General features: G+C 43.3%; 1 protein-coding gene and 1 pseudogene across 1 annotated transcript; both read right to left on the minus strand.

The window, feature by feature from the left end:
• Nucleotides 1-693: 693 nt before the first annotated feature.
• LOC139547010 (nck-associated protein 5-like) lies at nucleotides 694-89,650 on the minus strand. The gene is made up of 12 exons (XM_071356042.1): nucleotides 89,439-89,650; nucleotides 87,120-87,210; nucleotides 85,332-85,493; nucleotides 73,871-73,939; nucleotides 66,240-66,278; nucleotides 62,303-62,422; nucleotides 36,245-36,418; nucleotides 33,203-36,126; nucleotides 32,507-32,624; nucleotides 27,631-27,712; nucleotides 15,808-16,200; nucleotides 694-4,318 (listed from the first exon to the last, which is right to left on the minus strand). The coding sequence occupies exons 1-12, from the start codon at nucleotides 89,555-89,557 to the stop codon at nucleotides 4,314-4,316; spliced, it is 4,296 nt and encodes a 1,431-aa protein (XP_071212143.1). The 5' UTR covers nucleotides 89,558-89,650; the 3' UTR covers nucleotides 694-4,313.
• A 47,673-nt stretch (nucleotides 89,651-137,323) lies between these two features.
• On the minus strand, nucleotides 137,324-141,349 carry LOC139547128 (uncharacterized; annotated as a pseudogene).
• Nucleotides 141,350-143,176: the final 1,827 nt, after the last annotated feature.

Below are 143,176 nucleotides of genomic sequence, written 5' to 3' on the forward strand. Positions count from 1 at the left end.
CTAGACCAGGGTCGGGGGCGAGGGTCGCCACTCAAAGGACACTAAGGAGGGGGACAAAGACAATGGTGGAGTGGTGTCCTCGTCCTGCGCCGGAGCCGCCACCGCGGACAGATGCCCACCCAGACCCTACTCTTGAGTTTTAGGGGTGCGTTCGGAGTCCGCACCTCAGGAGGGGGGTACTGTAACGTCCTGACCAGAGTTCTTATGTGTTGTGCTTGTTTTAGTGTTGGTCAGGACGTGAGCTGGGTGGGCATTCTATGTTGTGTGTCTAGTTTGTCTGTTTCTGTGTTCAGCCTAATATGGTTCTCGATCAGAGGCAGCTGTCAATCGTTGTCCCTGATTGAGAATCATATATAGGTGGCTTGTTTTGTGTTGGGATTTTGTGGGTGGTTGTTTCCTGTGTCAGTGTTTGTGCCACACGGGACTGTGACGGTTAGTACGTTTGTTGTTTTGTATTTTGTCTAGTTTTCTTGTTATTAAATCATGGAAACTTACCACGCTGTACATTGGTCCTCCGATCCTTCTCGCCTCTCCTCGTCTGAGGAGGAGGACGACTTAGACTGCCGTTACAGTCGTCAATTAATGTTACACAATAGTTTATGTTTCATACATAAGGTTAAAAGTGCAATCTGTGATTGTATTGAGTATAACTTAGAAATTCCTAATTAGCTTAGTTCAACTGTCATACCAAAATATAAGCTTGTTTTACTCCATTGTTTAATTGTAAGCAAATACTGTACAGCCTCAAAACATGATTAACACAATAATTAGAATATCATGTATGCTCAGTCCTTGCACCCATATCTCTGTCTATGAATTTGAAAGTTGTTACATTTCTCCAGCCCCACACCTCAGATTTTTTACCAAAACAATAGCTCAGAAACTTAGTTTCTGTTGAAATGCAGATAGCCTCTTTAAATGTCTCTTTATAGGGAGTATCAATCGAGACTATCTCTGTAGTCATATAGAAAATTGACCTGATATGTATCCCAATAGTTTTAGGGAATGTTTGGCTTGCTTCTCAGAAAGCCCAACGTTGTTTTCTGTCATACTACATTTACACATTTTGTCATAAGTGGTGACGTAGGATGGACTATGGTTGGTTGGGAATATGGGGGCAATACAATAGGTCACAACAGTGCTAATATATTTTTGTTATGTCCTTATTCTGCCTCTGGTGTGGTGTCTAAAATACCCCAGGTTACCAGGACTGATTATGCACTACTGTATACCCAGGAGGAGAGAGACCACCCTGGGGTAAATGGTCGTCACAATGTATAAAAGTCAAGGTAGGGAAACAATTTTAAAAAAGGTTAGGGAAGCAAAACATTTCATATAGCAGCCAAACATGTCAGGATGCATTCATAACAATGAAAGATCAGTAGAGTACACAATATGCATTATATTTGGAGCTTAAAAGTGAGTTGCCTAAACGCAATACCTCACACAGTTATTTTATACATATAACGTTTATACAGAACATATTCATACCCTTTAAATTATTGCACATTTTGTTGTGTTACAGCCTGAATTCAAAATTGATTAAATTGTTTTTTTCTCTCACCTACACACACCACCATGCTTGAAAATGTGAAGAATGGTACTCAGTGATGATGTGTTGTATTGAAGACAAAAAGTTTTTTTTGCTATAATTTCTGTAGTTTTACTTTAGTGCCTTATTGCAAACAGGATGCATGTTTTGGAATATGTTTTATTCTGTACAGGCTTCTTTCTTTTCACTCTGTCATTTAGGTTAGTATTGTGGAGTAACTATAATGTTGTTGATCCATCCTCAGTTTTCTCCTATCACAGCCATTAAACTCTGTAACTGTTTGACTCTGTAACTGTTGGCCTCATGGTGAAATCCCTGTGTGGTTTCCTTCCTCTCCGGCAACTATGTTAAGAAGGATGCCTGTGTCTTTGTAGTGACTGTGTGTATTGATACACCATCCAATGAATAACTTCACCATGCTCAAAGGGATCTACAGTGTCTGCTTTTAAAATGTTTACCCAACTACCAATAGGTGCCCTTCTTTACAAGGCATTTGTGGTTGACACTGTGTTTGAAATATAATGCTCGACTCAGGGACCTTACCAATAACTGTATTTTTGGGGTACAAAGATGAGGCAGTCATTCACAGTCAGTCCATGCAACTTATTATGTGACATGTTGAGCAAATTTGTACTCCGGAACTTATTTAGGCTTGTCACAACAAAGGGGTTGAATACATTTCAGCTTTACATTTTTAAATCATTTGTAAAAAAAAAAAATATATATATATATATATTATCGAAAAACATAATTCTACTTTGAAATTATGGGTTATTGTGTGTAGGCAAGTGACAAAAAAATCTCGATTTAATCTATTTTAATCTCAGGCTGTAACACAGGGATCCTGAGTGGCGTAGGGTGCTAGAAGCGTCACTATAGACCCGGGTTTGATCCTGGTCTGTATCACAAACGTCCGTGATTGGGAGTCTCATAGGGCAGCGCACCATTGGCCCAGCATTGTCTGGGTTAGGGGAGGGTTTGGCCGTGGTAGGCTATCATTGTAAATAAGAATTTGTTCTAAACTGACTTGCCAGGTTAAATAAATACAAAAATAAACAACAAAATGTGGAAAAAGTTAAAGGGTGTGAATACTTTCTGAAGGCACTGTAAATATACATTACATTATACAAAAATCATGTGTTGGGGTTAAATTGAAAACCTGCTTATAACTTCCATATAGCCATCTATTAAGTGTTTCCTAAATGAGTAATGGCATTTCCCTGAGCTGATTGCATAGCAATATTCATGTTGCGCTTATGTATAACTGAGTTCATAGGTATAATGTACATACAAGAGTTCAGTAATGTGTAACACGTCATTAAAAGTGCTTGTTATATACAAAGCTAACGTGCTTTTTAATTTACTTGTTCATGCGGTTTTAGGGTGAATCTATTCAATGTAGTGACATACAGTTGAGTCATCCCATGTTTGGTCCATATCGGATGTTGGGTACTGTATTTATTGAATATTATCAGAATCCTGTCAATTAAAATGCCCAATTTGGGTGCAATCAATTATCTGAATTTCTCAGAGATCAAATTATATTTCAACAAAATTATGTTTCAGGAACGCTAATGGAATCTGTCACTAACTACAGAACCGATTTCAGAACAATCTGAGATGGTGGGTGTCAATCTTCTTTCTGGTGATTTTTGAGGTGGAACGACACAGTTATGAGTGGAGATCCTGCCTATACTGTGCTTCTGTGATTGATAGCTTATTAGCCAGTCAGACGTCCTGGAAGTTATGTTTGTTGCGCACTAATTTTGTGTGTCAGTTGACAGTACATATAGACGGGTTGCCCGACAACGTCAAGAAAATTATGCCTGCGCATTGATGGGGCAGAAGACCATGAGTTGCTATGATTCTGAATGGTCAGATAGCTAGCAACATTGACAAGAAGCTGCCATGTGGGGAATCGTAGGTGGCTTGTTTCAGCTAGTTGTATCTTGTTCTTGATACAAGGTCTTGTTTTGAGGTGCTTGACTTTCTGTATGTCTATGCTAATATGGCAAAAATTCGCTAGCTAGCTTCAATCGTAGGTGGCTCTTTTCAGCTAGTTGTATCTTGTTCTTGATACAAGGTCTTGTTTTGAGGTGCTTGACTTGCTGTATGTCTATGCTAATATGGCAAAAATTCGCTAGCTACCTACCCAATATCTTTAACTATCTATTTGAGAGAAAACAAGTGCTTATTGGGCAAAAGTATATTTTCAATAAACATGTCTTACCTTGTCCAAAGACTGCTTATACAGGGTAAGGAAATCAATATTTTGTAAATTGAGTGAACTATCCCTTTCATTAAACCCCCCCGAAAGAGAGAAGGTCATTGTGGCGTTCTTCCCACGCCATCCGTCTACAATTAAGTTGATAAGATAAGGAGCAATTAGAAATTACAGCACAGTACCTAAGTGTGAGTTAACTGGTAAAGCTACGGAAGAGGCTAATGTGTGTCAAGTACAGCAAACCAAGTCCAATGATGATTATAATTGCCTGTGACTGTAAATCAATAGTCGATTTTAACACGTCTGGTCCTGTGGACAGAAACTCATCAGAAGGAAATTGGCAACTTTCAGGCTTCTAGCCTTCATATGTTGACATGACATGTTTTCAAGGGCAGTTCTATTCCTAAAGGTAGGTATAGTGCTTTTGTTTGATCCATGAGCCATTGTAATCATGCATCTCCCTGTAGGTTACATGCTTGCTGATTGCCCTCTCTCACTGTCTCTCTCCCCTCGATGCTGCCCATTTTGTTCCATAATTCATTCTGAAATGGAAGAGGAAAACAGGATTAGATGATACATGTGGAAAAATCAACATCTGTGTCACACAAATGACACAACATCTGTGTCACACAAAAAAATGCAAATGCAATTGTTTCATTATGAAAAACAGCAAACTCTCCACCCACTGCTGTCGGGATGAAAGTTCAACTTCAACCTTCCTACTAATAATACACAAGTACCTCAAATCTTAGCGTTTCAGCCATATGGACAATCAAGGAGTTTCATTGCGATGGCATGAATCATTTGCAATTGGACGATTATGAGCTCAGCAAAATGTCCGAGACACCTGTCGCTCTGCAGCTGCCAAGGTGTTGGAATGCAACATAGGGTCAAAGTCATAAACTTCAATCATTCTTGCTCATAATGATGTTTCACTGAAGGCTGCATATTTGACGATGGAACCTAGCCCCAAGGTTGTTACTCAAATGACAAAGACTTTTAAACGTTAATTAAGTACATTACTGCATTAAACAAGAACAACTAGGGGGAGGTGAGAGATGCTAATGTATTCTAAATCACCCCTTTCTGAACTACCAATTACATTTGATGTCTCTTTGCATGGCTATTTAGTCGGTTTCAGGGGAGATTTTTTGTAGGAACACATATAGATCAGGTTTAACCTCTGGCTTTAAAGATATACCAATAATGTCATCATGTCAATCATTGGGTCAAAGTGGGGACCTAGAGGACTGAATTAAATAATTACAGCTGTGCATGGGGCACTTACCTGACCAGCAAAAACTCTGGTTCACCAATCATACATTATTATTAATACTGTGAATCGTTATGCTCTTAGCTAATACACACACCAAATACTAACCTTACTGTTAATATTATACTTTGACCTTGGGACCAGCACATTGCAAAGACATGTTTAAGGCTACTGTACCGGAACACATGCTTGAAAGAAATTTGCCAGGAGTGATTTAAAAACTCTGAAATACATGTCACATACTTCCTGTTTTCCTCTCAGGAAAAAGTAACCTATACAGAATTACGATGCAGAAGACAGAAGTCACACTTTTTCCAAATTGTCAAAGTGCTTTTACACGTAGAAAATTATCTGAATGGTAGTTCAATTAAGTTACCTAAAATACATAAAAGTACTGTCATCAATATATTTGTACTGTCATCAATATATGTGTTGATGTTCCAGTCAGTCTACATTACTTTTACAGTGACACACAGGAATACACTAGACTATATTTATGGTCATTCTGTCCTCCTGGGGACATCCAGTGAAGGTGGAGAGTTAGAGGCCGCGCTTGACAAATAGCGTAGACCTGTGGGCTTGTATAGTAATGGGTTTAATCAATACTCCCATGAACCTGACGGAGAAATCAGGGTGGCCCCAGTCTTTAACCGTAAGTGTGGCATCCACAGGACACTGTTAAATGACTCATCATACTCCAATTTGGCAATTGGAATTGAAGATAAATAATCAAGAGCTTTATGGTGGTCGAGTGCAACCAGGAAACAATATAATACTTTTGGAAGTGAATTGATAGTGACCCACTTGTTTTTATTATTTTTATAGTTGCTATTCTCAAAATTGACCTGAGGAAGAGTAGCTGCTGCTGCTTTAGAAACAGCTAACGGGGATCCTAATAAAATACTATACTAAACAATCGCACCTATTTCATGACAGATTTAATGCAGTGAGATATTTAATGCATCACTGTCAAACGCTCCCTAAAACACTTCAGGGAACAGGCCTTTCTAACCGACCTGGCCCTGGTATCCTGGAAGGATATTGACCTCATCCCGTCAGTAGAGGATGCCTGATTGCTCTTCAGAAGTGCTTTCCTCTCCATCTTAAATAAGCATGCCCAATTCAAAAAAATGTGGAACTAAGAACAGATATAGCCCTTGGTTCACCCCAGACTTGACTGCCCTTGACCAGCACAAACACATCCAGTGGCGTTCTGCATTAGCATCGATAGCCCCCGCGATATGCATCTCTTCAGGGAAGTCAGGAACCAATATACTCAGTCAGTTAGGAAAGCTAAGGCTAGCTTTTTCAAACAGAAATTTGCTTCCTGTAGCACTAATTCCCAAAAGTTTTGGGACATTGTAAAGTCCATGGAGAATAAGAGCACCTCCTCCCAGCTGTCCACTGCACTGAGGATAGGAAACACTGTCAACACCGATATATCTACGATAATTGATAATTTCAATAAGCATTTTCCACGACTGGCCATGCTTTCCACCTGGCTACCCCTACCCCGGCCAACACCTCAGCACCCCCTGCAGCAACAGCACCCCCCCCCCCCCCCCCCCCCACTTCTCCTTCACCCAAATCCAGACAGCTGATGTTCTGAAAGAGCTGCAAAATATAAAATATGGATCCCTACAAATCAGCTGGGCTAAACAATCTGGACCCTCTCTTTCTAAAATTGTTGCAACCCTTATTACTAACCTATTCAACCTTTGATTGGAACCCAAACCTTTGATTCAACCCAAAGATTGGAAAGTTGCCGCGGTCATCCCCCTCTTCAAAGGGTAGACACCTTAGACCCAATCTGTTATAGACCTATATCCATCCTGCCCTGCCTTTCTAAAATCTTCGAAAGTCAAGTTAATAAACAGATCACCGACCATTTCGAATTCCATCGTACTTTCTCCACTATGCAATCTGGTTTTCGAGCTGGTCATGGGTGCACCTCAGCCACCCTCAAGGTCCTAAACGATATCATAGCCACCATCGATAAAAGACAGTACTGTGCAGCCATCTTCATTGACCTGGCCAAGGCTTTCGACTCTGTCAATCACCGCATTTTTATCGACAGACTCAATCGCCTTGGCTTCTCAAATGACTGCCTCGCATGGTTTACCAACTACTTCTCAGATAGAGTTCAGTGTGTCAAATCGGAGGGCCTGTTGTCTGGACCTCTGGCAGTCTCTATGGGGGTGCCACAGGGCTCAATTCTCTGGCCAACTCTTTTCTCTGTATACATCAATGATGTCGCTCTTGCTGCTGGTGATTCTCTGATCCACCTCTACGCAGACGACACCATTCTGTATACATCTGGCCCTTCTTGGACACTGTGCTAACAAACCTCCAGACGAGCTTCAACGCCATACAACACTCCTTCCGTGGCCTCCAACTGCTTTTAAATGCTAGTAAAACTAAATGCATGCTCTACAATCGATTGCTGCCCGCACCCTCCCACCCGACTAGCATCACGACTCTTGATGGTTCTGACCTAGAATATGTGGACAACTACAAATACCTAGGTGTCTGGCTAGACTGTAAACTCTCCTTCCAGACTCACATTAAGTATCTCCAATCCAAAATTAAATCCAGAATCGGCTTCCTATTTCGCAACAAAGCCTCCTTCACTTTCACTTTGGCGATGTCATTTACAAAATAGCCCCCAACACTCTACTCAGCAAACTGGATGTAGTCTTTCACAGTGCCATCCGTTTTATCACCAAAGCCCCATATACTACCCACCACTGCGACCTCTATGCTCTCGTTGCTGCCAATGACTGGAACGAATTGCAAAAATCTCTGAAGCTGGAGTCTTATATCGCCCTCTCTAACTTTAAGCATCAGCTGTCAGAGCAGCTTACCGATCACTGTACCTGTACACAGCCAATCTGTAAATAGCACTCCCGACTACCTCATCCCCTTATTATTACTTACACTCTTGCTCTTTTGCACCCCAGTACCTCTACTTGCACATCATCATCTGCACATATATCCCTCCAGTATTAATGCTAAATTGTAATTATTTTCGCCTCTATGGACTATTTATTTCCTACCTCCCTACTCTTCTACATTGGCACACACTGTACATAGATCTTTCTATTTTTATTTTATTTTGTGTTATTGACTGTACGTTTGTTTATGTGTAACTGTGTTGTTGTTTTTGTTGCACTGCTATGCTTTATCTTGGCAAGGTCAAATCAAATCAAATTGTATTTGTCACATACACATGGTTAGCAGATGTTAATGCGAGTGCAGCGAAATGCTTGTGCTTCTAGTTCCGACAATGCAGTTGTAAATGAGAACTTGTTCTCAACTGGCCTACCTGGTTAAATAAAGGTGAAATAAATCAAATTAAAATCAAATAAATATTTGTACATTTGCTGTGTAATTGTATATTTTTACTAGCTCCACAGAACCAGTCTTCTTACATATTTACTCCTGTAAGTGCAGGCCTATGGTTGATCAACTACCGATGATTGTAGAACAGTTATTCTATTCTGAAAATGACTTGTGTGCATTCCTTGATTGCTATAATCAATTAATTGGATATAAAACGGCTAACGGTTCTAACAGTAAACTGGAGTCTTGTCTGCTCTCTATGTTGGCAGGGCTTGTCTTTGATTTGAAATGTCTCAATATCATTGGTTCCATTCCACCTACCAATAAAACATATAATAATGTTTTAAAAACAACTCACTGCTGATTGTTTCTTAGCAGTTGTCCTTGTCAGTCTTTCACGATCATGTCATTCTAACTGCTGAAAAAAGAAGAGAGAGAGAGCACGGTTTTGTTCAAGTTTTATGGTCATTACATTTATTTTTGAGTATTTTACCGCCTTTTTAAATCTTGTCTCATCGCAGCAACTCCACAACGGGCTCAGGAGAGGCAAAAGTCGAGTCATGCGTCCTCCGAAACATGACCCGCCAAACATAACACCCGCTCGCTTAACCTGGAAGCCAGCTGCACCAATGTGTTGGAGGAAACACCGTTCAACTGACAACCAGGATCAGCCTGCAGGCACCCGGCCCACCACAAGGGGTCGCTAGAGCACGATGAGCCAAGTAAAGCTCCCCCGGCCAAACCCTCCCCTAACCCAGACAAGGCTGGGCCAATTGTGCGCCGCTCTATGGGACTCACGGTCACAGCCGGTTGTGACACAGCCTGAGATCAAACCCAGGTCTGTGGTGCGATGCACTGCGATGCAGTGCTTTAGACCACTGCGCCACTAAGGAGGCCCTGGTCATTACATTCCTAACAGATTCTCAGTATTCTAAGACAGCAATATAACAGCAGTGTCAAGTTGATTTGCTCTTACACCCTCAGGGTAACAATATCTGCAATGCAGACGGGTGTAGGGTGCAACACTCTCTCCATGTGTAAAAAGTCATATTTTATTAAACATACAATAATATTACATCCATTCCCAGTAGTTACTCACTTTTCGGCAGCACCTCCTCTCTAGTTGTCAGAGCACAACATGTTTTTTTTCCCGTACATATTGCTTTCGAAAAGGAGGTTGTTTCCATGATACTGCTGAGTGTCATCCCATACAAAGTGAACCTCATCCATAAAATAAGTTATTAAGCGATTGTTCTATTGCTTTGCAAACAGTAACAGGAGAACATTACAGTTGTAATAGAAAACATCTAGAGCATAGAGCCTTTTTCACTGAATCTGGTGTTCGGTAATTAACAGAAGTTATTGTTATTGTCCCATCCTAAGGAATTATCTGGGCATCACTTAACATTGGCCATTTTTGTCTGTTTTTCTCTTGACACTACACCCCACCTCAGAAATTGTGCCAACCAAAAAATAAACTCTCTGTGCATCACTATAACCGGGTTTCCATCCAACCTTTTTATCAGAGTTAAGTACATATCAGATAAAAAAAAAAACAGGTCTAATAAGTTATGCGAGAAATGTTGGTGGAAACACTTTTATGCCCAAATATTATTATAATAACCATCATATCGAAGTAAACTTGGAGACTTGGGAAATCATGCAGTTTATTAGGCTACAGATTAAATTAATTTTTTCACATTGTGGTGAAATTGCACAGTGAACATAATGTAAATATTAATGTAAATATTGAGTGTCTGATTCTGGTGACAGGATCATCAATGTTTGGCTGCCGTTGGACAAATAAAAATAATCTCGCTCTTTTGTCCATAATAATCTCATAATAATCTCATAGTATTCTCATAATAATCTCATCATTTTGGGGCGCCAAGGTATCCTAGTGGTTAGAGCTGTCACGTTCTGACCTTAGTTCCTTTTTTAATTCTCTATTTTGGGTTGGTCAGGGCGTGAGTTGGGGTGGGCATTCTATGTTTTGTTCTATGTTTTGTATTTCTGTGTTTGGCCTGGTATGATTCCCAATCAGAGGCAGCCGTCAATCGTTGTCTCTGATTGAGAACCATACTTAGGTAGCCTGTTCCCACCTGTGTTTGTGGGTAGTTATTTTCTGTTTAGTGTATGTCACCTTACAGAACTGTTTCGTTGTTTCGTTCACTCTCTTTGTTGTTTTTTTGTATTTCAATGTTCAGTTTTTATTTAATAAATCATGAACACGTACCACGCTGCACTTTGGTCCGATCTTTCATATTCCTCGTCAAACGAGGATGAGATTCGTTACAAGAGCATTGGGTCAGTAACCGAAAGGATGCTAGATTGAATCCCGAGCTGACAAGGTAAAGTGTCAGTTCCGGAGTTCCAAATTAAGCAGCAGCAGCTGAAAAGATGAGCTCCTACAAATATTGAAATTTAAATGTTTTTTTAGAGTAAAGTACATCAAAAAAAATCAAAAGAAAACTGCAAACTGAATAGGAGACCAAACAAGCAGCAAACAAAGAAGAAAGGCTTTTGAAAAGTAACAATTTTTCATAAAATTATACCGTTTTCTTAGCTAGCTAAGTTGTTTACCTGTTGCTAGGCAGTTGCTAGGGACATTCCTGGAAGAAGCTAGCTAGCTAACAAGGAGTGTCTAGTTGGTAGAAGAGAAGAAGGGACAAAGAAGGGACAAAGTGGGACAAAATAAGGACAGAAGAAAAGAGAAAGGGGACATTAAGGTGAAGCAGTCCTCTAAAGACACAAAAGACAATAATACAAGAAACAACACTTCTATTGCCTCTCCCTCTACGATACGCACTTCCGGGTTGGAGCGAGTAGTTGCATTCCGCTTTGCTCCACAGGTAGTATTACATTTCATTTCATTACAGTACAACAGTTTGATTTGTTTGATCTTAGCTGGCTACATAGCCGTCTTTGTATCCAAGATAATTGTGTAGTCTAGAGTAATTGTCGAGGTTACCTAGCCAGTTAGAGGTTACCTAGCCAGCTACACTTTCAAACAAAGTCAACAACGCAGCCACTGCTAGCTAGCCTATTTCACCAGCCAGCAGTACTATATCATTTTAGTCAATAAGATTTTTTGCAACGTAAGCTTAACTTTCTGAACATTCGAGACGTGTAGTCCACTTGTCATTCCAATCTCCTTTGCATTAGCGTAGCCTCTTCTGTAGCCTGTCAACTATGTGTCTGTCTATCCCTGTTCTCTCCTCTCTGCACAGACCATACAAACGCTTCACACCGCGTGGCCGCTGCTACTCTAACCTGGTGGTCCCAGCGCGCACGACCCACGTGGAGTTCCAGGTCTCAGGCAGCCTCTGGAACTGCCGATCTGCGGCCAACAAGGCAGAGTTCATCTCAGCCTATGCTTCCCTCCAGTCCCTCGACTTCTTGGCACTGACGGAAACATGGATTACCACTGATAACACTGCTACTCCTACTGCTCTCTCCTCGTCTGCCCACGTGTTCTCGCACACCCCGAGAGCTTCTGGTCAGCGGGGTGGTGGCACTGGGATCCTCATCTCTCCCAAGTGGACATTCTCTCTTTCTCCCCTGACCCATCTGTCTATCGCCTCCTTTGAATTCCATGCTGTCACAGTTACCAGCCCTTTCAAGCTTAACATCCTTATCATTTATCGCCCTCCAGGTTCCCTTGGAGAGTTCATCAATGAGCTTGACGCCCTGATAAGTTCCTTTCCTGAGGATGGCTCACCTCTCACAGTTCTGGGTGACTTTAACCTCCCCACGTCTACCTTTGACTCATTCCTCTCTGCCTCCTTCTTTCCACTCCTCTCCTCTTTTGACCTCACCCTCTCACCTTCCCCCCCTACTCACAAGGCAGGCAATACGCTTGACCTCATCTTTACTAGATGCTGTTCTTCCACTAATCTCATTGCAACTCCCCTCCAAGTCTCCGACCACTACCTTGTATCCTTTTCCCTCTCGCTCTCATCCAACACTTCCCACACTGCCCCTACTCGGATGGTATCGCGCCGTCCCAACCTTCGCTCTCTCTCCCCCGCTACTCTCTCCTCTTCCATCCTATCATCTCTTCCCTCTGCTCAAACCTTCTCCAACCTATCTCCTGATTCTGCCTCCTCAACCCTCCTCTCCTCCCTTTCTGCATCCTTTGACTCTCTATGTCCCCTATCCTCCAGGCCGGCTCGGTCCTCCCCTCCTGCTACGTGGCTCGACGACTCATTGCGAGCTCACAGAACAGGGCTCCGGGCAGCCGAGCGGAAATGGAGGAAAACTCGCCTCCCTGCGGACCTGGCATCCTTTCACTCCCTCCTCTCTACATTCTCCTCTTCTGTCTCTGCTGCTAAAGCCAATTTCTACCACTCTAAATTCCAAGCATCTGCCTCTAACCCTAGGAAGCTCTTTGCCACCTTCTCCTCCCTCCTGAATCCTCCTCCCCCTCCTCCCCCCTCCTCCCTCTCTGCTGATGACTTCGTCAACCATTTTGAAAAGAAGGTCGACGACATCCGATCCTCGTTTGCTAAGTCAAACGACACCGCTGGTTCTGCTCACACTGCCCTACCCTGTGCTTTGACCTCTTTCTCCCCTCTCTCTCCAGATGAAATCTCGCGTCTTGTGACGGCCGGCCGCCCAACAACCTGCCCGCTTGACCCTATCCCCTCCTCTCTTCTCCAGACCATTTCCGGAGACCTTCTCCCTTACCTCACCTCGCTCATCAACTCATCCTTGACCGCTGGCTACGTCCCTTCCGTCTTCAAGAGAGCGAGAGTTGCACCCCTTCTGAAAAAACCTACACTCGATCCCTCCGATGTCAACAACTACAGACCAGTATCCCTTCTTTCTTTTCTCTCCAAAACTCTTGAACGTGCCGTCCTTGGCCAGCTCTCCTGCTATCTCTCTCAGAATGACCTTCTTGATCCAAATCAGTCAGGTTTCAAGACTAGTCATTCAACTGAGACTGCTCTTCTCTGTGTCACGGAGGCGCTCCGCACTGCTAAAGCTAACTCTCTCTCCTCTGCTCTCATCCTTCTAGACCTATCGGCTGCCTTTGATACTGTGAACCATCAGATCCTCCTCTCCACCCTCTCCGAGCTGGGCATCTCCGGCGCGGCCCACGCTTGGATTGCGTCCTACCTGACAGGTCGCTCCTACCAGGTGGCGTGGCGAGAATCTGTCTCCGCACCACGTGCTCTCACCACTGGTGTCCCCCAGGGCTCTGTTCTAGGCCCTCTCCTATTCTCGCTATACACCAAGTCACTTGGCTCTGTCATATCCTCACATGGTCTCTCCTATCATTGCTATGCAGACGACACACAATTAATCTTCTCCTTTCCCCCCTCTGATAACCAGGTGGTGAATCGCATCTCTGCATGTCTGGCAGACATATCAGTGTGGATGACGGATCACCACCTCAAGCTGAACCTCGGCAAGACGGAGCTGCTCTTCCTCCCGGGGAAGGACTGCCCGTTCCATGATCTCGCCATCACGGTTGACAACTCCATTGTGTCCTCCTCCCAGAGTGCTAAGAACCTTGGCGTGATCCTGGACAACACCCTGTCGTTCTCAACTAACATCAAGGCGGTGACCCGTTCCTGTAGGTTCATGCTCTACAACATTCGCAGAGTACGACCCTGCCTCACGCAGGAAGCGGCGCAGGTCCTAATCCAGGCACTTGTCATCTCCCGTCTGGATTACTGCAACTCGCTGTTGGCTGGGCTCCCTGCCTGTGCCATTAAACCCCTACAACTCATCCAGAACGCCGCAGCCCGTCTGGTGTTCAACTTTCCCAAGTTCTCTCACGTCACCCCGCTCCTCCGCTCTCTCCACTGGCTTCCAGTTGAAGCTCGCATCCGCTACAAGACCATGGTGCTTGCCTACGGAGCTGTGAGGGGAACGGCACCTCCGTACCTTCAGGCTCTGATCAGGCCCTACACCCAAACAAGGGCACTGCGTTCATCCACCTCTGGCCTGCTCGCCTCCCTACCTCTGAGGAAGTACAGTTCCCGCTCAGCCCAATCAAAACTGTTCGCTGCTCTGGCACCCCAATGGTGGAACAAACTCCCTCACGACGCCAGGTCAGCGGAGTCAATCACCACCTTCCGGAGACACCTGAAACCCCACCTCTTTAAGGAATACCTAGGATAGGATAAAGTAATCCTTCTAACCCCCCCCCCCTTAAAAGAGTTAGATGCACTATTGTAAAGTGGTTGTTCCACTGGATATCATAAGGTGAATGCACCAATTTGTAAGTCGCTCTGGATAAGAGCGTCTGCTAAATGACTTAAATGTAAATGTAAATGTAAATGTAAAAATCTACCATTCTGCCCCTGAACAAGGCAGTTAACCCACTGTTCCTAGGCTGTCATTGTAAATAAGAATTTGTTCTTAACTGATTTGCCTAGAAGAAGAAAAAACATGCAGGCTATAGGCCTAACCACACTGTATCTGAGCTGTTGGCTAGATTGCATGTGCCAATACCAGAGTGGGCACACTCGCAATATAAAGCAACATTTTTGAGTGAGAAAACCATCAGTAGAGTTGAAAATTCGATGGAAACCCATTTAACTTGGATTTTTTATTTGGTACATGGTAATTATACCACAAAAGGTATTTATATTTGCATTCCGTCATCACTCACAGCCTTTTATGAAAATCTGTCACCAATTGGATGGAACCTAGCAAGTGAGATATGAATTTGAATCACCACCAAATCTCCTCTCATGACAGGCTAATTGAGAGTGTCTCTTTAGCAGAGTCTAAACTGGGGCTATCATTCGCATACTAATATGGGCAAGCCTCTTCTCTCTGCTCACTTAAAATGTGATCCTCTGCCTTAATGCTGGCTTTAGTTGGAGTAATAACAAGGTCTGATCACTGTCCCCTCCGGGACTGTATTTACCTCACGGGCAAAATATTTTAGAGGCCCCCTTTTTGGCAGTGGAGAGAAAATGTTCCTGCAATTCCACCTATTTTGCCAAGGGTTGCAAAGAAAATGATGCAGTTTTAAAGCACATTTTCTGAAATTCTACACATTTTGCAATGGGGCTAATTGAGTGACTGTCAGTGACTGACGTAGGAAGAGGAAAACTGCTGATGCACTACCAAATTAAAAAATTGCCACCTTTGTATTCTACCATTCTAAAGACAAGGACACACCGATAGGATTGTCAAGCGTTTATACTTAGCACCTCTGAACAGAGTGCCGGTTGTAATTTGCAAACCGATTCTAAATGTAAAAAAACGGGGAGAAATTACAGCTGTCAGTTTCCCACCAGCGGGTCCAACATGCGAACGAACAGCGAACAAATTGGAGACCATCAATTGGTGCGATGTGTTTTCTCCTTAACTCTCAACGGTAAGTTGAGACCGCGACTGAGTTCCCGATGACCAGACAGATGTATCTCTGGACAAGTGGTCTATTGACTTTACCTGAGGCTAGTCTGGGCAGCTTGCTCTGGGTATCACACACACTGGCACAGGTCACAAGGGGCTCAGACAGGGATTGGACAGGCTGAAGGAAGGCCACAGTGGGATAAGGCACTGATTGGACAAGGGTCACAGTGGTGTTGGATAACGAGGAGCTGTCCAGGCCTGGTTGGCTGCAGGGAGGGTCTTTTGAGCCAGACGGTACTCTCCACCGGGGTAATGGGGAGGCTGACACCTCCTCACTAGAGGAACTGGGAGCACTGGGAGGGCTGAGGGAGTGTTGGGCCGATGTGGACTTGGGAAGGAGGTGGAGGATGGAGGAGTAGAAGGAGGAGGAATCGAGGAGGGGGAACGTTCCAATGCCGCTGTCCAACGTTCGCATCTTGCAGCCGGAGCCTGAGGCACAAGGAAAAAACATGATAGGGCTTGGAGATGCAGGAGTGACACACAACAAAAGGAAACATCTAAACAGAATGACATGTTTTCATATAATTGGTTAAGTAGGTATCATCAAGAGTCAAGCATAGGCCTGCTGTATTGCATCAAATAAAAACGAAATACAATCACACCGCAAAAATCTTGTGTTATTTATGCCCTCTGAATAATGAACTACCTCATGTTATGACTAGTATAACATCGAAAATCTATGAATTAATGGGTTTATAATAGCATTGGAAATATGTCTCCACAACATGAAATGCAACATTATCCTCAACATGATCAATTTTAATGAATTATTTTCTCTCCAGCCTGGTTTGATTGTCTGTTCTCTCCTTGCCCCCTGTCCTATCTCGACCACATTATGTTGTGCATGAGGGAGTCTTAACCAGCTGCGACTGGCTGTCACCCAGGCCGCCTTGTGGTAATTTCAGTGCATTAATGCAACAGATGGTCTGTTTTTTTCGTTCTACGCCACTCGGCAAAGGTCCTCTCTAAGAGCCAAGCCAGATGGATGGTAGTTACGTACAATCCAATTACATTTAACTGTGATGCTGGCTAATGATTCCTCGCTAATTAGCGCATGATACCACGGTTGCCACCAGAGAGAATGGGCTTCACCCAAACAGAGAGGAATCATGGTGGATAAAGCTTAGGGGAAATGTGGCACTTTTGAGACCAATTGAGATTGTGATTTAGTGGCAGTGTGTCAAATGAAGTGCATTTATGATATTGTACAGTTGGTGACAAAGCGATTGCTAATGAATTACTGTTCAAGCAATTTTGAATACGTATCTTTTTCAACTGTAATACAACTGTACACTTCATGTAGTATGCTGGGCAACACAATGTTTGAATATTTAATGTATAAAATAATTATAGTACAATAATGACAACTCTGTCATTTTGCATTCTCACACTGCATTCTTTCACATGCACCTCCTGGCACAGACAAACACAGCTCAGAACAAGATATATTGAAATCAAACCATCAAAGTCCCTGTCTCCTTGTCATGCTGGCATGATTTTCTACCTAATAGCCAGTAGACTTCTTTAGCAACAGAAAATAAAATACTGGCTCCTCTTCAGCAATCCAGAGAAACAGGTGGGCTGCTAACTGACAACTTCACTGATAATTGGGTGTCTTCATTCACTATGTGTTTTAATTATACATCAAGAATAAACTTAGACGATTCAGGGGGTCAGTTCCAAATTGTGACAAACCTGTGACAAACAGCTCTCGAAATAAATAACAACAACGATGGAAGTAGCTCTTGCTTTCCTGTCACACAAGCAGGAGTAACTAATAGGATGAACTAATAAGGGCAAGAGCACGATACAGATCGCAGACGTTATTGATTATTGTGTTTTTGAAGGAAAAACTTAACAAGGACCTCTGTGACACTTCCTTGCATGGGAAGGCAGCATCAGAGAGGTTGACCATTGATTGCCCTCAAAAAGGCCTTGGCACTAGCTAAGGATCCTGTCCTTGTCTGATCTCCTTTCAATTTGCCTGAAAGAATGAAAAGACACTGAATAACGACTAACAAGCTAACACCTACAAAGTTCAGTGGCTACAAACAACCGGAGATGCACAAATGGAACAGTATGAACATCTAAACTCTTTAAAGGTCAACTGTATATTCAATATCTTAAAGTCACACAGAAGTCCTTCGGGTGTCCTCGTGTGTAAATATTGATGAGAAGGAAGAAAGTAGTATTCATGGCAGGACGTTTACAGTTCATCCATATTCAAGCATTAAAAATAAGTTCAATGCACCGCAGCATAGTTCAAAGTGTTAGTCTAACACCTGCTAAACTGTGTACACGACCAATCAACTTTATTAGATTTATCAACTTTGCATCAATGTGGCTTGGTGGTTGAATACATTAAAAAAAATCATCAACATAATCAACAGAGTTTTTGTCAAATTTTAAAGCAGATTTTAACACACAGGTTTCAAGGTTTGCTAGGGGTTGATAGGGTGCGTGGCCAGAAAAGTTAGAAAATCACTTTGGTAAAGACCAAAGATCTTTATAGGACTATTTATTAATTCAGAGGAGACAAGATAAATGAGACACATTTGCTTCGTTGGCGGAGTATGGAAATGTCACTGGTGATTAAACCACATAGCGATATGAATTATATTTTTCACACTACAGGGTAAAGGACAGATCACACAATTTACTGGAGGAGGGGTGGTCCAATTTTTTTTTGCTTTTGGGAGGGTTGTGTGGGTTTTTGGGGGGCACAGGGGAGGATAGTGTGTTTTTTCCTTGGTTTACATTAGCTCTTCTGATCGTATTTTCCCTATAAACAATGGCTTGACTTACTTTTGATATCACCCTAACAAAGTTTAGAAACATTTGTGAAGGTTTGGCTATTATTAAGCTTTAGCTACTGCAGGCCTATGATATGAAGGCAGTGCGCCCCGGCACTCCAGCTGACTCTGACAGTTGAATTAAAGGTCAAGAAGACTGTTTAAGGTCCACCAGAGTTACCCTTATAATATAACAATATAATGCTTATCTTTATACAAAATATTCAGATCGGGAAAAAAAATGAATTACCCTCCTTCTGTACGTTTATATCTGTATAGCAGACGCAGTAGCCATCTGACATGAAGAAACGCATGCCGGTGTCGTAGCATGCCACCGGCATATCACTGCCTCTCTGCGGTTAGGCATAAGCATCACTTCCTTTTTATAAGCTATATACAAGTATTCAGACCCCTTGACTTTTCCCATATTTTGTTACTTTACAGCCTTATTCTAAAATGTATTAAATTGTTTTTTTCTCTCATCAATCTACACACAATACCCCATAATGACAAAGCAAAAACAGGTTTCTAGATGTTTTAGCAAATGTACAAAAAATGTAAAAATGAAATATCATATTTAGATAAGTATTCAGACCCTTTGCTCAGTACTTTGTTGAAGCACCTTTGGCAGTGATTACAGCCTCAAGTCTTCTTGGGTATGATGCTACAAGCTTGGCACACCTGTATTTGGGGAGTTTCTCCCATTCTTTTGTGCAGATCCTCTTATTCTCTGTCAGGTTGGATGGGGAGCGTCGTAGCACAGCTATTTTCAGGTCTCTCCAGAAATGTTCGATCCGGTTCAAGTCTGGGCTCTGGCTGGGCAACTTAAGGACATTCAGAGACTTGACACGAAGCCACTCCTGCGCTGTCTTGGCTGTGTGCTTAAGGTTGTTGTCCTGTTGGAACCTTCGCCCCAGTCTGTGGTCCTGATCGCTCTGGAGCAGGTTTTCATCAAGGATCTCTCTGTACTTTGCTCCGTTCATCTTTCCCTCGATCCTGACTAATCTCCCAGTCCCTGCTGCTGAAAAACATCCCCACAGCATGATGCTGCCACCATCATGCTTCACGGTAGGGATGGTGCCAGGTTTCCTCCAGACATGACGTTTGGCATTCAGGCCAAAGAGTTCAATCTTGGTTTCATCACACCAGAGAATCTTGTTCATCATGGTCTGAGAGTCCTTTAAGTGCCTTTTGGCAAACTCCAAGCGGGCTGTCATGTACCTATAACTGAGGAGTGGCTTCTGTCAGGCCACTCTACCATGATGGCCTGATTGGTATAGTGCTGCAGAGATGGTTGTCCTTCTGGAAGTTTCTCCCATCTCCATGGAGGAACTCTGGAGCTCTGTCAGTGGGACCATCAGGTTCTTGGTCACCTCCCTGACCAAGGCCCTTCTCCCCCGATTGCTCAGTTTGGCCGTCTGGCCAGCTCTAGGAAGAGTTTTAGTGGTTCCAAATGTCTTCCATTTAAGAATGATGGAGGCCACTGTGTTCTTGTGGACCTTCAATGCTGCATACATTTTTTGGTACCATTCCCCAAATCTGTGTCTCGACACAATCCTGTCTCAGAGCTCTACGGAAAATTCCTTCGACCTCATGGCTTGGTTCTTTCTCTGACATGCAGTGTCAAGTGTGGGACCTTTTATAGACAGGTGTGTGCCTTTCCAAATCATGTCCAGTCAATTGAATTTACCACAGTTGGACTCCAATAAAGTTGTAGAAACATCTCAAGGATGATCAATTGAAACGGGATGCACCTGAGCTCAATTTAGAGTAAAAAACAACAACTTGTTTTTGCTTTGTCATTATGGGTATTGTGTGTAGATTGACAAAATATGATTGTTTTTTTAAAACATTTTAGAATAAGGCCGTAACGTAACAAAATGTGGAAAAAATCAATGGGCCTGATTACTTTCTGAATGCACTGTATGTATGTGTATATATATATATATATATATACACTGCTCAAAAAAACTTCTGTGAAATCAAACTGTCCACTTAGGAAGCAACACTGATTGACAATAAATTTCACATGCTGTTGTGCAAATGGAATAGACAACAGGTGGAAATTATAGGCAATTACCAAGACAACCCCCAATAAAGGAGTGGTTCTGCAGGTGGTGACCACAGACCACTTCTCAGTTCCTATGCTTCCTGGATGATGTTTTGGTCACTTTTGAATGCTGGCGGTGCTTTCACTCTAGTGGTAGCATGAGACGGGGTCTACAACCCACACAAGTGGCTCAGGTAGTGCAGCTCATCCAGGATGGCACATCAATGCGAGCTGTGGCAAGAAGGTTTGCTGTGTCTGTCAGCGTAGTGTCCAGAGCATGGAGGCGCTACCAGGAGACAGGCCAGTACATCAGGAGACGTGGAGGAGGCCGTAGGAGGGCAACAACCCAGCAGCAGGACCGCTACCTCTGCCTTTGTGCAAGAAGGAGCAGGAGGAGCACTGCCAGAGCCCTGCAAAATGACCTCCAGCAGGCCACAAATGTGCATGTGTCTGCTCAAACGGTCAGAAACAGATTCCATGAGGGTGGTATGAGGGCCCGACGTCCACAGGTGGAGGTTGTGCTTACAGCCCAACACCGTGCAGGACGTTTGGCATTTGCCAGAGAACACCAAGATGGGCAAATTCGCCACTGGCGCCCTGTGCTCTTCACAGATGAAAGCAGGTTCACACTGAGCACATGTTACAGACGTGACAGTCTGGAGACGCCGTGGAGAACGTTCTGCTGCCTGCAACATCCTCCAGCATGACCGGTTTGGCGGTGGGTCAGTCATGGTGTGGGGTGGCATTTCTTTGGGGGGCCGCACAGCCCTCCATGGGCTCGCCAGAGGTAGCCTGACTGCCATTAGGTACCGAGATGAGATCCTCAGACCCCTCGTGAGACCATATGCTGGTGCGGTTGGCCCTGGGTTCCTCCTAATGCAAGACAATGCTAGACCTCATGTGGCTGGAGTGTGTCAGCAGTTCCTGCAAGAGGAAGGCATTGATGCTATGGACTGGCCCGCCCGTTCCCCAGACCTGAATCCAATTGAGCACATCTGGGACATCATGTCTCGCTCCATCCACCAACGCCACGTTGCACCACAGACTGTCCAGGAGTTGGCGGATGCTTTAGTCCAGGTCTGGGAGGAGATCCCTCAGGAGAACATCCGCCACCTCATCAGGAGCATGCCCAGGCGTTGTAGGGAGGTCATACAGGCACGTGGAGGCCACACACACTACTGAGCCTCATTTTGACTTGTTTTAAGGACATTACATCAAAGTTGGATCAGCCTGTAGTGTGGTTTTCCACTTTAATTTTAAGTGTGACTCCAAATCCAGACCTCCATGGGTTGATAAATTTGATTTCCATTGATCATTTTTGTGTGATTTTGTTGTCAGCACATTCAACTATGTAAAGAAAAAAGTATTTAATAAGAATAGTTCATTCATTCAGATCTAGGATGTGTTATTTTAGTGTTCCCTTTATTTTTTTGAGCAGTGTATATATAATATATATGTATATATACAGTTGAAGTCGGAAGTTTACATACACTTTGGTTGGAGTCATTAAAACTCGTTTTTCAACCACTCCACAAATTTCTTGTTAACAAACTATAGTTTTGGCAAGTCGGTTAGGACATCTACTTTGTGCATGACACAAGTAATTTTTCCAACAATTGTTTACAGACAGATTATTTCACTTATAATTCACTGTATCACAATTCCAGTGGGTCAGAAGTTTACAAACACTAAGTTGTCTGTGCCTTTAAACAGCTTGGAAAATGCCAGAAAATTATGTCATGGCTTTAGAAGCTTCTGATAGGCTAATTGACATAATTTGAGTCATTTGGAGGTGTACTTGTGGATGTATTTCAAGGCCTACCTTCAAACTCAGTGCCTCTTTGTTTTACATCATGGGAAAATCAAAAGAAATCAGCCAAGACCCCAGAAAAATAATTGTAGAACTCCACAAGTCTGGTTCATCGTTGGGAGCAATTTTCAAACGCCTGAAGGTACCACGTTCATCTGTACAAACAATAGTACGCAAGTATAAACACCATGGGAACACGCAGCCAACATAACGCTCAGGAATGAGACGCGTTCTGTCTCCTGCTACACATCGAAACACAGAGCTGTGTCAAGCAGAAGCAGTATTCTCCGTGGTGGGCCGGTGTAGGCGGTGTAGCCGGTGCAAATGGTCATCAGGTCTTCCTGTGGCACATGGAACCTATTAAAGTAGCGAAGGAGAAAAGGTTTACTGTTGCTCTTGGTTACCATAGTTGCAACCTGCTCACCCAATTGTAAGTCCTTCTGTACCATTACCACTAAAATCTTCATACTATCAAATACTTTGAGATGCTGGCCCTCGATCCGGAGAGAGCACGGGACAGGTGGATTTCTTGTGAAGGTCACTTTGCATTTGACAGTTGAAGTTGTTCAGGGCCTGCTATGGTGTGCTGATGTTTCCTGTTGTACACGTGTGGACCAGATTTAGATCGTAAACATATTTCCACCTATTGTCGAAATCCTGGGCTGCACTTTCTATGATCGCAAGGAAGATGAGAGGGCCAAGAAGAGTTCCTCGAGCCACGCCATCAGCTCCTGCCAGCCTGAGAGGCTGTCTTGGTAGCGTATCTGTTTTTTTGCGGACGGTCACAAAACTGCAGAGCTATGCTGTGAGGGCAGGTCTGACACCCAGTTAGATTAGGCGTTCAATGTTTATGGTGTAGTCAATTTTGTCAACGGTGATGAGGGTGGTTATGGTGGATGGGATGTCTGATCGCTTGTATAAACAGTCCAGGAGGCTAATAAGTGTGTGGGTTTTCTTTTTTAAGATGAGAAATCTGGTTTGACTAAAATGTCTGTTTTGCATGACAGATGGCTTCCTGAACTTTGTTCCTGTAGAATCTGGAAAGAGTTGAATTCTTTCCACGCCATATTCATTTTGACAAGGAGTCATCATGTTCCTGATATCAGCTGTCATCCAGTGTCAATATTATTATAATAATACACAAACCATAATGTAAAATATGCTTATTGTCACCAAAAACGGTATTAATTCACTTAATCGTCTCTCCCTCCCATCCAAAGATACTTTCCCCTTTTGTCTGTGTCACATCTTCTCCCCAGACCCTCACCGAACTCAACTCAACTGTGTGGGCATGTGCCTGGTCATGAATGACGTCATTACTGGGTTAAAGAGACGCACCCTTTTATAAAAGAAGAGATTGCTACTTCTATGCAAATGTTCTTGATCAGTAGAATAAAACAATTCCCAAATGGAAGGGAAACCGATTGTCATCTGTAGCCCCAGGAAAACAGCGAATGCATGCACAGATTCCTATCGAATATGCATTCACCTGTATTGTGAATAGGCTTAGGCTATATCTTGATTTACCCAGTTTATGAATAGAGATTTACCATTCAAATACATGATTACCATTATGTTGATATGTAGTTAGATTGGTAAAAACCAAGTCAAAGGAATCGCATAATTGTATAATTGATTCATTAATGCATACATGGCTGTCTCAGATTTTTTTTTTACATCAAATGTGAAATGTAATGTTTGATTAAAAAAAAACGCCCAACGATTGAGTTTATCTGTCTGGATCAACCCACTGGGGATAGACGTCAATTGGTTCAATGTAATTTCATTGAAATGATGTGGAAACGATGGTGATTCAACCAGTGTGTGTCCAGTGTGAAACGATGTTGATTCAACCAGTGTGTGTCCAGTGTGAAACGATGTTGATTCAACCAGTGTGTCCAGTGTGTCCAGTGTGTGTCCAGTGTGAAACGATGTTGATTCAACCAGTGTGTCCAGTGTGTCCAGTGTGTGTCCAGTGTGAAACGATGTTGATTCAACCAGTGTGTGCCACGCGGGAAGTGTCATTCTGTGACTTAGCTAATACGCCTTTTTTTGCCGTGGCATATATGGGATCATTTTGGTATAGAGTATCGTGAGTACTAAACGTTCGGTTATAGAAGTCAAAATTCCATGTGGTAAATTTGTTAATAGAAAAATAAGAGAGTTCCAAACCTCTCTGCCAATAACTGCACATGTTCAGTGTTTCCCTCCCCACCCAAACAACTCCCAGAAAATCATAGCAAAATTCTTGCTTGAGAAATTGCTCTTTGTTAAGAAGCTATTTTTGTTTCTTTTTGATCATTTTAATTTACAACAATCCCTGTAAGGTACTTAATTGTTACCCAGAAAGGATTTGATAATGAGATAAAAAATGGCTGCATTGGACCTTTCCTCTACGCCCCATGGCAAAATGTGTAGAATTACAGGAAATTCACTTTAATACTTACATTTTCTCTCCACCATCAAGAGGGAGCCACTGAAATGTTTTGCCTGCGAGGTCGGGGGACCTCCTAACCAAATCTTGATTAGGGCCCCCAAAAGGTGGCATGTTTTTATGAGCTTGGGTCCCAGGAAAACACTGAATTTCTCATTTGCATCCCAGGCTGAAAAGGTTTAAGGACCCCTGCCCTATGTGAAGGCTTCATTAGGGGTGAGACCAATGCTAGAAGGTTAACCATCTGCTCATTTTTTATTCACTGGAAATTGTGTTACTTATTCATGTCTATTGAACTTATTTCAAGGTTTTCAAATGGTTGAGGGAGGTCACTTGACAGCTGAATGTAACAGGGCTGCAGGATAGACAATCAAATTGTTCACACAGGCCCTTTAAAGAAGATTTTGAAAGGGAAAATCACCCAACCAATCCTTCACTCCAAACAATTGTTACTTTACACATGTTATTACACTGAACAAAAAACATAAACGCAAAAGGTCCCATGTTTCATGAGATGAAATAAAATATCCCCGAAATGTTCACATTTTCTCTCAAATTGTGGCCACAAATTTGCTTACATCCTGTTAGTGAGCATTTCTCCTTTGCCAAGATATTCCATCCACCTGACAGGTGTGGCATGTCAAGAAGCTGATTAAACAGCATGATCATTACACAGGTGCACCTTGTGATGGGGACAATCAAAAGCCACTTCAACATGTGCAGTTTTGTCACACGACACAATGTCACAGATGTCTCAAGTTTTGAGTGAGTGTGCAATTGGCATGCTGATTGCAGGAATGTCTACCAGAGAATTTAATGTAGAATTTCTCTAAAATAAACCTTGTTTTAGAGAATTTGGCAGTATGTCCAACTGGCCTCACAACTGCAGACCACGTGTAACAACGCAAGCCCAGGACCTCCACAGCCGGCTTCTTCACCTGTTGGATCACCTGAGACCAGCCACCCAGAAAGCTGATGAAACTGTGGGTTTGCACAACGGAATAATTTCTTCACAAACTGTCAGAAACTGTCTCAGGGAAGCTCACCTGCGTACTCATTGTCCTCACCAGGGTCTTGACCTGACTGCAGTTCGGTGTCGTAACCGACTTCAGTAGGCAAATGCTCACTTTCGATGGCCACTGGCACACTGGAGAAGTGTGCTCTTCATGGATGAATCCCGGTTTCAATTGCATAGGGCAGATGGCAGACCGCGTGTATGGCGTTGTGTGGGCGAGTGGTTTGCTGATGTCAACATTGTGAACAGAGGGCCCCATGGTGGCAGTGGTGTTATGGTATGGGCAGGCATAAGCTATGGACAACGAACACAATTGCATTCTATTTTAGTTTGAATGCACAGAGATACCGTGATGAGATCCTGAGGCCCATTGTCGTGCCATTCATCCGCAGCCATCACCTAATGTTTCAGCATGATAATGCACGACCCCATGTCGCAAGGATCTGTACACAATTCCTGGTAGGTGAAAATGTCCCCGTTCTTCCATGGCCTGCATACTCACCAGACATGTCACCCATTGAGCATGTTTGGGACATGGGGCTGTGCATTATCCAGCAACTTTGCACAGCCATTGAAGAGGAGTGGGACAACATTACACAGGCCACAATAAACAGCCTGAGCAACTCTATGCGAAGGAGATGTGTCGTGTTGCAAGAGGCAAATGGTGGTCACACTAGATACTGACTGGCTTTCTGATCCACATCCCTACCTTTTTTGTAAGATATCTGTGACCAACAGATGCATATCTGTATTCCCAGTCATGTGAAATCCATAGATTAGGGCCTAATGAATTGAATTCAATTGACGGATTTCCTTATGAACTGTAACTCAGTAGAATCTTTGAAATTGTTGCATGTTGCGTTTATTTTTTTGTTCAGTGTAGTTAAGGATGGTTATCCTTTGTTTGACTAAATGCGTTTTGACATGCTAATTTTACAGATGGCTTTGGCAGACCTATTTAACAAGTAAATGATTCAAATATCCAAAGGTTTTACCATAGGTCAGCATATTGTCCTTAAATGTTCAAATTGCTCAAATATACCGAGTGACATTTAGACCTCCACTCACTTGGAAGTTGCTTCTAGTTGCCATTAAATTCGACAAGTTGCATTATTGCTTCGACTCACGCAGAGTTGAAACACTTCATTTTAGCATGCTTGGCTGTCACTTTGATACTATCTAAATAATCCTTAATGAGAGAAAGACCGAACACACTGTGCTTCAGTATTTCTCTGTGAAGTCAAACGCATAAAAGGAAACGGTAACTCTGAGTGAGGGGTTGTCACGTACAGTGAAACAGTGTTTGCTCTCAACCTTGCTCTTTCAACTGCGATTCCATCCCTTTCACTTCGGGTCATAGGTTACAAAGACATGACAGAAAAGAGGTCAGGGGGCTAGGAAGGAAATCTGCTAGCATTACCAGTGCTTGAGCAATTCAAAGGTTGAACGATTTTAATGTATTCAGGACCAGGTTTGAAGCATAGAATTGAATTTGTAATTAGAATACTCATTTCATAGGATCTCTATGGTTTGAAGATCACTGCATTGGGGTTAAAGCAGAGGGTAAAATGGTCCTTGACTGATGGAGAGTGCACTTGTGTAGATCTGGATAGGATTTTAGAGTGGAGTTACTATCATAAAACACCTCCCCAATTCTTACAAATCTACATGAAGTTGCTATGGGTAGAAGCAAGGGGTTAATTTTCGATGTGACCCATCTATCAAGTACAACACAAATAGTTTTCTTAATTCCCTTACCGATAAAGTGATCTTCACTGGGGCTCTTCAAAGCAACTCTGTGGTCATTATCAGTCCTGAGGTTCATCCTCTGTGTCTTTGTCTGTTTGTGGAAGCAGGAAGAAAACATAATTATACATGTACAGAATAGGGGACTAAAAAGTGGATATGTGAATTGTAACGCAACAGATGAGTTGTCTGTACTTGTGATTACATGTTTTATATTTAATTTGTGGTGGCAATCTATCATCATGGTTTGACTCTATGATTATAAAGTGGTATGAATATATTCCTTAAAAGGCATAAAGAGTCCCCAGTCCTCTATGTTAAGACATGATTTCAGTTCTTTGTAAAGCACAATCTCACAAAAGTTTCTGAAACAGCAAGAAGACCATTTAGCCAGTTGACAACTTGCCAGATTTGACTTATTTTCACCCCTGGTAATGTAATTGAACAGAGTAGGTCTTAAGTTTGGTGGGAAAATCTCTGATAGGCCTATAACAAACTCTAATTAAATTGCCATTTTAGCTGTCAAGACTATCTGATAATTTATCCATGCAACAGGTAAATAATATGTATCTGAATCACATCAGGACAATGATGGACTTTCACTGAAAATACTTCAAACCAATGTTCATTCTAATGATCACTCTATTATCAAGACTGCTTGTGAATGTTTGTACAAATCGAAATGGTCCATAGATTTTCCTCAGTATCTACACTGAACAGAAATATAAACACAACATGCAACAATTTCAAAGATTTTACTGAGTTCCAATCAATTGAAATAAATTCATTAGGCCCCAATCTATTTTGCCTCATGCAGTGCGACATATCTCCTTCACATAGAGTTGATCAGGCTGTCGATTGTGGCCTATGGAATGTTGTTCCAGTGTTCTTCAATTGCTGTATATTGGCTGGAACACTCTTTCGTACACGTTGATCCAGAGCATCCCAAACATGCTTAATGGGTGACATGTCTGGTGAGTATGCAGGCCATGGAAGAACTGGGACATTTTCAGCTTGAGGAATTGTGTACAGATCCTTGCGACATGGGGCCGTGCATTATCATGCTGAAACATGATATGCCACACCTCTCAAGTGGATGGATTATCTTGGCAAAGGAGAAATACTCACTAATAGGGATGCAAACAAATTTGTTAACAAAAGGTGAGAGAAATTATATTTTTGTGGGTATGGAACATTTCAGGATTCTTTTATTTTTACATGAACAACACTTTACGTGTTTCTATTTCTTCTTAAGTGTATATTAAATATCTCCAGTATCTCATCCATGTTTGTGATCATGTGTGAATGTGTTGGAGTGATCCATACCACAGGAGTTCAAATCAAATCAAATGTTATTTGTCACATGCGCTGAATACAACAGGTATACATCCACCTTACCATGAAATGCTTACTTACAAGCCCTTAAAAATGTTATTTGTCACATGCGCTGAATACAACAGGTATACATACACCTTACCATGAAATGCTTACTTACAAGCCTTTAACCAACAGTGCAGTTTTAAGAAAAATAAGAGTTAAGAAAAATATTTACTAAATAATTAAATAAAAATAACGAGGCAATATACAGGGGGTACCGGTACCGAGTCAATGTGTGGGTGTACAGGTTAGTCGAGGTTATTGAGGTAATATGTACATGTAGGTAGGGGTAAAGTGACTATGCATATACATGTATAATAAACAGCGAGTAGCAGCAGTGTAAAAAAAGGGGGTGATGGGTCAATGCAAATAGTCAGGACAGCCATTTGATTAGCTAATCAGCAGTCTTATGGCGTGGGGGTAGAAGCTGTTAAGAAGACTTTTGGACCTAGACTTGGCACTCCGGTACTGTTTGCAGTGCGTTATCAGAGAGAACAGTGTATGACTAGGGTGGCTGGAGTCTTTGGCAATTTTTATGGCCTTCATCTGACAAAGCATGGTATATAGGTCTTGGATGGCAGGAAGCTTGGCCCCAGTGATGTACTGGGCAGTATGCATTACCCTCTGTAGTGTCTTAAGGTCAGAGGCTGAGCAGTTGCCATACCAGGCGGTGATGCAACCAGTCGGGATGCTCTCGATGGTGCAGCTGTAGAACCTTTTGAGGATCTGAGGACCCATGTCAAATCTTTTCAGTCTCCTGAGGGGGAATAGGTGTTTTCGTGCACTCTTCCTTACTGTCTTGGTGTGTTTGTTGGTGATGTGGACACCAAGGAACTTGAAGCTCTCAAACTGCTCCACTACAGCCCCGTCAATGAGAATGGGGGCGTGCTCGGCCCTCCTTTTCCTGTAGTCCACGATCATCTCCTTTGTCTTGATCACGTTGAGGGAGACGTTGTTGTCCTGGCACCACCCTGTCAGGTCTCTGACCTCCTCCCTATAGGCTGTCTCATCCTTGTCGGTGATCAAACCTACCACCATTGTGTTGTTGGCAAACTTAATGATGGTGTTGGAGTCATGCTTGGCCATGCAATCATGGGTGAACAGGGAGTAGAGGAGGGGACTAAGCACACACCCCTAAGGGACCCCCGTGTTGAGGATCAGCTTGTGTCAGTTGGCAGCTCGCGGCTGGGCTTCCCTTTGTAGTCCGTAACAGTTTGCAAGCCCTGCCACATCCGACGAGCGTCGTTTGATGGTTCATCTGAGGGCATAGCAGGATTTCTTATAAGCGTCCAGGTTAGAGTCCCGCTCCTTAAAAGCGGCAGCTCTACCCTTTAGCTCAGTGCGGATTTTGCCTGTAAACCATGGCTTCTGGTTGAGGTATGTACGTATGGTCACTGTGGGGACAATGTCATAGACTTATTGATGAAGCCGGTGACTGATGTGGTATACTCCTCAATGCCATCGGATGAGCCCCGGAACATATTCCAATCTGTTCCAGCAAATCAGTCCTGTAGCTTAGCATCTGTGTCATCTGACCACTTCCGTATTGAGCGAGTCACTGGTACTTCTTGCTTTAGTTTTTGCTTGTAAGCAGGAATCAGGAGGATATAATTATGGTCACATTTGCCAAATGGAGGGCGAGGGAGAGCTTTGTGTGTGGAGTAAAGGTGGTCTAGTTGCACATGTAACATCCTGGTAGAAATGAGGTAAAACAGATTTACATTTCCCTGCATTAAAGTCACCGGCCATTAGGAGCGTCGCCTTTGGATGAGCATTTTCTTGTTTACTTATGGCTTTACACAGCTCGTTGAGTGCGGTCTTAGTGCCAGCATCAGTTTGTGATGGTATATAAACAGCCACAAAAATTATAGGTGAAAACTCTCTTGGTAAATAGTGTGGTCTACACCTTATCATGAGATACTCTACCTCAGGCGAGCAAAACCTTGAGACTTCCTTAATATTTGATTTTGCGCACCAGCTGTTATTGACAAATAGACACAGACAGCCACCCCTTGTCTTACCGGAGGCAGCTGTTCTATCTTGCCGATGCGCGGAAAAACCAGCCAACTGTATATTATCCATGTTGTCGTTCAGCCACGACTCGGTGAAACATAAGATATTACAGTTTTTAATGTCCCGTTGGTAAGATAGTCTTGAACGGAGCTCATCCAGTTTATTCTCCAATGATTGCACGTTGGCCAATCGGACGGATGGTAGAGGCGGGTTACCCATTTGCCGACAAATTCTCACAAGGCACCTGGACCTGCGTCCCCTCTATCACCGTCTTTTCTTCAATGCGAATGACGGGATTTTGGCCTGGTCCAGTGTCTGGAGTAAATCCTTCGCGTCCGACTCATTAAAGAAAAATCTTCGTCCAGTTCGAGGTGAGCAATCGCTGTTCTGATATCCAGAAGCCCTTTTCAGTCATCAGAGACGGTGGCAGAAACATTATGTACCAAATAAGTTACAAACAATGCGAAAAAACACACAAAATAGCACGATTGGTTAGGAGCCCGTAAAACAGCAGCCATCTCCTCCGGCGCCATTCTTATTTAATTTGGTAGACAGCTGGCACCTTAATTTGGGAGGACGGGCTCCTGGTAATGGCTGGAGCAGAATAGGTGGAATGGTTTCAAAAACATCAAACACGTCATTCCAGCGATTATTATGAGCCGTCCTCCCCTCAGCGACCTACACTGATCCATACTAAACATATGAAGGGTTTGTTCCGGTTATCTATGTTTCTTTGGCGTTTATTTATTTGTAAGTCTTTGTTACAATTTTCTCTCTCTATTCACCTTCTCTCCATTCTTGTCTTTCTTGTCTCTCACCCTAACTCCATATCCATCTGATCTGCCACATGTATTCCTGGGTCCTTTATATTCTTCTCATATTTTCCTTTCTTTCTTTCTGTCACCCACCCCTTTTCCCTTTGTATTAATCTCACATCTCTGTTTTTCCAATAGATGGGACCTTGCGAGGTCAGTTTTGATCATACAGTATTTCTTTCTTAACTTCCTTCCTGTACAGATTATGCTATTATACAGAAATACTTCCTTTCGGAAAGTGTGTCTTCTAGTGCTAGGGAAGAGGTAGTAACACAAGTCTTCCAAAAAAACTGACAGGTTGAAATTAACTGGCACAGTTAAATGTATAATTCACTTATCGGACTTGAGGTCCATGCAAAGGGGTGTTGACACAAATTGTCATAAACAGAAATATTGTTTTCTATAATTGGCCTTTCAGAGACATTATGCATGCATACCCCATAATTTAATCATTAGACATGAAATGGACACATTGTAGAGTTATGGTCAATACATTTTCTAGTCAATTCAGGAATTGAATTGAACATAGAATTTGTATGGGAAAATGCCTATAAGGTTAATTCTAATTTCTCAATTCTAATTTCAAATTCAATTTAATCCCTGTGTTGACTGAAATCGACATAAAATGGAACCTAAACCGATAACACAGTCCTTCTCCTTATGTTGTGTATAATTGAATGTACCTTTGTGTCCCCACAGATGTCGGTTTGTCCTTGTATGTTGCTGTTACCTGGGGCTCCCAGGGAGGCCATCGAAAGGCAGACGAGCAATGTATCTTGGGAGTCTCTTTTCCCAACCGAGCTGAAAGAAAACAGGTTTTCACGCAACCACTATAATCTGCGAGTCTTTCATACTGACTCAACATGCCCAGGGGTGTTTCAGATAATAAATGATACTGTGAAGCCACTGCCTACCTTGCTGTGCTATATGGGTCTGAAAGATGTCTGAACTGGTCTCTGGACTTAGTGGAGTGATACATGTTTCTAACAGCTTAGGTTATCTGGGGCAGTAAATCACCTCATGGAAAGATATGAAGAGATCTGTTTGATGTTTCAGTCAAGTTGGGATTGTTCAGTGTACATGAGGTATGACTCAAAACTATAGAACTCAGTAGTTTTAAGCAGAGATACTGATGTTGGATTTAATTGATTTCAATCATTACTGAAGACAATATCAAACATCTCCTTTAAGTGAAAAGTAACAGTAGATTTCGGCCTTTATGGTAAAGATGACCAATGCATTACATTAAAGCAAGGTTATTTTTGTAATGAATAAGAAGTTACATTGTCTTGAAGCCTCTCATAAACATTATTTTCCCAGCAGTAAAACGGTGAACATGACTTCTCAGCTACCCCACCTAAACATTATAAAAGCCTTACCCATCCATTTGATGACCTTCACTTTTCCTCCCCTCCTTCTTTTTGTCGAACTTTGCCTGCTTCCCACCCAAGAGAGATCCAAGCTTAGGTTCCTTCTTCTCCTCCTTTCCCTTTGGAGAATCTCCTTTTTTACCAATCGGAGCAGGGAGCTTGCTCTTGCGGAATCCAAACCAGTTTGACAGTGAACCGGATTTCTGCTTAGTTTCAGTTGTCTTCTCCTTCTGCTGAGATTTCTGCAAATTCTCCTCGATTCCCATCATGACCTTCTCCTCAATGGTGGAGATGTTTGACTGTCTCTCTGGTTCCCCATGGATACGTTCATAGAAGGTGCTAGGGGACTGTTTCTCGGTCTGGAGATGTGAAAATGAGTTTACTCTCTGGTGTTTGAGACCAAATCGATCACTGGAGGCCTCCAGATGCAGAGGTATTGGCAAGCCTTCCTCAATCATGACATTGTTGATGTGGGATTTGTTCCTTGGACAATTGTAGCTATTGGAGCAACTCATACTACCCCGGAATACATCACCAAGAGAATTCAAAGAGCTTCCTGAGTTAGTTTTGATGTGACTACGGACATTTCCGGACCTGCTGATGTTCGGTCTGTCCATATAGCGTGCGCCGAAGCTTTGACTGCGAGCCTTCGCTCCATTCATGCCCATAACCGGGTGGAGAGGAGGTCGGGTCGAGACTGAAACCGAGCGCTTAAATAGCCAGCTCTCTTCATCAAATCTCCAGTCCAAAGTTACACCATTCTCTGCCACTGGAGGTGGGAGTGCAGCCTCCTCTAGTGAGCTACAGTGGGTCTCAAGCTTTCTCCTGGCTTTGGCCTTGGCTACAGCTGCATTGACACAGTGCATCATTGGACGTCTGTAGGTGTCCTGGTTGAAGGTGTCAAAAGTCTGCACACCCTTTGTAGCAGTGATAACTGCAAAGTTGTTGCCCAGGTTTGGGGTTGTCTCATTGGTTATGGAGCCAACAGGAAGGGATGCATTTACTGCCCTGGTCACAGAATGTTGAGAGATACTAACTATGTCATGGCAAAGTAGAGACGCTGAGGCCTGAGGTAAGGGCTCTGTACTTTGTGGCTCACCATTGCCTTGCTGGGACACAGGTAAGCTGTCCTGATTTGGCACCACAAAGGGAACACTATTTTCCTGATGGGAGGCTTGTGCCACAGTCCTGTTCATTGAGGATTGGGAAGAGTCTGTTTCCTTGGATTCTTGAAGAGTGGTCGAAGTTGGTAAAGGATGGTAGACTTTGGCAGGGACCCATTTTGGTGACTTTTTCACATCAACACCCATTTTGGGAGCCATATGACGAGTGTCTTGCATTTTGTTGGGGGCTAGAGGTTGCTTTTGTAAAACAGCTGAATGATGACTTGACGGAGGTTTGGTGCTACGGGCAGTTGCCTTCACGGTGCTAGAGGTTTGGAGCATAACCACAGGCTTATGCGCCTGAGGTAAGGAGCCATAACCAGGTCGAATCAGTAGGGAGGTGGTCCGACCTGGTGGGAGTGGAGGTGAAGGGGACCTGATATCATTCCGAGAGGAATCCGAGTGCTGGTCTTGCTGCCTCTGTTTAAGTGGAGAGCAAGCTGAATTGTTGGAGTTGGAGCCTTTTACCCCACAGTCGTTTCTTGATGGAAGTTTGGAGACTGGTTGGGATACTTTAGATGTGCTCTTGGGACAATCATTCAGCACAGGTGGCTCAAATACTTTGACCAGTTTCTGAGGGGAGTAAGAAGGGGAGCCATGTACTGTATTCTCAAGGGGCCCTGAAGTTCTTACCCCACTAGCAGTCTCACCTTTCTCAGCCATTTGTACTGATGCCTTAGCTGGACCTGGTGCCTTGCTGAGGTTAATCTTTGTGCGAGGGCCACTGGGCCCAGGAGGGTTCGAGCGGTTCTTGGCCCTTTGATTGACTTTGATAAGTTTCTGACGTAGGGGCTGGTGTAGCTTGGCCTGGTCTGGACCTCCATCCGCACTCTTGCTTCGGAGGATAAAGGCCTTCCTTGCTGAGTCGCAGGCCTTAGGCTTTGTTTTCCTCTGTCGGGACTCGGAAATGGTGTAGTCCTTGGTATCAACTCCACCCTGGCTGTTCAGCTCTCTGTACTGCTTCGTATCCATGGAAGCACTGCGTTGTCTGGCCTCACTAACCCAACTCAGAGCTCTGGCTGCTGCATACTGAATGGGTGGGCTCACTTCCCTAGCCCGTGCCTCTAGATGTTTGACCGTAACTTTGTTTTGTGGTTGTTTAACGCTCTCTGGCCTCAAATTGTAACTATGTCTTGTAACTAGCCTGTCTTTTTCTATCCAGTTTTTATTTTGAAGTCCACTCATAATGGTAGGGCTCTCCGTTGGGCTGAGTCCAGGCTTCAGTGTAGGACCCTCGAGCAAGAAGAGATCTCTGATAGGTGAGAAGGAGTTGCTGGGACTTACGAGTCTTACAGGCTCCTCTTGGGAGTTGTAGACCGTAGAGCTCTTTCCCCCTTGTGCCGTTCCCAATTCAGACGCAGGCTCTCCTTCCAGATGGAGAGTCTCTTTAATGGGTTGGACGCAGGACTCCCTGGCTGGTGATTGAGGCAATTCATCATCTGCATCGTCTGAGTCAGAGATTAAGGCTCTGACTCCTGCTCCTGGCTTAAAATAATGTCCCTTTGCCAATGGCAATTTAGGCACTACCCCCTGGGGCCCACCCTTAACCCCTAAAGAGTATATGCCCTCGTTGGAGGTAATGCAGTCCTTGAAATGTGACGTGGAGGCGAGTGAAGATGTCTCCTTGGGAGTTGGGCTGCGCATTTGGAGCCTCTTCAGGCCTTTCAGAATGTGTCCCTCCTTCCAATTTAGATCGGGCTGCTCCGCTGGGACAGACTGATTGCTGGACACTGACCCTGCGCTCATCCTCTTCTCCCGGCTTATCACAGACTGTGACAAAAGAGAAAGACATTTTAGTTTTCAACAACAACAAAAAATAAAGACATTGGAATGTCTTGATGAAGGTTGAGGATCCATCCTACATAGTAATTTATGAATGCAATCTGACCAGCTTGGAGGAGCGACGTCCTTCTGCCCAAGTATGTGAACCACTGGAGTACTCAGTAGAGGCGCTGGATAATGAGGCCTCGCTGCCACTGCAGCTACTGCGTGGACAGGTTAGACTAAGCAGGCTGGGCCACCTCCCTGCAGGAACACTTGCCTTCCCATTCTGCTGGACTTCCTGGAAAATAAGGAGTGTGTTCAGAAATTAAGTTCAAACTTTATTGTCCCCGCACGGAAATTCAAAAGACAGACACATGGAAGTGAAGTATCAGCAGAGAGAAGTGACTTGAATGAAAATAAAGGTTTATTTTGATACGATTTTGGTAGAAAGCCCATCTTCAGAGCAATTAAAAACATTTTCCAAATAGGTTAAGCAGTTCACGATTAACAAAAAAATTAACTACTGAATATATCACTGTCCCTTTCCATCCAACGGCTAATTAAGGAAAGGTATGCCATTCTCCACTCCACTTGTCACAGAAATCTCACTCTGCAATGCAGGCATTCACTCGTCTTCTCTGTGCATGCAGACAATCTTTGTTTTGTCTTGATTATGTATTGTTGATCAACAGTCAGAAACTAAGGCTGAGATTCAATCCAATGTGCATTACAGCACAGGGCACTATAAAATACTTTTAGAGCTAATTTCCCATTTAGCTGACATTTGCAGAGTTTTTGATGAATGTAATCTATGTGGACATCAGCGAAAATGCTGTTGAAAGACGCATTGACAACTCTATAGTGCCCTCTGCTATAACGCACATTGGATTGTATCCCAGTTACTGAACGCTTTACAATCTGTGGTCTCAGTGCCAAGACTTAGATGTACAATTCACTGAGCCTGTAGACCCTTGGGTTTTTGGAATTCTATCATATCTCAAAAGTTAATGCATAATAAATGACAAATGTCAGATGAGTAATACTGTTGTTTAGCGTGAGTCTACAGGATGGACAGTGATCGATAATCACACAGTGGTCTATGACTCAGCCTCACTCCTCCTCTCTTAACTTCTCTCTCTGGTTGGAACCATGGGACGTCGTTTCCCAAAGGGAAAATGCTTTATCTAACTTTCAATCACATAGCCTGTGAGCAAAGAGAATGTGTCTGTTCCCAGAATGGTAGGTCTACTTGGCCAACCCTCAGCCACACTTGATGGATGAGGCCAAGAAGATCACCAAGGACCTCAGACACCAGCAAAGCACCACCACACCATCACACCTCCTCCTCCATGCTTTACGGTGGCAAATACACATGCGGAGATCATCTGTTCACCCACACACCGCATCTCACAAAGACACGGCATTGGAACCAAAAGCCAATTTGGACTCCAGACCAAAGGACAAATTTCCACCGGTCTAATTTCCATTGCTCGTGTTTCTTGGCCCAAGCAAGTATCTTCTTCTTATTGGTGTACTTCAGTAGTGGTTTCTTTGCAGCAATTCGACCATGAATGCCTGATTGACACAGTTTCCTCTGAACAGTTGATGTTGAGATGTGTCTGTTACTTGAACTCTGTGAAGCATTTATTTGGGATGCAATTTCTGAGGCTGGTAAACTCTAATGAACTTATCCTCTGCAGCAGAGGTAACTCTGGGTCTTCCATTCCTGTAGCGGTCCTCATGAGAGCCAGTTTCATCATAGCGCTTGATGGTTTTTGCGACTGCAAAGTTCTTGAAATGTTCCGTATTGACTGACCTTCATGTCTTAAAGTAATGATGGACTGTTGTTTCTCTTTGCTTATTTGAGCTGTTCTTGCCGTAATATGGACTTGGTCTTTTACCTAATAGGGCTATCTTCTGTATACCCCCCTACCTTGTTACAACACAACTGATTGGCTCAAATGCATTAAGAAGGAAAGAAATTCCACAAATGATATTTTAACAAGGCACACCTGTAATTTAAATACATTCCAGGTGACTACCTCATGAAGCTGGTTGAGAGAATGCCAAGAGTGTGCAAAGCTGTCATCAAGGTCAAAAGGTGGCTTTTTTAAGATTTTTGATTTAACGCTTTTTTTGGTAACTACATGATTCCATATGTGTTATTTCATAGTTTTGATGTATTCACTATTATTCTACAATGTGGAAAATAGTAAAAAATAAAGAAAAACCCTTGAATGAGCTGGTGTTCTAAAACGTTTGACTGGTAGTGTACACACACACTCACACACAGCCAATGCTGCAGTCCCATGTATATAGAGACATTAAACACTGGACTATTTCTTTCATAATGTTTTTCACACTGTGTATTCATTTAGTGTATTCTTCACATAGCTCATTCTAATACTACTATCTACTACTGTACATCACATTTTGTTATACTGTTTATTGACACTGAATTCTCGACATAGCTCACTGGTGTACATATCATTCTTAATATATATTTTTGGTGTATATACGCATAGATTGCATTTGGATTACTGATAAAGTGTTAATTTGGTTGACTGTAAATAAGTCAGCATTTCACTGTAAGGTCTACTACACCTGTTGTATTCGGCGCATGTGACGCATAACATTTGATTTGATTTGAACTGGGTTAGTTCCTGATTTCTTGTTTCTATTTTTTGTTGTATTTGTTTGACATTTTTGCTGCACTGTTAGGAGCTAGTAACGCAAGAATTTCACTATGACATCTGCTAAACTGTGTAAGAGACCAATAAACGTTGATTTAAACTTGAAGGAAAATACCACTCAAGAACTATATTTTGGCATTTACTTCATTATTCCACTGTTGATACAGTCCCAAAATGTTTTGCATGTCAGCAAGCAAGTTTTCAAGATATAGAACTTTCAAATGCATCATACTGAGACACTTTCTGTATTTTGAAAGTTCTATATCTTGAAAACTTGATTGCTGACATGCAAAACATTTTGGGACTGTATCAACAGTGGAAGGTGTGCTGTGACCCCTTTTTAAATAGCATTGATCCCTAACAGGGCTGCCATTGCCAGCATTCGCTCAAAGTCATTAGTGTCATCTGTTAGCAATAATTAATGTGAATAGAAAATAATTGCATCAGGGAGCTGGGGACTGGGCCGATTTAGTCCATTCATTGATATTCACCTAGTATTTGGTGATCTGCTCTATACTTTATTTCACAAGCGCTGCGGGAGAATGCCAAACAAAAGCACGTTCAAGCGGATTAATCTGCAAGCTAATTACCGCTGGCAACTCCAAGAGTTTCTCATAGATTTGACATCACTGATACAGTAAAACAAAAACATTCCATGTACAGCAGCGATTACGGGTCAAGGGCGACTTCGGTTCCAGTGCTGGGAGAATTTTCCCTGCTTTCATATCTGAATGACTTTAAGAGAATTTGAAAGCTAGGGGATACTGTACAATAACTAAAATGTGCTTGTTTTCTGCTATTAAGATTAATTTTGAATGTGAAAATAAAAGCTGGGTATAACCAATGTCACCTTGATTGCATCAACACGCTTATATAATATTGACCTTTATCACAGAACAAAAATTCAGACAAAATTCAAAGAAAGGCCTTTGAATGTGCTGAGAACACAGATATGATATGTATACAGTCAGTACTTGTCAACATGAAGACAGAAAATAGGATGTCACATATCTCAGGATATAGAACGAGTCCACATCTGGCCGTAAGGAAATGTCCATATATGATATTCGAAAGTAATCAAATGAAATCAAATCAAATGTTATTAGTCACATGCGCCGAATACAACAGGCGTAGTAGACCTTACAGTGAAATGCTTACTTACGAGCCCCTAACCAACAATGCAGTTCAAAAAAATAAATACGAATAAGAATAAGAAATAAAAGTAACAAGTAATTAAAGAGCAGTAGTGAAATAACAATAGCGAGACTATGTACAGGGGGGTACCGGTACAGAGACAATGTGCGGGTGCACCGGTTAAACGATGTAATTGAGGTAATATGTACATGTAGGTAGACTTATTAAAGTGACTATGCATAGCTGATAACAACAGAGAGTAACTGTGGTGTAAAAGACGGGGGGTGGGGGGTTAATGCAAATAGTCTGCCGTAGCCATTTGATTAGATGTTCAGGAGTCTTATGGCTTGGGGGGTAGAAGCTGTTCAGAAGCCTCTTGGATCTAGACTTGGCGCTACGGGAACCGCTTGACGTAAGGTAGCAGAGAGAACAATCCCAATATCACATATGTCTAAAAGACACACACAGATTCAGAATTTGTTGGGATGAGATGCATCTCCACAAATCTCCAAATATGCATTAGAAATTGAATGAAAAGGTCATGTAAAGATAAAGCCTTTTCACCCCCCCCCCCCTCTTTTCTTCCTCATCTCTCCTCTCCCCTCTCGGGTTGCTGAGCACCATGGCTTGCAGTCCATCCAGCAATTAGTCTGTACTGCTGTTCACTTTCATTTTCACACTAGACAGAGACATGGGGAAAGCAGCGCAACAGACCAAGCTTGGCCTGGGCCCATGGAGCGTTACGTAACCCTGAGGGAAAGAATCTCCTGTGTGCCTCTATGTGACTACCGCTCTACAGTTACTACTACGTGTGGCGTACACCTGGTTCATTGATAGAAATAAAGTACCACTAGCTAAGACGGTTTTCGGAAACTCACCCCAGGTCAGTGTGAGGACGTGGTATTCATTTCAAAGACTTTCACTTTCCTTTGTGTTGTTAATATCGAATGTTTCTGGGCCTTATTACTTGGTTAGTAACATTGCCATGATGGAACTATTCATGTTTGTGTGGCTGTCCGGGCATTGGTTAAATCTATAATATGTGCATGTCTGCTTTGGCTATTTGGGGAATTTCCAGTTATGGTGATACCCCCAACACATCAAACTGCTAAACAATACCACAATACCACAAATGTCTATTATCTATCCTGTTGCCTCGTCACTTTAACCCTACCTATATGTACATACTGTAGCTACCTCAATTACATCGTACCGCTGCACATCGGCTCGGTACTGGTACTCCCTGTATATAGCCATGTCATTTGTACTCGTCATTTTACTCGTCATTTACTGTGTATTTATTCATTGTGTCACTATTTACATATTGTCAAACCCTGGCCTTTGTTTTCTGTAATAGTTTGGTTAGGTCAGGGTGTGACAGGGGGGATGTTTGTGTGTTTTTGTCTCGTCTTGGGTGGTTGTATGGTATAGGGGGTTTAGGTAGAGTAGATGGGTTTGTGTTTGAGTGTAGGTGTCTAGGTATGTCTATGGTTGCCTGAATGGTTCTCAATCAGAGACAGCTGTCATTCATTGTCTCTGATTGGGAGCCATATTTAAGGCAGCCATAGGCAGTAGGCTTTTGTGGGTAGTTGTCTATGTCTATGTTGCATGTTAGCACTTAGTCTTTTATAGCTTCACGTTCGTCTGTTTGTTGTTTTCGTTCGTTTTCGTCTTCCAATAAAAGAAGATGTATTTTTCACACGCTGCGCCTTGGTCCACTCATTGTCTTCAAGACGATCGTGACACATATATATACAGTACCAGTCAAAAGTTTGGTTTCACCTACTCATTCCAGGGTTTTTTCTTTATTTGTATTATTTTCTACATTGTAGAATAATAGTGAATACATTAAAACTATGAAATAACACATGTGGAATCATGTAGTAACTAAAAAAGGATTAAACAAATCAAAATATATTTGAGATTCTTCAAAGTAGCCATCCTTTGCCTTGATGTCAGCTTTGCACACTCTTGGCATTCTCTCAACCAGGTTCACCTGGAATGCAGTCTTGAAGGAGTTCCCACATATGCTGAGCACTTCTTGGCTCCTTTTCCTTCACTCTGCAGTCCAACTCATCCAAAACCATCGGGTGATTGTGAAGGCCAGGTCATCTGAGTCAGCACTCAATCACTCTCCTTAAATATCCCTGGAGCTGTGTTGGGTCATAGTCCTGTTGAAAAACAAATGATAGTCCCACTAAACGCAAACCAGATGGCGTATCACTGCAGTATGCTGTGGTAGCCATGCTGGTTAAGTGTGCCTTGAATTCGAAATAAATCACAGACAATGTCACCAGCAAAGCACCCCCACACCATCACACCTCTTCCTCCTTGCTTCACGGTGGGAACCACACTTGCCGAGATCATCCGTTCACCTACTCCGCGTCTCACAAAGACACGTCGGTTGGAACCAAAATCTCAAATTTGGACTCATCAGACCAAAGGACAGATTTCCACCAATCTAATGTCCATTGCTCGTGTTTCTTGGCCCAAGCAAGTATCTTCTTCTTATTGGTGTCCTTCAGTAGTGGTTTCTTTGCCGCATTTCGACCATGAAGGCCTGATTCATGCAGTCTCCTCTGAACAGTTGATGTTGAGATGTGAAGCCTTTATTTGGGATGCAATTTCTGAGGCTGGTAACTCTAAACTTATCCTCTGCACAGAGGTAACTCTGCGTCTTCCTTTCCTGTGGCATTTCTCATGAGAGCCAGTTTCATCATAGCGCTTGATGGTTTTTGCAACTGCACTTGAAGAAACTTTCAAAGTTCTTGAAATGTTCCGTATTGACTGACCTTCATATCTTAAAGAAATGATAGACTGTCGTTTCTCTTTGCTTATTTGAGCTGTTTTTACTATAATATGGACTTGGTCTTTTACCAAATAGGGCTATCTTCTTTATAACACCCCTATCTTGTCACAACACAACTGATTGGCTCAAACGCATTAAGAAGGAAAGAAATTCCACAAATTATCTTTAAACAAGGCACACCTGTAATTTAAATGCATTCCAGGTGTCTACCTCATGAAGCTGGTTGAGAGAATGCCAAGATTGTGCAAAGCTGTCATCAAAGCAAAGAGTGGCTACTTTGAAGAATCTCAAATATAAAATATATTTTGATTTGTTTAACACTTTTTTTGTTACTACATGATTCTGTATGTGTTATTTCACAGTTTTGATGTCTTCACTATTATTCTACAATGTATAAAATAGTAAAAATAAAGAAAGTAGGTGTGTCCATACTTTTGACTGGTACTCTATACATAAACATCCTCTCACTGTCAACTGCGTATATTTTCAGCAAACATAACACAACATAACAAGATTCAAGATTCCACAACTGAGACATACACTGAACAAGTTCCACAGACATGTGACTTACAGAAATGGAATAATGTGTCCCTGAACAAAGGGGGGGAGGGGGTCAATATCAAAAGTAACAGTCAGTATCTGGTATGGCTACCAGCTGCATTAAGTACTGCAGTGAATTTCCTCCTCATGGACTGCACCAGATTTGCCAGTTCTTGCTGTGAGATGTTACCCCACTCTTCCACCAAGGTACCTGCAAGTTCTCTGACATTTCTGGGGGGAATGGCCCTAGCCCTCACCCTCCGATCCTACTCAATGGCATTGAGATCCGGGCTCTTCACTGGCCATGGCAGAACACTGATATTCCTGTCTTGCAGGAAATCATGCACAGAATGAGCAGTATGGCTGGTGGCAATGTCATGCTGGAGGGTCATGTCAGGATGAGCCTGCAGGAAGGGTACCACATGAGGGAGGAGGATGTCTTCCCTGTAACGCACAGCGTTGAGATTGCCTCCAATGACAACAAGCTCAGTCCGATGATGCTGTGACACACCGCCCCAGACCATGATGGACCCTCCACCTCCAAATCGATCCCTCTCCAGAATACAGGCCTCAGTGTAACGCTCATTCCTTCGACGATAAACGCGAATCCGACCATCACCCCTGCTGAGACAAAACCGCGACTCATCAGTGAAGAGCACTTCTTGCGAGTCCTGTCTGGTCCAGCGACGGTGGGTTTGTGCCCATAGGCAACATTGTTGCCGGTGATGTCTGGTGAGGACCTGCCTTACAACAAGCCTACAAGCCCTCAGTCCAGCACCTCTCAGCCTATTGCGGATAGTTTGAGAACTGATGGCGAGATTGTGCATTCCTGGTGTAACTCGGGCAGTTGTTGTAGCCATCCTGTACCTGTCCCGCATGTGTCATGTTTGGATGTACCGATCCTGTGCAGGTGATGTTACACATGGTCTGCAACTGCGAGGACGATCAGCTGTCCGTCCTGTCTCCCTGTAGCTCTGTCTTAGGCGTCTCACAGTACGGACATTGCAATTTACCGCCCTGGCCACACCTGCAGTCCTCATGATTCTTTGCAGCATGCCTAAGGCACGTTCACGCAGATGAGCAGGGACCCTGGGCATCTTTCTTTTTGTGTTTTTCAGAGTCAGTAGAAAGGCCTCTTTTGTGTCCTAAGTTTTCATAACTGTGACCCTAATTGTCTACCGTCTGTAAGCTGTTAGTGTCTTAACGACCGTACCACAGGTGCATGTTCATGAATTATTTATGGTTCATTGAACAAGCATGGGAAACAGTGTTTAAACCCTTTACAATGAAGATCTGTGAAGATCTCTCTATATATATATATATATTATCTTTAACTCTGCATTGTTGAAAAATCTGTTATTTACGAAGCATGAGACAATTGATTTGATTTAATTGACTAAAGCCATGGATCTTTGTCTTGGTAATCACAAGATGAATTGTTTTTCTAAGAGCATATACCGATGGCATTAGAAAGACATGACCCATGGCCTTAGAACTGTTTCTGCATGAGCAAAAGCACAAGCATGAGCCTCTGCATGAGCAAAAACTTCTACAGGAGCAACCATTACCATCTTACATGCTACATCTAATATGTCTCGGATATAGAGCACGCTTGATGTCTTATATTGAACTGAAAACAGCTCATACTTTGACAATTATTTTCTCTTCTAAATCACAAGGTACCGAATTTGAACCTATTTCATTCACAGTTGCTACCTCTTTCCTTTCTTTGTTTATCTGCTTTCTTCATCTACCTCTTTTGCTCACTCTTGTTCTATCTCTGGATCTCTGTCTGTTTCTATATGTACGTACGGAATCAGCTTGAGGCTCGAGCTAAGCCAATGTCACCAATGGGTAGAGTGACTCACTCAACACTGTCGGCCAACGTTTGGAAGGGACAGGTGACACACCGAGCTCTCCCAGTGAAAGTCCTTTCAGAACACATCAAACTGACCCTGAAGCTCTGAACGGGAAAAAACGTGTACACACATCACATATCACACGATTCAGGAATCATGATCAAATAAACAGGAAATTGTTTATTCGGTCGGGAACTGTCCAATGTCATGTGGACAGAGTAAATGTGATATTGTTATTGGAATCTAAATTGAACATGATCAAAAATGTACTGGAATCCATACTGAAATCCAATGGCAGATGAACACATGTGATCCACAATTTACATCATCACATCAGAAACAATGCAAATTCCCTCAATGAATAATCCTTATTTACAAAGTGCCCAGATCACAAGTTAGAATTCTGCCTAAAAGCATGAAGTCATTGCCTAAATCATTTCTATATTGTAAGGTGGTCTAGTACACCCACAGCATACTGGATAACGGTGTGTGCTGAACCAATAAATCAAGTGAGAGCATTCTCCACATTACATGCTCCTGTGAGCCATTACTAATTCATTCCAATGCTAGGGGCATCATAATGTCTTATCACAGAAACTCAAGATGCCCAGGAGGCCAGCAGTAGATTGAACTGCTTGGGAGCCTGAAATCTCGCTGCAGGTCACACTCTCTTCTTTTCATTTGACAGACAAATGTTATACGCAAATGTTATCTGCATAACTATGAGTTTGTATGTAGTACGGTCCGTTGATCTGGGCTCTCTTTTTGTATTGCATTTCTATATTTTGAGTAAAGTACGTTTATTTACTCATATCTGCTGTCCTGTGCCTGACTCCTCTACACCAGCTACACACAGACCACATTAGATTAGCAACAACAACGAGACAGCCTACAGGGAGGAGATAGGCACTCTGACGGCGTGGTGCCAGGTAAAAAAAACTTTTCCTCAACGTTAGCAAAACAAAGGAGCTGATTGTGGAGTTCAGGAGGTACCAGGCTGGACATGCCCCCATCCCCTTCCCCATCCCTGGTCAATAACTTCACATTCCTTGGCGTACACATCTCAAAGAAGCTGAAATGGTCTAACCACACTGACACAGTGGTGAAGAATGCACGACAGCGACTCTTCAACCTCAGGATGCTGAAGAAATTTGCCCTGTCTCCGTGGGCCTTCACTGTGTTCTACAGGAGCACCATCGAGAGCATACTGTCGGGCTGAATCACAGCCTGGTACGGCAACTCCACTGCCGCAGACCGCAAGGCGCTTCAGAGGGTTCTACGTGCTGCCAAATGCACCATTGGGTGCACGCTGCCTGCTCTACAGGACACCTACAACACCAGGTGTCGCAGGAAGGCCAAGAGCATCATCTGGGACTCGTAGCCATGCCCTGTTGTCCCCGCTTCAATCACTCAGACGTGGGCAGTACAGGAGCATCATGGCAAAAACTGGAAGACCGACCAATAGTTTCTACCCTTAGACCAACAGGCTGCTAAATAGCTACATGCTCCCCCCCTCCCCTCTGCTACTCCCCCTATGGACATTTTCATGATTTTATTTCACTTAGTCCTGCATGTTGGAGCTTGGCGCCTAAGATTTTCACTGTACCCTGCAATCACACCTGCAACCCTGTACATGTGACTACTAAACACTCCAAATCTGAATCTGAATCAGGACTACCATCTGTCCCAACCTCCTAAAAAAAATTTTTTTAGGGTTTCATCAGAAACTGAAAAAAGTAAAACCAAGGGTTCCTTGGGAAATTATCGAACACCTGGCAGCCGGTTTTGATTCAGTTGGAACTCCAGGAGTCTTTTTCTTCTGAAAACACAAACTCTAACACAAAAGGGCACTGATATCCTAACAATCCTAACTATAACACACGCCACATGATACATAGCCGTGGGAAGTAGGGGTGCTGGGGGTGCGGCATATGGCAGCACCCCCTGCTGTTTTTCCATTGCATTATTGATTTAATTTATAATGGGATTGGGAGATTAAATAAAAAAAATAAAAAAAATATTATTCAAATTGTAGACTACAACCAATAATTGACAATGCATTACCGCAAGGTTGAAAGTTTCCTGTTCATTCTTTCCTGTAGGCTAGCAGTTAGCATTTACAAGATCAAAATCAAGATGTCTCAGAAAATGATTTCGGATTTCTTCAATCGTGGTACTAGCCAACCAAAAAAAACTGCCATCATAGCAGCTCCAACTGATGAACACCACGGGCCTGCTGCATCTAGCACCTGCAGCAGTCCACCAGTTACTCTGTGCCCAGTCCCTACTGATGTGACTGGCACCGAAACCCTATCCTCCAAGGAGCAAGATGCTGACTCCACTGGCTGCAACAGCTCCACGTTAGCCCAGCCCCAGGCGGAGGAGCATTCTAGGCCTACTGCACCCACAGATAGCATTCTTTCAAACTGGCGCAAAGCAGCCGAGAAGTTTAGGGAACATGAAAAGTCACCTCTACACACAAAGTCCCTTAAAAAATTTGCTGTTCTAGGTACCACCCCAATCAGTGCCTTGTTTTCAGATTTGGCTAATTTAGATCGATTTGATTTCTCGTCCGCTAGGGAGTGCATTTTAGAGGCGACACAACTCGTTGATAATAAAATGCACTTACAGTCTACCAAAGGAATGGGTTCTCAGGAGAGACAACTGGATGTCGGACACAATACAGAATGAGCTCATTCAACAACTGGCTCGCCCAGTACAGAGGGAGATTGTGTTGCACATATTAGTGTCTGCTGATGGCGCAACTGACATGAGCACCATGGAACAACTCAATTCAAATTGTATTTCATTCTCAGCAGTCTCCAGTATGTCGGCCCGAACCTGGAGTCACACTGAGTTTTGGGGGGTTTTCATCTCGCCTGTTTGCACCGCGGGAAGTAATCTCCACTTCACACACGACATGCTGAAGGATGACAAGAGTGTCAAGGGGGAAACAAGAAACAACTTCAGCATATTGTGTTGTGAAGCACTGTTCGGTCCATGTGAGACAGTGGCCAGGACCCTACAGAGCACCAAGGTGAGTGCACTTGGCGCCCTCAAATGTGCCAATGTGCTGAGGGAACGGGTCAGGGCACTGAGAGATGACCGTGTCGTGGAAGAGATGAAAGCAAAGGTTTGCATTCAAAAACAGCGTAATTAAATGAATGACACACATAGACCACACAAGGTTAAAACACATGCAAGACATACATAATAAAGTACTAATATGACATGGAACATCGATAAAACAAAGCCAATAAAATAAGTACTTCAGCGAGCAGGCCTTTCTAATCGACCTGGCCCGGGTATCCTGGAAGGATATTGACCTCATCCCGTCAGTAGAGGATGCCTGGTTGCTCTTTAAAAGTGCTTTCCTCAACATCTTAAATAAGCATGCCCCATTCAAAAATAAATGTAGAACCAGGAACAGATATAGCCCTTGGTTCACCCCAGACTTGACTGCCCTTGACCAGCACAAAAACATCCTGTGGCGTTCTGCATTAGCATCGAATAGCCACCGCGATATGCAACTTTTCAGGGAATTCAGGAACAAATAAACTCAGTCAGTTAGGAAAGCTAAGGCTAGCTTTTTCAAACAAAAATTTGCATCCTGTAGCACTAATTCCAAAATGTTTTGGGACACTGTAAAGTCCATGGAGAATAAGAGCACCTCCTCCCAGCTGCCCACTGCACTGAGGAAAGGAAACACTGTCACCACTGATAAATCTACGATAATCGATCATCTCAACAAGCATTTTTCTACGGCTGGCCATGCTTTCCACCTGGCTAACCCTACCCTGGCCAACATCTCAGATCCCCCTGCAGCAACTTGCCCCCCCCCCAACCCCACCCCCGTTTCTCCTTCACCCAAATCCAGACAGCTGATGTTCTGAAAGAGCTGCAAAATCTGTATCCCTACATATCAGCAGGGCTAGACAATCTAGACCCTCTCTTTCTAAATTGTTGCAACCCCTATTACCAGCCCATTCAACCTCTCTTTTGTATCGTCTGAGATCCCCAAAGATTGGAAAGCTGCCGGGGTCATCCCACTCTTCAAAGGGGGAGACACTAAACCCAAACTGTTATAGACCCATATCTATCCTGCCCTGCTTTTCTAAAATCTTCGAAAGCCAAGATAACTAACAGATCATGTACCATTTCGAACAGATCATGTACCTTCTCCTCTATGCAATCTGGTTTCCGAGCTGGTCATGGGTGCACTTCAGCCACGCTCAAGGCCCTAAACGATATCAAAACTGCCATCGATAAAAGACAGTACTGTGCAGCCGTCTTCAACGACCTGGCCAAGGCTTGACTCTGTCAATCACCGCATTCTTATCGGCAGACTCAATAGCCTTGGTTCCTCAAATGACTGCCTCGTCTGGTTCACCAACTACTTCTCAGATAGAGTTCAGTGTGTCGAATCGGAGGGCCTGTTGTCCGGACCTCTGGCAGTCTCTATGGGGGTGCCACAGGGTTCAATTCTCGGGCCGACTCTTTTCTCTGTATATGTCAATGATGTCGCTCTTGCTGCTTGTGATTCTCTGATCCACCTCTACGCAGACGACACCATTCTGCATACATCGGGCCGTTCTTTGGACACTGTGCTAAAAAACCTCCAAATGAGCTTCAATGCCGTACAACACTCCTTCCGTGGCCTCCAACTACTTTTAAATGCTAGTAAAACTAAGTGCATGCTTTTCAACCGATCGCTGCCTGCACCTGCCCGCCCGTCCAGCATCACAACTCTTGACGGCTCTGACTTGGAATATGTGGACAACTACAAATACCTAGGTGTCTGGTTAGACTGTAAACTCTCCTTCCAGACTCACATTAAGCATCTCCAATCCAAATTTAAATCCAGAATCGTCTTCCTATTTCACAACAAAGCCTCCTTCACTCATGCTGCCAAACATACCCTCGTAAAACTGACTATCCAACCGATCCTTGACTTCGGCGATGTCATTTACAAAATAGCCTCCAACACCCTAATCAGCAAACTGTTTTGTCACCAAAGCCCCATATACTATCCACCACTGCGACCTGTATTGTCTCGTTGGCTGGCCCTCACTACATATTCGTCGCCAAACCCCCAAAAGTCTTTGCTAGGTAAAGCCCCGCATTATCTCAGCTCACTGGTCACCATAGCAACACCCACCTGTAGCACGCGCTCCAGCAGGTATATTTCACTGGTCATTCCCAAAGCCAACACTCCCTTTGGCCGCCTTTCCTTCCAGTTCTCTGCTGCCAATGACTGGAACAAATTGCAAAAATCACTGAAGCTGGAGTCTTATATATCCCTCTCTAACTTTAAGCATCAGCTGTCAGAGCAGCTTACCGATCCCTGTACCTGTACACAGCCAATCTGTAAATAGCACACCCAACTACCTCATCCCCATATTGTTACTTATCCTCTTGCTCTTTTGCACCCCAGTATCTCAACTTGCTCTGCAAATTCTCTGCAAATCTATCACTCCAGTGTTAATGCTAATGTCACGATCGTCGTAACTTTGAAGAGAGGACCAAGGCGCAGCGTGATATGAATACATCTTCTTTAATGAAGACAAACACTTACAAACGAACAAAAACAACAAACGATCGTGAAGCTAATCAAACTACGTGCACACATGCAACATAGACATAGACAATTACCCACAAAATCCTACTGCCTATGGCTGCCTTAAATATGGCTCCCAATCAGAGACAATGAATGACAGCTGTCTCTGATTGAGAACCATTCAGGCAACCATAGACTTACCTAGACACCTACACTCAACACAAACCCATACACTCTACCAAAACCCCCTATACCATACAACCACCCCAGACGAGACAACTATACACAAACTGTCACACCCTGACCGAACCAAAATATTACAGAAAACAAAGATAACTAAGGCCAGGGCGTGACAGCTAAATTGTAATTATTTCGCCTCTATGGCCTATTTATTGCCTTACCTCTCTACTCTTCTACATTTGCACACACTGTATATAGATCTTTCTATTTTTCTTTTATTTTGTGTTATTGACTGTACGTTTGTTTATGTGTAACTCTGTGTTGTTGTTTATGTCGCACTGCTTTGCTTTATCTTGGCATGGTCGCATTTGTAAATCAGAACTTGTTCTCAACTGGCCTACCTGGTTAAATAAATGTGAAATAAAATTAAAATTAAAAAAAGTAACAATGACAGCCTAATATTAATTAAGACTGATTCCATTTATGACCAAGGTGCCGGCATGAGCTACCCAAATCGGCCTCAAGATGCTGAAGTGCTGGAGTATGAGAACTCAGGTGGGGACACAAGTTATTTGAAGCAGTGGATCTGGTGCAATCAGAAGAGGAAAGATGATTCGACTAGAAAGGGGTGGGGATATCAGAAAGTAAAAAGAAAACCACAATTGACGCAGAAAAAGAAACTCAACTAGAGAGCAAGGTCACTTTTTGTGTTTTTATGACTGCTGGCACACCTGGCCCTGCAGCACGAGGTAAGACCAAACTAGTCGATGTCTGTGCCACCGTGGAAATCTGATTGGCATATTACAAAAATGTCCATCAAAATCTGTCTGTTTAAGCTAGAGATATCAGTTTTTTTTTTGCATGGGCTGCGTCTCAATCCACAGCATCCGCCGATGTCGGCCTCTGCACATCTGGAAGGTGGCAGAGCTTCAGCGATGTTTGTCAGACCAGGAGACATCCCAAAAATCGGTCTTCTCATGAACACGACTGTAGCGTCCGAACAGTTTCGGCTGCAGACTAATAATTACCCCACCATCGAAAGGTGAGACTCTCACGAGCACGCACATGTCAATTGTTTTGATCTAGGATGCCCAGAAGACTAGTCTGAAGGTAGTGTAGGGCGGCCCAGCCTCCGAAGTGAATCATATCAACACCATGCAAAGGGATTTATCGTCTTCTCAGGAATTCAGCCTTCTTTGCATTATCTCACCAACCCCTCTTGCCACACGTCGAAGAAGCAGAGGTTCTGTTGTCTTTACATCCTGTAGGTCAGCTGTCTGACTGGAAGTTCAAATCACATCAAATTGTTTTGGTCACATACAAGTGTTTAGCAGATGTTATTGTGGGTGTTGCGAAATGCTTGTGTTTTTAGCTCCAACAGTGCAGTAATATCTAACAATTTTACAACATAAACCCAGTACACACAAATCCAAGTAAAGCAATGGAATTAACAATATGTAAATATAAACTAACTCAACATTAATGTTATTGGTCAACAACTCAGATTTTGAATCTAAACATGGTAACATGGTTATAAAAGGGTCTTAGCTTCATTGTTTCTCCCTCTTTCTTTGTTACTGACCTGCTGTGGTGAGATATACTCTCTCTTTCTATCGATCCCCCAAGAGCTATGGGCCATCGCACAAGCCATGGATTATTTGTCTCTCTCTCTGTCTGATCATGCCTAGAAAAAGCCTTTTAATGCGTGTTAATGCTTTGTAACGTAAGCGGTATGCCTTGTATGTGAATCCATACATTTTACAATTATATTAAATCTATTTGTATTTAGAATTCCATTGTCGGACCTTTCTTGATTTCCTATTACTGTAACTCAACTATATTCTCTTGCATATTGCTAAATAATCTTAATGGAGTCAGGTAAACATTTGAATAGGCTAATTCCATAGTCTTATTACGAGTTGCATGTGAGGTATATATAACATGCATATGTATCAAATATTACACTACTACAGTAGCCCAGTACCAGTTTTTTTTAAATTATGGAAGTATACACTGAATATACAAAACATTAAGAACATCTACTCTTTCCATGACATAGACTGACCAGGTACATCCAGGTGAAAGCTATGATACCTTATTGATGTCACTTGTTAAATCCAATTCAAACAGTGTAGATGAAGGGGAGGAGACTGGTTAAAGAAGGATTTTTAAGCCTTGAGATAATTGAGACAAGGACTGTGTCAAGAACAAAAAGCTGCTGGTTATTTCACGCTCAACAGTTTCCCGTGTGTATCAAGAATGGTCCACCACCCAAAGGACATCCAGCCAACTTGACACAACTGTGGGAGGCATTGGAGTCAACATGGACCAGCATCCCTTTAGAATCCTTAGACATCTTCTATAGTCCATGCCCCGACGAATTGACTGAACTGACCACATAGTTTTTTGGGAGAAACATTTTCAACAAACACAGTCTTTACAATGTTATGTCCTCAATGTGAACAGTTTATTTTGGATGCAATGTTCAGACACAGACATTCACAGAAGTAGCAACAGCACGACAAAATTCTCAAATTGTAAAATGTAGGTGACAATTGTCCTTGCACTAACTGACGCTAACTGAGAAAAGGGTGTGTTAACATGGTCATATTTAGCCAACTCTTGGCTGGTAGAAACCATAGTATGAATGAGTAACAATAGTAACAATTACTACTTACAATTCGTCACATCATGGGTTAGCTCACCAGTGATCAAAATAAGACACTTTCTAAAAGTCAAAAGTAATCTGAAGCTGTGTAGTTTGTGCATGCTGCCATGTTTGTTTTTCTTCGTCAACCAAGGAATGAATAAGAATATGTACATAAAAATATATGAATGAGCGATGGCCGAACGGCATAAGCAAGATTCAGTAGATGGTATAGAGTATAGTATATACATATGAGATGAGTAACGTAGGGTATGTAAACATTATATAAAGTGGCATTGTTTAAAGTGGCTAGTGATACATTTATTACATACATTTTTTTCATTATTAAAGAGGCTAGAGATGAGCCAGTATGTTGGCAGCAGCCACTCAATGTTAGTGATGGCTGTTTAACAGTCTGATGGCCTTGAGATTGAAAAACAGCTTCTGTCTCTTGGTCCCCGCTTTGATGCACCTGTACTGACCTCGCCTTCTGGATGATAGCGGGGTGAACAAGCAGTGGCTCGGGTGGTTGTTGTCCTTGATGATCTTTTTGGCCTTCCTGTGACATCGGGTAGTGTAGGTGTCCTGGAGGGCAGGTAGTTCGCCCCCGGTGATGCATTGTGCAGACCTCACTGCCCTCTGGAGAGCCTTCCGGTTGTGTGCGGAGCAGTTGCCTTACCAGGCGGTGATACAGCCTGACAGGATGCTCTCGATTGTGCATCTGTAAAAGTTTGTGAGTGTTTTTGGTGACAAGCCGAATTTCTTCAGCCTCCTGAGGTTGAAGAGGCACTGCTGCGCCTTCTTCACCACGCTGTCTGTGTGGGTGGACCATTTCAGTTTGTCCGTGATGTGTACACCGAGGAACTTAAAACTGTCCACTTTCTCCACTACTGTCCCGTCACCGTGGATAGGGGGCTGCTCCCTCTGCTGTTTCCTGAAGTCCACGATCATCTCCTTTGTTTTGTTGACATTGAGTGTGAGGTTATTTTCCTGACACCACACTCTGAGGGCCCTCACCTCCTCCCTGTAGGCCGTCTCGTCGTTGTTGGTAATCAAGCCTACCACGGTAGTGTTGTCTGCAAACTTGATGATTGAGTTGGAGGCCTGCATGGCCACGCAGTCATGGGTGAACAGGGAATACAGGAGAGGGCTGAGAACACACCCTGGTGGGGCCCCAGTGTTGAGAATCAGCGGGGTGACTACTGGCACGCTGGAGTTGATGGTGCCGACAGAGATGGTCGCCTCGCTTCGATTTCTTAGGAAACTATGAACTAGTATTTTGTTTTTTTCAGTACTTTGTTTTTTCTATGTATTATTTCTTACATTGTTACCCCAGGAAATCTTAAGTCTTATTACATACAGCCGGGAAGAACTATTGGATATAAGAGCAACGTCAACTTACCAACATTATGACCAGGAATACGACCTTCCTGAAGCGGATCCTCTGTTCGGACCACCACCCAGGACAGTAGATCTAATTACAGTAGTCGACCCAAAACAACAGCGCCGCAGAAGGGGCAGACGAAGCGGCCACCTGGTCAGGCTCCACTGCTGCTCTAACTTCCGCGATGCATACAAAGCCCTCCCCCACCCTCCCTTCGGCAAATCCGACCACGACATCATCTTGCTCTGACCGTCTTATAGGCAGAAATTCAAACAGGATGTACCATTGACGAGAACCATTCAACGCTGGTCCGACCAATCGGAAGACATGCTTCAGGATTGTTTTGATCACGCAGACTGGAATATGTTCCGGTCAGCCTCAGAGAAGAACATCGACCTATACGCTGACTCGGTGAGTGCGTTTATAAAGAAGTGCATTGGAGATGTTGTACCCACTGTGACTATTAAAACCTACCCTAACCAGAAACTGTGGATGGATGGCGGCATTGGCGCAAAACTGAGAGTGTGATCCACCACATTTAACCATGGAAAGAGGTCTTGGAATATGACTGAATATAAACAGTGTAGTTATTCCCTCCGCGAGGCAATCAACAAGCAAAATGCCAGTACAGGGACAAGGTGGAGTTGCAATTCAATGGCTCAGACACGAGACGTATGTGGCAGGGTCTACAGGTAATCACATGACTATAAAAAGTTAACCAGCTACGTCACGGACAACGACGTCATGCTTCCAGACAAACTAAACACCTTCTTTGCCCAATTTAAGGTAAATACAGTGCCACCATCGCAGCCCGCGAACAAGGACTGCGCCCCCCCCCCCCCTCCTTCTCCTTGACTGACATGAGTAAAACATTTAAACGTGTTAACCCTCTCAAGACTGCTGGCCCAAATGGCATCCCTAGCCGTGTCCTCAGAGCTTGCGCAGATCAGCTGGCTGGTGGGTTTACGGACATATTCAATCGCTCCCTATCCCAGTCTGTTGTCCCCACATGCTTCAAGATGGCTACCACTGTTCCTGTACCCAAGAAGGCAAAGATAACTGAACTAAATGACTACCGCCCCATAACACTAACTTCTGTCATCATGAAATGCTTTGAGAGACTAGTCAAGGATCATATCACCTCCACCTTACCAGCCAACCTAGACCAACTTCAGTTTGCATACCACCCCGAACAGGTCCACAGATGACGCAATCGCCATCACACTGCACACTTCCCTATCCCATCTGGACAAAAGGAATACCTATGTAAGAATGCTGTTCATTGACTACAGCTCAGCATTCAACACCATAGTACCCTCCAAGCTCATCATCAAGCTGGAAGCCCTGGGTCTCAACCCCGCGCTGTGCAATTGGGTCCTGGACATTCTGACATTCCCCCCAGGTGTTGAAGGTAGGAAATAACATCTCCACATTGCTGACCCTCAACACTGGGGCCCCACAAGGGTGCGTGCTCAGCCCCCTCCTGTACTCCCTGTTCATCCACGACTGCGTGGCCATGCATGCCTCCAACTCAGTCATCAAGTTTGCAGACCACGCAACAGTAGTGGGCTTGATTATCAACAATGACAAGACAGCCTACAGGGAGGAGATGAGGGCACTTGGAGTGTGGTGTCAGGAAAACAACCTCTCACTCACCGTCAACAAAACAAAGGAGATGATCGTGGACTTCAGGAAACAGCAGAGGGAGCATCCCCCCTATCCACAGTGAAGGGACAGCAGTGGAGAAGGTGAAAAGTTTTAAGTTCCTCGGCGTACACATCACAGACAAACTGAAATGGTCCACCCACACAGACAGTGTGGTGAAGAAGGTGCAACAGCGCCTCTTCAACCTCAGGAGGCTGAAGAAATGTGTCTTGTCACCCAAAACCCTGAAAAACTTTTACAGATGCACAATCGAGAGCATCCTGTTGGGCTGTATCACAGCCTGGTATGGCAACTGCACCGCCCTCAACCGCAAGGCTCTCCAGAGTGTGGTGCGGTCTGCACAACGCATCACCGGAGGAAAACTACCTGCCCTCCATGACGCCTACAGCACCTGATGTCACAGGAAGCCCAAAAAGTTCACCAAGGACAACAACCACCCGAGCCACTGCCTGTTCACACCGCTACCATCCAGAAGGAGAGGTCAGTACAGGTGCATCAAAGCTGGGATCGAGACTGAAAAACAGCTCCTATCTCAAGGCCATCAGACTGCTAAACAGCAATCACTAACTCAGAGAGGCTGCTGCCTACATTGAGACCCAATCACTGGCCACATTAATAAATGGATCACTAGTCACTTTACACAATGCCACTCTAAATAATGTCACTTTAATAATGTTTACATGTCTTACATTACTCATTTCACATCTATAGACTGTATTTTATTTATGTTTACATATCTTACATTACTCATATCACATGTATATACTGTATTTTATACTATCTATTGCACCTTGCCTATGCTGCTTGGCCATCGCTCATCCATATACTTACATGTACATATTCTCATATTGTCTTTAGATTTGTGTGTATTAGGTAGTTGTTGGAGATTGTTAGATTACTTGTTAAATATTACTGCACTGTCGGAACTAGAATCACAAGCATTTCGCTATACTTGCATTAACATCTGCTAACCATGTGTATGTGACAAAACAATTTGATTTGATTTGATTTGAGAAATGTGCTCTTGACGGATGAATCCCGGTTTCAACTGTACCGGGCAGATGGCAGACAGCATGTATGCCGTTTTGTGGGCGAGCATTTTGCTCATGTCAACGTTGTGAACAGAGTGTCCCATGGTGGCAGTGGGGTTATGGTATGGGCAGGCATAAGCTACGGAAAACGAACACAATTGCATTTTATCCATACAAATTTGAATGCAAAGAGATACAGTGATGAGATCCTGAGGCCCGTTGTCGTGCCGTTCATCTGCGCCATCACCTCATGTTTCAGCATGATAATGCACAGCCCCATGTCACAAGGATCTGTACACAATTCCTGGAATTTGAAAATGTCCCAGTTGATCCATGGCCCTCATACGCACCAGACATGTCACCCATTGAGCATGTTTGGTATGCTCTGGATCGAATTGTACGACAGCATGTTCCATTTCCCGCCAGTGTCCAGCAACTTCGCACAGGCATTGAAGAGGAGTGGGACAACATTCCACAGGCCACAATAAACAGCCTGATTAACTATACGAAGGAGATTTCGCGCTGCATGAGGCAAATGGTGGTCACACTAGATACTGACTGGTTTTCTGATCCACCCCTCTTCCTTTTTTTTTATATGTATCTGTGACCAACAGATGCATATCTGTATTCCCAGTCATGTGGAATCCTTAGATTACTGTAGGGCCTAATGAATTGATTTCAATTGACTGATGTCCTCATATGAACTGTAACTCATTAAAATCTTTGAAATTGTTGCATGTTGCGTTTATATTTTTGTTCAGTGTACAGTACATGAGCACAATTGAGTATAACACCATAAAGGTTATGAAATCAATACCTTGCTTGTCCACGGTTCTAAAGGAATACACACAGAATACATTATGCTACATACATAAACAATATGTGCCACAGTAGAAATGACATGATACACAGAACATGTATTATGATAAGGTAAACAAGGCACTTACTTTGATACGGACGAAGGCATTGCGCCAGCGGAGAAAAGTTGGGCACGTTCTGTGATGACCAAATGTCAGCATACTTGACCTGAGGAAACACTGGTGGAGTGCTGGGGCCGTTGGCCTCTCATCGAAGAGAGAAGTTTGTCCGGCTCATCTAGCTAATCCTCGCTTTACATTAGCATAGCAAGCCTCAAATATAAGTATTCAACCACAGTGAAATGGGCTGCTTCTGTGAATTAAAAAAGAGGCGGAACTCACCTCATTTCAAACTGTCGTTAGACAATCATGTAAAAATTGACAAGTTGAAACAGCCTATAGATAATTAGCAGGCATCATGCCTTGGTTTAAGAGCAGTGCGGGTTCACTGTCCTGTTGGATAACTATCACATTTTGGACCAGTGAGCGAATTCTGATATCACACGCAACTCCCATGTTCAAAAGTGAAATTCAAAATCAAATAGCTAAATTATCCTTGGTATGACCAACAATATGTTAGCTTAGTAGAAATGCAGCCTGGGGCTCTTGGACTACAGGGGGTTAATAAGCTGCTGCCGCGAAGTGAATTTTCTTTATTCAATGCTTTTCGGAGATGTATGAATTGTTTTTTGCTGCGTTACAATATGTCATATTATTGCAATGTTAATGTGTTGGCTACTCTTGTGCGCCATGGGCAATAGCTTGTGGATTGTGTGGTGCTACTGAAATGAATCAACTGTGCATTTTCTGTTCTTGAACGCAGTTGTTGTGTTGTGGTTTGTTGAGCAATTGGGAGGAGTGCTTCGGTGCTTCCAGTGATAAGTGAGTCAGTCCACTTTTCTGGATTTAGTTGGATGGCAACGGCATGATTCTGCATGGAGAGCTCTCGGCTCTGTTTTGTAAGCAGTCAGCTCATGATTTATGCTCTCATCTATTCAGTTGTGGGGGTTTGGAGTCGTACACATGCTCTTCTGTATGATAGACAGTTTAGTTTAAGTTGATTCGGATCTCTCTCTCTCCCTCCTCTCTGTCCCTCTCCCCCTCTCTGTCCCCCTCCCCCTCTCTCTCCCTCTTCTCTTCTCTCCCCCTTGTGGTAGATATCAAGTGATCTGGAGCAGTGCTCGCAGTAGTCTCCCAGTTCTATTTTGTATTAGTTTACAATTCTAAACTTGGTGAAAAGGAAATAAGAACAATACCAAATATGGGGCATGTCATTCTCTCGCCCTCGGCTCGCAGGCCTTCTCCGGCCCATGTCAAACACGTAGCCCACTAGCAAGCAACAGGGCTCGGCCCTGCCGGTGCTGGATCTGGTGCTGGATCAGTGCTTTTTCCCGTGATGGCTCGCATAGCTGTCCATGGTCCTAAAACTTTTTTTTTTTTTCAGTTTTATTAGGTACAATCTTTTGTTTACTCATTTAGTTACAACACCCCTCTAGTTTTTGCCTTCTCTCTCTCACACACACCTGTTGTAATTAAGCAGTACAAAGAAATGTGCTCACTGTTCGCAAAAAGGCTTTTTTTTGCAAACAGCCACGTGTTACATTAATTGAGGCTGCAGTGATGCTGTTACCGAATCGTGTCCTATGCTTAGGCTACTCATCACATTAGGAGTTATTTTTTATTGTTAGTCTGCGTAGACGCATGGAATGCTTTATTATAAAGCACCCCTACTCAAAACAACTTCCCATGGCTATGTCTAATCCCACTTGAATCTTGTACTATCGTAACAAATATTGTACTCTGTCAGATCTGTACCAATACAACTCCATGCAGCCACTGATCTCTGGCAGGAAGAAGTCCAGTCAGTTGCACTCTTGGCAAGTTGGTACATTTGACCTTTATAGAAAAGGCCAGGGATGTGGAACGACGTCTTACTGCACTTGTAAGCATACAGTAGACTTAATGAACTGGCAGGGGATTCATACATTTCATAAATGTTCTATGCTATGTTCAAACCATGACCATTTGAAGTGAGGACATTTTTTGGTTGAGAATAACTAGAAAGAGACTTGATTAATATCATTATTTTTATCTGTCATTTTCTCTCTCTATTGTAATATTTTTTTTCTTCAGATGAAATAGCAACAGGCTAATCTCCCAAGGTTCTTACTCCCTGGGGGATCTGTGCAGCCTCCTACTACTGTTCATGGCTTTGCAAAGAGATGAACGACCCACCATACTGTAGATGTCAAAACACTGTGCAACACTACACAGGGAGTAGATGTGCTGAATCCCCCGCGAGACGAATATATGAATAGTGTCTGTCTACGTTGAACATTACGGTATTAACAAAGTAGCTCCTATAATTCTTTAGGTCAGCAATACTCTTAGATGACAGAATGCAATTTGGATGCAATTTCTGTTCCAGATGAAAGTTGCATGTGACATGATCTCAAGCAACTTTGCTGATACACGAAGCATTTCAAATGCATTTCAAATTGCATGCAACATGCAATCCTGTAATACATCACATCATGGTTTCATAAATGATTTGTGTATCAAACGTTTGGTAATTTAGAACAGCATCAATATAGCCAAAATGCTGCCTATTTGCCAACCATGTTTTACCAAACTAGCTAGCTAGTGCAGTTCATGTTGGAGCATTTCTGTTGAAACTGGACAGAGAAAGATCTGAGTTCACTTTTAAAATGACATTTATTGAATGCCAGATCATTTACATAAACCCCGACTGGCCATGGTGTCCAGAATTGTTCATACATTTCCCATTTGGCATGTCTGTTTTGTCATGGTTTGCAGCAGCATTGACACCTTTGTTGACATGACAGTTCCACACGCTCACTGATTGGACATTGCTGTACAGTCAGTTGTGTGAAATAGGATTGATTTATATCTCAATTTTTTGGGGGGGGGGGGTGACACACTGAGTAACCCAGATGCAACTATGTTGCAAGCAACGCAAATTGCATCCAGATTGCTTCGTGTGTCATAGGCTTAAGCTGTTCAAGGCAATAGAGGTTGGGTATCATCTGTTTTGGACATGCCTGTAGCTCGCTTGAAATCAACAGCATGCTCCTTTTGAATATCTAATAGGACAAATAACGAGATAATTGGCTGTCATAACACTGTAATAATCAATCATTCAGAAATATAATTTCATGACATAATTATTCTGTAATTATTATAACTTACTTAATTAGATATTACTCATTAAACCTATTCTTAAGATTCATAGTGAATTTGAAGTAGACAAGTACGGTTCTATGGTGGAATGTGCATTGATATGTTATTGCTCTTGAAGAATACCTTCTCTGTATCTCTCTTTAAAGGCACAATCTGAGATTTGAAACAAAACTTGTTTCGGTAAACAGCAAAGGTATGGGGCTAGAGAAATGGAACAGCTCTTAAATTCAAAGACAGCGCTATGGATGAAAGCTTTGACTATCCATGAGCTCAAAATAACAGTTCTACCCATGTTTTGAAGCTATACAGTGTTTGTTTACAATTATATTGTTTACAAACAAGAAAGTAAAACAATAAAAAAAATTGAGTTATGCTGTGGTAAGACAGTAGAACTAAGCTCATGAGACTTTTGTAAGTCATAGTCTTCAATAACCAGTGGCTATATATCGTTACTTTAAAGTCAAAATGACTAGTCAAAAAATGTATTTACCAATTCTAGACTACACGTTCAAGGTCATCAACTTATAATGTTATTATAAACCCATGAACCTGCTCAAATGCGATTATAGCATGCTTATAACTGGTCAATATTTGTCTTTATCCAGTCTATGCCAAGCCAGCCTACCTGAGAGATAGGGTTGGTGGATGTTTTGACCCGCTGCTGGAACAGAACGCTCAGTATGCGGTTCTGCTGCTCCAAGTCAAACACGCGTGTCCTCAGCTTCACACACTCCTCCTTCAGGTCCTGGAGATTCACCCACATAAACACAATAATGGTTGGTTACACTTTGCACAGTATAAACCAGCTTTATAATTATACAGTTGAAGTCGTAAGATTACATACACTTAGGTTGGACCACTCCACACATTTCTTGTTAAAAGAAACTATAGTTTTGGAAAGTCGGTTAGGACATCTACTTTGTGCATGACACAAGTAATTTATCCAACAATTGTTTACACACAAATTATTTCACTTATGATTCACTGTACCACAACTCCAGTGGGTCAGAAGTTTACATACACTAAGTTGACTGTGCCTTTAAACAGCTTGGAAAATTCCAGAAAATTATGTCATGGCTTTAGAAGCTTCTGATAGGCTAATTGACATCATTTGAGTCAATTGGAGGTGTACCTGTGGATGTATTTCAAGGCCTACCTTCAAACTCAGTGACTCTTTGCTTGACATCATGGGAATATCTAAAGAAATCAGCCAAGACCTCAGAAAATTTTTTGTAGACCTCCACAAGTCTAGTTCATCCTTGGGAGCAATTTCCAAATGCCTGAAGGTATCACGTTCATCTGTACAAACAAAAGTACGAAAGTATAAACACCATGGGACCACGCATCTGTCATACCGCTCAGGAAGGAGACGTGTTCTGTCTCCTAGAGATGAACATACTTTGGTGCAAAAAGTGCAAATCAATCCCACAACAACAGCAAAGGACCTTGTGAAGATGCTGGAGGAAACGGGTACAAAAGTATCTATATCCACAGGTAAACGAGTCCTATATCGACATAACCTGAAAGGCCGCTCAGCAAGGAAGAAGCCACTGCTCCAAATCCGCCATGAAAAAGCCAGACTACGGTTTGCAACTGCACATGGGGACAAAGATCTTACTTTTTAAGATCTTTGATATTCCCATGATGTCAAGCAAAGAGGCACTGAGTTTGAAGGTAGGCCTTGAAATACATCCACAGGAACACCTCAATTTTTTTTCACCTTTATTTAACCAGGTAGGCTAGTTAAATTAAATGTATTTATTTAAGCCCTTCTGACATCAGCTGATGTCACAAAGTGCTGTACAGAAACCCAGCCTAAAACCCCAAACAGCAAGCAATGCAGGTATAGAAGCACGGTGGGTAGGAAAATCTCCCTAGAAAGGCCAGAACCTAGGAAGAAACCTAGAGAGGAACCAGGCTATGAGAGGTGGCAAGTCCTCTGCTGGCTGTGCCGGGTGGAGATTATAACAGAACATGGCCAAGATGTTCAGATATTCATAGATGGCCAGGTTCTCATTTACAACTGCGACCTGGCCAAGACAAAGCAAAGCAGTGCGACACAAACAACAACATAGAGTTACACATGGAATAAACAAGCGCACAGTCAATAACACAATAGAAAAAAACAAAAGTCTGTATACAGTGTGTGCAAATGGCGTGAGGAGGTAAGGCAACAAATAGGCCATAGTAGCGAAGTAAATACAATTTAGCAAATTAAAACTGGAGTGATAGATGTACAGACGATGATGTGCAAGTAGAAATACTGATGTGCAAAAGAGCAGAAAACTTTGGAAGTATGCTTGGGATCATGTCTCCTTCCAAAGCTTCTAAAGCCATGACAGAATTTTCTGGAATTTTCCAAGCTGTTTGAAATCTTCTGACCCACTGGGATTGTGATACAATGATTTATAAGTGAAATAATCTGTCTGTAAACAATTGTTGGAAAAATGACTTGTGTCATGCACAAAGTAGATGTCCATACCAACCTGCCAAAACTATAGTTTGTTAACAAGAAATGTGTGAAGTGGTTGAAAAACGAATTTTAATGACTCCAACCTAAGTGTATGTAAACTTCTGAATTCAACTGTAAGGTCCCACTGTTGACAGTTCATGTCAGAGCAAAAACCAAGCCATGAGGTCGAAGGAATTGTCCGTAGAGCTCCAAGACAAGATTGTGTCGAAGCACAGATCTGGGGAAGGTTATCAAAACATTTTTGCAGCATTGAAGGTCCCCAAGAACACAGTGGCTTCCAACAACATGTATTCAGAAATCAAGGCAAACTTAACCAGCATGGCTACCACAGCATTCTGCAGTGATACGCCATCCCATCTGGTTTGCGCTTTGTGGGACTATCATTTGTTTTTCAACAGGACAATGACCCAACACACCTCCAGGCAGTGTAAAAGCTATTTGACCAAGAAGGAGAGTGATGGAGTGCTGCATCAGATGACCTGGCATCCACAATCACCTTACCACAACCCAATTGAGAAGGTTTAGGAGAAGTTGGACCTATGAGTGAAGGAAAAGCAGCCAGCAAGTGCTCAGCATATGTGGGAACTCCTTCAAGACTATTGGAAAAGCATTCCAGGTGAAGCTTGTTGAGAAAATCCCAAGAGTGTACAAAGCTGTCATCTAGGCAAAGGGTGGCTAATTTGAAGAATCTCAAATATAAAATAGATTTTGATTTTTGGTTAATACATGTTTCCGTATGTGTTATTTCATAGTTTTCATGTCTTCACTATTATTCTACAATATATAACATTGTAAAAATAAAGAAAAACCCTTGAATGAGTAGATGTGTCCAAAATATTTACTGGTACTGTACTTAAATGGAAGAAGTTTGGAACCACCAAGACTCTTCCTAGAGCTGGCCGACTGGCCACACTGAGCAATCGGGGGAGAAGGGCCTTGATCAGGGAGGTGACTCACTCTGACAGAGCTCAAGAGTTCCTCTGTGGAGATGGGAGAACCTTCCAGAAGGACAACCATCTCTGCAGCACTCCACCAATCAGAGCTTTATGGTAGAGTAGCCAGACTGAAGCCTCTCCTCAGTAAAAGGCACATGACAGCCCGCTTTGAGCTTGAAAAAAGGCACATAATGGACTCTCAGACCAGGAGAAACAAGATTCTCTATTCTAATGAAAACAATATTGACCAATGAGGAAACCTGGCACCATCCCTACAGTGAAGATCCTTGATGAAAACCTGCTCCAGAGCGCTCAAGACCTCAGACTGGGGTGAAGGTTCACCTTCCAACAGGACAACAACCTTAAGCCCACAGCCAAGACGACGCAGGAGTGGCTCCGGGACAAGTCCCTGAATGTCAGCCAGAGCCCGGACTTGAACCTGATCGAACATGTCTGGAGAGAACTGAAAATAGCTGTGCAGCGACGCTCCCCTTCCAACCTGATAGAGCTTGAGAGGTTCTGCAGAGAAGAATGGGAGAAACTCCCCAAATACAGGTGTGCCAAGCTTTTAGCATCATACCCAAGAAGAATCGAAGCTGTAACCACTGTAGCCAAAGGTGTTTTAACAAAGTATTGAGTAAAGATTCTCAATACTTACGTAAATGTGACATTTAAGATTTTTATTTGTATACATTTGCAAAAAAATTGAATAATCTGTTTTTGCCTTGTCATTATGGGATATTGTGTGAAGATTGATGAGGGGGGAAAAAACAATTGAATCAATTTTAGAATAAGGCTGTCACGTAACAAAATGTGGAAAAAGTCAAGGAGTCTGAATACTTTCCGAATGCACTGTATTGCCCACAGACATGGACCTTAATGAAAATCATCGTTAGACTTTGCTACCCCAAAGTGGATAAATATGTGAAATTTGGCCTGCTGGCCGATGGACTACATGGCAAGTCCGCAGAAATTCGTATACACTAACAGCTAAAGTGAGCATGTGGTCTTTCAGTTACACCCAGACATGACTTGCTACCTAGTACACAACTATATATCGTTATGACATTCCACCGTTATTTCTCTCATAGCCTCCATTAGACTTGGTAAGACTTATTTAACGATGCTTCAATCAAAACAAAACGAAGACAAACCTTTTGAGTGAGGAGAGCTTGAACCACCTGATTGGCCACCTTGAAGAGGAAGATGGGGAAGAGAGAAGAGAGGTAAATGAAATAGAGAGACGTCGCATAAGCAACACTCTCAAAGAAAAGTTAAGACGACATTCAGTCAACATTCACGCACAACAACATCTGCTAAATATGTGTTTGTGACTGATACAATTTGGATTTGATTCTTCCAGGCTTGTTGTGTAACGTTTGTGTGAAGAAGCAGATCTTCACTGGGGACGTTTATTCACTTCCCCCGATGTTTTAATTGTTGTCTCAATTGGTTGTTCGTTTCAAGGGCTCTACTTGTTATTTTCATTCAATATTATCAACAATATTGATGGAGTGTTCAGATGCTCGTCAGACGTGGGAAACTTCCTAATAAGGGACAGGTCACGGGTGGTCCAACTTGAGGTGTCATAAAAATAAAATGCACCCCCATCCCAACGTAAAAAATATTTTCACACGACCCTCTCCTTGCACCATCCCTCCCCAACATATTTTAATTCTTTACACGACCCCCCCCTAATGTAAAAAACGACTTCACACCTTCCCCCTCCGATATAACAACATAACATACGACCACAAGTGACAATGACTATAACGACAATAACGACCCTGTGTTTATAAACGTGGATACCGACTTTCCCACTTCAGCATGCTTTTGTGGCACCGTCGAAGCTACTCAGGGCTAGAAGGTTTGCCAACCACCACGAACGACCTAACTCTCCCTGCCTGTTCCATTAGACCTACACTACGATAAGAGCCAGCGGCAGACAATGATCAGCTAGGTGGAAATCAGATTTTATGCTATAGAATTGATGCTATAAAGTTGATGCTATATTGCCGCTCAGAACGGAGAGGAAGCAGAGTGTGCGTTAAGCCTTCCTGAATAACTGGGCCTGCTAGGAGCATAGGTGGCCACATTATTATAGGACGACTTGGGAGAATGATGATCCGCGACACACAGTGCATCTCAGTATCAGAACGTAAAATATAGACAGACAGTGCATTCTAACTTATAAACTGTCAAAATTCATGGAATTAAATGTTCAAATCACAGGGCCTTTGCGCAATTATTTAAATGACATTTTCACTTCAGTTTACAGCCTAGAGTATAATTTTGTACTCACTTGAAAACAATAATGCAATTATTCATTGCAATATGGTGTTGTGGGCTAGTCTAGGTAGGATAATTGTGCTGTCCCTAAACAAGATCAAGAGGGTAGCTTGTTGATCTGTGTCTCATCTCTTCACTGTTCTTTCATGCTCAATGACTCACCTGGCCTCTCCGCTTTTGAAAATTGAAAATTGGTGCAGCTTTGAAGGATTTTATGTGGTGTGATTGCTAGTTAGCACATTGTCACTATGAACGGTGGAGAGAGGGCAGGATAGACTATATTGACCTGTAGCATAGTTAGTGCGCGGTAAAGCGTTGTCAATTGCATAAGGGAAGTACCAAAACACCTTCATATAGGGGAGGCGCATGCAAGCAGATGAGGAAATTTGGCTAGTATGGAATAAATTACACTGAGCAAAAATATAAACGCAACATATGTAATGTGTTGGGCCCATGTTTCATGAAAAAAAAATCCCTGACATTTTCCATTCACAGAAAAAGCGTATTTCTCAAAATAGTTTAGCACAAATTTGTTTACATGTCTGTTAGTGAGCATGTCTCCTTTGCCAAGATAATACAGCCACCTACCAGGTGTGGCATATCAAGAAGCTGATAAAACGGTATGATCGTTACACAGGTGCACCTTGTGCTGGGGACAATTAAAGGCCACTTTAAAATGTGCAGTTTTGTCACACAACATAATGCCATAGATGGAATTGGCATGCTGACTGCAAAAATATCCACCAGAGCAGTTGCCAGAGAATTGAATTTTCATTTCTCCACCATAAGCTGCCTTCCACGTTGTTTTAGAGAATTTGCCAGTACGTCCAACCGTCCTCACAACCATAGATCACGTGCAACCACACCAGCCCAGGACCTCCACATCCGGCTTCTTCAACTGCGGGATAGTCTGAGGGGGGTGGGGGTGCTGAGAGGTATTTCTATCTGTAATAAAGCCCTTTTGTGGGTAAAAACTCATTCTGATTGGCTGGGCTAGGCTCCCCAGTGGGTGGGCCTGGATGCCAAGTGGATGGGCTTATGCCCTCCCACATCGACCCATGGCTTTACCCCTGCCCTGTCATGTGAAATCCATAGATTAGGGCCTAATGAATTCATTTCAATTAACTGAATTCCTTATGTGAACTGTAAATAAGTCAAATCTTTGAAATTGTTGCAAGAACACATTTGTATTTTAATTCAGTACATATAGTAAAACCTGCAAAAGGGTGAATGTAAACCAGGGGGAAAAATGCACCACCCTCCTTTGTGCCCAATAAAAACACACACAACCGTCCCCTACTTTGGACCACCCACCCCAGTAAATTTCGAACTGTCGCTAAGAAGTCGTGAGTCTGACATGACTGTGTTCAAGTGCTATTAAAGTCAGAGTCATTATTGAACCAATACGATTTTAGCTATCTAGATAAGCAAGCTAACTTTGCTAATAAGAAAGGTAACTTGTTTGCTTAACATTGACAATATGGTGAAACTAGCTACATTATCCGCATTGATAAGTTTGTAATTCTAAAAAACGGATTTGTTGTAATCTTTTTGTTGAAAAGGTGAAAGGCCAGTGGTGAAAGGCCAGTGGTGAAACGCCACTACCTCGGCAACTCGGGTAAGATCATTTTCTCTGAGTTTCCCACATGTAATTACGACTTGGAGCGTTGTTCAAGTGAAATTTCCCAGTCGGAACTCCGAACTTCCAGTAACTCCGTGTGACACCCGTTAATACTATCATCTACATTTCTACAGTTGAAGAATTGTGTGTGTGTGTGTGTGTGTGTGTGTGTGTGTGTGTGTGTGTGTTTAGAACAGGGGTGCATTCAGTTCACTTGAACGTTTGCTAAGTTGCGGAACGGTTTGTACTGAACGACACATTTTCCCAAAACGTTCTTGAACAGACTTTGAGATACGTTTCCTACATTCGGTGGATGTGCTGGGGTGTGGCTTGTGACCCCTCCTGTCTCAGCCTCCAGTATTTATGCTGCAGTAGTTTATGTGTCGGGGGCTAGGGTCAGTCTGTTATATCTGGAGTATTTCTCCTGTCTTATCCGGTGTCCTGTGTGAATTTAAGTATGCTCTCTGTAATTCTCTCTTTCTCTCTCTCTTTCTCTCTCTCTTTCTCTCTCTCTTTCTTTCTTTCTTTCTTTCTCTCTCTTGGAGGACCTGAGCCCTAGGACCATGCCTCAGGACTACCTGGCATGATGACTCCTTGCTGTCCCCAGTCCACCTGGCCGTGCTGCTGCTCCAGTTTCAACTGTTCTGCCTGCGGCTATGGAACCCTGACCTGTTCACTGGACAAGCAACCTGTCCCAGACCTGCTGTTTTCAACTCTCTAGAGACAGGAGGAGCGGTAGAGATACTCTCAATGATCGGCTATGAAAAGTCAACTGACATTTACTCCTGAAGTGCTGACCTGTTGCACACTCGACAACTACTGTGATTATTATTATTCGACCATGCTGGTCATTTATGAACATTTGAACATCTTGGCCATGTTCTGTTTTAATCTCCACCCGGCACAGCCAGAAGAGGACTGGCCACCCCTCATAGCCTGGTTCCTCTCTAGGTTTCTTCCTAGGTTTTGGCCTTTCTAGGGAGTTTTTCCTAGCCACCGTGCTTCTACACCTGCATTGCTTGCTGTTTGGGGTTTTAGGCTGGGTTTCTGTACAGCACTTTGATATATCAGCTGATGAAGAAGGGCTATATAAATACATTTGATTTGATTTGGCTTGAAGCAACGAGTGACGTATTTAAAGGGAAGCGTTGCATTTTGAACCCACAAACCCAACCCCCCCCCCCTGTTTTTCAACTGATCGTTCACTACAGCACCGTTTCCTTTCAATTTTATTCTATTACATTTTTATGTACTGATCGCAGCCCAGGCATTGGAACAGTGTAGGTGCAAATTGGCCACACCCCTCATTAAGTACAGGTGCTTACTTAAGCCATGGTTAAACTCTAGTGTTTGTTGGTCAGAGGGAGAGAGATAATTAGGGGATTAGTTTGCACATGTGTTACTCCAGGTTTTACAAGGTTATCCCCTTATACACCTTTTATCGCCTGCCTGTTGTGGAGGCTGACCCAGATGGAGGCCTCAACTCGTGACAATCCAAACCTTGAAATGGCTTTAGGCTGCTGAACACCACACTGTATCCAAAGTAGAAAATGTCTCACTGTTCTCATAGTTCAATTGAATGTTGTATCAGTATCATATCGACCATCGTCTGTACTGATGCATGTATGCGTAATTCAAAATTACTATGTCTTAAAACAAAGAAAAATGATTAGCAATTTTTTTGCCACTTGCCTTTTTTACCGTCAGCCATGTTGCATTCTCATGACTACACTACGTGTACAAAACATTAAGAACACATGCTCTTTCCACGATATGAATCCAGGTGAAAGTTATGATCCCTTATTGATGTCACTTGTTAAATCCACTTCAATCAGTGTAGGGGAAGGGGAGGAGACAGATTAAAGAATGATTTTTAAGCCTTGAAACATGGATTGTGCATAGCCCCAGGAAGATGTTTGGGTGTGGGGTTGCTGCGATGTTTTAGTTGGCGGGAGGTTGTTAATAATTGTTTGTCGACATGGGGGCAGGAAAAATGTTTTTGCCCTCACTAAATACGGCTGTATCGGTCTGCTAATACAGTACTAGTAAAGGCCCAGTGCACTACTTAGTGCTATTTTTGTATTATTATTATTGGGGTTTTTTGGGGGGGGGGGTGCAGCACCCTCAACACACCTACTTCCCGCTGATATAGGATTGTCCATTCAGAGGGTGAAAGGGCAAGAAAAAATATTTAAGTGCCTTAGAATGGGTTATGTAGTGCCAGGCGCACCGGTTTGTATCAAGCACTGCAACGCTGGTGGGTATTCACGCACAACAGTTTCCCGTGTTTATCAAGAATGGTCCACTACCCAAAGGACATCTAGCCAACTTGACACAACTGTGGGAGGCATTGGAGTCAACATGGGCCAGCATCCCTTTGGAATGCTTTCGACACCTTGAAGAGTCCTTTTTACCATCAGGCCTTTTGCATTCTCATGACTACCTGTACCTTTCGAAAGTTCTGTATTAAATCTTTTACTTAGACTGGATCCTGGTCAAGTCTCCTCTTTTACCTTTTCAATGTCATCTTGCCATTGCAATTTTTTTTAACTGCTCTATTTATTATCTTGGTCGAAATCTCCTGTCTTTTCAAGAAAAAGGCTTTTAATGTGAGAGGCCCTCGGTTCGCTTCCACGCAGTTAAAAAACATTTTGTTGAGTTGGTAGCCTTGAATATGCAATATGAATGAAGGTAGCAGAATGTCATGAAGGGCTTGAACTTATTACTTGATCTCAGTTATATAATTGAGCAATTATGTAGTTTAGTTTCAGAGAACGTGCTGATCATTCCAAAAAAAATTGGGGATGTCAAGAGTGATGTTGAGTGCACTGCACATTGCTGACTGTGTGAGCTGGTAGGGGGCAGAGATGCTGTAGAAATGTGACTTTAGACTTAAGATCCTTACAGAAGACAGTGGTCCTTTTGGAGGGTACTGTGTTAGCTGATGAGTTGCTACCGGTGACAAAGATGAACTGGCTGGTTGCATCACAGTGACCACTAATTCACTGCTTATTACATTGCATAATTTAATCTAATGAGTTAAGCTCTCCTTATGTAATATTCATAAGAGCTGGAGGATGGGAGGAAGGCTGAATATTCATACATAGCAGTAAACATAAGCAGAAACTTGAACACAGACAATATTATTTTTTGTCTGAAAGACAATTGTGTCAACCAGAAGTGTATCATGCTGGTTCTGCTAAAAAATAAAATCACATTGTCCATTTCAGCACTGTTCCTGAAAGTATGGTGGACGAACAACTGGGCTAGTGCAGGCACAGTGTAGCTTAGCTTGACTTGACTCGGTTCTGAATCAACACATGTAGTTATGACTCAGTGGTACCATTTTAATTCAGTAGAAAATGTCGCCCTTTAATCCAGCTGTCACGACAACTTGTCTCAGAAGTCATGACACAGAGCACCCTGAGAGATTGGCCCAAAAAAAGCCCATGCACAAACTATAACAAGTTCTCAACCCATACAGAGTGAATTACTCTCACTACAGTTGCTTCGAAACATTTTGTCTTCTCCCTGAATACTTCAAATTCAAGAGGATAGCGCCATGGTAACTGCCTCTAGTCTATTGACGCACTGGTGATTCAATCTACGTAACATAATATAAAAAAATCCCCATCAAAATCTGTCGGTCTAAGCTAGAGATATCTGTTTTTTGCATGGGCTGCGTCTCAGTCCACGTATCCGCCTGTCACCCTTCCGCATCTACGGTGGAAGTGGAAGAGGTACAGCGCTGTTTGTCAGACCAGGACACATCCCGAAGTAGCATCCAAACAGTTTGGCCTAAAAACTAATGGGACTCTCATGAACACAATTTATTTTGATTTAACCTTGATTTAACTAGGCTAGTCAGTTAAGAACAAATTCTTATTTGCAATGACAGCCTACCCCGGCCAAACCCGGACAACGCTGGGCCAATTGTGCGCCGCCCTACATTTACTTTGTTTACAAACATTGGGTTAAACCAAGGTTATATTTAGGGGTTTTAGTTCAATAAGTTAAATTCTTGAAGAGTCAATGGGTATATATCATTAATTTACACGTCCAAAAATTGATGTAGCAACTAAGGATTCTAGCTTTTTATTTATCTAGGCAAGTCAGTTATGAACAAATTCTTATTTTCAATGACGGCCTAGTGTGGGTTAACTGCCTTGTTCAGGGGCAGAATGACAGATTTTTACCTTGTCAGCTCTGGGATTCGATCTTGCAAACTTTGCGGTTACTAGTTCAACGCGCTAACCGCTAGGCTACCTGCCGCCCCACTACCTGCTGCTTTTACTCTCATCAGATTCAAAAACCTGAAAAACAGGTTAAGAAACAGACTCTATGTCTGTTTCCATAAGGAAACTGCAGTAATTTCTTGTTCTTTCCAGACCCTATAAAGTATTTCAGCTTAGAGTAAACCCAGTGAACTCCCTGGCTTCGGCCCAAATGGCACCCTAAATGGCACCGCCCTGGTCAAAAGTAGTGCACTACATAAGGAATAGGGGGACATTTGAGATGCAAACACTCTCTGGTGAACTTGAAAGTCTATGCCAGTTCTGGCGTAAATTGCCCCTGATTCTTGCGTCTGTCTCATCCAGCAGCTGATTGCAATCTAGATTCCGGCACTGCATCGACAGAGCATTTACGACGATCAATATCTTGATAAGCGTCTATTTACTAATGAAAAAAAATGGGTTGAGAAGGGCTGATACAATTACAAAGGAATGAGTAAGTGCTTCCGCTTGTGATTGTTGACTTAACTGTGTGAGTATGTGTGTATCTGTGTCTTCTTCTGCGAGTGTGCCTGTTTTTGTGTGTCTGTGCGTCGGAGAGAGAGAGAGAGAGAGAGCGAGAGAGAGAGAAAGAGTCACTCACCTCATCCAGACAGCGTTCATACTGCCTCCTCTGGTTGTCGTTCTCCTTTGTCAAGGCAGAGTTCTCCACCTGTAATATCAAACACCTCCAGATAAACTGAATATGTACACACAAAAACACTTTCACGTGTCCATATAAATATATTCTAAATATCAATCTTTAAACAATTACAGATAAATATACCACTTGTATACACATCAGCTCTTGACTGAGCTGAAGGTAACTCTTATACTCTTAGACTTGTTTGTTATTTCTCAAACTTGAAAGGGTTCCTCAGCTGTCCCCGTGGTAGAACCCTTTGAAGAACCCTTTTGGTTCACAACACAATCTGTACATCACCTCTTTGCTTACTATTCTACAATCTCTTTCTCACTGGAGTGATATGTCAATAAGGGCCTTATGAGGCCTATCCGCCAAGGTATACACAGTCAGTGGATAATGCTATAAATCTGTGGTATCTCAATCCCATCCCTAAGAGCCACCAGGTCTCCTGGAGGTGTCCCAGGTGGAATGAAATTACTGGTAGAAGGTTTCCAATCAGGAACGGATCCATTCCATGAATACAGAAGCGAGCAAGGTGGCTTTCTATTGTAATTATTAGTTCAGTTGTAAGGCCTGGGTGTCGGAGTGGAAGTCAAGCGCAGGCAACAGCAGGTGCAATAACCAAATGTTCTTTAATGAACATGAAGAAAACTAGGCCACCCAACTAACACACTGGGTGACCACTTAAACAACCCCAGACACGGGGAATACGAAAACAGTACAGCAAACACGATGCACGAAACAAACACCACCACTTACAAACAAACAATCCCGCACAAAGAAACGTGTATGCCGGCTGATTAAATAAGCCCAACTAATTAACCCTCATACAAAACAGGTGCGCCCAATAAACACATAGGGAGGGGGAGAAAAGGATCAGTGGCAGCTAATAGGCCGGTGACGACGACCGCCGAACGCCACCCGAACGGGAAGGAGAGCCTGCCTCGGTCGAAGTCGTGACAGTACCCCCCCTTTGACGCGCGGCTCCCGCAGCGCGCCGACACCGGCCTCGAGGTCGACCCGGAGGACGAGGTGCAGGGCGATCCGGATGGAGGCGATGGAAATCCCTCAGCATAGACGGATCCAAAATGTCCCCCACCGGTACCCAGCACCTCTCCTCCGGACCGTACCCCTCCCAGTCCACGAGGTACTGCAGGCCCCTCACCCGGCGTCTCGAGTCCAGAATGGCCCGTATCGTGTACGCCGGGGACCCCTCGATGTCCAGAGGGGGAGGAGGGACCTCCGGTACCTCACCGTCCTGCAGGGGACCAGCTACCACCGGCCTGAGGAGAGACACATGAAACGAGGGGTTAATACGATAATAGGAAGGGAGTTGTAATCGATAACACACCTCGTTTATTCTCCTCAGGACTTTGAAGGGCCCTACACACTGCGGACCCAGCTTCCGGCAGGGCAAGCGGAGGGGCAGGTTTCGGGTCGAGAGCCAGACCCTGTCCCCCGGTACAAACACGGGGGCCTCACTGCGGTGGCGGTCAGCACTCCTCTTCTGCCGTCCACTAGCTTGTTGAAGTGATTCCTGGACGGCTCTCCATGTCTCCTTGGAGCGCTGCACCCATTCCTCCACCGCAGGAGCCTCGGTCTGGCTCGGATGCCATGGTGCCAGGACCGGCTGGTACCCCAATACACACTGAAAGGGGGACATGTTAGTAGAGGAGTGGCGTAGTGAGTTCTGGGCCATTTCGGCCCAGGGAATGTATCTCGCCCACTCCCCTGGCCGGTCCTGACAATACGACCGCAGAAACCTACCCACCTCCTGGTTCACTCTCTCCACCTGCCCATTACTCTCAGGGTGATAACCGGAGGTAAGGCTGACCGAGACCCCCAACCGCTCCATAAACGCCCTCCATACTCGGGACGTGAATTGGGGACCCCGATCAGAAACAATGTCCTCCGGCACCCCGTAGTGCCGGAAGACGTGGGTGAATAATGCCTCCGCAGTCTGTAGGGCTGTAGGAATACCGGGCAACGGGAGGAGACGACAGGACTTCGAGAACCGATCCACAATCACCAGTACCGTAGTGTTCCCCTGAGACGGGGGAAGATCGGTCAGAAAATCTACGGACAGGTGCGACCAAGGCCGTTGTGGAACGGGGAGGGGTTGTAACTTCCCTCTAGGAAGGTGCCTAGGAGCCTTACTCTGGGCGCATACCGAACAGGAGGAAACATAAACCCTAACGTCTCTTGCCAAGGTAGGCCACCAATACCTTCCCCGAAGGCTCCCCACTGTCCTCTTCACCCCAGGGTGACCCGAGGAGGGTAGAACATGAGCCCACCGAATCAATTTGTCCCGGACACCAAGCGGCACGTACTTCCGCCCCACCGGACACTGAGGAGGAGCGGGTTCCGCCCGTAACGCCCGCTCGATGTCCGAGTCCACTTCCCACACCACTGGTGCTATCAGCCTAGAGGCGGGAAGGATGGGAGTGGGTTCGGTGGGCCGATCGTCCGAGTCGTAAAAACGGGACAGTGCATCCGCCTTTACGTTCTGGGAGCCCGGTCTATACGTTAAGGTAAACTGGAATCGGGTAAAGAACATGGCCCACCTTGCTTGACGTGGATTCAGTCTCCTGGCTGCCCGAATATACTCCAGATTCTGGTGGTCGGTCCAGATGAGAAAAGGGTGCTTAGCCCCCTCAAGCCAGTGTCTCCACACCTTCAGGGCACTGACCACTGCTAACAACTCCCGGTCCCCCACATCATAGTTACGCTCCGCTGGGCTGAGCTTCTTCGAGAAGAAAGCACAGGGGTGGAGTTTTGGTGGCGTACCAGAGCGCTGTGATAGCACGGCACCTACCCCAGCCTCGAACGCGTCCACCTCCACTATGAATGCTAGAGAGGGATCCGGATGTGCCAACACGGGCGCATCCGTGAACAGCGCCTTCAACCTGTTGAAAGCTCCGTCCGCTTTTGCTGACCACTGCAAACGCACCGGACCCCCCTTTAGCAGTGAGGTAATAGGAGCTGCCACCTGGCCAAAACCCCGGATAAACCTCCGGTAGTAGTTGGCAAAACCCAAAAACCGCTGCACTTCTTTTACCGTGGTCGGAGTCGGCCAATTACGCACGGCCTTAATGCGGTCACTCCCTACCACCACGCCCGAGGTGGAAATGCGATAACCCAGAAAAGAGACGGCTCGTTTGGAGAACACACACTTCTCAGCCTTGACATATAGGTCATGCTCCAGTAGTCTACCAAGCACCTTGCGCACCAGAGACACATGCGCGGCGTAAGTGGCTGAGTAGATCAGAATGTCATCGATATAAACAACCACTCCCTGCCCGTGCAGGTCCCTGAGAATATCGTCTACAAAGGATTGGAAAACGGCTGGAGCATTCTTTAACCCATACGGCATGACGCAGTACTCATAATGGCCCGATGTGGTACTAAATGCGGTTTTCCACTCGTCTCCTTTCCGAATACGCACCAGACTATACGCGCTCCTGAGATCCAATTTTGTGAAGAACTGCGCTCCGTGAAATGATTCCATTGCCGTAGCAATGAGAGGTAGTGGGTAACTAAACCCCACTGTGATGGCATTTAGACCTCTATAATCAATACACGGACGCAAACCTCCCTCCTTTTTCTTCACAAAAAAGAAACTCGAGGAGGCGGGTGAGATGGAGGACCGAATGTACCCCTGTCCCAGAGACTCAGTGACATATGTCTCCATAGCCACCGTCTCCTCTTGGGACAATGGGTACACGTGACTCTTGGGAAGCGCAGCGTCTACCTGGAGATCTATCGCACAATCCCTTCCCGGTCGATAAGGTGGTAATTTAGTCGCTTTCTTTTTACTGAAAGCGATTGCCAAATCGGCATACTCGGGGGGAATGCGCACCGTGGAACCCTGGTCTGGACTTTCCACCGACGTGGCACCGATGGAAACTCCCAAACACCTTCCAGAACACTCCTTTGACCACCCCTGGAGAACCCCCTGTTTCCACGAAATTTTAGGATTGTGCCGGGCCAGCCAGGGAATCCCTAGTACCACCGGAAACGCAGGCGAATCAATAATATAAAAGCTAATACGCTCCTTATGATTCCCCTGCGTCACCATGTCCAGGGGAACCGTGGTCTCCCTGACCACCCCTGACCCTAATGGCCGGCTATCTAGGGAGTGCACGGGAAAGGGAGAATCTATCGGCACAAGCGGAACCCTTAACCTAAGAGCGAGTCCGCGATCCATAAAGTTCCCAGCTGCGCCTGAATCGACTAGCGCCCTATGCTGGGAAGAGGGGAAAAATTTAAGGGAAAAAATCAAGACAAACATGTGACTAACAGGGGGTTCTGGGTGAGTTTGGTGCTGACTCACCTGGGGTGATCGAGAAGTGTTCCGCCTGCCATCTCGACTCCCAGACGGACCCCCCCAGCACCGATCGGCCGTGTGTCCTCTCCGACCACAGCTGGTGCAGGGAGAGCCTCCTCCTCCGGTACCCCTCTGCCCAGCCCCTCCCACCTCCATCGGAATAGGAGCGGAGGGGCTGGGTGGTGGAACGTACAGGACCCTCTCAGAACGCCCGCGGGCAGCCAGCAGATTGTCCAGACGGATAGACATGTCAATCAGCTCATCCAGGGAAAGAGCGGTGTCCCGACATGCTAGCTCCCTGCGGACGTCCTCCCGGAGACTACACCGGTAGTGATCAATAAGGGCCCTGTCGTTCCACCCAGATCCTGCAGCCAGGGTCCGGAACTCCAGCGCGTAATCCTGGGCGCTCCTCTTCTCCTGCCTAAGGTGGAACAGTCGTTCTCCCGCCGCTCGGCCCTCTGGAGGATGGTCAAATACGGCCCGAAAACGGCGGGTGAACTCTGGGTAGTGCTCCTTCGCTGAGTCTGGGCCATTCCAGACTGCGTTTGCCCACTCCAGAGCACGACCCGTGAGGCAGGAGATGAGGACACTTACCCTCTCCGCTCCCGAGGGAGTGGGTCTTATGGTGGCAAGGTACAGCTCCAGTTTGAGTAGGAACCCCTGGCACCCCGCCGCCGATCCATCATAATCCCTCGGGAGTGTCAGATGGAGAGCGCTGGAGCCGAGGGATGGAGAGTCCTGGGCTGGAGGAGCCGAAGGTGGAGAGAGGAAACCACTCCTCTCCCATCGATCCATACGTTCCATTATTGACTCCATCGCGGATCCAATACGGTGGATAACCGTGGTGTGATGGAACACCTGTTCCTCCATCGATGGGAGAGGGTTGGCCGCTGCTCCTGCTGACTCCATATTATAGGTGCGGGATTCTGTAAGGCCTGGGTGTCGGAGTGGAAGTCAAGCGCAGGCAACAGCAGGTGCAATAACCAAATGTTCTTTAATGAACATGAAGAAAACTAGGCCACCCAACTAACACACTGGGTGACCACTTAAACAACCCCAGACACGGGGAATACGAAAACAGTACAGCAAACACGATGCACGAAACAAACACCACCACTTACAAACAAACAATCCCGCACAAAGAAACGTGTATGCCGGCTGATTAAATAAGCCCAACTAATTAACCCTCATACAAAACAGGTGCGCCCAATAAACACATAGGGAGGGGGAGAAAAGGATCAGTGGCAGCTAATAGGCCGGTGACGACGACCGCCGAACGCCACCCGAACGGGAAGGAGAGCCTGCCTCGGTCGAAGTCGTGACATCAGTAAATCTCTCAAGGGATAGCTAAGATATTATACTAGCCAAGAGACTCGGGGATGCTACTTAGTAAATGTTATAGACAACTGCTGGAAATGGTTTGTTTGATGCTCAGCTGTTGCTGAAAGTCACAGGAACATTTTATAAGGTATAGAAGCATCTCACAATGATTTAAAAAAACAAACAGTTTTATTAACCTCTCATGTATAACATGTTTTTTAATTAGGATGCCATCACTGTTTTTATGTGTTATAAATGTGTGTGCATGCCTGCCTGTGTGGGTGTGTGTGTATTCGTGCATCACATTTTTACCCTACCCACAGCTCTTCATGCGTTCATTAGCACGAATGCTATGTAAATATGAGTGTGTTCAAATGTGAGTCATCTAAACTTAGATGAATTAACTTAAAAAAAAAGACAAATAATTAAATCGATTGACATGCGGAAAGCAGAGTATCAAAACCAGATATCCGTGACGCTTCTTTGCCTCCTCAGCAAGCAAATGAGAAACAAATTACTTTTTGGTTGAGGTGGTGAAGAGAATCAAATGAGAGGCTTCTCTAGACAGTGAGCACAGTGGACTGGATCTGTGTTCATTTGTTTATTGACTTACTTCAGTTTGCAGCAAATTGTTCATGGCGGATTACAGGGAAGCCCCCAACTGTTTTCACTGACATTGGTACCATTGGAAAGAAAACACTTTAAAGTTGATAGAAATGTTGAAAAATGTAGGAGACTATAACACAATAGATATGGTAGGAGAAAATCCAAAGAAAAACCTGGCGGTGGTAGGCCTGATCACCGATGACGATGAGACAGCCTACAAGGAGGAGTTCAGTGATCTGGCGGTGGGGTGCCAGGACAACAACCTTTCACTTAAAGTCAGCAAAACAAAGGAGCTGATTGTGAAATGGAGGGCAGAGCATACTCCCATCCACATCAACGGGGCTGTCGTGGAGCAGGTTGAGAGCTTCAAGTGTCCACATCACTAAGAAATGAATGGTCCACACCCACCAACACAGTCGTGAAGAAAGCACGACAATACCTCTTCCTTATCAGGAGGCTGAAAAGAGTTAGCATGGACCCTTAGATCAATAAATAAATAAAACAAAGTTATACAGCTGCACCATTGAGAGCATATTTTCTGGCTGCATCACCTCTTGGTGTGGCAAGTGCTTGGCATCCAACCGCAAGGCGCTATAGAGGGGAGTGCGTATGGCCCAGTACATCACTGGGGCTGAGCTCCCTGCCATCCAGGACCTATATACCAGGCGGTGTCAGAGGAAGGCACAACAAATTGCTCTGTCAATCACCACATTCTTATTGGCAGACTCGACAGCCTTGGTCCCCCTCTTCAAAGGGGGTGACACTCTAGACCCAAACTGCTACAGACCTATATCTATCCTACCCTGTCTTTCTAAGGTCTTCGAAAGCCAAGTTAACAAACAGATTACCGACCATTCCGAATCCCACCGTACCTTCTCCGCTATGCAATCTGGTTTCAGAGTGGGTCATGGGTGCACCTCAGCCACGCTCAAGGTCCTAAACGACATCATAACCGTCATCGATAAGAGACATTACTGTGCAGCCGTATTCATCGACCTGGCCAAGGCTTTCGACTCTGTCAATCACCACATTCTTATTGGCAGACTCGACAGCCTTGGTTTCTCAAATGATTGCCTTGCCTGGTTTACCAACTACTTCTCTGATAGAGTTCAGTGTGTCAAATCGGAGGGCCTGTTGTCCGGACCTCTGACAGTCTCTATGGGGGTGCCACAGGGTTCAATCTTCAGGCTGACTCTCTTCTCTGGATACATCAATGATGTTGCTCTTGCTGCTGGTGATTCTCTGATCCACCTCTACGCAGACGACACCATTCTGTATACTTCTGGCCCCTCTTTGGACACTGTGTTAACTAACCTCCAGACGAGCTTTAATGCCATACCACTCTCCTTCCGTGGCCTCCAACTGCTCTTAAACACAAGTAAAACTAAATGCATGCTTTTCAACCGATCACTGCCCGCACCTGCTCGCCCGTCCAGCATCACTACTCTGGACGGCTCTGACTTAGAATACGTGGACAACTACAAATACCTAGGTGTCTGGTTAGACTGTAAACTCTCCTTCCTGACTCACATTAAGCATCTCCAATCCAAAATTAAATCTAGAATCGGCTTCCTATATCGCAACAAAGCATCCTTCACTCATGCTGCCAAACATACCCTACTGTATTTATTTATTTATGTATTTATTTTGCTCCTTTGCACCCCATTATTTCTATTTCTACTTTGCACATTCTTCCACTGCAAATCTACCATTCCAGTGTTTTACTTGCTATATTGTATCTACCTCGCCACCATGGCCTTTTTTTTTGCCTTTACCTCCCTTATCTCACCTCATTTGCTCACATTGTATATAGACTTATTTTTCTATTGTATTATTGACTGTATGTTTTGTTTATTCCATGTGTAACTCTGTGTTGTTGTATGTGTCGAATTGCTATGCTTTATCTTGGCCAAGTCGCAGTTGCAAATGAGAACTTGTTCTCAACTAGCCTACCTTGGTTAAATAAAGGTGAAATAAAAAAATAAAAAAATACATTTTAAAAAGACTTCAGCCTCCCAAGTCATAGACTGTTCTCTCTGCTACCACGCGGAAAGCTACCTCGATTGCCTCGTACCCCTGCAGATAGATTTGGTACTGGTACCTCGTATATATAACCAAGTCATCGTTACTCATTGTGATTTTATTCCTGGTGTTATTATTTCTCTATTATTTCTCTATTATTTCTCTCTGCATTATTGTGAAGGCCTCTGTAAGTAAGGATTTCACTGTCAGCCTACACCTGTTGTTTACGAAGCATGTGACAAATTCAATTTGATTAGATTTTTTAATGTTTCACAGCTGGAAAACTCGGGAAGTAGTTTGAAATTAAACGAGAAAATGTATAATGTCAATGATTGTCAGACTAAACGTTTATTTACAAATATAATTAAAAGGGAAAGCAGAAACCAAAATATATGAGTCAAAATATAAAATATGCAATGGCGTCTACAGAGGCAGACAAGGTATTCAATGTAATTTAATAAGAAGCCAGTTTAAGGAAGTAATGGTCATGCTTGCATGCTAAATTAAATGTGGACGTATTCCTCCTGATTCCAAATACATTTAATTGTAATACAATTAAAACTATGAAGGCTACTGCTGAGTTAGATGACAATGTTTTCATTAATCCAGTCTAATTAATGGGGATGGATATAATAGTCCATTACTCCTGCTGATCCATTGACCATCTGGATGGGGTATAGGTGTGAATGTGAATGTGATAGCCCTGAATCACATTCACATTCACATGGGGTGGGGCAAAGTTACTAAATCCTCCCTGTACGAACGGTTAAAGCAAAGGTAGATCACAAAAAACTTGAAGTTGTACTATTTCTCCTCATCGTATGTGTTTTACGCAGTGCATGAATCCCTAACTTTTCCTTTTTCATGAAAAAACTGGTAAAAATTGATTTAATTTAGTCACATGTGAGTACCAGTCAAATGTTTGAACACACCTACTAATTCAAGGGTTTTTCTTTTTTTGTGGCTATTTTCTAAATTGTAGAATAATAGTGTAGACATGAAAACTATGAAATAACACTTATGGAATCATGTAGTAACCAAAAGTGTTAAACAAATCAAAATATATTTTACATTTGAGATTCTTCAAAGTAGTCACCCTTTGCCTTGATGACAGCTTTGCACACTCTTGACTTAGTGCACACAAAATGTACTTTTTCGCCTTTACCGAATAAAAATCTAAAGTTTTGTTAAATAACAAATTAGCCTACTCTGGTCTTGGCACGTGTGCTCTAGCCAACAGCTCACAGATACAGTGAGATTTTTATGGGTAAAATGCAATAATATTTTCTTTGTCAAATGGCAGTCAAGCATCAATCATCATGTCACCAGAATAACACCCTCTATTTTACTGGAAAGGAGCATGAAGATCACCCTGCACTTTCAACACCCTGTGAAGTTCATTGTAATTTATTTAATCTGTAGCCTAATAAACTGCAAGGTTTCCCAAATCGCAGTGGGAGGACCACACCACATATCATCGTGTGACTTAAAGTTTACTTCGACATGATGGTAATTATATAATTACCGCCATTTCGATCATAATTAATTTTACCGACACACAAAGATCCCACCATGTCGAACGAACAAATGATCCGTCTGCATTGATAAATTGTACCAAAACCTCCTGTTTCCATCACAGCTGTCGTGATGTATGACTTAAAAACTGTGGATGGAAACGTGGTTACTGACAGTCACTCAATTTGCCCATGTCAGCTAACATGTTTTAGATTGCTACTGTAGGTAAGTTAGCCTAGCCAGCTAACTAAACCTTGTAGTAAACATCACCAAATTACCGACCGGCACACAGGGCATGTGCCCAGGGGTCCTGAACTCCAGGGGACCCTATTGATTTTCTTAGTCACTCTCACTCAGATATAATTTGAACATGGCATAAATCATGGGAAAATGTGTACACTGCAGGAGATTTGCTTTAAAACGGCTCAAGTTTATCTCCACCTCATGGCAAAATTGCAATATTCCCTTTGAAACTGCAAACATTTCTCTCCACCCAAAAGCAAAATGAGGAGAATTGCATGAAATTCGTCTTAAAACTGCAACATTTTCTCCGCTCCGTGGCAAAATGTGAACAATTACAGGAAATTAAGTTGAATAACACTGCAAAACAATTATCCACTGCCAAGAGTGGGGGTCCTAAAATGCCCACAAAGTTACCAAATCTCGCTTAGGGCCCCCAAAATATTACTGATCTGGGATTTGCAGACAGTTTGTACCTCATATTAGCTTTCTGTAGAGCAGGTGTGAATGAGGAATATATTCAAAGGAACAGTGGCTTCAAATGTTAACTACCAGTTCGTTACTGAATTATCACATACTGGATATGACTAAGTACTGTCAAGTCAGACCCATTCCTCTCAGCATGAATATACTCTGGCCTTTTCACATAGAAAATACTGAAATGGACACAAAGAATATAATATAATGAATAGAATCACTGTCATCTTTTCTTTTCTTCTTTCTGCATTAACCTGGGACTATGTATTCAATCAGCTCTTAGCTCATAATGGAATCAGCCAGACTAAAGTACGATTGACGGTCTAAGGAATGATACCTGGCAGCTTCAACAGACAGAATGAATGTGTATAGTTATCAAAGTGTTTCTGACAGGCCAGATACTATCCCCTTCGGTACGGTGCCCACTGCACTACGGTATCCTCATATAACCTTTGGAGAACTTCAAATGTTCTCTTTATGGGCCATATTCAGACTAAAGATACACACATGTCCAGTATACGGGCAGGCTTTTGCTCCACACAAGCAGTAACACACCTGGTTCAACTAATCGAAGCTTGACCAATCGGCTTTAATTAGTAGAATCAAGTGCATTTCTACTTGGTTGGAGAGAAAGCCTCCAAGATTGTCCGTCTCTGACCTACATACAGTACAAGTAACAACATTGTTACTGGCACTTTATCTACTCTTAATTTATGCTTATATCATGATCCTAATGATATAATAAAATGAGCCAATGTGAGTGGGCTTCAAATTCCTGACCAACTTCGAATATAACCAAGTGTGACATTACAGCAAAACATTTATATTGGTAATTAACCCTATGAAGTCTCCATAAGAGAGGATGGAGAGAGGTAGTAAGGGGAAAATAGACTCTCCTGTGCCTGAGCTTACCTCAAGGGCCCGCAGACGCTCTAGAATGGGCTTAGTCTCGTCGTAGTCCTCCTCGTGTCCACTACTGACGGCTCCTGGAGAGTTGGGCCTCCTTTCTTTCGAGGGGGGCAGTGGGCCCTCCAGACTGTCCTGCTGTTTCCACATCTCCTCCAGGAGTTTGTCCTAAACCATAGAAAGAGGGGTTGCAGGGAGCCACAAAGTTGCTGAAACTATTTTTGTCATGCATTGCCTATTGGAACTAAGGGGTTATTTGCCTCGTTTATTTTCTCCAACATACAAGATACTGTACATGTACACAAAGTATTAATAGAAAGATATAGAATTTGGCGTACAGTATGGATTTTATTTCATCATATACAGAAGGTGAACTGCTGTTCTGTATCTGCGGTTTGCTGTATAGGGATGTAGCTACAAGAACTGTGAAGGAAATGAAGACTTCCAATTCATAGTATTTTGACTCCTTCTAAGAAGAGCAATCACGGGATTTGTTTGATGTTATATTTGCTATTTTGTAGCTGCCTCTTCACAATTATAGTTGGTTTTATAGCCACCACTAACACAGTAGGCTACTTCTTATTTTGCTGGCTGCTCATTTCACCATTTTGCCCACCATAACTCATAAGGCTTGTCCTTGGTTGACCCCCCCAATGTTTATTGATTGACGCATAAACAACTTGTCATTAGTTATCTGTAACATTATGAAATACGGAAGGAAGTCTCCTTCCTTCCATGAAGTATTGTGAACTAACTTTAAAAGCTCTGATGATTAAAAATGCATTTTAATTATGAGGCTTATTGGCATTTGTACTACGCCGTGTTAGTATTTATGTCAAACACTTTTACCCCCGCTACTTACAAAAATCATTTGCATACCACACGTTTTCGAGATATGGAGTGATCGAAAAGGCGTGTGAGGGCGTAGTGTACTGTCGAGTCTACAAAACATCGTGGCTGCAAATCGATTTAGTGTTCATCGCATTGCAACTTTCTCAAAACCAAACAACCATCCAGTAAACAATTAGTAAGGTCTCCAGTGACACATACTTCCCTCATAATTACTTATACATGCATAAGTGTGTCTTAAAATCCAGCCACTTTCCCATTAATTCTGATTAACAATATGTTACAGGTACTTAAAACCTGAATTGTGGCCAAAGACCCCACAATGTGTTACAGGAAAAACAAAATAATATCTTGCAGAGAGTTCATGGTAAAATGTTTCTTGCATGACAATACAATAGGACCCCATCAATGTATTGTATTGTAATGACCCTGGAATTCTGAATGAGTTGGAAGCATTCCCCTATTTATTAACTATTTTGGGACTGTGGTTAGCGTACATGCCTTGGAGCCAGGTGACTAGGGTTCGATTATCCCCAGTGGTTGTACCTGCTCTTGGCGGTCGCTGCATTGGTGTCAGAATGTGTGACTGACCTAAGCTGCTACAGTATATGACATTCATCAGGAGATTTGATATAATCTAGCCTAAGGGTGACCACTCTTCCCACTGTCTCTTCCAAATACCCTATCCCCATGCTACTGTATGTACAGTAAGATATTACAGGGGATTGCCGATGACAGTGAACTGAAAGTTAATATTTTCCTTTGTGATATGATCATTTCTCGCAAAAAATCTCTGATTGTTCACAGCCTTTTATCCAACACTGTTTATTACAGAACCTGGAAGGTGATTTATCACATTTTGCATACTTGCATAAAATTTTAATTTATTTATTTAGTTAACAACATAAACAGAAAGCAAATAAACCAATATGGACAGTGTTGTACCTTGTAGGCCTTCCTGAGGTCTAATGGATCCACGCTGGGGTCCTCCAGTGTGTCCTGGTTCTGTAACAGGGTCCTCACCATCTCCTCCATGCTGCAGGCACACAGAGCAAGGGCACCAATCAGAACATAGACTGTGGAATAAACAAGTTTGAGGGAAAACAGAAAACTAAAATGAGCCTTTCTTACTGGATAAGTCCAGGTAGTCCCTTCCTGTGTCAGACAGTTTTCTTCCGCTTGATGCCTAATGAACACGATCCAGGTCTAAGCAACAGTATGGGCACAATAGGCTGGTTCATACAGTATGTGGGAGGAGAAATACATACATGTAACAGCACATGTCACGAAGCTGACATTGAATGTGTTTCAGATCGACACCCAGGGCAGTGTGCCAACAAACAGAACAAAGTAACACTTCATTCTAAGGGACACATAAGATAAGGCATGACTATTTTACACCTGACATAACTATTATTTAAGCATCAGGAATGCGTCATATGTAACCGCATTGCCAAACACCTCCTAACTAACAACGAGTAGCCTACGAAGACACCTCAGTCGTCAACGAATAAGATCACAGCCCCGAAATATTTGGACTCCAACCCATTGTATCATACTTTAGATTTCTCTGTTGGTGAAGACTTTGCCCGTCAGTTAGTAACCTTTGCAAACAACCATCATGCTAGCTGACATTTGAGCTCTTAGTCCTCATTAAACTGGCAGATCCTTGTTTACGGATTTGTAATTGCTTTCCCTTAGACACTGACCACGTTTCTCATAATGCTGTGCTCAGTGACATTTTTCCGGGTTATTTCCATAGCAACTTTTCTCCGCTTGATGCATGTGGCACGGATATTAGTCCAACCCAGCTAACTGTGACCAGGCCTTTGACAGTCTTGCCAGGCAACTCTTTGAGGGAAGGTCTTGGGTATTGGAGACACTGGCACTGACCTGCAAACTACCCAGCAAATGAACAGGAGAGGAAGTGAAGCACCCAATTATACTTGACTAGCAGGAAATTGCAAAAAAATGCCAAGTGAAAACAAAGGAAAGGTGCCTCCCGAGAGGCAAAGCGGTCTAAGGTACTACAGTGCTTGAGGCGTCACTACAGATCCGGGTTCGATCCAGGGCTGTATCGTAGCCGGCCGTGACCGGGAGACCCATGAGGCGACGCACAACTGGCCCAGTGTTGTCCGGGTTAGGGGAGGGTTTGGCCGGCAGGGATGTCCTTGTCCCATCACGTTCTAGTGACTCCTGTGGCGGTCCGGGCGCATGCACACTGATACGGTCGCCAGTTGGACGGTGTTTCCTTCGACACATTGGTGCGGCTGGCTTCCGGGTTAAGAGAGCATTGTGTCAAGAAGCAGTGCGGCTTGGCAGGGTCGTCTTTCGGAGGACGCATGGCTCTCGACCTTTGCCTCTCCGGAGTCCGTATGGGAGTTGCAGCAATGGGACAAGAGTGTAACTACCATTTGGACATCACGGAATTGGGGAGAAAAAGTGGTAAAAGGTACAAAATAAAAAATAACAACATATTTAAAGGGAAGTAACTAAATGGAATAATGAAACAATGCACACCGTTTTGGTTTTATAGTACTTTACTCTAATTAATACATTCAATTCAATGTATTGATTAGACTAATTACTAGAAATGACAGGCTCACTTTTGTGACATAGCTTGTAGTTACTTAAGCACAGAAGTTGCTAAACGGTATCAGAAGTTTACATAACAATGTGTGAGTACTTTACTAAAATAATTTGCACCCTTGTTGATTTGTTTTCGTGGCGTTTAGCCATAACCTCTTCTCAACCCTGCTGAGCGAGCCCCTCTTCTTAAAGCTTGTATAACAATCACACTAACCTCTCTATCCTTTTCCCTGCTCTCCATTCACTTGTCACGCTGAACTTGACTCCTGGGCTAATCTATGGCAGCCTTGTGCTTTGTGTCACGTTACTGTTTCATTCGCAGATATCACTTTCTCAGTGAGACTGGTATGCGTGACATCATAGTCTCACTACAGCTCAGCTTTGTCTCATTCAGAATATCTTATCCCCATTTCCGTGCTTATCCATGTATCACAGATTTGTCTCACTACATCTCATTCTCACTCTCTTTATTCAACCACATACTGTATAATAGCATTCTCTGAACATCCCAGCAATGTCTCATTCATTATATCGCTGTCTCATTACGTCTCAGCTCTGTCCTACTTCATACATTGCAATTCATATCAAATGACACACTCTTAAACTAAGCCATTGTTTATCTTCACCCTCAATAAAACCTTTTAAACTCCTCTTATAACACAGTCAACCACTCACCCCATGCTGTTTTTCCATCCAAATTCTGGGACGTTGCTGTTCCCTCTAAATAACGCTATAAACACGGTGCACATATTCCTCAGGTCCATAGTGTATTCATACTGGGATTCAGTTAGCATTCCGTGTGTGTGAGTGCGTGTGTGTGAGTGGGCATTTGGTAAAAGTGGGTCTCCGGCCTCTTTATGTAGGCCAGTGAGGAATAATGTGAGCCTGAGTGCTCCCGGAATTGGAAAATGACATGTTCCACCCTCTGTTCGACTATTCACTAAAAAGGAGGCCCCTGTTTCTGTGACAACCCTATCCCATGACTCTGGGTCTGGCAGGGATAAAGGTTGGGAGTGAAGCTCTCTTCCATCTGTCCAAACACTGAACTCCTCAAGGGCAAGGTCAATGCAGCGTTTAAGGCCTTTACCCGTAATCAGTTAATCAGTAATAGCCTTTAGCTCAATGTTGCACTATGGATGGAGTTTGAAGAACTCCTCTAAATATACTATTATTTTCCTCATACAGGACTTACAATTTTAGAAAATATCAGAACTGAGACATTAGTCCCTGTTCTACTGGGTCATGTGCTCACTGCTTCTATCAAGCGTGCACGACAAACTCTAGAAACGTTGTTAAGATACGACCAAGATACGACCAAAAACAATAGTTGTTTTGTTTTCATGGATTACTGAAACAAGGCTATATTATATGTCGTCTTTCCAGCCAGACAGACAGTTTAGACTGACACAATGTTCAGACAGACTACCTATTCAGACAGACAGACAGACAGACAGAGTGCAAAGGGACGGACAGGCAGACAACGTAAATATGTAAACGCACAAACACATTCACATAAACATATAGCTGGCCTACTGTCACACAGATAGAAAAGGAGGCAGGTTGTACCATACCTGGCTTGTATTGTCCTAGTAAAGCACCCTGTTTAATTGAGTTTTTTTTTACTGCAATACTGTTGGACCACTAACCGTGACAGCGTCAAAACATTAGAGCCACAAATCAACTTAGAGACAGAAAAACAATCAGGTGCTTGTCCCTTCATGGATTGGGATCATCTGTCACTTCTATAAAATGTTTGATTACCATCTTGTACCATTGATTCTTTTTCGTAGAAAAAAGTTGGTCTATTGATGGTTATGGTTAGTATTTGTTCAGCCATTATCTAATAAATGGTAAGATGACCTCATTAGATGACACATTATACGGTTTTGATAGTTATTTAATATTGTGACAAGTATTTTAAGTGTTGATAGTGTTAGCATTTTGCAAGAGAAATATGTTGGCAAACGCACTTGCAGTTTAGTGGGCTGTGTTTACTGTTTGCAAAAGTGATCCCTGTTACGAGTGTTAAGTTAAAACTGTACTCGCACAAAGAGGCCTGACAGATATACTGCTAGGTATTGATAAATGCGTATTGGGGATCTGGGACCACTTAAACCTCAAGGATAAAGCATTACATTTCTAATGTTGCAAGTATTTGGTTAATGTGTCTGTGCATGCATGTGTGATTTCTGCACACCTGTGTGTGTGTGTGTGTGTGTGTGTGTGTGTGTGTGTGTGTGTGTGTGTGTGTGTGTGTGTGTGTGTGTGTGTGTGTGTGTGTGTGTGTGTGTGTGTGTGTGTGTGTGTGTGTGTGTGTGTGTGTGTGTGTGTGTGCGTTCAACCCAACATGTGCATATTCCCCTTGTGTGTGGTTATCTAGATTTTCTCCATTGAAGCCACAGACAAAGGGACAACCACCTTATCACCAAATGGTTTGCTGCTGCTCCATAACATTTTGCCAAAGGCTACAATTCTCAAAACCTCCCCCATCGCCAGCACACAATGTGTGAATGGATGCCCTAGTTTTACAAACAGGCCGTGAAGTGACCCCTTTCACCGTCCACTCCAATGACAGACCCTAACTACTGTAGCCCTGCTAATCCGAGGCAGGCAGGCAGAGACTAACTCAGAGCACAATGCTGGCTTCTGCTCTCCAGGGTTGTCATTACTGAGCAGCCACAGCTTTCTAATGCACTGAGGTGTGTCTGGATACCAGAAGCTCCACAGAAAAACACTTTTAATTCTGGAGTTGGGGCTGAATACTGTCAAGAGGGGGAAGCGGGTCACTGAAGTGGATGGTGTACTACTTCACTCCAAATTAAAGGTTGTCAGGCATTTTCAATTGTTAGCTTCTCCACCAGCAGTAATGAATGAAATAGTATCATATTTTAAGTGGTACAGGGACCACAGATATCAATTTACCTCTGTAACGCCAGATCAAAAAGTGGTTTGATTCTTCCACACAATTATCATATCTCTCTGTCTGAAAATGGTCTTTACAACAGTTATTTGGCTCCGCCTCGATTAGACCAAACCACATAAACTTTCTGTAGGCCTACACCTCATTTACTTTTGTAGGGAGGCAAAACCTTTTTGTGTCTGTTGAACTGGGTTTATATACTATATACATAGTTGTAAAATGAAGATGTGTGCTTGTCAATTAAAAGAACAGCGCTTTAACAATATTAAATAATTTCAGATCAGTTATTTTAATTGTTTTGAGTTACTCATTAGTAACAAATTGTCACGACTTCCACCGAAGTCGGGTCCTCTCCTTGTTCGGGCGGCGCTCGGCGGTCGGCGTCGCCGGTCTTCTAGCCATCATCGATCCACTTTTCATTTTCCATGTGTTTTGTCTTGTTTTTCCTCACATCTGGTTTCAATTCCCTCAATTACTTGTTGTGTATTTAACCCTCTGTTCCCCCCCATGTCTTTGTGTGAGATTGTTTTTTGTAAGTGCTTGTGCACATGTTGACTGGTGCGCGACGGGTTTTGTACCCATGTCCTGTTACTTTTTATGCCGTGGGTTTTGCTATTAAACTGCTTCGGCTATTACTTAGTTCTGCTCTCCCGCGTCTGACTTCCCTGCCACCGGTTACGCACTCCTTGCACAAATAAGGTTCTTTAATTATGTATTTTTTTATAAAAATCTAATTATAGAGAGAACTTTAACTTCACTGGTGCTTTAATCATTTGTACTGTACAATCATAACAATGAATCCAAATTAAATCATTTTAAAAGGTGCATAAACATAGATCTCTCTCGCACACTGCATGATGTTTATGTTTAAAGGAGCAAGTGCCATGAAGATATAAAATAAACTAAGGAATCTATTTGATTGGATGTGCTTTTCTAAAACATTACATTTGCCATGCTTTGAAATCACCAACATTGCACAAAACCAGTAGTGGACTTATCATTAGGCAGAAGAGGGAATTGCCTCAGACCTCACATCATCAAGGGGCTTTGTGAGCTGGGCATAATTTAAACAAAAATTATACTCGTAAAAAAATGAATAATCTCTCTGCTTGAGGCTCCCCCATGCTCCGCTCGAGGCCTTTCATTGAAATTAAGCTGCAGCAATGAGGCGCTTTCAACGTGGGGCAGAAAAAAAGAAAAAGAAAGAATGTAAATTTAATTTTACCAGAAAAATTACCTAAGTTAATGCATTTCTTTAGTAAAAAAAACAGGTGCTAATGATTATACTACCATCGTCGTTGAGGCAAAGGACATGTATGTGTAGCTCATCTACTGTATGTGATGCTATCTGGCCAAAAATAATATGGCTTGTCATACTATTTTTGGCCAGACAGCACCAGATACATGGGCTACATATAGTAATACAGAGGGGCGCTGTTTTGCTCACTCGTATGCTTTCTCCTGTGAGATAGTTTTAGCCACTTGCGAATTGAAAGAAAGTTGCCGGGTGCACAGTGCACTGTCTGGATGCAGGAATTATTTTCGATGAATTATCACGCACTGAGCAGGTGATCGAAATAAAATAAATCTAGTTGCTGGATTTCTGCAAATAGTTTTTATTTCATATTAAGTTTTAGAGAAAAGTGTTGACACCTGGCTTTGTAGTTTTCCATTGAAACAACGTCAACAGACGACAGTACGGTACCCATCTGACGCTTCTGTGAACTTTACTGAATTTAAAGCTGACCTGGTTCATATTACATAGATTTATTGTAGTGATAGACAGAAGGATATTGACCTGGAATATTACTGTGTTGGCCATGTTTGAATATACCACAGTGTTTGGGTTGGGTTGCGTTGTCTGGGTTCTGTCTAGGTTACCATGGGGTTCTCATGGGGTCCCTATGCACAGTTTTTCATGTGTTGCGTAACACAAGGGAATATGTAAATGTAATTTTCCACCTGAAATTTCTCAAACATACCATTACATTTCATGGAGGTAAGCTTTTGGTCATGGTGTTTATAGTATTTGGTGAGGAGTGGTTTGAGTTGTCATATAGCTATAACTATGTTAAAGGGTGTAATTCCCTCACACAGGAAACAATTGTGTTGGTTACATCTATGCTGCATGGCACCTTAAGGGGGTGTGGGTGGACGTGAAGTTGCGTTACAGTACCTGGAGTAGTGTTGTTGGAGTGACACCATCTGGTTATGTGTCTGCTGAACCTTGTCCCTCTTCTCTCTCCCTACGCCCAGATGTTGTTTGTTCTCCAGCTAGGCTGTAAGAAGAATGAATACCGGTTGTAACATAAATAAATATCATATTTTTCTGTTAATCTTGCATGATATCATAATCCTTTATCTATGCAAAGATAGTAGGTTACATCCCTTCACCTTATTCACCAACATAAGGACAAAGCAAATTGGCGTGTTACTTGTGAAAACCTCAACAAAAATATGTGTTATAACCCCATAGTTGACAGGTTACAGGTCTGACTACATCCCAATGACATTTGGGGAAATACTTAGGGTGAACTGCAGTGGTGGCGATATGAAAAAATCTGAGTTGTAGCCTGCCACCTACAGTGCCTTCAGAAATGATTCACACTAGTGGTGCGCGGTTCAGTAGTTTGTTCACCCTGCAGCTACTTGCAATTGCTAATAACCTGTCCGCAACCACCCGACTATATGTGATAAAGTGAAAATCTGAGGCCCGCACAAGACTCTAACCCGCAAATATAGTGTTCCCTTTTTTTCTCTTGGACATGTTTTTCTTCAACATTTAGGCTATTCCTTTATTTATTGAACGTTTAGGCCTATTGAACAGCAGCCTATGTGATGACGCGAGCTCTCTTCTGCTCTCTCATCATGTCGAACCACCGTTCTCCATTCCACATGCTGCCAAGTAGCCTACAAACATTTCCATTTCTATAACCTGAATTACTGCCATTGCAACTTATGAGTGCACCATTTGTTTGTGCTGTTAGAGGTAACACAAACTCAATCCCTATTTCATTTGTTTATAAAAGAATGTGCTTTATTTTATGGGTTTTATTCATTGTAGGCTAATAGGCTACCTGTTGGTTTGACAGATTTGTGGGTGTTGGGCGTGCAGTGTTGCTAGTGCACGCCACACCTCTCTGTAGGGTATTTCACTCTATCATTGCATTGGTTAGTCAATTGGGATTCATACTATATTCTGACAATGATCCATTGTTTTGCTCAACCAGAAACGCAATTATGGTTTAAGTTTACTTTGGTGAAGACTGTCTGGAGAGTCACTCTAGACGACCTCAACGGCTAAGTTCCTTGGGGTCACATTTCAAGAAAACATAGAGCGCCTGGGGAAGAAGGGAAGGAAGCGCCTGAACCACCTGAGGGTATTATGCAGAAGAAAAGTAGGAGCCACGCCAGGAACAGCCATCAGTGTATCAGAGCTATCAGAGTGTTCTAGAGCTGCATCCGGCCTTTTGAGTATGCTACACCAGCCTGGTGTAACGTGGGGAGGTCTCAGAAAACTTCAGATCATTCAAAACCTTGCCATCAAGATGGCATACACACCCCCCACATTTGTTGGCTACAGCCTGAATTTAAAGTTGATTAAATTACAGCCTGAATTTAAAAATGATATAATTGAGATTTTGTGTCATTGGCCTACACACAATACCCCATATTGTCAAAGTGTAAATATATATATATATATATGTGTGTATTTATTTTTACATTTTAAGCAATTAAAAATAAAAGTAAATATTCAACCCTTTTGATATGGCAAAAAATAAGTTCAGTAGTAAAAATTTGCTTCAAATGTCACATAACAAGTTGCATGGACTCTGTGTGAAGTAATAGTGTTTAACATGATTTTTTAATGACTATCTCCTCTCAGTCTGTGCTAGCGAAACAGTCCTTTAGCTTAACATCCGCTTAATTGGACCACTTCCTTGTTGAGCGTGTCACTGGTCCTTCCTGTTTGAGCATGAATCAGGAGGATAGAGTTATGGTCAGATTTGCCAAGGGTGAGGGAGAGCCTTGTGTGCATTTCTGTGTGTGGAGTAAAAGAGATCTAGAGTTTGCCGCCTTTAGTTGCTCAGGTGACATGCTGCTTTCTCTGCATTCAAATCACCAGCCACGAGAAGCGTCACCTCTGGATGTGTGTTATCTTGTTCGCGTATGGCCCTATACAGCTCATTGAGAAACTTTGTGCCAGCATCAGTTTGTGGGGGTAAATAGACAACTATGACAATTATAAATGAAAACTCTCTTGGTAAATAGTATAGTCTGCAGCTTATCATGAGGTATTCTAACTCAGAGGAGACTTCATTAACTTCTTTGGGGTAGGGGGCAGTATTTTCACGTCCGGATGAAAAGCATGCCCAGAGTAAACGGCCTGCTACAAAGCCATAAAAGCTAGAGGCAAAAACCTGAGAAAAAATCCAACCAGGAAGTGGGAAATCTGAGGTTGGTCGATTTTCAACTCAGCTCCTATTGAAGATACAGTGGGATATTGGTAATGTTGCACTTCCTAAGGCTTCCACTAGATGTCAACGGTCGTTAGAACCTTGTCTGATGCCTCTACTGTTTAGTGGGGCCGAAGGAGAGAGGAATGAGTCAGGTCTGCCATGAAGTGACCATGCTCTCATGTGAGAGCGAGCTCTGTTCCATCGCAATTCTGAAGACACAGGAATACTCCGGTTGGAACATTATTGAAGAATTATTTTAAAAACATCCTAAAGATTGATTCAATACTTAGTTTGTCATGTTTTTACGGACTGTAATATAACTTTTTTAACTTTTTGTCCGTACTTTCCGCTGGACCTGCCCGCGTGTCGTGAGTTTGGAAAGGGTACTGAACGCTAGAACAACAAGGAGGAATTTGGACATAAGTTATGGACATTATCGAACAAAACGAACATTTATTGTGGAACTGGGATTCCTGGGAGTGCATTCTGATGAAGATCATCAAAGGTAAGTGAATGTTTATAATGTTACCTCTGACTTCTGTTGACTGCATAAAATGGCGACTATATTTGTGTCTTGATTGGGCTCTGAGCGCCGACTCAGATTATTGCATGGTTTGCTTTTTTCGTAAAGCTTTTTTGAAATCTGACACAGCGGTTGCATTAAGGAGAAGTGCATCTAAAATTCCATGCATAACAATTGTATCTTTTAGCAATGTTTATTATGAGTATTCCTGTAAATTGATGTGGCTCTCTGCAAAATCAAAGGATGTTTTGTGACTTCTAAACGTAAGGCGCCAATGTAAACTCAGATTTTTGGATATAAATATGAACTTTACCGAACAAAACATACATGTATTGTGTAACATGAAGTCCTATGAGTGTCATCTGATGAAGATCATCAAAGGTTAGTGATTAATTTTATCTATATTTCTGCTTTTTGTGAATCCTCTCTTTGGCTGGAAAAATGGCTGTGTTATTCTGTGAATAGGCACTCACCTAACATAATCGTTTGGTTTGCTTTCGTCGTAAAGCCCTTTTGAAATCGGACACTGTGGCTGGATTTACAACAAGTGTACCTTTAAAATGGTTAAAATACATGTATGTTTGAGGAATTTTAATTATTGGATTTCTGTTGTTTTGAATTTGGCGCCCTGCAGTTTCACTGGCTGTTGAAGAGGTGGGACGCTACCGTCTCACGTACCCTAGATTAACATTAGAGATCGTGCACCAGCTGTGAACAAAGAGACATACCCCTCCCCCTCACCTTACCTGAGCCTGCCGTCCGGTCTAGATGATGTATGGAAAAGCCAGCGAGATGTATATTATCCATGTCCTTGTTCAGCTACGTCTCCGAGAAACAGAGAATATTACAGTTCTTCAGGTCCCGTCGATAGTAGAGTCTCGAGCGGAGCTCGTCCAGTTTGTTCTCTAGTGATTTTACATTCGCCAATAGGATGGAGGGTAGAGGCGGTTTATTTGCTAGCCAGCGTAGTCTCGTCAGGATGCCGCTTCGTTTGCCTCTCTTGCGCCGTTACTTCGTCTTTTGAGTCCCAAGGATTAGGGCCTGATCGGGAGTAAGCGGAACGTCCAGAGCTGCCGACTCGTTGAAATTGTCATCAAAATTGAGGTTAGTGATCGCTGTTCTGATGTCCAGAAGCTTATTTTCGGTCATCGGAAATAATGGCGGAGACATTATGTAGAGATCAGCGGGGGAAAAAAACACACAAAATAGCAAAATTGGTCAGCCCCTAAAATGTCTGGTGTCCACTGCAGGGCCATCACACCAAAAAAATATTTGCATTAAAATGTTGGTTCATTGACTCATTCAATAATATTTTCAATAGTCAAAGATAGAATTTGTAAGTCGCTCTGGATAAGAGCGTCTGCTAAATGACTTAAATGTAAATGTAAATGTAGGGAATATTTTCCATAATCTGACCAGAATTGTTATTGTAAAGCTATGCCTTCAAAACAAACTAGTCACGTGTAACTCAGCCTTGAGTGTCCCAGACAATGTCATGTCTGTGATATTATGTATGAGCTTAGTTCAGTAAAATGTTGGTTCATTGACTCATTCAACAATCTTTTCTATAGTCAAATATATGGTCTTTTTCCTAAAACTTGTATGCAATTTAGAATGGTGCAATTATTTGTTGGACAGAAACATGTTTTTACTTGTAGATACATATTCATCATCATTAGTCTTATATTCTCAGCATATTTCTCCTTCTAAATAACCATATTAATCTCTCCAGCAGTATCATCCCAAACATTTACATTCTAACTACAAATGTGCGAGACATCAATTTGAATGTCAGTTTTTGTCATATTTGTCTGCTTCTGGGTTGCGGAGACTAGGTGCCTGGCAGTATTGACTATAACCTGGGTCATTACTCCCATCTAGTGGTGAACACAATCAGTTACTAGAGGGGAATTAAGGCATGGAGTCGTGAAATCAAGCTCCATGTCACGTGACATTTGATTTAATCCCAGCATGTATTTATTTTTCTAGTAGCATTTAGTCACTACATTTATGTCACTCTTATGGATATTCTGTGTATGGGCAATAAATATACGCTGTGGAAAATACTCCATACTCTTGGTTATGAAACAGATCTCATGTATGGGCATTATGTAACAGTCTGCCTCATATAACATTATCGATGTTCTCTTTATTATGTCCTGCAGATGGAGCTCTCAGCCCAAGAGCATGTTTCTTTCACTTGCAGTTAAGAATAATCTGGAATTTACTTTTGTATGCATTGGTTGATAAATAGCATGATCTGCACACATTGTATTCATGTCAAAATCTTTCCATTCAATTCAGTGTAATATTCCATCATAATATAATGGTGACAATGCCATCATTCTAAAGCTTGTGGATTTTGAATCCATGGAGATGGTTCATAATCGTAAAACGTCAAAGCCTTTCTAAAAGAGCAGTTTGCCTAGCTCAAAAATCTGCTCATTAATAACAATGAATAAAGAAATGCATAGACTCTGCGTTTCAAAAACAAAGCTATATCTGCAATATCTTTCTAAAGTGACGGCGAAAGCGCCGAGGCTACAGTAGCATACACAGGCAAAGTAAAAGGCAGATCTGTGATCTACGAGAGTTCACTGAATTAGTAGGATCTGCCGGAACTCAGGACAAGTGACCTAGATCAGGAGTGTCACACTAGCATGTTAGAGGGCTGTGCTAGAGCTGCTGTGCTGGGGTTTGTTTTGTATTTAATTATATTACCAAGCCAAAAGATTCACCCATTGTTGGGGTTTACTGTGAGGACAAACATGATAGGCCCTCATATGCTCAGATAAACACAACATCTATGGTGACCAGGGTAAAACATACAATTGTTGCCATAGTGGATTAATAGTTCCCCACGATCCTCACAAATTGTTCCTCTGACAAGTGAACATATACGAGTAAGATGTTGTCGAATCTTCAGTTCATATGTGTGCAATACTTAAATGTGCGCAAATCAACATGTGCAAACATTTATACCACAATCCTGAATTGAGCCCATGGTGTGGGAACAATTGAGGGTGGGCCCACAGTCATTCCATTGCTCTCTTGTCAGCAGCAGGCAGCAGTACACTGTATGTGTGCTTATTTGGAAAAATTTAGAACAGAAAAGTAAACACTGTCATTAAATGTTTTCCTCTGGGTGGAGGGTAAATTAGTATAATTGAGGAAGCTCTCCTCTTCCTCTCGCATTGATGTTTTGAATGAATTAGTGTAAGGCCTTGGGACCTTTACATTCAAATATTTCTTCAGTAACTCACATCCTGCTGCAACCCAGAAAACTTGATCATTTGAAATAACTTGTACAGTGTACTGTTCTGTTTAATTCCAGGAACCCAGAACCAACCATTTCCCCTCCACATCTCAGATTCAGCAGTAGTACCGACAGACATTTAACATACATTATGTTAAAAGACTATGTGGAATCTTTAGTAAAATTGTGTATAGGGCAGGGCGATATATTGAATTTTACAACGGGTGGTTCTAATCCTGAATGCTGATTGGTTAAAACTGCATTCCAGACGGTTTCTATTCCACAAGTTACCACCGGCTAAATCTATGACGTTAAAATGCCTATTTAGTCTGTTCCATCTGACTGCGCAATCCACTTTCTCATCAGCCATGCCAGGAAATGTACATACTTGATCTCCACTATAAAAAGCATCTAGGCCTCCCGGGTGGCGCAGTGGTCTAAGGCACAGCTGTGCCCAGGCAGATCGCAGCCGGCCGCAACCGGGAGGTCCATGGGGCGACGCACAATTGGCCTAGCGTCGTCCGGGTTAGGGAGGGTTTGGCCGGTAGGGATATCCTTGTCTCATCGTGCACTAGTGACTCCTGTGGCGGGCCGGGTGCAGTGCACGCTGACCAGGTCACTAAGTGTACGGTGTTTCCTCCGACACATTGGTGCTGCTGGCTTCCGGGTTGGATGCGCGCTGTGTTAAAAGAAGCTGTGCGGCTTGGTTGGGTTGTGTTTCGGAGGATGCATGGCCCTCGACCTTTGTCTCTCCCGAGCCCGTACGGGAGTTGTAGCGATGAGACAAGACAGTAACTACTAACAATTGGGGAGAAAAAGGGGGTAAAAAAAAAAGCATCTAGACCTCCACTATAAATAGCACATTATCTCACATTTCTTTTAGACTAAGATTTAGTTTTCAACTGCGGAGATTTGTATAAATCTTTCTGTCTGTCTCTCCAACATTGAAACATTGTTTCAATATTCAAATTGGATCTCCAGCTGTCCCATAGTAACGAACGTGATGGGAGTCTGGATGAGACAGACAAGCAGTGTTTCTCAGCCAGTCAAAAACATGAATCAGCTGGCATCCTTTTTATGGTTATATACAAAGAAATGTAAATTGAAAAAAGGTCCAACTAAATGACGTGCAGCTAGTTTGCAGCCTTTCCAGCTTCAGTTTGAAGTGATTGTGTTAGCTGTGTTATTGGCTAGCTCCACTGAACAACAGTGTCCTGACGAGTGAGCAAATTTTCTATGTCAGGTGAAATCACACCTCATTAGCTCATTGTTATGGATGTATCCAGGTAAATGTCACTAGAAAACAGCTTAAACAAATGCAAATGCAGTTACTTTGATGTTATTCTGGCTACACTTTTTGACGTGACTGTAAATTAACTGTAGTTGGCCAGCTAGCAAGCAAGAGATAGGAACGTTGCTAGCCAGTACGGCAATGGAACGTTTAGAATGAACGACTGGATCGCCAGTCCATAGATACAGAACAGATAGAACAAATAACCAGCCGGCTTGGATAGCAACCCTAAATTTGTGTCGGGACTATATCTTGTGGAAGGATGAAATAGTATGAATAAATTAATCAAAATACAGTTTTTAATTAAAATATATCAGTCATTATTTGAATATGTTGGTAACCTGTTGTATAAAAGTGATAATGTTCTCAGTACATCACGCAGACAGGAATAAATAACTCTCCGGGAAGAAGAAAGGCGGGGGTGTATGTTCCATGATTAACTAGTCATGGTGTGATTGTCTTAACATACAGACACTCAAGTCCTTTTGTTCACCCGACCTAGAATACCTCACAATCAAATGCCGACCGACCGTATTACCTCCGAGTATTCTCTTCGGTTACAGTCACAGCCGTGTATATTCCCCCTTAAGCCGATACCACGACGGCCCTCAAAGAACTACACTGGACTTTATGCAAACTGGAAACCACATATCCTGAGGCCGCCTTTATTGTAGCTGGGGATTTTAACAAAGCAAATTTGAGGAAAACGCTACCGAAGTTCTACCAACACATTGACTTTAGTACTCACGCTTGAAAAACATTGGACCACCGAAATGCCTACAAGAACCTCTCCCGCCCACCCTTCAGCAAATCTGATCACAACTTTTTCTCCTCTCTTCCTATAGGCAGAAACTCAAACAGGAAGTACCCGTGCTAAGTTCTATTCAACGCTGGTCTGACCAATCGGAATCCATGCTTCAAGATTGTTTTGATCACGCGGACTGGGATATGTTTCCCGTAGCTTCTGAGAATAACATTGACGAATACACGGACACAGTGACTGATTTCATCAGGAAGTGTATAGGAGAAGTTGTATTAAAACCTACCCAAAACAGAAACCGTGGATAGATGGCAAGGTGACTGGGAATGTGGCCGAATACAAACAGTGTAGTTATTCCCACCATAAGGCAATCGAACAGGCGAAATGTCAGAGACAAAGTGGAGTCACAATTCAACAGCTCAGACACAAGACTAATGTGGCAGGGTCTACAGACAATCACAGACTACAAAGGGAAAACCAGCCACATCGCGGAAACTGACATTTTGCTTCCGGACAACCTAAACACCTTATTTGCACGCTTTGAGGATAAGACAGTGCCACTGACACAGCCCGCTACCAAGGACTGTGGGCTCTCCTTCTCCATGGCCGATGTGAGTAAGACATTTAAGCGTGTTAACTCTCGCAAGGCTGCCGGCCCAGGCGGTATCCCTAGCTGCGTCCTCAGAGCATGCGCAGACCAGCTGGCTGGACAGTTTACGGACATATTCAATCTCTCCCTATCCCAGTCTGCTGTCTACACTTGCTTCAAGATGTCCACCATTGTTCCTGTACCCAAGAAAGCAAAGGTAACTGAACTAAATGACTGTCACCCTGTAACACTCTCTTCTGTCATCATGAAGTGCTTTGAGAGGCTAGTTAAGGATCATATCACTTCTACCTTACCTGATACCTAGAGCCTAGACCCACTTTAATTTGCTTACCGCCCCAATCGATCCACAGACGTTTCAATCGCCATCGCACTGCACACTGCCCTATCCCATCTGGACATCAGGAATACCGATGTAAGAATGATGTGCATTGACTATAGCACAGAATTCAACTCCATAGCTCCATCGCTTGTTCTCATGTTGTATTTTTGGTCTCGTCTCCAGTGTTCCTCTGTGCTGTGTCCACCTTCCCATTTACACCAGAGATCTGTATATAATGACGAGATTCTAGTCTCCTCCCTAGCAATGGGAATCGTTGTCCCAAAGGCGGGAAGGTAGGTGACAAGCTTAGGTCAATGTGTTTTTATGGGCTTATAAAATAAGGCCAATGTGTTTTTATGGGCTTATTTGGGACAGATTTTAGCAAGAGTGAAACCTCTCGCTTTGCCTCTTCCTCTATGGTTTACACACACACACCAAGCCCCTCCCCCTACCTCTCTCACCAACACAGTTGAGAGAGATCACATCTTCCTCTCTGACAAGAGGTTTCAACTCGCTATTTGCCTTTTAGGTTTGGTCCAACAGAATCGGCCACATGGACACCAAAACACATGGAGACATATTTTACTGTGATAGAGAGGTTTTTACAACAATACCCTTTATGTCTCAAAAACTATAATTAAATAAAGGTTCAATTAAAAAAGAATACTAATAATAATTGCACTTAGAGCATACACTACTAAAACAAGAGTAGCCTGCAAATGAACATTGATTATGGAAAATTAATACTCAGTTTGTCGCTCGGCATTGGGGTATCACGTACTGTTAGCAGCCTTTTAGCCAAAGACTGTCATACTCATGACAGTGCTTATCAGGGCCGGGCATGATATTGTACGAGTTGACTCGGGTTGGGCCGGCCTCGGCTTATGGTTTGCACAACATTGTAACCTACTGTATGTTAGAGACCAACGGCTGGCCGTGGCTGTGTGAGAAGCGTGCCTGTGTCTCGCAGAACTGGAACGAGATTCACTTTCTATGATCTCCCTCTCTCTACTCTGATAGACATGAATGAGCCTGCAACTCTTATCTCTCCAGCGTTGCACTTCATCATTTATTTCCTTATAGAACAAAACAATCTCACACTCAATTCGTGCAAATATGTACAAAAGTGTTTCAGCAGATTGTGCTTTTTTTGTGTATGAAAATACACACCTTTTTGTTCGACTTAATTCGCAGGAAAAGACACCAATATTTGTGCTACTTCATTCACAGTAAAATAAAGTTTTGGGGGGGCAAATTTCCCTAACAATCTTTTGAAAGTTATTGGTGCAATGCATTTTGGGCAATGGTGTTCTACACTGCCTTTTTTGTGTCCCACATGTATTTATATGAAAAAATAAATATGTTAATAATCCAATATTGTTAATCATCCAGGTTGTCACCGATATAATTATAATATTGTATTGACCTGGCTAGATCATAAATGAACAAATGTCCAGACGGAGGATTGCGTTTACGATTTGTTAACCGAACTCAACACAGGCTACTGTTTGGCCGTATCCCACGCCAAATAAACCAAGGAAAACAGTATCAAACAACGGTGACTCATCTCTTGTTAAGACCAGACGTAAGGAGAGAGAACAATGGCTAAGCATGGTCTTAAACTTGCGGTGCTCCACCCCCCTTCCAAACCGCTCCACTAAGCACAAGGATGCCCGGCCCTGGAACATTCTAGGCGTTCCCGTGGTTGGCAGATAACAGGTTGACTGGCAGGGTTCAATTCTCGAGCCGACTCTTTTCTTTGTGTATTACAATGATGTCGCTCTTGCTGCTGGTCTGATCCACCTCTACGCAGACGACACCATTCTGTATACATCTGGCCCTTCTTTGGACACTGTGCTAACACACCTCCAAACGAGCTTCAATGCCGTACGACACTCCTTCCGTGGCCTCCAACTACTTTAAATGCTAGTAAAACTAAGTGCATGCTCTTCAACCGATTGCTGCCCGCACCCTCCCGCCCAACTAGCATCACTACTCTGGACGGTTCTGACTTAGAATATGTGGACAACTACAAATACCTACGTGTCTGGTTAGACTGTAAACTCTCCTCCCAGACTCACATTAAGCATCTCCAATCCAAAATTAAATATAGAATAGGCTTCCTATTTCACAACAAAGCCTCCTTCACTCATGCTGCCAAAAATACCCTCGTAAAACTGACTAGCCTACCGATCCTTGACTTCGGTGATGTCATTTACAAAATAGCCTCCAACACTCTACTCAGCAAACTGGATGTAGTCTATCACAGTGCCATCCGTTTTGTCACCAAAGCCCCATATACTACCCACCACTGCGACCTGTACACTCTCGTTGGCTGGCCCTCACTACATATTAGTCTCCAAACCTTTAAAATTAAGGCGGTGACCCGTTCCTGTAGGTTCATGCTCTACAACATTCGCAGAGTACGACCCTGCCTCACGCAGGAAGCGGCGCAGGTCCTAATCCAGGCACTTGTCATCTCCCGTCTGGATTACTGCAACTCGCTGTTGGCTGGGCTCCCTGCCTGTGCCATTAAACCCCTACAACTCATCCAGAACGCCGCAGCCCGTCTGGTGTTCAACTTTCCCAAGTTCTCTCACGTCACCCCGCTCCTCCGCTCTCTCCACTGGCTTCCAGTTGAAGCTCGCATCCGCTACAAGACCATGGTGCTTGCCTACGGAGCTGTGAGGGGAACGGCACCTCCGTACCTTCAGGCTCTGATCAGGCCCTACACCCAAACAAGGGCACTGCGTTCATCCACCTCTGGCCTGCTCGCCTCCCTACCTCTGAGGAAGTACAGTTCCCGCTCAGCCCAGTCAAAACTGTTCGCTGCTCTGGCACCCCAATGGTGGAACAAACTCCCTCACGACGCCAGGTCAGCGGAGTCAATCACCACCTTCCGGAGACACCTGAAACCCCACCTCTTTAAGGAATACCTAGGATAGGATAAAGTAATCCTTCTAACCCCCCCCCCCTTAAAAGAGTTAGATGCACTATTGTAAAGTGGTTGTTCCACTGGATATCATAAGGTGAATGCACCAATTTGTAAGTCGCTCTGGATAAGAGCGTCTGCTAAATGACTTAAATGTAAATGTAAACCCATTGGCTCCAGGTCATCTATAAGTCTTTGCTAGGTAAAGTCCTGGCTTATCTCAGCTCACTGGTCACCATAGCAACACCCACCCGTAGCACACGATCCAGCAAGTATATTTCACTGGTCATCCACAAAGCCAACACTTCCTTTGGCCGCCTTTCCTTCCAGTTCTCTGCTGCCAATGACTGGAATGAATTGCAAACATCTCTGAAGCTGGAGTCTTATATCTCCCTCTCTAACTTTAAGCATCAGCTGTCAGAGCAGCTTACCAATCCCTGTACCTGTACAGAGCCAATCTGTAAATAGTACACCCAACTACCTCATCCCCATATTATTACTTACCCTCTTGCTATTTTGCACCCCAGTATCTCTACTTGCACATCATCATCTGCACATATATCCCTCCAGTATCAATGCTAAATTGTAATTATTTTTGCCTCTATGGACTATTTATTGCCTTACCTCTCTACTCTTCTACATTTGTACACACTGTACATAGATCTTTCTATTTTTCTTTAATTTTGTGTTATTGACTGTACGTTTGTTTTATGTGTAACTCTGTGTTGTTGTTTTTGTCGCACTACTTTGCTTTATCTTGGCCAGGTCGCAGTTGTAAATGAGAACTTGTTCTCAACTGGCATACCTGGTTAAATAAAGGTGAAATAAAATAAATACAAAAAAATGTTGGACTTCGCGAACACTGGGTACTGGTAAGTGCAACACAAGAAACGAACAGCATAACTCACACACAGCTGTCTTTGAGGGTTGCTACAATATCTGTTTTCTATGCTTGTTTTCACTTAATACTTTGGGATACTGTTGCTATATCAGAGGGTTGCCAGATTGGAAAAAATCTATATTGTCAGGTTTTTTTGTGGTGTTGAGGAAGGTATTTGATTGGGGAACGGGGATACATTTTCATGATGGGAAATAATAAATCAATAAATGTGGGGAAACAGAATACCTGCAAAAATATATATGTTTGGTTTAAATTCCCCTGGTGCAACTGCATGGTATTTGCAATTATAACGAGTACAATGATCAATTAAGCCATATCAATGCAGTGTAACAGGTTAATGTAAAATAATGAATTATGTTTGCTTACACTAATGGCACTTCCAAGGCCATTTCATGATGATTATTATGGTCGTGTCTATCATTTACTTTCTTCCACTACATTGTTGGCAGAGTTGGGCTCACGTCCAGCTCACGTCTAGTTAAGTGATCTAGTGGTGGGAAGCATTCTGTTTTTCAACATTGTGTTGGGTGTAATTACATTGATATATCTAGTGAACAATGGATAAGCAACAATGGGCGTGTCGGATAGAAGTCGTCACTACAGGTGTGATCAAGACCTACATCAAAGTTGCCTGAAGCTGAATGGAAAGTGCTTTGCCCTGACCGTTTATTCAGAAGAAAACCCTCTGTGACTAGACATTTACATGAGTTAACTTACCAGTGTGGACCCAAACCAAAGTCATGATACACATTTGCAAACTTCCTGTTGAAAGTGTTTACATCCATGGTGTTATTTTGTTTCTGAAGCTTCTCATCTAATAACCTGACAATGATCCACATCCTATGAGTAGACAAATAATGTAAGTGTGTTCTGCAGCAAAACACAACTCTCCGTTTTTTAGGATGCAAACCAGTAATATTAATCACTGTTGATCCATCCTGTTCTGATCTAATGAGATGGATGAAGGATTTCCTACGGCCTAGAATCGAGGCCTTTCCCAGTCATGAAGGACAAAGCTGGCCCTCTCTTGCTTCTCATTGGCGAAGACTGAACTCAAGTAAGTGGTTATATGTCAGACTCTCTTATACCCCTATTCCCTAAATCTTATAGTAGGTTGTAAATAAACCCCTTTTAAGCTGATATAACTTGTATAATTATTATTGGCTGTGAAACCCATATCTGAAAGGCTTCAAACTGAGCATTTCTCAATGGAAAGTGCTGCTGACATTGAACATATTTATTTCTTTCTTCAGTGGAAATGCAGAATATGTATAAAAATGCCAAATTGACCTAAATCTAAATCAAGCAGAAATGTACGACTATTTAACCATCTTAATTATTACTGAAACATGCAAACTACAAACATTTAACCAGTTAAAGATAATGAATACATGACAACTAGATAAAAATATTTAATAAATTATAATTCCTACAAAAGTAAAGAGTTGGCTAGAACTTGAATGCAAACAAAGTGAGTGTGTGTATTATGTGTGTAAGTGTTTGTGTGCGTGTGTGTGTATTATGGTGTGTATTATAATCTCCCATCATAAAAATGTATCCCCAATCCACAATCAAATACCTTCATCGATACCACAAAACACATTTTTTCTCCAATCTGGCAACATAGCCTTGGATAAAATGCAGTATGAAAGAAATGGTGTAATGTACATGAAAAACTGGTGGCTTGTACTAAATGCGTTATGAAGAAAATTGTGTAATGTAGGCTCCATGAAATACGAAATGCGTTATGAAGAAATTCGTGTAGACCTACTGTTGCCTTCACAAAAAAAGGGCCTTTCCAGTATCCAGTAATAGAAAACAGTGTTTGCGTTACAAAAAATGGCAACAACGTAATTGTCACGTTCTGACCATAGTTCTTTTGTATTTTCTTTGTTTTAGTGTGGGCAGGGCGTGAGTTGGGTGGGTAATCTATGTTTTCTATTTCTGTGTTGGTTTTCTGTGTTTGGCCTGATATGGTTCTCAATCAGAGGCAGCTGTCAATCGTTGTCCCTGATTGGGAACCATATTTAGGTAGCCTGTTTTCTGTTGGGTTTTGTGGGTGGTTGTTTTCAGTCTTTGTGTGTCTGCACCAGATAGAACTGTTTCGGTCTTCACTTTGTAGTTTTGTAATTTGAAGTGTTCAGTTTCAGTTTCATTAAATAAGATGAACACTAACCACGCTGCGCTTTGGTCCTCTCCTTCCACCGACGACAACCGTTACAGTAAGGCTACAATTACATTATAATTATTTCGGTGACAACCTGGTTGATTAACAATATTGGGTTGTTTACATGTTTTTTAGAAATATATAAATAAATGTGGGACACAAAAAATGGGAATGTATAACACCATTGCCCATCATGCATTGCTATAATAACTTCCAAAAGATTGTTCCGAAGTTTGCCACCCCCAACAAGTATTTTCCAATGAATAAAGTCGCACAAAAATGTGTGTGTTTACCTATGAATTACGTGGCAAAAAATATGTCTTGTCACACAAATTAAGCAACACAAAAGCGCACAAAAACGCACAAAGTCAAAATATAACACAGGGCTGTAACCCAAACAAAGAGAGAGGTGTAAAACCTCTAATAAATACACGGGACGAGACCCGTAATAACAAGTGTACACTAACACTGTAACATGCAAGCCGATTCAACAGAGCACAAGTACTCACAAGACCAAATTGAACAATAATCAACAAGGACAATGGGGAACAGAGGGCACATACAGTTGAAGTCGGAAGTTTACATACACTTAGGTTGGAGTCATTAAAATTCGTTTTTCAACCACTCCACAAATTTCTTGTTAACAAACGATAGTTTTGGCAAGTCGGTTAGGACATCTACTTTGTGCATGACACAAGTAATTTTTCCGACAATTGTTTACAGACAGATTATTTCACTTATAATTCACTGTATCACAATTCCAGTGGGTCAGAAGTTTACATACACTAAGTTGACTGTGCCTTTAAACAGCTTGGAAAATTCCAGGAAATTATGTCATGGCTTTAGAAGCTTCTGATACGCTAATTGACATAATTTGAGTCAATTGAAGGTTTACCTGTGGATGTATTTCAAAGCCTACCTTCAAACTCAGTGCCTCTTTGCTTGACATCATGGGAAATGTCCTTGGGAGCAATCCTTGGGAGCAATATCCAAACGCATGAAGGTACCACATTCATCTGTACAAACAATAGTACGCAAGTATAAACACCACGGGACCACGCAGCCATCATACCGCTCAGGAAGGAGACGCGTTCTGTCTCCTAGAGATTAACGTACTTTGGTGCGAAAAGTGCAAATCAATCCCAGCACAACAGAAAAGGACCTTATGAAGATGCTGGAGGAAACAGGTACAAAAGTATCTATATCCACAGTAAAACGAGGCTTATATCGACATAACCTGAAAGTCTGCTCAGCAAGGAAGAAGCCACTGCTCCACAACCGCCAATAAAATAAGCCAGACTACGGTTTGCAACTGCACATGGGGACAAAGATCGTACTTTTTGGAGAAATGTCCTCTGGTCTGATGAAACAAAAATAGAACTGTTTGGCCATAATGACCATCGTTATGTTTGGAGGAAATAGGGGGAGGCTTGCAAGCTAAAGAACACCATCCCAACCGTGAAGCACGGGGGTGGCAGCATCATGTTGTGGGGGTGCTTTGCTGCAGCAGGGACTGGTGTACTTCACAAAATAGATGGCATCATAAGGAACGGAAATTATGTGGATATATTGAAGCAACATCTCAAGACATCAGTTAGGAATTTAAAGCTTGGTCGCAAATGGGTCTTCCAACTGGACAATGACCCCAAGCATACTTCCAAAGTTGTGGCAAAATGGCTTAACGACAACAAAGTCAAGGTATTGGAGTGGCCATCACAAAGCCCTGACCTCAATCCTATAAAAAATGTGTGGGCAGAACTGAAAAATCATGTGCGAGCAAGGAGGCCTACAAACCTGACTCAATTACACCAGCTCTGTCAGGAAGAATGGGCCAAAATTCACCCAACTTATTGTGGGAAGCTTGTGGAAGGCTACCTGAAATGTTTGACCCAAGTTAAACAATTTAAAGGCAATGCTACCAAACACTAATTGAGGGTATGTAAACTTCTGACCCACAGGGAATGTGATGAAAGAAATAAAGCTGTAATAAATCATTCTCTCTACTATTATTCTGACATTTCACATTCTTAAAATTAAGTGGTGATCCTAACTGACCTAAGACAGGGAATTTTTACTAGGATTAAATGTCAGGAATTGTGAAAAACTGAGTATAAATGTATTTGGCTAAGGTGTATGTAAACTTCCGACTTCAACTGTATATACACATACTAATCAGAGGGAATGGGAACCAGGTGTGCGTAATGAGACAAGACAGTCCGGGGTTGGTGGTAATGATCCAGTTCGGTGACGCCTAGAAGGCCAGTGACGTAGACCTCCGAAGCTGGTGAATGGAATGAGCAGCAGTACCAGGGGAATCCGTGACAAGGAGCCACAGCACCCCTGCAGCACCTCTGATAAATGTAAACCCATTGCTAAGTTACACTGGAGGAGCTGCAGGAACCCTGATAAAATGAAATACATTTGCCAAAGTTATTGTTACTCCTCTGTTTAGAAAGAAAGAAAATAATTCAGAATAGCCTACTATACCATGAGAAAGTATATCATTTAGCCACAGAGGATCAGCTAAAAAAGATATTCATAATTCCTAGCTGTGGAGTTTAGCCCACTAACAAGGCATAGCCTACAGTCGGAAACACGTGGCAAATCTGTCACTGAACAAACAGCATGCAGACAAAACAGGCCTTTGGCAATACTTGAAATACTATAGCTGGAAAACACAGGTTGGAAAGCAAATGGCTCCTGACAAAATGAGAGGACTCTAATCTGTCTGCTGTTGGCTACCAAAATATTTGATCAACTTTCAAATAGGCCTATTGTTTTATAAAGTAAAACGAGAGAGAGAGAGAGAGAGAGAGAGAGAGAGAGAGAGAGAGAGAGAGAGAGAGAGAGAGAGAGAGAGAGAGAGAGAGAGAGAGAGAGAGAGAGAGAGAGAGAGAGAGAGAGAGAGAGAGAGAGAGAGAGAGAGAGAGAGAGAGAGAGAGAGAGAGAGAGAGAGAGAGAGAGAGAGAGAGAGAGAGAGAGAGAGAGAGAGAGAGAGAGAGAGAGAGAGAGAGAGAGAGAGAGAGAGAGAGAGAGAGAGAGAGAGAGAGAGAGAGAGAGAGAGAGAGAGAGAGAGAGAGAGAGAGAGAGAGAGAGAGGCTTTTAGCACGAGCACATCGGCCATCACCAGCGAGTGAGCTGCGCATCATTGGTTGAGTCAGTGAAGCTGGAAAGCATTTTTAGGACTATAATTTCCTCCTCATGTTGTAGCCTACAATATGTGTCTGCAAACACCTAGGCTATTGATGAATTCAAGACGAGGTCGTTTTTATTGATCTCAGATTATCAGTTTGTCAGTGTCAAAGTAGCCTGTCATTTCGAACATTTGTGTGGTATTATGGTGCTTTCATGACAACTGGGAACTCTGGAAAAAACAAGGTCCAAACACGACGTCAGTGATCTTCGGGTCGAAACTCGGAGCTCTAGAAAGAGGCCTGAGCTCCCGACTTGGAATTCCGAGTTGAATGAGTCCTCGGTTATCTTGAACGCACTGGAGTCAGAAGTCGGAGATTTCCCAGTCAGAGAGTTTTGAACACGGCATTGAAAAATATTATGCCAAAGTCTCCAGTCACGTAAAATGATGTCGAATTGCATGAAATGTATCTTTAAAAGGTAAAAATGTTCTCGTACCCTAGGCCTTTCAATATTTTCTCCATATGTGCAACTATGGTAAGTGCCCCTGCTCTATGTCACTATGAACATGCAATGATATGCATGTGTCACACCCAGACCATAGAGAGATGTTTATTCTCTATGTTGGTTAGGTCGGGGTGTGATTAAGGGTGGTGTAACGGTTGTCATATTCGTCCTCCTCCTCGGACGAGGAGAGGCGAGACGGATCGGACCAATACGCAGAGTGGGTAGTGCTCATGATAATTTATTAAATCGAAACTGAAACACGAAACTGAAACAAAATAACAAAATGAATACAACCGAAAACAGTCCCGTGTGGCACGAATACTAACACGGAAACAAACACCCACAAAAACACACGTGAAACCCCGGCTGCCTAAGTATGATTCTCAATCAGGGACAACGATTGACAACTGCCTCTGATTGAGAATCATACCAGGCCGAACACAAAAATCCCAACATAGAAAATCACACATAGACAAACCCACCCAACTCACGCCCTGACCAACTAAATAAATACAAGACAAAGGAAAACAGGTCAGGAACGTGACAGTTGGGTTATCTAGGGGAATTGTATGTCTATGTTGGACTGGTGTGGTTCCCAATCAGAGGCAGCAGTTTATCGTTGTCTCTGATTGGGGATCATATTTAGATAGCCATTTCCCCATTGTGCTTTGTGGGATCTTGTCTAGGTATAGTTGCCTGTGAGCACTACTCTGAGCATCACGTTTCGTTTGTTCGCTGTATTTGTTTTAGTTTCTCTTCCAAATAAAAGGATGGAAACATACCACGCTGCATCTTGGTCCACTACTTATAACGATCGTGACAGAAGATCCCACCACCAAAGGACCAAGCAACGTGGCCAGGAGGAGCAGAGATCCTGGGCCCGGGTGAGAAAGGAGGATCAACGTCGACTCCGAAGTTCACGACCACGACGGAAGCCCGAGAGGCAGCCCCCCCAAAAAAATGTTGGGGGGGTGCACACGGATTGGTCGGCTAAGCCGAGGGGCGAGTCTGAGGGTGAGGAGGAATATTGGGATATGTCTTTCCTTCTGAATGCGTTTCAGCCAATCAGTTGTGTATGGCAAAAACAGCTCAAATAAGCAATGAGAAACGACAGTCCATCATTACTTTAAGACATGAAGGTCTGTCAAAGTTTCTTCAAGTGCAATCGCAAAAACCATCAAAAGCTATGATGAAATGAGGAAGGAAAGGAAGACCCAGAGTTACCTCTGCTGCAGAAGATAAGTTCATAAGAGTTAACTGCACCTCAGATTGCAGCCCAAATAAATGCTTCACATAGTTCAAGTAACAGACACATCTCAACATCAACTGTTCAGAGGAGACTGCGTGAACCAGGCCTTCATGGTCGAATTGTTGCAAAGAAACCACTACTAAATTACACCGATAAGAAGAAGAGACTTGCTTGGGCAAAGAAACACGAGCAATGGACATTATACCAGTGGAAATCTGTCCTTTGGTCTGATGAGTCCAGGTTTGAGATTTTGGGTTCCAACTGCCGTGTCTTTGTGAGACGCAGAGTAGGTGAACAGATAATCTCTGCATGTGTAGTTCCCACCGTGAAGCATGGAGGAGGAGGTGTGATGGTGTGGGGGTGCTTTGCTGGTGACACTGTCTGTGAATTATAATCATTTACAATTCAAGGCACACTTAACCAGCATGGCTACCAGGACAATGACTCAACACACCTCCAGGCTGTGTAAGGGCTATTTGACCAAGAAGGAGAGTGATGGAGTTCTGCATCAGATGACCTGGCCTCTACAATCACCTGACAACCCAATTGAGATGGTTTGGGATGAGATGGACCGCAGAATGAAGGAAAAGCAGCCAACAAGTGCTCAGCATATGTGGGAACTCCTTCAAGACTGTTGGAAAAGCATTCCAGGTGAAGCTCGTTGAGAGAATGCCAAGAGTGTGCAAAGCTCTCATCAAGGCAAAGGGTGGCTACTTTGAATAATATAAAATATATTTTAATTTGTTTAACACTTTTTTGGTTACTGCATGATTCCATATGTGTTATTTCATAGTTTTGATGTATTTACTATTATTCAACAATGTAGAAAATAGTAAAAAATTAAGAAAAACCCTTGAATGAGTTGGTTTTTCAAACTTTTGACTGATACTGAAACATGAAGTTTGAAAAAATGTAGATGTGATTTTTAGTCCGTATTGCGCGGCCCTAGTATCGTAACAATTCACTTCTACCCAAAGGGGTGAAGCAAGGATGTGTAGTAAGGGCCTGCAGGGTGTTCAAGACAAAAAGTATACAAACATGTTGTTGATAAAGCCTCTGACGTCAGCTGAAAATGAACTGTCTTATTTATTTTAGATAGGTTAGAGTACCCATATATAAGCCTGTAAAAGCGGGGCTAGCTATCTTTGCTCCCAGGCTATTGCTATCTGCAGCATAAACTTGATTATGTAAACAACACCTTGATTACATAAACTATTTGATTTCATGAAACTAAAATGAATGCATACTACCACCGTCTATTTATGACGGAGAGTATTTATATCGTTCACTGTGTGTATCATATTTTCGTTGCACTTGCCTGGTTGTACCCTAAACATGTAGCTTAACTACCTCAACCTAAATGTATTTCGCAGTCTCTCTTGTCCAGTCAGTCGATTGTGTGCCTTGATGGACTAATCATGCAAATGTATCTGTGGACAATGACCATCCCCTTGCCCTGAGCCACATCACATCCACTGTTGAGTAAGAGTCCTCTCCTATTCAGGGCTGCTGCTGCTGTTGTTGTTGCCCATTATCTCCCATTTCTATTGGATGAGACAGCCTTCTCGTCGGGAAAAAACACGGAGGTGTACATCACATAATGCGTGCTACGCACTTTTCAAAATGTTGTACTCCCGTTTTGGATCTGTGTGCACACTTGTTTAGATAGGCGCCAACAGAAGCAATACTCTGCATGTACACTAATCTAAGAAAGTTGCTTCACCTAAAGTGCACAGCTGGCACGGAAACCCATTGGATTCCGCATTCAAGTTTCAACCGTAATTCACAGTTACCCGGCACAGTGCCATTTTGAATATACCCCTTGGGGTTTATACTCCTTTGGGTTTATCCAGTTTATACTCCTTATTACATAAGTGCGGTCCATTAACACATCATGGACCTTGCTACTGCTACACAAACCATACCTCACAATTGTCATCTGTCTGTCTGTCTGTCAGTCAGTCGCCATGACAATTCTCAGGCCATGCATAACACACCAACAATGTGGCAATCCAGCGCCGCACGAAGCAGGCTTACATTTCAGCATGACGGTCATTCATTTAAAGCAGCCGTCATGGCAGCGTCTTACCCTGCCAGCGGCTATCCATGAGTAGGGATGTCAGTATAGACAGCACATGGAGGATTCTTCACTGTAGAGCACGCAGTGGTGGTGATCAGTGGGGGCGCAACATAGCACCATCCTTAATGGCCAGGTCTCCCTTGAAAAATAAGTATTTTGATCTCAATGGGACCACCTGGTGAAATAGAGATAAAATAAAAATCCAGCCAGGGAACCCAGTCAAGGGCCCATGTTGAAGCTTCAATGAAGAGAAGGCACGGTTTGGTCTTCACGACTTCAACAGCTGTTTAGATCCAGGGAGGAATTACAGGGAAATCCACTAGGAATCTGAGACAACAAGTTCCACTTGAGGTTCATATCCACGGAGATGAAAGGAAAAGGCTCTCGCAAAAATACCATAACCCCATGTGCACCTACATTTCTCTCTCTCTCTCTCTCTCTCTCTCTCTCTCTCTCTCTCTCTTAGCCTCTCTCTGCAATAACTCCTTAATTGCTCTATTTCTGTCCTTTTCTCTGATGCTCACTCATACTTCCTCTCTCTCTCTCTCTCTCTCTCTCTCTCTCTCTCTCTCTCTCTCTCTCTCTCTCTCTCTCTCTCTCTCTCTCTCTCTCTCTCTCTCTCTCTCTCTCTCTCTCTCTCTCTCTCTCTCTCTCTCTCTCTCTCTCTCTCTCTCTCTCTCTCTCTCTCTCTCTCTCTCTCTCTCTCTCTCTCTCTCTCTCTCTCTCTCTCTCTCTCTCTCTCTCTCTCTCTCTCTCTCTCTCTCTCTTAGCCTCTCTCTGCAATAACTCCTTAATTGCTCTATTTCTGTCCTTTTCTCTGATGCTCACTCATACTTCCTCTCTCTCTCTCTCTCTCTCTCTCTCTCTCTCTCTCTCTCTCTCTCTCTCTCTCAGCTGTGTTTCAGTGTTATGCTCAGCCTGTGCCCGGGGCATGTATAACATGTGTTCGGGTTGGGGACTGCTGACTTCATAGGTGGCATGTTCTGCTTCTGCAAGGCTGGTGAGGATAGCCATCGCATTTTGTACTATTTTAAAGAGAGAGACCATGATGAGACCATGAGTTCAAAGTTGCCTCCATAGGTACTTCAAAATCGTAATACTTTACATGAGAATGTACCAATGCGATATTTGACCAATGGTATAAATGTATTTGAATTGACAAAATCTATTAAGTTCAAAGGGAATGTGTGACTTGTGGGTACTGCCGAGGAAGATATGCTACACGGTCACGACTGAATTGGTCTCAGTTGTGCCCCTCTTTTGAAAAGATTCGTCCAATGTCTTCAGTGGAGTAGCATGATTCAATAGAAGATGCACATCATGTCACATGACCCTCAGATGATACGCTGCCAGGCAACTCATGTCAAAAGAATCCTATACCGCTTCTATTGAAGAACTAAAATGCATAAAACTCTTAAAACATTTGATAATTACAGTGACATTTCTATAGTGAACATTAGATTATTAGAGAGAAATGTAAGGGCTATAAAATAAGGGCAATAGCATTAACGCCTGATATGATATAATATAGTATCTGGAGCAGGGAGGGGCAACTGAAGTCCTCAGGGGCCGGAGTGGTGTCACACTTTTTCCCCATCCCTAGTGAACACAGCTGATTAAACTAATTGCATTCTAAACTGAAGATCATGATTAGTTGATTATTGGAGTCAGGTGTTAGCTGGGGCTGGGGATGGGGCTGGGGCAAAAGTGTGACACCAATCAGGTCCCCGAAGACTGGAGTTGCACATCCCTGATCTACAGTATATTTATGGTTTGAAAATACAGTAACAGACAACCAATTCCATGTTATCATAATGTCTGTTTGCTCAGTGACGCCATAATCCACACTATCTATTGAGGATCCAAAGCACCCTCCTAGAAAGTGCTTAGAAGGCAGTATCAACCTAGAATCTAGCATGATGGCATTTATAGTCATTAGGGCTATCAGAAGTGACTCTCCAGGCTTAATGAGATTAATAAAGAGGGAGGTATGTAGAGAGAGAAAAGGGGAGTGAGAGAGAGAGTTTTAATGTCATGTGCACAAGTACAGTGAAATGCCTTTCTTGCCAGCTCTAAATCCAACAATGCAGTAATCAATATCAATGTAGTACTAAAAATAACATATGGATACTGGAGTGATAGAGGTAGATATGTATAGGGGTAAAGTGACTAGGCATCGGGAATATATGATGAACAGAGTAGCAGCAGTGTAAATGATGATTGTGAGTGTGTGTTCGTTATGCAAATGTATGAGAAAATGAAGTGTGTGTGTGTGTGTGTGTGTGTGTGTGTGTGTGTGTGTGTGTGTGTGTGTGTGTGTGTGTGTGTGTGTGTGTGTGTGTGTGTGTGTGTGTGTGTGTGTGTGTGTGTGTGTGTGTGTGTGTGTGCAGTATGTACTGTACTGATGAGATGATGGAGAAGATGATGAGATGAGATGAAGCTGCATGGCTGCATTAACTGTATGACTAAGAGGCTCAACTGGACAAGATATGGTTGAATGTGCACACGTTAAGAGGGGTCGTACAGATGAATATAACACTAATGCAAATGAGTATAGACGACTGAAGGAAAATTCATACCTAAAGTTAACTGTACAGACAAACTATAATGGTACACACAATCATTAAGATGATAGTGCATATGTAACAGTGTGATGTTGTTCCCCTAGATTACGCACCAAGTTGCACACAAGGACCAATTCAAATAGGCCAGGTCAAGAGGGGATGTGAATAATTTGATAATAATAATAATAATTCTGTGTTTTTTTTTAATTTAATTACAGCTGCATAGCTAATGTTATTTTTTTGGTGTACAAACACTTTTTCATATCAATATTGTACATACACGTGATTGTAAAAGTTGTGTATATTTTGGTTTGGCCCATCGCGGGTTATCTGTATTTCCGTACTCCCTTATTGTTCTCTTTTGCCTGACCTTCGGCTAGCAAGGTGCCTGAGAGCTGTGACTGCGCCAGGGGCTAAAATATTGTGTGTTGTCTCTTTGTGTGCAGGGCAAATACGAACCACGCTACAAACTGGTGCCGCGACCTGCCGACTGGTCAGCTCAAGCCGACCAGCGGAGCTGTGCATGTGGAGGAGATGCGCGATCTGCGCATGCGCACTTGTTGATGGTTTGCTATAAGTGAATGTATACTTTAAATAGTGAAGGTGAATGTAGCATATTCACTAGATAAGGGTATTTGTATTTATTTGCATGTTTTGAAGGAATTTGTTTATTGCAACAACAAAAAATGTATTTGTATACAGTTAATTACATTGTATTTTAGTGCTCTATTGAACCATGGAAGACTCTCAAGTCCATAAGATGAGTTGTGCTGGGGATTGTGGGTAGAGGGAGGGGTGTCCTTGCATTTACACCAATTGTACAGTCAGCTCCTGGGAGTAGACTGTTTGCTAGTCCTGAGTTTACAAGCACTGGGAGGGGTAGGCTGTTAACTCCACCTGACCAGGGTATCCCACCTCTGTCTCTTGATGTACCATCATCCCCAGTCCTCAGTAATAATGGGACACCTCCGAGTCAGCTTAGTGACCTTATTAAGCAGATTGGGTCAGAGATAGGAGAATCTATCAGAGCGAGTTTACTGCAGCCTGGGGCTTCAAGTCTTTCTCCTGCCCATTCCCGTCACCAACCCCAGCAGTTTCCCCTGCCTGAGCAATGTGGGTCAACTTTTATTGATGCGTCCAAGCTGAATCTGGTTGTGAAGTCAGATGTTAGTGCTCCACCTTTCTTTAGGGTTGATGGCTCAGATAAGTACTTTGTCCTGGAGTGGGAGGAGCTAATGGGAGTCTACCTAGAGAAGAGGGGTTACACTGGGTCTGAGAATGTTGGGTAGGTGATGTCTAGGCTCATGGGGAGGGCATGGGATGTGACAAGTCTGGATGCGTAACAACCCTGTTGTCACAGATGTTAAGGCAGTGTTCAGTGTTCTCAAGCAACACTTTGGGGATACTGTCTGCTCAGGTATGCCATTCTACTCAATCAAACCATACGCTAATGAGGGTCTACTAGATTTCTGGATTAGGCTTAACAAAGCTGCAGAGGCAGCTGAACAGTACCTTGTAAGTGAGGGTAGAACCTTGCCCAATCAGTGCTCAGAGTTGGCAGTCATGTTTGTACGCAACTGTCCTGATAAAGAGTTGGCCCAAGTGTTCAAATGCAAACCCCTTCGTGACTGGACAGCCAGTGAGGTACAGGATTGTTTGGATGAACTGTTAAGGGAGCGTAAAGCATGTAGAACACAACTTTCACAGCAGGTGGCTGCTGTCCTTGACTCCCCCCAGGAGGAAGTGGATCCTGTGAGCAGACCTAATGTGTCATCTTTTTCTCGATGTGGCTGTGAACCAGAACAGGCCCCATCTGTATCTGAGGGGGGGGAGGGACATTAGAGAAAGTTTTGAGTGTGTTAAAGAAGGCTCTTGTCAGCAATACTCAGATTGTGAACAGAGGGCCCCATAAACAGTTCCCCAAACGTCAGCGTGAGAGCGCTGTCTGTGGAAGCACTAATCACTGGACCAAAGCTCACTGTCAGATGCACCAGCTGTGTTTCAAGTGCTTCTCTCCGGGCCACATGAGCTTTGACTGTAGTGAGACTGGGCAGCGACAGAGCCCTGGATGTGGACAGACTGGCAGGTCTCAGGAAAACTAGAAAGCCTCCATTCTGAGGAGGGCAATGTGGGGCAGTCTAATTTTTCCTCCACTGATGATGATATCCAATCTATTTATTCTTATTTTTGTGAGTCAGTACCCAAGAACAACACAGTAATTTTTCAGAACACAATGAGAATTACTCAGAATGACAGTTTGTTTTACACCACCATGCTAGTACAGGATAAAGTTGAGCTGAAGGGGATGTTAGATAGTGGGTCCATGGCTACTACTCTGTGCGCAGATATTGTACCTCGGTTGAGGGAGGCAGGAGTGGTAGAGGGGAACTTTCTAGCTCCTTCAGACATCATCCTGGTGGGTTGTGGTGGGACACAAACTAGCTCAGTGGGCATGTGTGACTTAAAACTACAGCTTTATGGCTTCAGTTATGTAGTCCCAGTGCTTATTGTAGATGGGCAGGTTGATGAACTCATTGTGGGCACTAACGTGTTGAAGTCTCTGATTAGACAGTTCAAATCAAATGACAGCTAGTGGCGGGTGGTGGGTACACCAGGTCCTTCTGGCCAGTGTGATGACAGCCAGTTCCTGCGTCTCCTATCAAATCTGGAGAGATGGAGAGGAGACTCCATCCCAGATAAAGTGGGCACTATTAAGTTGAAGAGAGCAGGAACGCTCCAACCCATGAGTGAGCATCTGGTGTGGGGCCGCCTACCTCCAAAGACAAAACTCTCTGTGGGCAGTACTGTTGTTGTCGAGCCCAGCACGTCTCGTTGTGTGAATCGACACATATCAGTAGGGAGAGTAGTTACGCCTCTGTGGGGGGATGGATAGCTCCCTGTGAAGATTGTGAATCCAACAACTTCACCAGTTACCCTGAGACGAAATGCTAAAGTGGCGAATGTGTACCCTTACATTGCATTGGAGGATTTTGATGATGTCAAACAGCAAGCAGCTTACCAGAACGTGGCAAAAGTACAATGTGACAGCTCACATGGCAGTCTGACAGCTAAGAGTTCAGTTTGGTGGAAGTGTAGTTAATGGCAACAGTACACTGAGCAATCTTGGACTTCAAGGCCTGTCTGTTGAGGAGTGTCCAGTTTCACAGTTCTGGAAAGACAAACTTGTCGGTTTAATTGAGAAGTTTGTTCTCTAGACATAGCCTGTATTGTGGCGAGGCAAAAGAGTTCTGCCATCGCATGCGGCTGACTGATGACCGCCCATTTCGATTACCTTATCGTAGGCTTTCTCCAGCTCATTACCAAAAACTCAGGGAAATCATCAGAAAATCCAGCAGCGAGTATGCCTCACCATTGGTGCTGGTATGGAAAAATAATGGGGACTTGCGTCTATGTACTGACTTTAGGTGGTTAAATGCCCGCAAAGTAAAGGATGCTCATCCCCTGCCTCATCAGGCTGATGTACTTGCTTCGCTGGGAGGTAATGCCTTCTTCAGCACAATGGACTTGACGTCAGGGTACTACAATGTGCCACTGCATGAAGAGGATAAGAAATAGACTGCCTTTTCCTCTCCTTTAGGTCTGTACGAATACAATCGTTTATCTCAAGCCCTTTGCAACAGCCTAGCTACTTTTATGAGAATGATGCTGACCATCTTTGTTGACCAAAACTTTCTAAGTCTCTTTTGCTATTTGGATGATCTGATGGTTTTTTCTAAGACGGAGGAAGAGAGTCTGCAGAGACTTGAGATGGTTTTTCAGCGGTTGAAGGAGCACAATCATAAAACTGTCTCCGTCTAAGTGCAAGTTTTTGAGGAGGTCTGTTAAGTTTTTGGGCCACATCATTTCTCAGGAAGGTGTAGCCACTGACCCTGCTAAGGCTCAAACCATTTTAAATGTGACTGAGAGTGAGATGATGGAATCAGAGGGTGTCACTCTGTCTCCTAGCAAAATCCGTTCTTTCCTTGGTATGGTAGTATACTATCAACACTACATTGAGAATTGTTCCATGGTTGCTAGGCCATTGTTTCAGCTGACTACAGGTCAGAAGAAGCCTAGGAGAGGCAAGGGCAGAAAGAGGCCAGGTCCCTCTCGCAGGCTCACTGCTGCGGACTGGACTGCCGAATGTCAACTCGCTTTTGAAGCTTTGAAAGCAGCACTAGTTGACCAGGCACTGCTGGCTCATCCAGATTTTTCTCAGCCATTTTTACTTTCTGTTGAAAGTACTAGTGGTTTGGGAGCTGTACTATCACAAGTGCAAGATGGGAAGGCCATAGCCAGGCCAATAGCTTTCGCTATTAAATCTCTTAATCATGCACAATCCAAGTATCCTGCTCACCGGCTGGAATTTCTAGCCATGAAATGGGCCATTCATGATAAATTCAGCCATTGGCTGCAAGGGCATAAGTTTACTGTGTGGACCGACAACAATCCACTCAAATATATTCTTACAAAGCCAAGACTTTAAGCATGCGAGCAGAGATGGGTTGCAAAGCTGGCACCCTTTGATTTTGATATCCAGTACATACCAGGGCCCAAGAATGTCATTGCTGATGCTTTGAGCAGAGAGCCATTTGTCCGCTCCAAAGTTCTGCACCGACTAACAAGAATCCCATATGATGTCCTGCTGGACAGCCAGAGGTCTTCGAGTGGATGATGTACAAGACATGTTCCACCTCTCCTGTGAGCAGCCCGAGGCTGGCTGTAGAACGTCTATGGCTCCTGGGAGTGAGTTGAGTATAGCTGGAGACGATGTCAGTGGGTTGGTTTCCTGTGAAGAGGTGTCTGCTGTCCTCCATGCCCATCACCGATGGGATGATGGTGCCACAGTGAGGGCCGTTTCACATGTGCAGCACCTTGAGAAGTTGATGTCCATGGGTCAGAGCCCTTTACCTGTCCTTACACACAAGGAGCTGTATGACAACCAGTCACTGGATCCTATCATCAGCAGAGTCATGTTCTTTGTAGATAGAGGCCGGCGCCCATCTAGGAGAGAGCGAGTACTTGAAGTTAAAGAAACAGTTTATACTCTAAGACAGTGGGGAAAACTCACCACGCGGTTAGGGATTCTGTATCGTGTCTCAAAACCCCCAGTAAGTAAGAAGAAAATATTCCAGTATGTCGTACCTGTGTCTTTGAGAGGCCTTGTGCTGAAGGGAGTTCATGATGATGCTGGTCATCTGGGTCAGCAGCGCACATTGTGGCTTACGAGACAGCGGTTTTACTGGGAATCTATGGAAAAGGATGTCAAGGAGTACGTGGCCCACTGTAAGAGATGTGTGTTGAGTAAAGCACCTGAGCCTGAAGCAAGAGCTCCACTTGTCTCCATTGTGACAACAGCACCTTTAGAACTCGTGTGTATTGATTTCTGGACTGCAGAAGATTCAAACAACAAGTCTATTGATGTGTTAGTAGTGGCTGATCACTTTACTAAGCTGGCCTGTGCGTATCCATGTCCAAACCAGTCTGCTAAGACTGTTGCTCGTGTTCTCTGGAATAATTTCTTCTGCATTTATGGGTTTGCTGATTGTATCCATTCTGACAGGGGTGCTAACTTTGAGAGTTCCCTTATTGCAGAATTACTTCAGTTATCTGGTGTTGAAAAGTCCCACACCACACCTTACCATCCCATGGATAGTGGTCAAGCAGAACGTCTGAATCGCACACTGGGTGGGATGATTAGAGCTCTGCCAGCTAGGTCCAAGGCTAAATGGCCTCAGATGTTGAACACATTGACATTCTCCTACAACTGCACTGTTCACGAGACTACTGGGTTTCCACCCTTCTTCTTGATGTTCGGACGCACCCCTAGGTTGCCGGTAGATGTTATGTTTGAAAGTGTGTTGTTGGATGGGGACACAGTAGATGTGGATAAGTATGTTCAGTCTCTGGGTGAGGATCTGAGAGAGGCCATGACATTGGCCCAGCAGCATGCCAGTAAGCAACAAAAGAGACAAGCCAAGGTCTACAACAGACGGTCTAAGGGTCACTCGGTGCAGAAGGGAGACAGAGTTCTACTTGCTAACAAGGGGGAGAGGGGCAAGAAGAAACTGGCTGATCGCTGGGAGAGTGTGGTGTACAGAGTTGTTGCGTAGAACAGCTCACTGAACACATATTGTATACAACACCCTACCACTGGACGCATCAAAACTGTGCATAGGAACCTGATTATGCCAGTCAACTTTCTGCCTTTGCCTTTGTGGGAGGAACCTGAGGGTCACGGATCTCTATCGAGTGGGGACGTGATCTCTGAGATGTATCCAGAGTCCAGCCAAATGGATGGGAGTGACGCCGGGACTGTTCACTGGGTAGCAGGCCTTCCTGAGTCTTCTGGGAGGATACTCCAAGAGGAGGGTGAAGTCCCAGCTGATGGTAGTGAGGTGGAACAACCGTATGAAGTCCCCTTAAGTGAGGTGTGCTCAGCAGAAGTGGACCAGAGAGATATCCCCGAAGCCTACAAGAGTTCTGATTGCGAAACTCCAATCCGTGTGGATGATGCTGTGACAGATAATGTTACCTTGGTTGAAGATGCTTCGTCAGTGTGGTCTGTGACAATCTACCAGGATTCTGATCAGTCGTCTGACACTACTAGTGTTGAGTCTGTAACTGAAAGTGTGCTGGCTCCGGATATGCCGATCTGTAATACTCCCCATCCTGAGGTTAGACCTCTGAGCAGGGTTAGTGCTGTCTGTGACATTCCTGCTAGGTTTTTGGGTGAGGGTGTTCGGACTAGACTAGGTAGACTTATTAAGCCAGTGACTAGGTTTATCCAAACTATGTCTACACAGGAAATGAGACAGTTCCTGGTTTCTCGGTGACGGTAGGATATTGCCTACCGATTCTTTTTTTAATATACTGTATGTAGTAATCTAAGCGTGTCTTAGAATGATTTGTGGGTTTGTCTAATATATTTGACAATTCATGTACACTTGGTGTGTAGTCCATCGGTATAAAATGTATATGGCATTTTTCGTATACGGTTGAATAAGGGATTAGCTACCCCTTATTTTTCCTAATCCTTCGCGGGGTAGCTTTTCAGCTGATCGACCATTTGTGGGTCTAGAATTAAGGGACTACACTTGGTTACTCTGTCGCCCTGTGGGTGTGAAATGTTTTTTTTTCTTTCTTTGCTTTGTTACCTTCGAGGTAATGTGTTTTGTTTTGTGCCTATAATCTAGTGTAAAACAGTGGGGGTGAATGTAGCAGTGTGATGTTGTTCCCCTAGATTATGCACCAAGTTGCACACAAGGACCAGTTCAAATAGGCCAGGTTGTAACAATCTTCGTCGGGCGAAAGAGAGGAGGACCCAGATGCAGCGTGGTGAGTATTCATTTTAATTAGAATACTTGAACAAGAACCAAAACAATAAACCAACAAACAAACGACGACGACGACGACGACGACGACGAAACAGTCCCGTAACGTGAACACAAAACACAGGAACAGGAACAATCACCCACAACCCACAATACAAAACAGGCTACCTAAATATGGTTCCCAATCAGAGACAACAACTGACACCTGCCTCTGATTGAGAACATTATCAGGCCAAACACATAGAAATAGACAAACTAGACATACAACATAGAATGCCCACTAAGATCACACCCTGACCAAACAAAACATAGAAACATACAAAGCAAACTATGGTCAGGGCGTGACACAGGTCAAGAGGGGATGTTAATAATTTGATAATAATAATAATAATTCAGTGTGTTTCAGTGTGATTTAATTACAGCTGCATAGCTAATGTTATTTTTTGGTGTACAAACACCTTTTCATATCAATATTGTACATACGCGTGATTGTAAAAATGTTGTATATTTTGGTTTGGCCCATCGCGGGTTATCTGTATTTCCGTACCCCCTTATTGTTCTCTTTTGCCTGACCTTCGGCTAGCAAGGTGCCTGAGAGCTGTGACTGCGCCAAGGGCTAAAATATTGTGGGTTGTCTCTTCGTGTGCAGGGCAAATAAAAATAATCCAACCAGCAGACCTCCAGTTGTGGCAGTGTCCTAATTAAAGTACACAACGCAGAACGAACCACGCTACACATACATAAAGATACATTAAGGGTACAACACACCCAATTTTCTCTCTGGAATGCCTAGATACAGTAATAATCTGTAACTCACATTCTCAGATCTCCTTGTGCGCTTTCAAACGTATATGAAACATAGACCTGGGTCAAAATAACATTATGTTTTCTTTCAATTAATTTAGGTGCCCTTGATTTAGCTTGTCTGATCTGCTGGGTGGGCAGGGTTTGCCCCTTTGGGACAACTTCATGGGTTTCATTGGGCCATTTACCACTTTTAGCCAAGTCCTGTAGCAAAGGAGCACTACTATAAACCACTAAATCTTTCTGTTATACTGTCCATGCAAATATAAATTACTTTCGCACAGAATGGTGGTCAATTCCATATCAAATACCAAATACAAATATACACCTCCTTACAATATTTAACTTTATAATCACTCCACGTAATAAAGCGTTTATAATGGGTTAGTAAATAGTTTAATTAATTTATCACTGCTCCATTTATACGATATTTAATATAGGTCCTTATAAACCATTTACTAATCATTAGTTAAGTCTTTTTGCGTGGCCTCATCTAAAGTGTCATACATTATAAAAACTTAATGTTTTCAGTGTCATTTCTCATAAAAAGATGAACATGCCATTGGTAGACATTCCAACAGTACCTGATGCTCCTTATGGTCTCAGAATAGCCTAGAACATATCAATGGGAAATGAATAAGCGCACGACACAGGATGTTAAAGGAAATATATTGAACATTTTATTCACAAAAACTGTTGTGAAACAACTGTTACAAGGACGCGAGAAAGAGTTGTAATGTGAATGTTTTTCTAATGTTGTATACCTCGCAAATGCAAACTAATCATAAAACAGGTATATGCAGCCTATACACAACAGTTTTTCTCTAGTGGATTTTATTCCTTCATTACTACTGATATGTATGATTTGCAGGTAGAAATGTTACATGTATAACACTTAAATGCTTCCAGAGCAGTCTTTTAACTGCAGACTATTTTCACACATGGCTGTGTTCGGTGGCACCTTTACTGGGCCTTTAAAGGTAGTAACTCTTTAAACATAATAATATATTCAGATATTTTGTTTATTTGCTTCGTAAGCAGTCTATGGACTGCTTTTAAATCTCAATGCAGAAAATTATCAGGTATTTTTTGTCTACGAGCTGTTTGAAAAGACCGCCTGAATTTTCAGCCTGTTTTGGTGGGATGGAGTTTTGGCCTTCCGTGGTGACATCACCAGGCGGTAAATTAGTTAATAGACCAATAAAAAGATAGTTCCAAACCTCTCTGCCAATAACAGCAAATTTTCTGTTTTCCCCTCCCCACTCAGACCACTCCCAGACAGTCCTAGCAAAATCCTTGCTTGAGAAATTGTCCTTTGCTAAGAAGCTATTTTAGTTTATTTTTCAACATTTTAATTGAAAACAATCACACTAAGGTACTTAATTGTTACCCAGAAATGATTTTAGGGAGGAGACTTCGCAAAATAGAACTCTCAATTTCTAACACGTATGGACCCAGAACTTAATCATGCAGCAGTCTAAATTCTTCCAGATTTTAGTTCTGAGTTAACCGAGATTAGACTGCTCTAATACCCTGACAACACCGCTCGCGTCGCGTGCGTGAGCGTTGCAAAATAAATTTAGGAATATATGTTATTCAATTATTGCACCCACACTGCTCGCGCGCGCCAACGAGCGTCTGCATCACCAAGGGCTAAAATAGAAATCATTCATATTTCTGACTCAGATCGCGCTTCAAGTCATGCCTCTCCCATCTCCTCATTGGTTTATAGAAGCAGGTACTCACTTGCCATCTCCTCATTGGTTATACCCACGTGGGTGATTGAAAGACAAACTGTTTTGCCTGTTGTCATGGTAATACTATGAAAGTGTAGATGCCAATCACCATATAAGTTCAAAGATGAAAAAGCCTGGAAGGAGGAGAGATGACTAGAAACGATTCGGTTGACCGTTTTATGTGTGGATTAATTGTCGGAGTAGAGGACCTTGTGCATTTCAGGTAAAACTCAATGTTTATATCCCAGTACAAATTAGCTAGCAGCAGCAAGCTAGCTAAATAGGACAAATTAGCTAGCAAGTGCAAGTGCAAGCTAACTAGCTAAATTGCCATACATGTTTAAAACTTCTTGTCACTACAGGGGGTGCTGTTTCAACTTCGACATTTAGCGTTCCCAAATTAAACTGCCTCGTACTCAATTCTTGCTCGTACAATATGCATATTATTATTACTATTGGATAGAAAACAATCTCTAGTTTCTAAAACCGTTTGAATTATGTCTGTGGGTGGAACAGAACTCTTTCTGCAGCGAGATTCATGACAGGAACTGCGAAGGTCTAAAAACTAGACTCTGTTCTCAGATCAGTTTAAAGGTCTGTATGTGTCCTATGGGTCGACATGACCCTGCACCCGCCTTCCCCTGGATGTCAGTAACCAATGAGAAGTGGAATGGTGTTTCTACGTATTTCTCAGAGCTTATAAAGCCCCAAGGAACGAAGTGCGCTCTCTTTTCGACTTCCGCCATTACGCAAAGCAAGACCTCAGGATAGCATTTTGAAACGCTCAGTTATCGGCCTTAGATATGTCCGTCTGTAATTTAATTCGATATAGGTGTTAGAAACATCATAACGAAGTTATTTTAAACCGAGTTATATCAATTTATGCGAGTATATTGCTATTTTCGGAATTTCCTTAGTATTGCGTTTTGAGGATTTGGGCATGTTGTGGCCACATAGCTATTGTTAGCTGCTAATTCCTGAAGTTGAAGACGACGTTTTACAACCAAGCAACGATTCTTTTGGACAAAGGACACCTTGCCCAAGATTCTGATGGAAGCTCGTCCAAAAGTAAGAACTATTTATGATGTTATTCCGTATTTATGTGGAAAAATGTAAAAGTGTTTGGTCGCCATTATTGCGGCACTGGTCTGGCTGTAACGCACACTGTATGTCTAGTAACGTTAATTTTAAAAATCTAACACAGCGATTGCATTAAGAACTAATTTATCTTTCATTAGCTGTCCAACTTGTATTTTTTTAGTCAAGTTTATGAATAGTTTTCGATTAGAATAGGTGCTAATCCAAGATGGCGCCGAACAAATTGCTCTAAGTTTTGCCCACTATTCTCATTGTATAACCACGATTTGTGCCGCTAAATATGCACATTTTCGAACAAACTCTATATGCATTGTGTAATATGATGTTATAGGACTGTCATCTGAAGAATTCTGAGAAGGTCAGTGAAAAAATGTATATCTTTTGGTGACTTATACTAATCGCTATGTTTTTGCTTGAATCAATGCTGTTGTGATGTTTGCTATTGTGGTAAGCTAATATAACGTTATATTGTGTTTTCGCTGTAAAACACTTAGAAAATCTGAAATATTGTCTGGATTCACAAGATCTGTGTCTTTCAATTGCTGTACGCTGTGTATTTTTAAGAAATGTTTTATGATGAGTAATTAGGTAATACACGTTGCTCTCTGTAGTTATTTTAGTCGCTTTGGTGAGTTTTGTGATAGTGGCTGCAATGGTAAACTATGATTTATACCTGAAATATGCACATTTTTCTAACAAAACATATGCTATACAATAAATATGTTATCAGACTGTCATCTGATGAAGTTTTTTCTTGGTTAGTGGCTATTTATATCTTTATTTGGTCGAATTAGTGATGGCTACCTATGCAGGGAAAAATGGTGGACAAAAAAAAGTTGTGTCTTTTGCTATGGTGGTTAGCTAATAGAAATACATATTTTGTCTTCCCTGTAAAACATTTAAAAAATCGGAAATGATGGCTGAATTCACAAGATCTGTATCTTTCATTTGGTGTCTTGGACTTGTGATTTCATGAACATTTTATTATATGATATCCCTGTAGCTTTAGGCTAGGCTATGCTAGTCTGCTTTTTTGATGGGGGGATCCCGGATCCGGGTTTGTGACTCGTTAGAGGTTAATGCTTTTCGACCTGTCCCCAAATTAATGTCATTGGTTCAGAGTTTGTTTTGATATTTTAAACTGCGTGTCGTGGTCGCGTTTGGTGTAGGGGGACAAAATAAATGTATGTGCGACAGCGCACGATGGCACACGCGCGCAGCCGGTTTGGGTTCCGTGTAAGGAGTGACTGCAATCCATACTTTGGTTTTGGTTGAAAAGTCACTGCCAAAAAAACACTTATGTTAGCATTTTCAGAATAAAAACATTATTTTACTCAGCATAGAGTGTCTGAAGTTAGACATCACACTATATGTCTAAGTTATTCTAACTTCCGCGACGCATATAAGGCCCTCCCCCGCCCTCCTTTCGGAAAAGCTGACCACGACTCCATTTTGTTGCTTCCAGCCTACAAACAGAAACTAAAACAAGAAGCTCCAGCGCTCAGGTCTGTTCAACGCTGGTCCGACCAATCTGATTCCACGTTTCAAGACTGCTTCGATCACGTGGATTGGGATATGTTCCGCATTGTGTCCAACAACAACATTGACGAATACGCTGATTCGGTGAGCGAGTTCATTAGAAAGTGCATCGGCGAGGTAATACCCACAGCAACGATTAAAACATTCCCAAACCAGAAACCGTGGATTGATGGCAGCATTCGCGTGACACTGAAAGCGCGAACCACTGCTTTTAACCAGGGCAAGGTGACCGGAAACATGACCGAATACAAACAGTGTAGCTATTCCCTCCGCAAGGCAATCAAACAAGCTAAGTGCCAGTATAGAGACAAAGTAGAGTCGCAATTCAACAGCTCAGACACAAGAGGTATGTGGCAGGGTCTACAGTCAATCACGGGTTACAAAAAGAAAACCAGCCCCGTCGTGGACCAGGATGTCTTGCTCCCAGACAGGCTAAATAACTTTTTTGCTCGCTTTGAGGACAACAGTGCCACTGACACGGCCCGCTACCAAAACCTGCGGGCTCTCCTTCACTGCAGCCGAGGTGAGTAAAACATTTAAACGTGTTAACCCTCGCAAGGCTGCAGGCCCAGACGGCATTCCCAGCCGCGTCCTCAGAGCATGCGCAGACCAGCTGGCTGGTGTGTTTACGGACATATTCAATCAATCCTTATCCCAGTCTGCTGTTCCCACATGCTTCAAGAGGGGCACCATTGTTCCTGTTCCCAAGAAAGCTAAGGTAACTGAGCTAAACGACTACCGCCCCGTAGCACTCACTTCCGTCATCATGAAGTGCTTTGAGAGACTAGTCAAGGACCATATCACCTCCACCCTACCTGACACCCTAGACCCACTCCAATTTGCTTACCGACCCAATAGGTCCACAGACGACGCAATCGCAACCACACTGCACACTGCCCTAACCCATCTGGACAAGAGGAATACCTATGTGAGAATGCTGTTCATCGACTACAGCTCAGCATTTAACACCTTAGTACCATCCAAACTCGTCATCAAGCTCGAGACCCTGGGTCTCGACCCCGCCCTGTGCAACTGGATACTGGACTTCCTGACGGGCCGCCCCCAGGTGGTGAGGGTAGGTAACAACATCTCCACCCCGCTGATCCGCAACACTGGGGCCCCACAAGGGTGCGTTCTGAGCCCTCTCCTGTACTCCCTGTTCACCCACGACTGCGTGGCCATGCACGCCTCCAACTCAATCATCAAGTTTGCGGACGACACTACAGTGGTAGGCTTGATTACCAACAACGACGAGACGGCCTACAGGGAGGAGGTGAGGGCCCTTGGAGTGTGGTGCCAGGAAAAATAGCCTCAAACTCAACGTCAACAAAACAAAGGAGATTATTGTGGACTTCAGGAAACAGCAGAGGGAGCACCCCCCTATCCACATCGACGGGACCGCAGTGGAGAAGGTGGAAATCTTCAAGTTCCTCGGCGTACACATCACTGACAAACTGAAATGGTCCACCCACACAGACAGTGTGGTGAAGAAGGCACAACAGCGCCTCTTAAACCTCTGGAGGCTGAAGAAATTTGGCTTGTCACCTAAAACTCTCACAAACTTTTACAGATGTACAATTGAGAGCGTCCTGTCGGGCTGTATCACCGCCTGGTACGGCAACTGCACAGCCCGCAACCTCAGGGCTCTCCAGAGGGTGGTGCGGTCTGCCCAACGCATCACCAGGGGCAAACTTCCTGCCCTCCAGGACACCTAAATCACCCAATGTCACAGGAAGGCCAAAAAGAACATCAAGGATAACAACCACCCGAGCCACTGCCTGTTCACCCCGTTATCATCCAGAAGGCGAGGGCAGTATTGGTGGATCAAAGCTGGGACCGAGAGACTGAAAAACAGCTTCTATCTCAAGGCTATCAGACTGTTAAAAAGCCATCACTAGCACACTAGAGGATGCTGCATATATACATAGACTTGAAATCACAGGCCACTTTAATAAACTGAATACTTGTCACGTTCCTGACCTTATTTCCTTTGTTTTGTCTTTGTTTAGTTGGTCAGGACGTGAGCTGGGTGGGCATTCTATGTCATGTGTTTCTATGTTGGGTTCATTTTCGATTAGCCTGATATGGTTCTCAATCAGGGGCAGGTGTTTTACGTTTCCTCTGATTGAGAACCATATTAAGGTAGGCTGTTCTCACTGTTTGTTTGTGGGTGATTGTTCCTGTGTCAGTGTTTGTGCCACACGGGACTGTTTTCGTTCGTTTCGTACATTTCATTCGTGTGTTCCTTCCTGTTCGTGCGTTCATGTTATATGTTCACAAGTTCAGGTCTGTTAACGTCGTTTATTGTTTTGTAGTTTATCAAGTGTTTTTTCGTGTTCGTCTTTCTTTAATAAAAAAGTATGTATTCAAACCACGCTGCATATTGGTCCGATCCATGCTCATCCTCAGACGAGGAGGAGGACGAGCGTTACAGAATCACCCACCAACCAAGGACCAAGCAGCGTGGTAACGGGCAGCAGCGACAGCAGTGGCAGCATACACAGGACTTCTGGACATGGGAGGAAATTCTGGACGGTAAGGGACCCTGGGCACAACCTGGAGAATATCGCCGCCCTCGTGAAGAGCTGGAGGCAGCTAAAGCCGAGAGGCGGTGGTATGAGGAGGCAGCACGGAAGCGAGGCTCGAATCCTGTGAGTCAGCCCAAAACATTTCTTGGGGGGAGGCTACAAGGGCGTGTGGCGAAGTCAGGTAGGAGACCTGCGCCAACTCCCCGAGCTTACCGTGGAGAGCGAAAGTACGGGCAGACACCGTGTTATGCGGTAAAGCACACGGTGTCTCCTGTACGTGTGCTTAGACCGGTGTGGGTTATTCCACCTCCCCGCACGGGCTGGGCTAGATTGAGCATTGAGCCAGGTGCCATGAAGCCGGCTCAACGCGTCTGGTCTCCAGTGCGTCTCCTCGGGCCGGCATACATGGCACCAGCCTTACGCATGGTGTCCCCGGTTCGCCAACACAGCCCAGTGCGGGTTATTCCACCTCCCCGCACTGGTCGGGCTACGGGGAGCATTCAACCAGGTAAGGTTGGGCAGGCTCGGTGCTCAAGGGAGCCAGTACGCCTGCACGGTCCGGTATATCCGGCGCCACCTCCCCGCCCCAGCCCAGTACCTCCAGTTCCGGCACCACGCACCAAGCCTCCTGTGCGTCTCCAGAGCCCTGTGCGCCCTGTTGCTGCTCCCTGCACTAGCCTTGAGGTGCGTGTCTTTAGCCCGGTACCACCAGTTCCGGCACCACGCACCAGGCCTACTGTGCGCCTCAGCCGGCTAGAGTCTGCCGTCTGCCCAGTGCCGCCTGCACTGCCCGTCTGCCCAGTGCCGCCTGCACTGCCCATCTGCCCAGTGCCGCCTGCACTGCCCGTCTGCCCAGAACCGCCTGCACTGCCCGTCTGCCCAGTGCCGCCTGCACTGCCCGTCTGCCCAGAGCCGCCTGCACTGCCCGTCTGCCCAGTGCCGTCTGCGCTATCCGTCTGCCCAGCGCCGTCTCAACTGCCCGTCTGTCCTGAGCCTTCAAAGCCGCCCGTCTGTCCTGAGCCTGCAAAGCCGCCCGTCTGTCCTGAGCCTTCAAAGCCGCCCGTCTGTCCTCAGCCTTCAGAGCCGTCCGTCAGTCAGGAGCCGCTAGAGCCGTCCGCCAGACAGGACCCGCTCGAGCCGCCCGCCAGACAGGAGCAGCCAGAGCCGCCCGCCAGACAGGAGCAGCCAGAGCCGCCCGCCAGACAGGAGCAGCCAGAGCCGCCCGCCAGACAGGAGCAGCCAGAGCCGCCCGCCAGCCATGACCTGCCAGTGCCGTCAGCCAGCCATGACCTGCCAGTGCCGTCAGCCAGCCATGACCTGCCAGAGCCGTCACTCAGTCCGGAGCTGCCCCTCAGTCCGGAGCTGCCCCTCAGTCCGGAGCTGCCCCTCAGTCCGGAGCTGCCCCTCAGTCCGGTGCTGCCCCTCAGTCCGGTGCTGCCCCTCAGTCCGGTGCTGCCCCTTAGTCCGGTGTTGCCCCTCAGTCCGGTGATGCCCCTTAATCCAGTGGGGTTAATATGGTGGGTAGCCATTAGGAGGAGGCCACGGAAGCGGGGATTAACTATGGTGGGGTGGGGACCACGTCCAGAGCCAGAGCCGCCACCGTGGACAGATGCCCACCCAGACCCTCCCCTATAGGTTCAGGTTTTGCGGCCGGAGTCCGCACCTTGGGGGGGGGGGGGGGGGGTACTGTCACGTTCCTGACCTTATTTCCTTTGTTTTGTCTTTGTTTAGTTGGTCAGGACGTGAGCTGGGTGGGCATTCTATGTTATGTGTTTCTATGTTGGGATCATTTTCAATTAGCCTGATATGGTTCTCAATCAGGGGCCGGTGTTTTACGTTTCCTCTGATTGAGAACCATATTAAGGTAGGCTGTTCTCACTGTTTGTTTGTGGGTATTTATTCAATGTATGTATTCAAACCACGCTGCATATTGGTCCGATCCATGCTCATCCTCAGACGAGGAGGAGGAGGAGGACGAGCGTTACAATACTAATCGCTTTAATAATGTTTACATATCTTGCATTCCTCATCTCATATGTACTGTAGATATTCTATTCTATCTTAATGTACACCGCTCTGACATTGCTCATTTATTTATATATTCTTAATTCATCATTTGTGTAGATTGTAGATTTGTGTGTATTGGGTATATGTTGTGAAATTGTTAGATTTGACTTGTTAGATATTATTGCACTGTCGTAGCTAGAAACACAAGCATTTCGCTACGCCTGCAATAACATCTGCTAAACACGTGTATGTGACCAATACATTTTGATTTGATTTGAATAACTTCACCATGCACAAAGTGATATTCAATGTCAGATTTGTTTTTACCCATCTACCAATACGTGCCCTTCTTTGCGAGGCATTGGCAAACTTCCCTAGTCTTTGTAGTTGAAACTGTGTTTGAAATTCACTGCTCGGCTGAGTGACCTTACAGATAATTCTATGTGTAGTCATTCAAGGTAGGTTTGAATGACAGGTAGTCATTCAAAAATCATGTTAAAGGCGATTATTGCACACAGAGTGAGTCCATGCAACTTATTATGTGACTTGTTAATAAACAAGTTTTACTCCTTAACTTATTTAGGCTTCCCATAACACTTATTGACTCAATACACTTCAGCTTTTCATTTTTTATTAATTTGTAAAAAAAAAAAAGTTTTTATTTTTTATTCCACTTCGACGTTATGGGGTATCTCAATTTATTCAATTTTAACACAACGCAATGTAACACAACAACATTTGGAAGAAGTCAAGGGGTGTGGATACTTTCTGAAGGCACTGGGATATTACGAACTTGCATCTTGGATGATAAAAATAGTCACTGACAGAAAGCGATGTACACCTGATTACAGTAAATTATCCAGGACCCATCTGTAAACACAGTGCCTTATTTATTCCAAACAGGAAATAGCCTGAGCATCGCCCAAATTCCAAAGTGGTGGACATTAGAATAAATAATCTTGACCACTGTCCTCCCGAGTGGCACAGTGGTCTAAGGCACTGCATCTCAGTGCAAGAGGTGTCAGTACAGACCCTGGTTTGATTCCAGGCTGTATCACAACCTGGCTGTGATTGCAAGTCTCATAAGGCGACGCACAATTGGCCCAGTTTCGTCTGGGTTAGGGTTTGACTGGGGTAGGCTGTCATTATAAATAAGAATTTGTTCATTAACTGACTAGCCTAGTTCAATAAAGGTAAAAAAAAAAGCACCACCCCTTAACTTGACCTTGACCGCTTTATGGGTAAGCCATCAACATCACCCGGCAATATTAAATCCAATCGGGAAGGCAATAACATGTAAAAAGACAGTACAAATGTCTATGTGTCTAGGCACGTCTCGGTGAAGGACTATACCATGTCAAACAGTTTTCAAGTTTGTCTGAAGGTGGCCAGAACCGGCCTAGCTGACTGTAGGACCATGCCGTACAACGTATCCTCACGAACTTCTACAGATGCACCATTGAGAGCAGTACAGGTGCATCAAAGCTGGGACTTGAGATATGCACGATTAACAAAAGTTTTTGTGCAAGTCTCCCATTGACGTCATTCAATAATTTACACAACTCTTGCCTCAACTTTAAATCGATAATAGGGCCATGATCACCACACCAAATAAGATTCTCTGTACAATATCTTTGGTCAGGTATGCTACATCAAATCCAGAGCCCACTGATTCAAAACTGTTGCGTAATAGTCATGCATTTGTGCAATTCATACACTGTAAACCTTTCAGATAACAGCTTGCAAGTACTATTACATTATAAGTTCTATCAACCTGAATGATACAAAACGTTGAGGGTTTGTGGGAACATTTTGTACAGTTACATGTGTACCCTGCGCCTTTCTAGAACTCAGCAATGTCCAATGACAAAGCTCACTCTGCCAGGCCCCTGCACTCATGGGGGGTGAACCCTTCCAGCGTCGTGCTCTTAGTGGCCATCCCTGCTGTCCTGTCAGCTCTGCCACCCTGGCTGTGATAAGAGATGCCGGGGTGTGGAAGCACGGCTGCCCACCAATATTGTAGGTTGGCCACGGCTCACCCGCCAACCTGGGTAGGGGAGTTCCCCTTTATGCTCTCCATAGAACCATTGTGTGAAAGGGCCAGCACTTGCACCCCTGGTAGGCCCCCTGATCGCCATGGCGTTGCTGCGCCCAAGAGCCAGGTCCTGGGTATCAACAGTGATGTTACAGTTGATGATCTAGGGACTAACTCCCACGCCTGCATGTCAATGGTGAGGTGAAAGGTCACAAATCAAACAAAAGGTCACAAAATGGTGCAAACTAAATAGTTTGGGCACATTTTCAAATGTGCCTAATTAGTGGTTACACTCTGGGTACACTCTTCCTGTTCTGTGCTTCATAAGAGTGTAATGTGGGGGAACTGAGGGACTGTCTCTTTAGAATGAAACTTGCAAATGGAACCTGATCCTCAGTTTCCAAAATCACCTCACATTTCATCCAGTGACATGTCAATTTTAGCCCTAAGCCGGTGCTAATCTCTGAGGCTGTACTGTCTCTGTGGCAGGAGCCCAACATCGGGTTGGATGGTTGACGTTTCTGGATTCTTCCTGAACCAGCCCACCTCCTTGCGTCTCTGCACCAGGCCTCAATGCTGAGGCGAGACTGCCCAGCCAAAAAAGAAAGCACTGGTGCCACTTACCCACTCAGTCAGTCAAGCAGCCACCGCTGGACAAGATGAGAAGATGGGTTAGCACACATACCTTACATACATACACCACTGCAAGAGATGCCTCACAATGTACAGTACACACAGAAGGTATTCAGACCCCTTTACTTTTTCCACATTTTGTTACGTTACAGCCTTATTTTTTTTTAATGGATTCAATTTAGTTTTTTCCCCCTCATCAATCTACACACAATACCCCATAATGATAAAGCAAAAACATGGTTTTTAGAAATGTTTGCAAATTTCTAAAAACCTTTTTCCACTTTGTCATTATGTGGTATTGTTTGTAGATTGATGAGGATTTGTATTTTTTTAATCCATTTTCGAATAAGGCTGTAACGTAACAAATTGTGAAAAAATGTAAGGGGTCTGAATACTTTGTAGCTCAGTTAGTAGAGCATGGTGCTTACAATGCCAGGGTCGTGGGTTCAATTCCCACGGGGGACAAGTGTGGAAAATTTATGCACGCACTACTGTAAGATGCTCTAGACCAAAAGCGTCTGCTAAATTATGTAAATGTACTTTCCAAATGCGCTGTATACCTGTATACAGTATGATGCAAGTATACTGAGAGGAGAGAAAGCCTTAAAGAGTATGCACATACGCACACACATATGGCTCTAGCTTCCTTTGCATAGTCCTCCCGTCCCACCTCCTCTCCCAGAGGGTAGAGGGGCACAATGGCCATTTTTGGATGGCCCACTGCATGGGTACTCTTGTCACTCAGCCCACAGGCCTGCTCACAGGCAGACAACACTGCCTCCCCTGCAACAGAAACACATTGACAACTCCTTCTACAATTGGGATAAGGTATGTGCTATCATTTTATTGTGTCTAGGAATTCATATCCATCCATCTCCACGATCATGTCTGTTGGGAAATGTAAATATTGGAGATCTATAACAATTCACCAATTACTATTTTGTACATTGTAGAATAATAGTGAAGACATCAAAACTATGAAATAACACATATGGAATCATGTAGTAACCAAAAAAGATTTAACGCATTAAAAAGGAAAGAAATTCCACAAATTAACTTTTAACAAGGCACACCAGTTAATTGAAATGATAAGAATAAGAAATAAAAGTAACAAGTAATTAAAGAGCAGTAGTAAAATAACTATAGCGAGACTATGTACAGGGGGGTACCGGTACAGAGTCAATGTGCGGGGGCACCGGTTAGTCGAGGTAATTGAGGTAATATGTACATGTAGGTACATTAAAGTGACTATGCATAGATAATAACAGAGTAGCAGTGGCATAAAAGAGGGGGGTAATGCAAATAGTCTCGGTAGCCATTTGATTAGATATTCAGGAGTCTTATGGCTTGGGGGTAGAAGCTGTTTAGAAGTCTCTTGGACCTAGACTTGGCGCTCCGGTACCGTTTGCCGTGCGGTAGCAGAGAGAACAGTCTATGACTAGGGTGGCTGGAGTCTTTGACAATTTTTAGGGCCTTTTTCCCAGGTGACTACCTCATGAAGCTGGTTGCGAGAATGGCACGCGTGTGCGAAGCTGTCATCAAGGCAAAGGGTGGCTACTTTGAATAATCTAAAATCTACACTTTTTTGGTTACTATATGATTCCATATGTGTTATTTCATAGTGTTGATGTCTTCACTATTGTTCTACAATGTATAAAATAGTAAAAATAAAGAAAAACCCTTGAATAAGTAGGTGTCTTCAAACTTTTGACTAGTACTGTAAATTATGGCTGCCCCTGCCCCTGTTTCTAACAGGTCTTTCCTGCGGACTTCAGAGATGTTGAGGAGACAAGCGACTAGACACGGCCCATGGCACTGTGAGCCATCCCCCTGAAACAGACAAGGAGCATACAGTGCCTTCAGAAAGTATTCATACCCCTTGACTTATTCCACATTTTGTTGGGTTACAGCCTGAATTCAAAATGTATTAAATATATCTACAAACAATACCACATAATGACAAAGTGAAAACATGTTTTTAGAAATGTTTGTAAATTTATTTAAAATGAAATACAGATATCTCATTTACATAGGTATTTATACCCCTCAGTCAATAAGTTAGAATCCCTTTTGGCAGCGATTATAGCTGTGAGTCTTTCTGGGTAAGTCTCTAAGAGCTTTGCACAGCTGGATTGTGCAAAAAAAAAAAAATGTTGTTGAAATATCACATTTACATAAGTATTCAGACCCTTTACTCAGTACTTTGTTGAAGAACCTTTGACAATGATTACAGCCTTGAGTCTTCTTATGTATGACAAGCTTGGCACACCTGTATTTGGGGAGTTATCTCTGTCAGAGTGACCATCGGGTTTTTGGTCACTAACCTGACCAAGACCCTTCTCCCCCGATTGCTCAGTTTAGCCAGGCAGCCAGCTCTAGGAAGAGTTTTGGTGGTTCCAAACTTCTTCCATTTAAGATTGATGGAGGCAACTCTGTTCTTGGGGACCTTCAATGCTGCAGTACTTTTTTGGTACCCTTCCCCAGATCTGTGCCTCGACACAATCCTGTCTCACAGCTCTACGGACTATTCCTTCGACCTCATGGCTTGGTTTTTGCTCTGACATGCATTGTCAACTGTGGGACATTATATAGACAGGTGTGTGCCTTTCAAAATCATGTCCAATCAATTGAATTTACCACAGGTGGACTCCAAGTTGTAGAAACATCAAGAATGATCAACAGAAAGGATGCACCTGAGCTCAATTTTCGAGTCTCATAGCAAAAGGTCTGAAAACTTATGTAAATAAGGTTTTTCTATTTTTTCTTTTTTTTCTACATTTGCTAAAATAAAATAAAATCTCTTTTCACTTTGTCATTAAGGGGTATTGTGCTTAGATTGATGAGGAAAAACATGTATTTAATACATTTTAGAATAAGGCTGTACCGTAACAAAATGTGTAAAAAGTCAATGGGCCTGAATACTTTCCGAAAGCACTGTACGTCCATTAATATGTTATTAACATATCATATGTGTCATAAAATATTTAATAGCCTCACTGCACGCAAATACAAGCATTTCCGCATCTCACCGGTACATTTCTTGGTTGTAAGCAAACCACACAATATCCAGAACTCGTAGCGATTTCGGAACGTGGAGGACTGCCCCTTGGAGGAAATATCAAAATGTATGGGTTTGTATTTGTCACTGTCAGACAGAGGATTTCGAAACAGAACTGAAGTCTCAACTGATGGGGTTGCCATGTTGTCAAATGTTGAATAGTGATATTATTGCATTGATTTCCCCCTTCGCTTTAAAGAAGAAGGCATCCGATATGCCAAAATCAGCTAAGCAAAGAAGAGAACAAGATCAGGTAAGGTAGCTAACGTTACATAGCTAACTAGCTGGCAAGCAAACTACATTTGTTTATCTAAACCAAAATCTAGCTAGCTGTCATAATAGGCTGGCTAGACATTCCAAAGCATATCCATGTAATTAGCCACCTGCTATCTGGCGATGTGATTTGTAACTTTGCAAGCTAACATTAGCTTTGTTAAGTTACATTAGCTAACCGTTAGCTAGCGAGCTAACTAACTACCACAGAGGCTAATGTGACTGTACAGTCGTGGCCAAAACTTTTGAGAATGACACAAATATTAATTTCCACAAAGTTTGCTGCTTCAGTGTCTTTAGATATTTTTGTCAGATGTTACTATGGAATACTGAAGTATAATTACAAGCATTTCATAAGTGTCAAAGGCTTTTATTGACAATTACATGAAGTTGATGCAAAGAGTCAACATTTGCAGTGTTGACCCTTCTTTTTCAAGACCTCTGCAATCCGCCCTGGCATGCTGTCAATTAACTTCTGGGCCACATCCTGACTGATGGCAGCCCATTCCTGCATAATCAATGCTTGGAGTTTGTCAGAATTTGTGGGGTTTTGTTTGTCCATCCGCCTCTTGAGGATTGACCACAAGTTCTCAATGGGATTAAGGTCTGGGGAGTTTCCTGGCCATGGACCCAAAATATCAATGTTTTGTTCCCCGAGCCACTTAGTTATCACTTTTGCCTTATGGCAAGGTGCTCCATCATGCTGGAAAAGGCATTTTTCTTGATCAAACTGTTCCTGGATGGTTGGGAGTTGCTCTCGGAGGATGTGTTTGTACCATTCTTTATTCATGGCTGTGTTCTTAAGCAGAATTGTGAGTGAGCCCACTCCCTAGCCTTAGAAGCAACCCCACACATGAATGGTCTCAGGATGCTTTACTGTTGGCATGACACAGGACTGATGGTAGCGCTCACCTTGTCTTCTCCGGACAAGCTTTTTTCCGGACGCCCCAAACAATCAGAAAGGGGATTCATCAGAGAAAATTACTTTTCCCCAGTCCTCAGCAGTCCAATCCCTGTACCTTTTGCAGAATATCAGTCTGTCCCTGATATTTTTCCTGTAGAGAAGTGGCTTCTTTGCTGCCCTTCTTGACACCAGGCCATCCTCCAAAAGTCTTCGCCTCACTGTGCATGCAGATGCACGCACACCTGCCTGCTACCATTCCTGAGCAAGCTCTGTACTGGCGGTGCCCCGATCCCACAGCTGAATCAACTTTAAGAGACGGACCTGGCGCTTGCTGGACTTTCTTGGGCGCCCTGAAGCCTTCTTCACAACAATTGAACCGCTCTCCTTGAAGTTCTTGATTATCCGATAAATAGTTGATTCAGGTGCAATCTTACTGGCAGCAATATCCTTGCCTGTGAAACCCTTTTTGTGCAAAGCAATGATGAATAGACTAGTGTTCTATTCATACAGGGGTTTCGATATTTACAATAGTTGTTCTATTTACAGCATATTCGGAAATAGTAATCTTCTTTCATATCTCCATACATAATGAAGTTATACACCAAACCACTGATGAGACATGTTATCGTCATATTATCAAAATGAGTCATGTTACCCTCAGAGATGTTACCCTCGTTACTAATCGAGACATGTAATCTAAACATGTTATCCTCGTTACTAATCAAGACATCATCCGAGACATGTTATCACTTATGAGATTTCTAACACGTTATCCTCTACTGTAGATAACGTT

Source organism: Salvelinus alpinus, chromosome 20 (assembly GCF_045679555.1).
Source record: "Salvelinus alpinus chromosome 20, SLU_Salpinus.1, whole genome shotgun sequence".
Taxonomy (NCBI): domain Eukaryota; kingdom Metazoa; phylum Chordata; class Actinopteri; order Salmoniformes; family Salmonidae; genus Salvelinus; species Salvelinus alpinus.

Excerpts from the sequence above, each read along its gene's own strand:
- LOC139547010 (XM_071356042.1), bottom strand. The coding sequence starts at position 89,557 with ATGCTAACTGAATCCCAGTATGAATACACTATGGACCTGAGGAATATG. Across the intron at positions 66,279-73,870 it reads ATGAACGCTGTCTGGATGAG|GTGGCCAATCAGGTGGTTCA; the intron begins GTGAGTGACTCT and ends TTCCTCTTCAAG. Across the intron at positions 62,423-66,239 it reads AAGCTCTCCTCACTCAAAAG|GACCTGAAGGAGGAGTGTGT; the intron begins GTTTGTCTTCGT and ends GTGAATCTCCAG.